General features: G+C 44.6%; 7 protein-coding genes across 14 annotated transcripts in view; 4 read left to right on the top strand and 3 right to left on the bottom strand.

The window, feature by feature from the left end:
* The window catches only part of C1QL2 (complement C1q like 2), a 5,598-nt gene extending 1,449 nt beyond the window's left edge, over positions 1 to 4,149 (bottom strand). The window contains exons 1-3 of one of the 2 annotated variants that reach the window (XM_088168346.1): positions 3,813 to 4,149; positions 3,511 to 3,755; positions 1 to 3,084 (exon numbers count right to left, since the gene is read on the bottom strand). The exon at positions 1 to 3,084 is cut by the window's left edge and continues 1,449 nt beyond it. In XM_088168346.1, coding sequence (XP_088024472.1) covers positions 2,905 to 3,084; positions 3,511 to 3,755; positions 3,813 to 4,149 — 762 coding nt within the window. In that variant the 3' untranslated portion in view covers positions 1 to 2,904. Of the gene's footprint in view, positions 3,085 to 3,510 lie in introns of both variants that reach the window. The other variant, XM_014871844.2, reaches the window with a different exon arrangement.
* A 27,677-nt stretch (positions 4,150 to 31,826) lies between these two features.
* STEAP3 (STEAP3 metalloreductase) lies at positions 31,827 to 54,880 on the top strand. Of its 4 annotated transcripts, none has more exons than XM_014871827.2 (5): positions 31,827 to 32,066; positions 46,241 to 46,724; positions 47,189 to 47,716; positions 49,332 to 49,496; positions 54,458 to 54,880. In XM_014871827.2, exons 2-5 carry the CDS (start codon positions 46,242 to 46,244, stop codon positions 54,746 to 54,748), a joined length of 1,467 nt encoding a protein of 488 aa, XP_014727313.1. In that variant the 5' UTR covers positions 31,827 to 32,066; position 46,241; the 3' UTR covers positions 54,749 to 54,880. The 4 variants fall into 4 exon arrangements, with proteins under 4 accessions (XP_014727313.1, XP_088024463.1, XP_088024462.1 ...); XM_088168337.1 differs by lacking the exon at positions 31,827 to 32,066 and adding an exon at positions 34,610 to 34,628; XM_088168336.1 differs by lacking the exon at positions 31,827 to 32,066 and adding an exon at positions 34,792 to 34,932.
* A 10,398-nt stretch (positions 54,881 to 65,278) lies between these two features.
* C7H2orf76 (chromosome 7 C2orf76 homolog) lies at positions 65,279 to 76,554 on the bottom strand. 3 transcript variants are annotated; one of them, XM_014871829.2, is made up of 6 exons: positions 76,331 to 76,554; positions 74,163 to 74,315; positions 72,514 to 72,564; positions 68,928 to 68,965; positions 68,712 to 68,793; positions 65,279 to 65,780 (listed from the first exon to the last, which is right to left on the bottom strand). In XM_014871829.2, exons 2-6 carry the CDS (start codon positions 74,293 to 74,295, stop codon positions 65,704 to 65,706), a joined length of 381 nt encoding a protein of 126 aa, XP_014727315.1. In that variant the 5' UTR covers positions 74,296 to 74,315; positions 76,331 to 76,554; the 3' UTR covers positions 65,279 to 65,703. The 3 variants fall into 3 exon arrangements, with proteins under 3 accessions (XP_014727315.1, XP_088024465.1, XP_088024464.1); XM_088168339.1 differs by lacking the exon at positions 76,331 to 76,554 and adding an exon at positions 75,891 to 75,957; XM_088168338.1 differs by lacking the exon at positions 76,331 to 76,554 and adding an exon at positions 75,862 to 75,921.
* Positions 76,142 to 79,214, top strand: DBI (diazepam binding inhibitor, acyl-CoA binding protein). Its single transcript, XM_014871830.2, has 4 exons — positions 76,142 to 76,259; positions 76,352 to 76,469; positions 78,146 to 78,208; positions 78,919 to 79,214. The coding sequence occupies exons 1-4, from the start codon at positions 76,251 to 76,253 to the stop codon at positions 78,990 to 78,992; spliced, it is 264 nt and encodes an 87-aa protein (XP_014727316.1). The 5' UTR covers positions 76,142 to 76,250; the 3' UTR covers positions 78,993 to 79,214.
* An 8,368-nt stretch (positions 79,215 to 87,582) lies between these two features.
* Positions 87,583 to 91,767, top strand: TMEM37 (transmembrane protein 37). Its single transcript, XM_014871825.2, has 2 exons — positions 87,583 to 87,651; positions 88,465 to 91,767. Exons 1-2 carry the CDS (start codon positions 87,631 to 87,633, stop codon positions 89,035 to 89,037), a joined length of 594 nt encoding a protein of 197 aa, XP_014727311.1. The 5' UTR covers positions 87,583 to 87,630; the 3' UTR covers positions 89,038 to 91,767.
* SCTR (secretin receptor) lies at positions 88,377 to 116,155 on the bottom strand. The gene is made up of 13 exons (XM_014871822.2): positions 115,596 to 116,155; positions 112,010 to 112,136; positions 107,706 to 107,816; positions 103,746 to 103,849; positions 103,354 to 103,451; positions 102,249 to 102,381; positions 101,292 to 101,445; positions 101,142 to 101,202; positions 100,533 to 100,602; positions 97,790 to 97,881; positions 97,566 to 97,704; positions 97,348 to 97,389; positions 88,377 to 96,326 (listed from the first exon to the last, which is right to left on the bottom strand). The coding sequence occupies exons 1-13, from the start codon at positions 115,635 to 115,637 to the stop codon at positions 96,150 to 96,152; spliced, it is 1,350 nt and encodes a 449-aa protein (XP_014727308.2). The 5' UTR covers positions 115,638 to 116,155; the 3' UTR covers positions 88,377 to 96,149.
* Positions 116,156 to 120,113: 3,958 nt separating this feature from the next.
* On the top strand, positions 120,114 to 140,500 carry CFAP221 (cilia and flagella associated protein 221). Of its 2 annotated transcripts, XM_014871816.2 has the most exons (25): positions 120,114 to 120,248; positions 121,762 to 121,943; positions 122,360 to 122,460; positions 123,457 to 123,543; positions 123,649 to 123,744; positions 124,478 to 124,578; positions 126,626 to 126,729; positions 127,649 to 127,808; positions 128,237 to 128,357; positions 128,444 to 128,555; positions 128,770 to 128,878; positions 129,534 to 129,621; positions 130,730 to 130,819; positions 131,692 to 131,787; positions 132,411 to 132,501; positions 134,040 to 134,167; positions 134,625 to 134,705; positions 135,134 to 135,241; positions 135,360 to 135,515; positions 136,956 to 137,114; positions 137,505 to 137,599; positions 138,121 to 138,210; positions 138,414 to 138,530; positions 139,435 to 139,464; positions 140,053 to 140,500. In XM_014871816.2, exons 2-25 carry the CDS (start codon positions 121,808 to 121,810, stop codon positions 140,174 to 140,176), a joined length of 2,580 nt encoding a protein of 859 aa, XP_014727302.2. In that variant the 5' UTR covers positions 120,114 to 120,248; positions 121,762 to 121,807; the 3' UTR covers positions 140,177 to 140,500. The 2 variants fall into 2 exon arrangements, with proteins under 2 accessions (XP_014727302.2, XP_088024460.1); XM_088168334.1 differs by lacking the exons at positions 132,411 to 132,501; positions 134,040 to 134,167.
* The last annotated feature ends 443 nt before the right edge of the window (positions 140,501 to 140,943 follow it).

Raw genomic sequence — 140,943 nt, 5'->3', positions numbered from 1 at the left:
TTGTGACATGAAAAGTGCAGAACCCGCAGAACATTCTCAAGGGCAGGAAGGCTCAGTTGAAGCGCAGAGGGTTACAAAGCCACCTCAGGCTGTTTGCTGGACTGGGTGTGACCCTGCTCTCACCCACAGCCACTGGCAGCACAGAGACCACCGTCCCCATCTGCAGTGCTGCCTCTGCTTTTCTGGATAACTGCACCACTGAGCACTGAAGTTTTTCATCTCCCAATTGCTTTTCCCTATGTTACTTCAGGAAAAAAACACAACCCACACACTGAGCTACCACCAAGATGACTGGGACAGAGGAGCCTGTCCAAGCAGCACAGTCACAGATGCTGGGTGAGAGCCATCAACCCCCCACAGAGGCAATCTCGGAAGACCCTGCAATGAGGAGAGGAAACAAAAAAGCCTGTGAGCAGCTGAGGGAGACGTTCATTCTATCGATTGTGTAAACTGTCAGTGGAGTGGCGATGAGCAATTTTTTTTTTGTTTCTATCCTGGGGAATAATCCAGCTTGATAATTAGTACATAAGAGATAAGTGGAAAATGAGACATCTAGCGAGGGTGGTTCAAGCCTCCTCATGACATTGATAATGTGCAGATACATAGATCACTGTCGGGGCAAACTGCCACTGTGAGCCTGTGTCTTCCCATTGCCTCATCAATCCATCATCCGCTTAGCTACTGACACCTTGGCAGGCACACACCACCAGCCCTGCATTTGAATTGAGAGGAGCAGGCTCCACCAGGGAATACAGATTTAAAAATCTAAGATTCAAATTTGTTTAAGTATTGTGAACAGCAATTCCCTTGCAAGGCATCTTCATTGCCCTTTTGCCAAGGGGGAACAGTTGGGTCTTTGTTAGAAGTACAAATTGCTTCTTAATGCAAAGGATAAAGCAGAGCCCAGGCACCTCCTTAGAATTCCTCCTGGCTCCTGCTAATGCTGCTGCATGTCAATTTTAATTTTTTGAAATTTAAACCAAGGGCTTTGTGTCTAAGCTCCATTTCATTGAAGGAGGGGGGAGGAATAGTCAAAAAGGATTACGGATCCGGTGGGAATTGAGGATCCATAGCAATTATACTTCATTTGGATGGTCTCAGACACTGGTTTTAATCATATTCTAAATAGTACAAATCGACAAGACATAAGAGATTGATAAGTGTCTAACACGTGTACCTGGTTATGAACTCTGCTTCCCTCAGCAGGGGTTGTTAGAGGACGGGGTGGAAGATGGCTTTCTCCCTCTGACTCTCCTCTCTCCTCTTCCAGCCAACAAGAAGACAGTACCCACTGAGGACTACATAGGAGACAGGAGTGACTCTAAGAACTTGGTCATCATGGGGCTGCCCCAAAGTGGGGCTGGAACAAGTCCATCTGACTGTGGCTCCCTTTCCTCCTGCAACATCAGGGCAGGGGCAAAACTCCAGCCTTGGCAGAGCTGTCTCAGACCAGCCCCTGCCTCTCTTATTTGTGCAACTGCACTAACGCTGCAAAGGGCAGAGAGCTAACAGGGAGGTAAGACCTTCAGGAGGGAAAATTAAAAGACAGGACTGTAAAATGAAAGCAAGTGCTTTTGTAAATCAATTTAGCTCTTTTAGCTTCAGCAGTCCCTACTTACCCTAACTGAGAAGGGTAAATGATGAAAAATGAGGTGATGATGAAAAATACACCTCCTCCACCAAAGGCTCAGAACCACATGCACTACTGATGCACCTGTGCATTTTGAAAAAGACCAAGGGTGGCTGGGATTTACAGAGGACCATCGGGGAAAACCCTTCAAAATGGTCTGAATCCATCAGTCCTGAGCAAGCTTTCCCACCCAGCCCACCTCCAGTCAGGTGTGGTTTCCAACCCATACACACACTGCAAGTGCAAGGGTTTAAACAAACTCTCTCTCCTGCTACCTTCTTAACATTTGTCAAGCATGTTATAGAAACATGGCTTTCCATAATCAGTGATTAAACTGCTTTTCCTGTACTTCACTTAACCTCTGGATAAGGTTTTAACCCAGTAAATCTGTTTAGGAGATTCACTCCACACCCCCACTTTCACCTCTTGGCAACTGTGTGCCTTCTTTTCACAAAATTGCATAAAGGTGAAGTTTTTTTCCTATCTCTCTACTTCTTTCCAGCTCACTTGAACTACATTCAAGACCTAGGCAAGGAACCCCATCCTAACTTTAAATATTACTATAAACCTAAGGGACTGAAGTGACGTTTACTTCCCACCCTCCTGTGGCACCACCACAGTGCTCCTTTGTAGCACTGGAAGAGACAGAAAGCAAGAAGGCATTGTCTAAAAACATAATTTAATGTGGTATTTGGGTGACTGTGGTCAATGACCAAATTCTTTTGCAGACAGAAATAGGTTTGACGTTAATGACACCACCATTCACACGAGCATTGCATTGCACAGAAAGAAAAGTTTACACTTGACCCCATACAAAGCAGCAGAGGAAAAAACAGTTATGATCCAGTCCCACTTTGTGAATAGTTGAGCTGAAAATTCATCATCGTCATTAATACTTATTGATGAAAAAAATGTGACCTGCTCAAATTCCGTGTGTGACACAGTCCAAACTCTGGGCTCTTTTACACCCTCCTGGAACCACTTGAGAGTTTCAAGCTGCCAAGTTCCTCATGTGACACACGAAACACTCAGGCAGACAAAGGGAGAGTGGGGGTCAGAAGAAGTGGAGGAGAGTAAGGAAGGGGTTCACTTTGTTTCATTTCTATTTCGTTTCCACAAGGGTGAAAATAAAAACATACAAACTGATAATGAAGCTAAAGTGACCTGTGGAGACAGTGGACACCAGCAGGAACAGCAGCACGATGGAGAATGGAATTGCCAAATAGCCCCATGTGCATCAGTGGCAGGGCCAGTTGTGTCGTGTCGCTCGTGTGTTAATCAGGGTATAAAAGAAAGCCAGAGAAAGTGCTGTACTTATTGTTGTTGCCTCCGTGTGCTTTGCCTCCATCCAGCTTGACGTACACTTCGTCGCCGGAGTCCAGGTGCAGCACCACGCTGTTGCTGGCATAGTCGTAGTTCTGGTCTGCGTCTTGGGCGATGGCACTGGCCCGCACCTGCCAACACAGCCGCTGGGAACATCAGCCCCCCTGCCCCTCCTGGCCAGCATCCCTATTAGCCGCCCGAGTCACTCTTCCGCAGCCCCCATCAGTCCCCCACCACACCTTTCCCAGTCCTCCCAGCCCCTCTTTCTCAGCCCCTCCATCAATGTCCCGAGTCCCTCTTTCCCAACCCCTCCACTACGCCGTGTCCTCTCTCCCGCCCCTGTCCTCGCTTCTCCTTCTCGCCAACCCGGCAGGAAAGTTTGCAAGCCGGGAGTTGGGAATTTGTCGCGGCTCTAGAGGTGCACCCCCGGCCCGACGGCGCGAAGGATGCTCCCGCTGGCTCTTCTCCCGTGAGCGGCGGCGGCGGCCGGTGCCCGGGACGGGAACGGTGGGAGGGGAACGGGCGGGGAGGACGCGCGGGGGAGCGGCGGAACCCACCTGGCCGTTCTTGCAGAGGTCGGCCCACATGCTGGTGCCGTCGCCGCCGCGCATGAGGATGTGGTAGGTGAAGAAGTAGATGCCGCGCACCTGGCAGGTGAACTTGCCGCTGGCCGGGTCGTAGTGGTTGCCCAGGTTGGTGACCACGTCGTCGAACTTGAGGACCTCATAACCCTCGTGGGGGCTCTTGAGCCCCACGTAGAAAGCGATGCGCGGCCCGCTGAAGGCGGCGCTCAGCCCGCCCGCAGCATCGCCGCCCGCCGCCGCCCCGCCGCCGCTCCCGCCGCCGCCCGTGCCCGCCAGCGCCAGCCCGGGCAGCCCCGGCTTCCCCGCGTCGCCCCGCTCCCCCGGCGGGCCCCGCGGACCCGGCGGACCCGGCTCCCCGGGCGGCCCGCGGGGGCCCGGCTTGCCCGGCCGGCCCGGTTCTCCCTTGGGTCCCTGCACGAAGGGCGGCGGGGGGTTGGCGCCCAGGTCCTGCAGGGCCTCCACGGCGGCGGTGCTGCCGGGGCCGGGCGGCCGGCCGCCGCTGTACGGGTCGCAGATCATGCGGCAGGTGCCCATCATCTCGTAGTGGGCGCCGGTGTCGGCGGGCGCTTGCAGCAGCAGCAGGGGCACGGCGACCAGCAGCGCGACGGCCATGGCCAGGGCGAGCCCGGCGGCGGCCAGCAGCCGCCTCCTCCGCTGCCAGAGCCGGGCGGCGGCGGCGAGCAGGTCCTCCTTGCCGTGCGAGGCAATGGTGGCGCGGGGGGCCGGCCGCTCCCTGCGGGGGACGGTAAGAAGAGGCGGTGAGACCCCGCCGCCGGCGCCTCCCCGCCCGGCCCCCGCCTCAGCCCGCCCGCCGGCCGGCCGGGAGCCCCGCCATGCCGAGAGCCGCCGAGAGCCGCCCCGCTCCGCTCCGAGGGGACGCAGCGCCCCGTCCGCCCGCCGGGGCTGGGCGGGCGCGGGGGCGTCGCCTCGGCGAGCGGGAGCCCGGCTCTACCCCTCGGTCCCGCGTGGGGGGACGGGCTCTCCCGCCCCCGTCGCCGCCCCGACGTGGGGGGCGCGGGCAGGGCGGACCCACCTGCGGGGGGCCGGGGCGGAGCCGCCTGGGGGGCTCCGGGGCGCCGCCGTCGTTGCGGTCCGCGGGGCGCCCGTCTGGCAGCGCCCGCCCGCCCGCTCTCTGTGCACAGCGCCGGTGGCGGCGCGGCCCCCGGGCGGGGCGGGCGGAGGGAGGGGAGGGGAGAGGAGAGGCGGAGGGGTGTCCCGCACGTCCCCGGGCACTCGGGATGCGGGGTGGGGGGGGGACCGCGCCCGCCCCGCCGGCACCGGCCGAGTCACTGCGGGTGCCGCCCAAACTGCGCTCCGCTGAAACCGGGACGGTCGGGGACGCATCGCGTTGTCCCGTTCACCTGCCACCTGAACTGCTTCCTCCCCGCATCTTTGCATCCCTTCGTCCCTCCATCCCTCTGCCCGCAGCGGGACGGCCCCTGCGCGATGCCCGGACGGCGGCCGGAGCCCCGGTCCTGCCGGGATGAGCTCCCTGCCGCCGCCGGCACGCACAGCTTTCTGCGGGAGAGGCCGGGGAAAGCCCCGGCCAGGCAGCAGGTCACCTCAGAGCGGTCCCCGCGGCTTCCTCAGGCTCCCCGCGTCCTGCCTCGGCGGCCCAAAGACGGGCGGGACAACATCGCGGGTGCATCTTGATCTTCTGCACATCCAAGTCTAACCAGAGCCCGTTACACCCTTCCCGGTTTTCCAAAGGCAGGCAGGGCTTGCCAAGTGGAAGGAGAGCCCTAGGAAGAAACGCCTTTAGCAGAGTTCAGGTTAGGTTACAGCACGGTATTCTGTAGTTTCCCTGCGTAATGACGGGTCCAAATCAAGTGGGTTTTCCCGCGAGAAAACTGTGATTAATTGCTTGTGATTTTCCCAGTAAACGGTGGTAGCACAGCGGGAGCTCTGGCATCGTAAACTGCCTGCGGAGATCTCCCCTGCAGAGAAAGTTGGGATCTCACCCACGTGTCTACGAGTTTAAGCACCCGTCCTGGAAGGAAAGAAAAGAGAGATACAGGGATTACACGGGTTGCCTCAGGGCAACAATCCGGTGTCCCACGCTGCGTAAGAAGGGTGAATTCCCCGCGGGCTCGCCAGAGCTGAGCGCAGCCTGTTTGGTCTTAAAGCCGGCAGAGCTGCAGGTCGAAGGAGCGAGCCGCCCAGTCTGATCCAGATCTGCTGAAGCTGATGGCCTGGAGGCATCGTATGCAAATAGGAACGCACAGGCTTCTTCCAAGAACTGTGGAAATGCCCTAAAAGGACTTGGGACTCTTTTGATAGTTTTTCTTGAAATTTAAGGTTTTGCTGTCTGGAGTGCAGCGCTTCAGATCTCATCCCAGTTACATCCCTGCGTGCATCCAGAAATTTTCTTGGAGTTATTCGGGCTTTGCGCTGCTGTTGCTGAGATCAGGGTTCAGCCCTGTCCTTTCGAATGTCTCTGATTATTTTCACCCATACCTGTATACTTGAAGCTGGAAGGGAAATTAATTTTGTAAATGAAACCTTTCCCTGAGAATTGTATGGATAGTCACATTAAAGTAACTATGTCTATTTCTTAGCACAATGAAGCTAAATGTTTTAAGAGACGAGATTATGAGAAAGACGTAAATCCTTTTCCGCTCCTCTGAATTATGAGTTGCATCCCACAGAGTTATTTTAAACCCCTACACGTGTCTAAAGTCTTGTAAAATTATTTCTAATAGTTGTTTCTGTTCCAGCCTTAGTATAATTTTCCATATACTAACTGTGCTAAATACAAATAAATTCACAAATAAATTACAATGCTTTGCTGCTCATCCCTACTTAAGCCTCTGTTAATTTCCCTTTTGTTCTGGTATTTGTGATTCGCTCTGTTCTTCCCGTGTATGTGGATCCTTGCTATTCCCCCAGAGCTCTGCAAGCTCCCCTAAAGTGGCTTTTTAATCTCCTGTTTTCCAAAGGCAGAAGCCACACCGTAGCTTTTCTAAACCTTTTCTGAATAATTAAGTTCTTGCATCATTTGGACTCTGTTGCAACGTCCCAATTTGCAGCAACTCACTTCTCTAATGAGGTGACTGGTACTGGGAACTATATTCCAAATAAAGGCTCACCAGCCCCTTCTGCAAAACCAGAATAATTTTATGTGGCGGGGTCTGTTATTCCCATACATCAACAAGGACAGATGAAGAAGAAGAAATATATCCTAACTTTCTGCAGAATAAAATCGGCATTGTTCTTAATAAGAAGGGTTGAGCTTTTGTGTAAGTAGGAAGAAAAGATTACAGAGATATCAGCAGTTAGATTAGGTGTCAAATTCTAGCAATTTTGTTTGGGAATAATTGAATTACTCCTCTGTGATGTGGTGAGATGGACTGATCACCTAGTTAATCCCTCATCAAATTGCTTTAAGGTAAACACAATGTGACTTTAATGTATAATTCCAGTTGGATCTATATTCCTGGAGACCTGGAGTTACTGCAATGCATCTTGTGCCCCAAGACGTAGCACTTGTGATCCTTGAGGCAGCTGGTACCATTTACCGAACCTACACTGGTAATTTGGAACACAGTTACAAAAAGGTACGTGGCAGCACTTAGGTTACAGTTTTGATACAGGCTGCAACTACACTGCTGGGAGCCTGCTTTCCATATGAAATGGGATGCACCACAGCAGCACAAGGAGCCAGGAATTACCACGTCAGCTGAGGCAGTGTTTGAGGTCCTGCCAGCCCTGCAGGGAGGTACCTTTCTTCAATTGGGGTGACAAGTCCCAAAGCCCCTCTGAGAATCAGGCACTTCACATCGTTCAAAAAGTGAGCCAGGCTGGTGTTCCATTGCTGGCTGCTGAGGGCTGGCAAGACTCAGGTGCCTCTGGGTGTGCCCAAAGAGGAATAAGGCACCCACAGGGCAGCCCTGGTGAAACACAAAGGCTGTCTGGACCTCGGCACTAGATGTTGGCTGAGCAGGAGCTTAGGTGATTGCTGTTGTTGGCCAAAACAATGGTTAAGCACCTAAAAGCTTGTATGGATCTAACTTGAAACTTCTTTTGTGTGGTATAAGGACATAGGAACCTGACTGATCAGGGAAGCACTTGGTGGTTCAGACACCATTCCCAAATTTGTACAGGCAAAGAACCCAGACACTTTGCATTGAAGCTCCTAATTTCCAGGGGCACAAGCATTTCCATTCCTTAATTTCTGCTTCAAGGGACAGTCACCCACCCACCTCAGGTTGCTAGTAGCCTTGAAGAGATATTGTGTTCCATCAGATCCACTTCCCACAGTCATTCCAGAGTGTCTGCTGGATGGAGCTTCTCACAAGTATTGCATGCACTTACATTCATACAAAGCAGTGATGAGGACACCAGCCTGGGAGGTTGATGTTTCTTCCAGTGCTTCACCATTTACTAGATTTGGAAGATGTTTTTAAAACTCTTTCCGGTCTTCCAGGAGCATAGTCTCAGACTTCCAGATGTTGGGTGTTGTGAGTTGGATTTTCTTCAGCTTGTTCTCTAGGATCTATTCTGCTGTAAAATGCTCTCTCCCAAGAGACAGAAAAAAAACCAATCTGATGACTGGAGGAGCTCAGGGATGAGCTTTCAAACCATGCCTGTCACTGGGGCTGAGCCACCTTTCAGGATATGGGCAGTCTGTCCATCCAGAAGCAAACACAGGACGCTCCTGCAGGCTGCAGCTGGCCATCTGTATTTCTCAGGGGGGTTGTCAGCAGGGTGACAAGAAGGAGATCTGGGTTCAGCTTGATTTGCTGCCTGAGAAATACCAACCTGTGTTCCCTGGGGAACTACAAAAATCTTCCAGGGTGCAAGATACCCGGGGAAGATGGAGAGAGCAGAGGAGAGCACTGTATGCCCTTATGCTGAACCTGTTCTTGTTTGCATAAAAAGAATTAAAGATTCATTGAGCTATAAGAGGAAGATCAAAGGTGAGTCTAATTTTTAGTTTAGTGGTGAGAGCATCTACCTGATCTGGAGTTTCAGTCTTCCTCCAGAAACTGTTTGTGAATTCCAGCCAGGAGGACAAAATTCCTGTTCCTGAAAGATCAATCCCAACTGCTGAACTAAAGACTCTTCTGCACTTGCTTTCCTTTCTCTCAGAAAGTTTACTTTGGTTTTTTCACCTTCTCAGCTGCACGTCCTCAGCACAAACTGAGCTCATGAACTCAAGCATGTGGTTTGCTCCAAGTCCAACAAGAGCTGAACCATCTGTAACCCTGGCAGGATGCAGCAGGATGCAGACCCACTGAGGTTCCAGGCACAGGTGCAAGGTGACTGTTGTGCTTGTGTTGTGTTTGAAGTTCTTGGAGACTGAAGGTAGTTACCTCCTGAGTTAGGATTGGACTGGAGCTGAGAGAGACTTTTAATTTCAATACTGGATTTAGATGTTTCTATTCTGCTTTAATTCCTTCTTTTAGCAACTTTTTTGATTTGGCCATTAAGTTGAAAATGTAAGAGCTGTACTGGTTCAGGTACCCTATTTAGCAAAAATGTCAAGATCAAAGCAAGTCTATGCTCATAGTTCCCTGTTATTTCCCCTTAATCTCCACCAACCAATGGCTTAAGGACTTCCTGAGCCATGGTAAAATACTTTTAAGAAGCTGGAATCAAGATTACTTTGAGTAAAGGCACAGCACCCTCATCCATCCCAGTGTATAGCTTTGTTTTGCTGTCTTTTCTCATAATTGATGAAAGTTATGGATAGCATTACACTCTGATCCTCTGAAGTGCTTCATTCATTGCCTTTATCACATCACAAGATATTTCTCATTGCCAAAATTAACTATCTGGAACTTGGTGTATTCAACAGCTAGTAAAACATAATACATATAGTCCTTACACATTTCTTGCTAAAAGCAAATTCAAATCTGTTAATGTTCAGAATGTATATAATATTATTTTCATTCACGAAATATAAAATGTAATGACACTGATTATTTTTGCTTAATGGAGGGGAAAAGTTTAGAAATGGCTAGGTTTATTGTATTAGCAGCCATCATTCCCCACAAATATTGTGCATTTCTTTATGACCTATGCCACAGTTTCCAACAGGACTTGTTTTAAGAGCACAAAGCTCAATTTACTCCCATTTGATGGACCCCGTGAGTTCATGAGGTCCTGCACAGCAGCAAAAGCATTTTATTATATAGAAAAAGGAGGGGAGCTGGTCTTATGTGACTGTCTGTAAAGTAGAATCGCAATAGCCCAGAGGCACTTGAGCTGCTGTAGCAATGCATGAATTTCTGTCCATATAGCCAGAATCATCCCCTGGTATCAGCACAGTGCCCATTAAAGATCCTGCACAAGGAGAAGCTTCCACACCACCCAAACAGACACTGCAGCTGCATGGGCTTTGTTGATGTATCGATCCCTGTGAACTGCTGCTATTTGCATTTTGCCACATCCACTTGCTGTACAGGGAAGCTGGCTCTCCCTCTGTTGGACAAATACCTTTGAGTGTTTACAAGAGAGCAGCTTTCAAACCCCAGAGCTGCCTTCAGGGCACTGCTTGGAGAAATACCAAAAGGTGTGGAGAGGAGCAGTGAGAGCCAAATGCCTTCATATTCCCAAAATAGATACTGTTCACAAAACTCAGAAGAAATCAGCCTGTATTTTCTGGAAAAAAAAATCAATCAGAGCAAATGAACCTTGCTTCCCACTTTTGTCCCACTGGAACTTTTGCCCTTGCCTTCTCTCACAGCAGGGTCACACCCTGAAGTGAATGCATCAAAGATTAGATAAATTCTGTGAGAACAGAGCAGCCTCAGACAATGACTAAAGTTGGTGCTGAAGATGCCTGGTCCAAGAATATGTGGCTTCTCCTGTGCCCAGGAAACTGTTAGGAGCTCTATGGTGAGCAGCAGCTGATACCTGGCCCCAGCAGCCGAGGTGGTGGAAGGAACATCAAGGGAGCTCCCTGCTCCCAGAGCAGGTCATCAGCTGGGTGTAAAGTAGGTTTAGAGATAAACAAAACTGTCCTGAAGAAACAGCAGGATATGAGCATCACTACCTGTCAAACATCAGCTTTGAATGAAGTCTTGCTTAGAAACAATAAATTAAAATGAAGTTTGCCCCTAACCAGCTAAATCCAGGTCACAGCAAGTTCAACTCTTTCCTAATTCTCTGCTTCTCAGTATGTGTTTACAAACTGCTTGAGGAGAAACAGGTTGGCCCTAGATTAGTCTTGTTCAATTTGTCTCCATAGATAACTGATGCTTTTCCAGGGTGACTGCTGAAATAACTCTGCACTATCTATACAAATAAGCGTCTGTGTTTTTAATTGAGCTAAAGCCTTCCACACAAAATAGAAATAATTAAGTAATAGTTAAGCATAATTTTTTAACGTGATTTGGGAGGTCTAGTAGAAGAAAGAGATCCTCCCCTCGCCTTCTGAGTACAAGGTGTGCACTTGGCCAAGCTGATCAGCAAAGTCTGTGTGCATAAAAACAAACCCCTGGCAGGTTCTCCGGCTGAAAATCACCCATCACTGTTCCAAGCCCTCTGAAATTCCCAGCAGGATTCAGCTCTCAAGCCTTCATGACTTCCTTCAGAAGAGTTAAGAGGGAGGCTGGAAAGTCAGAGTACTAAATTCAGTCCATTTATGCAGACCCCTTGTCTCAATTCAGCAAAATTTCCATACCCCACCATGAGGCTGAATATTTCTATTCCATGAAAGGAAAAATTGCTGCAGGGAATTGATGTGCATGGACAGCTGGTTTCACCAGGATGAAAGACACACATTAAAAATGCTTTTGAAATGCATTTGGGCTTCCCTCAGGGAGTTTGCTAAGCCTGCAGTCAGGTACCAGAAAGAATTTGTCCCCTTAAGGCGAAGACAAGATTAAAATTAGTGAGAAATAATAGCCAAAGCCACAGGTGGGACAGATGGCATTGAATGGACATCTGTTGGAATAACACTGAGTTCCATGATAGACTTTTACCCTGCATCCCCCAAAATTAAAGGTGCTCCTCTGCTGATCAAGTAGCATGAAGAGGAAGGCGTGTGGATTGGAAATCCAAAGCTAAGGATGGCAGGAATTGGCTTTATACCTCCTCACAGTGAGTGGGGTGTAAAAGCTGGGGAGGGCATATGGGGGAGGTGGGGCAGATGGTTTGGCTCCCTGATGCTCTGCTCTGGTTTATTGGTGCCCAGGAGAGGAGCCACTGCTGCTCTGTAAGGTCTGTGCACAGAGAAGGTGCTTTGTTACTCTCAGGCAAACACATGAAGAGGTTTGACTGTCACCTCTGGGGTAAGGGCAATTTGGGGTGTTGCAGAGAGGAGACAGAGCTGGAGACAAAGGTCAAGGAGAAGCAGTCCAGTAGCATGGATCAGCCAGAAAACCTCCTGCACCTCTGAGACACTCAGGGAATTAATAACCAGACTAACTGTGACAACGGTTTTTGCAAAACCCTGCCAAGCTGAAGGAGTAACTGTGAGAGAAAAACATAAATTTCTATAAAAATGAAGCTTTAAATAAGCACCAAACCAAAGTAGGCAAGATGACTTTGTGAGATTAAAAGTGTTTGATTAAAACACGGTGAAATTGTCTCAAAAATATGTAGCCATACATGATGTCTTCAGTATAAATCCAAATTAAAAGCATGACAATAGGTTTTATTTAGAAATATCCTGACCTTTCTCGTATGACTCTTGTCCTGCCTTCTCGTTACTTGTCATTCTCAGTCACTGTATCTTGCTTAAATGAAAAGTGTAAGCTCTTCAGGGCATAGGGCTGCATCTCTGGGTTTTCGCATCCACTGTGTACAACAATGCATGCAGCAGGGACATTCTTAAAACTGTTAAACAGAACACAAATAAAACATTTCATCTCCGATTTTGCAACTTTACTGAATTTCTTCACAAGAAAACGAAAAAAAACTTCACAAGAAAACAAAAAAATCCTCTAGTGTGGATATCAGTAAGAAGCTATTTGCTCACATTAGGAACACTTAGGGTAAATAATAATCACAGAAAAGCAGCACTCTCCTTGGTAATGATGTTTATTGAATCACAGGGCAGCTCCTGGGGAAGGGCAGTGGAATCCCACTGTTTGGGACTTTGAGAGCAAGACTGGGCAAAGCCAGAGACAGCACTGCAGGGCTCGGTGCCCCGCTGGCAGGAAGACGAATGAGAAGCCCTAAGAGTCTTCTCTATTTGTTCTTCTATGATCCTTATAAGAGAGATTGATGCTGACAGCATCCAGGTGGTGTGTCCGTGACTCAGCTGTCACGTCACTGCTTACGGCTTAGAGCCAGTGAGTCAAGGAATGAAAAACAGGTGGAAGGAGGAGGAGAGCCCTCCCCAAGTGCTCACCTCCAGCCATCTCTTCCTGAGCAAGCAGGGCCAATTGCAGAGCACAGGGACACAGGAGAACGAGAGGCAACGACAGAAGGAACGGCTGGTCACCTTCCTGCAAGGGCAGCAGGGCTGCAAGCCCTTCTCCACACCTCACGTGGTGTGGAATAAAAGCTTGGTGTGAGTTAATGGACTTCTGTGAGCCAGAAGTGCCCACCCTGTGTGGTAGGTCTGAAGCCCACTGGCTCTTGTAACTGTGCTCTGTAGACAAAGCTGTACATAGCAAATGTTAAATCCATCTGGTTTAGCTCCTGCTAGAAGAAAAGGTAACATCACAGATGTCTGGCCACATATTGTCACCAATACAAAGTTTACTGCTATGGATCTAATTCCACATCACCCAAAATTCTGTCTGAGAATGGGTCCTCAATGGTGACCTCAAACAGTGACTACAGACACTAATTTCTCTGAAAATCCAATAATTCCTAGGACACAGAAACAAGCCACCTTGAAAGCAGATTCCTAGGTTCAGGTGGCTTCTGAGACACTACTGTCTCTCTGGGTAGGTTCACAAAAGAAATCTGCCACACCTGAGATCTAAACCTAAATTTAAATTTATTTTTTTGCACTGCCTGATTGCAAAGTCAGCTTCTTGTAATTCCCAGTAGCAGAAAGTCAATGACATTTCCAGAAAGTGGGTACTCCACCACTTTCTGTCATGATCAATGTTTAACACATGGAAATCTCTCCAGGGATAGAAACATCTTAACCTCCTCAAGAAATCTGATGCAATGCTTCATAATCTCTACCATACACCAAAAAAAAATTGCATAAGGATCTGACCTTAATTTCTCTGCTATTAGAGGCAGTTTAAGCCTCTAATTCCTATTCTTATCCACCACGGACAGAGAAAGCAAGTGATTCCTTCCCTCTCTGTGACACCCTTTCACACACTTGACACAGTTGCTACCTTGCTTCCCTGTCCATACTCCAAATGCTCAGTCCATTCCACATTTCTTCATCCCTTTTTTTTCCCTAGAGTTCTGTCCGTTCCCACTGCTCCCCCTGGACTTTCTCTGATGATTCACATCTTTTGATCTGAATGACATTCTGGTTTACTCACGCAATTCATGATTTGCCACAATTATTTGGACTTCTCAGCCTCTCCTTCAGCCTGTCAGCTGTCACCATGTGCTTGTAAGTTTAATAAGTGTTCCCAAAACCATCATCAATGCCTTTACTAGTGATCTAAGTAGTACCAGACCCAGATGCATGTGCTGGCTGTCATTTATTCCAATATTACATGAGTGTTGCATGGTTTGGTAGCTGCCAAGAAGCTTGTTATGAATTGGCACTCTTTTGTGCAGAGTGAAGGCAACATCAGAAATTAAAGATGGATCCTGTCCCAAGAAATTAACAATCTATTTTTTTTTACCCCAAAAGGATATACCAACTCCTTCTTTATCATACTTTGCATCTGTGAAAATGAGCATTCATTCTGCACACCTGTTTCATCACAAAAGGAGATGACCACTCCTTTCTAGAAGTCTCGAAAAGGTAGTTATTACCAGCATTATCAAGAGCCACATCTGAGGCTTGGTTTTAACTGCATTAAGCCTTGCTTAAGTCTAAAAGACTTGGTCTGTCTGCATCCCTCTTGCTGTCTGCTCACTCACTGCCTGCCCCAGCTCGGATGCGAGTCAGGCAGCTCCTTGGTTTTCAAACCTGACTGCTCCCAGTCTGAGTGACACATCTTATGGTGCCACAACTGCTGCAGGGTCTGCAGGAATTGTCTGAAAGCCAAGAGCTCTGTCCAAAGCAAGGAAAAATGGCAAGGATATAGTTATGTGAAATGAATGAGTAAAATGCATCAACTCCAAGGCTGCAAGGCAAAGTAACTGAGACTGTGGCATTTTACACCGCTCCTGCTGTGCAGAGTAAACCAATTTTTAGAAGTGCTAAATCATGGCACTAGTTGTGGCAAGCAATGAAATCATCTTATTCTATGGAGTTTTGATCTGCACAGGCCATTACCAAGGTAAAGTATTCCAGCCAGAAAGTCTGTGACTGTATGTTTGCAAAGCACCTGTGACAGCAAAACGCAGGCTCTGCTGTTGCTTCTGGAGCTGAAGAGTTAGTAACAACTCCTGTTGTTTATACGTGCAAAACATTTGGAATTAAGCACAGATTTGTGCTCTATTTAAGTGTGCTTTTAATTACTTTTGATTAGGATAAAGAGGATAATTTTCTTTTACAAATTCTCAGGATATTCAAAACATCTGGAAATTAAAGCAATTCTTTGCATGCCAGGTTATTAGTGTCAACTTCAACATTTCTGAAAAGAGAAGAGAAGAGAAAGAAGAGAAGAGAAGAGAAGAGAAGAGAAGAGAAGAGAAGAGAAGAGAAGAGAAGAGAAGAGAAGAGAAGAGAAGAGAAGAGAAGAGAAGAGAAGAGAAGAGAAGAGAAGAGAAGAGAAGAGAGAAGCCAATGCAATGGGCTTATCCTCTTTATCATGGGATCACAGCAAGGTTGTAATGCTTTATCATGGAAAAGCTCACTACAGCCAGGGATGCAGCCCAGACAAGTTTTGCAGCCCTGAGGCTCCATACAGGATCTCTCACCACCACACTGCAGATCCATGCTGATGGAATTGGGAAGCAGGCATGGATGCTAGTGATTTACTGGGAGAGCAGGAGGCGGCTTGTTTTAATATATGGCACATATAGCATGAATGTGTTAATGGAATTTATACTGTAAAAAATTGTGTCCACACAAAGTATGGAATTACTTGGGTAGGATTTATGCAACAGGCATAAAATCCAATGGAAACAGTCTAACCTTTCTGAGGCTTATTAAGTTTCCTTTTTATTTATGGAAATGTCTTAATATATGCAAGGTGAATGCCAGAAAAAATACTATAGATTTAGTCAAAATCCAGCTCTTGTTATTTATAAACTTTCACTGCTCTATTCTGCTCTTTCTTACATCAGGAGTAAAATTATTTTAAGTCACTGGGCCCAATCCCAAATCATCTGCATGACTCTATTGAATGGGCACCAGCACTGTGGTGGTATCAGTTGACCTCGAAGTGATGCTAAGAATGAGCAAGAGAATGCGAAGCTAAAAATGTAATTAAGGACATTAAAAAATTTGCAATTTTCCTGCTTACTGTTGTATATGTTACATTAAATATACATCAAAGTAACACTCTTCCATTCTTGCCTGCCTGCAAGGAGGAAGATGCAGGGCTCCCTGAGGCTTCCCTGAGCCCCTCAGGACCAGATGGATTTTACTCCTTGGTGGTGAGGAGGATATTTATCCAGGTTACTAAAAAAGGGGTGACACTTGAGTAACCACACTGTCTCTCCATCAGTGGGTAAGGCCCATATCACAGCTTCAACCCAACTGTGACAAAGACTTTCAAAAAATTGCATTCCTACAAATGTCATGAAAAATCAGAGGCACAAATCAGTGCTTTGGTGAAGGAGACAGTGTCCCTAAGGGCTACACCATCTCTGGCAGGACAGGCCCGCCAAGTAGGCCACTTTGAGCCACCAGGAGTGTCACACACAGGGTGGGGTTTGCAGTGCACAGGGAGGAGGTGGATGGAGGGAGAAAAATGTGCAAATCCATTGGAAAACCAGCTTCTGTTCTCTATCAGTGCATCTAAATCCTGCACAAATTTCGTCCTGTATTTTTCCACAGCTGAAGCATCTTAATTTCTTACAGACTCTAATGAATGCAACCTCAAAACACCCCCTGAGGTCAGCTGGGGTTACTAACTGGAGGTAACATTAAATGAGCTTCAGCAAACCTTGCTCTGGTGGTGTCCAACACCACCTCAATCGGCTTCAGCTTCTCCCTAAAGTCACTGCTGCATGGCTGGCAGAGAAGACCTAGGGCTGGCTCCCCACTGCCCCTGGCTGCCCAGCCTGCATCCCAAAAACAGGCAAAACAGCACCAAGCAAGGCTGGTGTCTTGGAAAAGAAACTTGAACATCAGCCCAAATCCCAGCGTGCAGTGCTAATGTAGGAGGAAATCAAATGGCACTGGGTAGAGTCGCTGGCCTTTGGAGACCTTGCCCCTGGAAATGAGTTTGAAGTGAAGCACTGTGTCTTTTCCTCTGATTTTTAAAAGCAAAGGATTTTTAAACTTTCCTGATGAGAAACTTCCTAGTTCCATGGGTCAGGGAGAGTTCAGGACGGGGGCAGATTGCAGCAGGAGAATTGGAATTCTATCACTTCACCCAGTCTGGGGTAGTAAATGGGGGCGATACCACCTGGAGAGCATCCCTGCAGTCAAATTTGGAGCTGCCACTCCAAAGCATGGAGTTTCTTCTGGCAAAACATCCATAGCCACTTCTATAATGTGGATTAATTACCTGCATTTCTCTAAATTTATTCCCAAGAATAATTCTATTCTCTATTCCTGAAAATTTGCATTGTTACATATAAGCAAATATAAAATTACCTTGTTTATACCAACGACAGGCTGAAAAACTTCCATCAAAAGAGGTAATGTTTAGTAAAGTTATAATCCAGTGAAAACCTTAATCTTGCCATGTTTAGACATCTTAACTAGACATCACAGTCTGTAACACTTATAACAGGGTAAGGTTAATTTCTACATCACTCTGTATCACAGGGAAATCTGAAAGCAATGCTCATATTTCATTTATTCTTCACTCCACTGAAACTCCCTATCAAATCAAATCAATGTTAGCTGAAAATAGTGCTTTGCCACAAAAAAAGCACATTCAGATTTGTTCTGCTTCCACCATTTCAGTTATACTTTTCACAATTATTTTGAATGATGCCCTGCAAATCCTACCTTGTCCTACAAAACCACCTAAGCATCTCCCATCTCTCTGAACTCGTCTGTTCTCCCTTTGCCATTATCCCATCAAACTCTGCAACATGGTTATGTCTGCCTCTTCTATAATGCACACGGACCCAGAATAACAGAGCCAAAATATTAGCAAATGTGATTCTTTTAACTGGGATCTTACATGCGCTGTCTAAATGGTGTCTGATGCAGTGCATATGCAGATCTGACTTTGAAAGTGTCATTTAGGGGAAATCCCTGGAGGATTCTCATCCTCTGAGTTTGCCAGCACTGACAGAATCTCACTACAAACACATTTAAACAAATAGGACGGGAGGATGGCTTTTAAAATTCCCTTTCAGGACTTCTGCAAAAACTGTGTTTGCCTGCTCAACAGATATAAAAATGGAAAAGGAGAGGGTGGAAAATGGAATAAGTGATTTGTCTGCCTTACTAAGCAGTCTTAATTGCTTGTGGATTGCAGCTGGCACAGTGGTACAGCCCCACATGGGGATGGAAGGGGCTTTTTGCTGCAGATACAGCATTGCTGAGCCTGCAGAGCCACCACGAAATCCCACCTCAATTCCTCTCCCAATTAACAGCAAAATATGTAGAACAAAGGTACTGAAAGGATCTAGTGGGCTTTTCTTGTTGCTCTGACAGAGCAGTTGTGTACAGCACAGTGTAACACTGAAGTTCAGCTGTTACAAGGATGTGAGACCAGGTCCTCACATCAAGTCCATCTTGTCCCCAGTGCTCTGCTCCCAGTCCTATATGATGCCTTGCTTGCTTGCTGACACCCTGATGGAGTGTGGAGACCTCTTGGTTGGTTCAGTCCCATCCTTACTCGTCACACAGAGTTTGGGATCTGGGCAGTGTTGAATAGGACACAAAGCCAAGGCAGGAACCTGCCTCAGTTAAGGCAGGGACCGTGACACTTCAGCTTTAGTTCCACAAGGTCATGCTCAGCCCCACAGTCAGGCAGACACAAGACAGAGCTGGGACAAAACTGACACGAGGATCCTCAAGAGGAAAAATCCAAAAGTTTTATGGTCCAAATGCCCCCGTATTTTTGCCCGCTGGTACACCGGTTGTCAGTGAGGGGACGGAGGGACAAGGATCACACAGAACATTGCCGCAGGTGAGAGGGAGCTGGGCACAGCTAAACAATCCACCAGCAGTGGTTGCAAGGTGCCACAGAAAGACAGAATCCTGCTGTGGAGCCAGCACAGGAGAACTTCCCCTGGACTTGAACACTGTTTTAAGCAAGCAAAACCCCTGTGTGGCTGCTCAGGAGAGCGTGACGTGTCCGAAGGCTGGCAGCAGCAGCGCACACTGAGCTGCTCCAGGCTCGCTTTGAGCGACAGCTCTGCAGTGAGAGCTGAGCTGCACAACCCCTCCTCAACACAGATACAAAAACAGAAACAAAGCACTTCAAATTTGTCAGTTCCCTTTCTTCATCTCTGCCTTGCACTTTGCTTTAGCACAGCGATATCCTCCAGGGTCTCCTGATCAATCTGTGCCTCCTGCACCACGGCCATTCCCACCCCATGTCCCCACTGCACGGACCCTGCCCCCAAATCCTCCTCTCCTTCTCCCTGGTGCCCATAAGAGTTGTCAGCCTTGAATTAATGCTGACTTAAATGTTTTAATCACCCTTAGGAAGTTCCTGCTCCTAGTTTGTTTGGGTTTTTTTTTAATTCATTGACAATTTGGGATGGTTTGCATATTAGCATCAGCACTGCCTTACACAGTGGCCATCAGAGGTTGAAGTTGTCACAGATGCATCCCAGTGGCATACCAGTAATCCTTTTCCAAGTTAATTGGCCCGGGCACGCTGCACACAGCATTGCATAAAGCCGTGGTTTTACCTCTCTGGCAGTGTCAGCCAGAAGCTGGCTTTGCTCCCGGGCTGATGGCCCCACAGGGCAGCGTGGAGCCCCCCCGAGCCCATGTCAGACACCCTGTCACACTGCCACCAACAGAGCCAGCACAGCAGGCAGCCTGCAGGGCTGCGGATCACGGTGAGTGCACACAACTAAAAATAGTTCAGGAACTGTGAAACCAGGGCATCCACCTGGATACCACGGACGAGACCTTCTTCCTTCCAGGGGTCACATACAGCCAGTGTTTCTGCAGAGTGAGAGGGAAAAGGCGGGTTCAGAGCACCCACAACACTGCTATGCTCTGGGGGAGCATCTCGGTCACTTGTAGACAGACTCAGACACCAAGCCTTTAAATCAGGTGCTTAGCATCACCTTAGCATGAATATTCTGTATGTTTTTATCTCCTGTGTCCACCACTTATCTGGTAAATATTTTTACTATGTAACTCACATTAAAGAAAAAAAGTTTTATACAAAAATAGAGCCAGAACACATCTTTACACATCTCAGGCTATTCTGCATGATAAATTTGGTTGGCTGAGCCTTCACCTCCAGCTACAGAGACCCCAGCCTTGCTGCTGGGTTTCCTGGGGCTTGACCAGAGGAACTGCATCCCAGCTGGGGTGGACTGACAGGGTTGTCTCTTCCCAGTGAGACAACCCTGGTATTACACCTGCTGAATATTGTACTTTAACATCACACCTCTACTTCCTCAGCATCCCCAAACCCACATAGTGCCAGGCAAACTGATTTAAGCTTTTAAGTGTCTGACCAAAATGGTTTCCTCCTCCCTCCCTGCAGCTTTGCTCCCCATAGAAAGGCACCAAGTGGTATATTTGAAACACACTAATGCACATCTATAGGTGAACTGCATATTATCCTATACATTGGGAGTTAAAGATCCTTAAACTCTAACCCAATAGCAAAAAGACAGAAAATCCATTAAGACATACATCCTCTTTTCTGCTTCTGAATACATTATGCTTGCTTGCAGGTACAGTGCTCATGCAAACACACAGAGCTGGGCTCCCCAAATCTCCAGGTGTCTGCAGAAGGACTGACCAACTCCCCTGGCACCAAGCAGCAACATGGCCTGATGGGTTTGCCACAACCATGATGAAGGGAAGGATGGGGCTGGATAGGGCTGCACTGAATCCCTTCCATTCCAAACCCAGGGGATCTCGAGTGAATTCTCTGGTCCCCATTAGTGCTGTGAGACCCAGCACAGGGAGCTGAGAGCTGGAAGGGCTGTTTCAGTCACTCTGTGCTTCTGATGCTCAGCCATGGGGATCCTGAGTGGCACAGGTTAATGGGCTGCACACATTTCCTAATCCTCATGAGCAAACACTGCCAGGAATGATTACTAGCCCTGACAAAGGTCATGCTCTACCAGGGCTCTACGCTCATTGCATCGGGATGTGTTTTCTTTAAACTTGCATGTAGCTGCTGAAGCTCCATTATTCTCATGCATTTTATTTCTGACACAGCTTTTTTATTGGTAATACCCAGTGCTTGGTGCTGAGCATGGCTTTCAGCCCCCGAGGAGAGGAGAGGAGAGGAGAGGAGAGGAGAGGAGAGGAGAGGAGAGGAGAGGAGAGGAGAGGAGAGGAGAGGAGAGGAGAGGAGAGGAGAGGAGCACTGGGAATGAGAATCAGTGTACTGAGTGGTTTCAGTTCACAACAGGCAAGGTTTAATACAGTCAGGAGGAAAAACAATCCTTCAAAATGGAAAGTAAAGTTGAAGGAATGGGTGCTTTTTAGTTACAGCCTGCAACTGCAACTTAAAGGTGTCAGAGTATCCCAGGGACCAGGACAGCTACTCTCATATTCATGCAGCTCCACCTAATCTGCTGCTGACCTCACTTTCCCTATAATCATTTTTCCAGGAATCTCCATTTTGTCCCTTGTCACCTTCCTCTCAAGTTTCTTCCCTGTCCTTTCATGCTATTTTTTCCTCCCCTGGCTGCAGGATGTGATGTTTTCCCTCTCTGCTCTCCAGCAGTAGCAGAGCTGTTTGTGTGGAGTGCTGGTGACATATTGTGGCTGGGCTGGTTAATCACACATATTCCCAAGAGCTATCAAAGCTGGTTGCATCCGAGCTCTGAGCTAACACAAAATACTCATACTGCCCCCTAAAATCTATACCAGCCAGGGGGGCTGTGGTTATCCACGTGCTTTGGGCTCAGCCCTTCTGCCTGCTGTGGTTCAGGGTTGAAGTCTGAAGGGTTTTACACTACTGATATATAATTACATACAGGCATGGAGTATTATTTAACACATGATCTTGACTTCAAAAATACTGTGATTTAAGCTTGAACTTGATGATATTTGCATATAAATATAGATTCTGGCTTTGTGTTTAAACTGTATCATTTAACAGAGTGGTGGGGCCAGGCTCTTAGGCACTACAAGCAAGGTAATTGTTTAACTGACATCATTACACTGATTTAAGGCAAGAGGATTTCCTGCATGCTAAAGCATATGCAAAAGTTGCTAGCTGTTTATTTATTAATTGTTATAAATTGTTCAAGCCTGCATTTATAAATTTTACAAACCCAGAGCCCAAATATACCTCATGTCAGCAGGTGGAGAGCGGTGGCAGCACCTGCAGGTGCTTCCAGCAGATCATATTCAGGATACAGAATAGCTGCACAGTGGTAGCCAGAAAATATTCAAGTCCTTCCTTGTGCCCTCATGCCAAATGACGTTTCAAAACTGCGACATTGAGTAATTTAAATTCTGTCAGTTTATGCAGCATCTCAGTTATCCTTTAATAGTATAGTTACTCTTCTCTCAGAAAAGAGTGGTGTCTAATCACGTCAGGATTTTCTTAAGTAATTCTGCCTCAGGGTAAAGAATATTTTTTTATACAGCAGCAGTGGATCTATATGGCTTTAAGAGGCAGATTCTTCTAACACTCAGGGCCAGGCTTAGAGGAGGCTCCTGAACTGATTCTGTCAAAAAGTGTTTGCATTTTCTTCAGGGCAAGTTAGAAAAGGGAAAAAACCTAAATGCGTTTTGACATTTGTATTTGGAGTGTTATCTGTCAAATATGCCAGGACCAGATCACAAATTTCCTCAAGATTGTCGTGGCTTTTCTGCCTATCAATAGCAATCGGGAGCTCACACAGGATGTAGGCAGAAAAGCACCCTGATAGAGTGCAATGACAGATTTCACATTAGGATGGAGGAGGAACAGGGAGCAGCCAACAGCGTCTTAAAAACTGCATATGGGTCTTCTCAGTAAGTGAGGTCTGACAGGACAGTTTGCAAAAACCAGAGAGGAAACAGAAACCAGAAGGCTGCCCAGGGCCAGGGCTGAGCTACCTGGAGCTGATCAGTGGCTGATCACCATCTGAGTCTTTATCTCTTTTCATCTCTTATGTTTTCTGATGCTCTGGGCAAGATTATTCTGTAGGAAGTCTTGACCTTTCACTTCCTATTTATGTGTTATTTTGGAGCAACTCTTCCAGTCCCCTGTACTCTGAAAGCAGCTAGGGGCATAGGGACTATGCAGAGAAAGTCAAGCAATGCCACCAGGGCTGAGGGATGCTGAGGAGCAGAGAGGTCCCAGGATGGACATTCCCACCTCCTTCAGAGCCCCAGTCCTGGGAAGAGCTGCAGCACTGGCCTGGGTACCTGCTACAGCAGGACAAACAGCACTTGTGCAGGACATCCAAGAACAGCCTTGCATGTGCCTGTTCAAAATCAGTGGCAGCAGAAGAGAGAGGCTGCTTAGATTTTACATTGCTTCACCTATTTAGTCCCACAGGTTGGTTATTGATTCTACAGGTGACATTACACAAAAGCCCCCATGGACTACATGACCATTTAGGACAATTTCTTTCTCCAGCACATCAAGTTAGACCTTTCTGAGGTGATCTGCCCCTCCATCACACAGCACATGGCTGTTTCCAAAGCACTCTATTCTAATATTCTAGTTTATTACCATACAAAGAAGAGATCTGCAGGTCCCAATATCATATGAAAATAAAATTCACTCTGTGCTGGTTGCATTCCTAGGCTTAATGTATTGGCACTGCTAGCAAAACTGAGGTACCACATGTATTAGCTACACGGATTCGTGGATGAGGAATGCACAAACTGGTGGCACATCACACTCCAACATTAGAGCAAAAATGCCAGTGAAATGTAATATTGTGTAGAGAGATGTGAGCTGCTCTGGGGTGTATTAGTAGTCAAGCTGAACTGGGGGGGAAAGATGTTGGTCAGTTTGCTGCTGAATATTCTTGAAATCCCATGTGGTAAAGCAGTGCTGGTCTGTTTGACCACAGGTGATTTATCCTTAGCAAAAGCATGTTTGCCCCAAGATTTTTCAACGATCAATACCCCGAGTCCTGCTACAGTTGCTGTCAACTATTTAATGATGGATGTTTAATCACTGGTGGTGAATTAGCCCCTGGTCTTCTCCAAACACCAGCATGTGCCTGTAGCAGAATCTGATTTTCATCCCAGACAGTGAGCTCCCAGGTAGCTTTGATTTCCATAAGGTTGCCCCTGCACCAAGAATACCTTTCAGTCACATCCAGGCAGGCAGGCATAGGCTTCAACAGATGTTTGCTTCTCACACAGTGAATGCTTCTTCAGAGCCAGGGCAGAGCCCACAGGATATATTTGGCAGTGGACTGCATTTTTCCAGGGTTTGAGATGTTGCTTGCAATGCAAGATTGCAAGATTGCAGGAGGCACCACGACCCCCTGTGCCATGTGACATGGAGCCTTTTGCATCTTCCTTCTCTCAAGGTTCCTGGGGAAGATGCTCTACAAAGCACCAATTCTTAAAAGTAGTTGATGCTGAGCACCAGCTCTTCCTTTCCTCCCATTTTCATTCCAACCTGGTCCTAGTTACTCCTGTCCCCACAGCATCTAACTGCACATAAACACTAAGTTTTTGTAATTCCTCCTCTCCAGTGGGCCAATGTATTAGTCACTGACACTGTGAACAGGAATCATGACAAGACTGATGGAGTCCCCAGAGGCCAGGTGGGACAGCGAGGTGGCACACAGAATGACTCTTAATATAGCTACCATCTATTTCACAGCATTTGTAGATTTGAATATGTTACATATCTGAATAATTTACTAAATTCAAGGGAGTTTTAATACCCATGTTTTAGCTTTAATTCCACTTTCCTATCAAAACCTAATGTTTTCTGAATCCTATATCACTACTGACATAAACAGCTCCTGTTTCCACATTCAAAAGAGGAAAAAATAACGCATCAATAATAGGGAATATAAAAGGTAGATTTATTTTTAGCATCACCAGAATTTCAGAGCTAGGATATAGAAATGGATGAAAGTGCTATGGCATGGCCCATCACATGTGCTGCTAGGGAAGCATCATTGCAGAGCAGAATAGAAACATTTCTTCATTTTATTTATTTTGGAATCAGAGGGGTTTACAGGCATCATAACCCCTGGGAATAAAATGTACATGGCAGTAAGGGCAGTTGGGAGGCTTAACAGAAGCAGCTCTGGAGAGGAGCAGGGACACTCACAGAAGAAATAAGCCAGACTGCCCTGAGCAGGAGCAGCCCAAGCTCTGGAACTCAGCCCTGGAACAAAACTCAGTGCCCCTGCTCCACAAAGGCTCTCAGCTCATCCCAGCACAGCCAGAAGCCCCCAGCCAGCCCTGCACTTCCCAGGACTGCCCCAACATCAGCCCAGCCCTGGCCTGCCAGCTCACCCAAACAGACCTGTGAGATGTGTGCTGGCCTCCAGAGAGATGTGTCAATAGTGGGGAGTGCACGACAGCCTAAAAGAAAAATCAGGGCCAGGGCTGCTCATTTTAGGACTCCTCACTGTCACTGAACCCAAATACCATCTCCTCCCAGCTGCAGCAATGGCTGCAGGGTGCAAACCCCAAGGAGCACAACTGATCCTAAAACTTCAGGGACTCCTTTCCACAGAGCATCAACCAGGCTGAAAACGATGCTGATCACCATGAAGGCTCCACATGTGCTTCTGTCCATCTGCAAACAAACACAATGCAAGTTCCTTCAAGTATGAAATAATGCAAATAAGACAACTCCAGAAAATCTCAGCAAGATCATACCAGGACATGCCATAGCTACCTCTAGTGCCTTACTAATGGGTAAAAAAAATATTTAAATCATGTAATAGCTTTCTCACTAGCTACTTGCAAAGCACCCAGATCAGTGGGAAACCTGAGCTCTACAGCCCATCAGGGGGATATCAAAAGAGCTTTTTCCTGATAATGAAGAGGAGGAAGAGACACCATAGGGGATGTCACCACCGAGCTGAGCTGGGAACTCACAGAGGTACTTCAGCATCTGCTTGAAAACACATTAAAGCCCTTCCTCTTGATGGACACATTTGCAGTATAAATGGTTGTGTCCTCTTTATTTCACTCTGAGGTTTAATTAATATATAAATCAAACGCTTATAAAACTCACAAATGCTTGGGAAGATGTAAAATTTAATTAGTTTGCCCACACAACTCCATATGTCAACTGTTAGCTCAATTACTCTTTGCCATGAAATACTGACTGCACTTTCCCATATTACTAATTTCCCTCTATCTCAAGTCATGCTTAATCAACACCCTGAACCCAACACGCACACGCTTGTGCTAAATTAAATATTGAGCACAAGGAGCAGGAGCCTCTTTAATGAAACCACAGCTGGATTTTGCTCAGAAATGAGATCCTCATGCAATATTGGGGCAGAGGATATGTGGGGTAATCCCTGGGGTGTGGGGCAGGTTATCACGTGCTCTGGGATGTGCTACCAGACCAGCTTACAGGATGTGCACTACCCTGCTCATGTTCTTCCATGGAGCACTGGAGGAAATACATCCCTGTCTGTGTTTCCTTGGGATGGAGCAGAAGCTGTGGGGCAGGAGGAGGTGAGAGGAGGCTGAGAATGAAGCACAGGGCAGGGATGGGCGAGGAGGGGCAGGCAGTGGATGCACTGTGATCAGCTCAGGTGTGTGGTGTCAAAGTGCAGATGTGCAGCAGCTAAAGGTGGGGATGAGGGACCACTGTACCCATTAAATATGCATTAAAAGCACGCTCAGGTCAGCCCCGAGTCTGGCAGTGACAGCCAGTGCAAATGAGCACTGACGCTGCATTTATTCCTACTTCAAATTCCTCAAGAGACAACAAAATATCAAAACTATCATCTGGAAAGAGTCCAAAAAAGAGTCCAAAAAATTCTCCATCCTCCTGAAGCCCCTCCCTCTCCCCCATCCCCACCCCCAGGGTGAGGGCTCTGATAGCCCCTTGGCCGGGCTCTGTGCCACGCTGTGCCTGCAGCTTTCTCCTGGCCAGCCATGCCACAGGGTGACGTGGAAGTGACCTTTGCTGGCTCACCCAGCTGCTCCCAGCACAGAGCCAGGCCATGGCCTCCCATGAGCTCCCAGATGACCCATCCCACAGAGGACAGATCCCGCCTGCCTATGGGGAGCAGGGGGACATGGCCATAGCGCTGTCACCATGGCCAGTGGGACTGTTCAGTGAGGAGGAGGATGGTGGTGGCTGGAAATGCTGTGGCAGAGGGTGTAGCATCCAAGTGGAAATTAAAAAAGCTGCGGGGGGATGCACTAAACAGTTTTGCTGCTTTAAGGAGAAGTGCCTTGGAATAAAGATGCTTATAACTACACAAAAATACTGTAAATTAAGCTCTTATTTTTCCCATTTGTGCTACTTGCTGGTATGTAATTTTCTTGTTTGTGCTGTGAATACAGACTATTCATTTTCCCTAAAACTATTTTCTTGTTGATTTTGCTTTCAGAAGTTGGTGTGGGAGCAGAGCCTGGCAATGACCACTGCACATGAGCTGCCAGCACTGCCTGCCCCTGGGGCTTCTGCTCAGAGCCACTTGCACCAGGCTTTGACAATCCTGGAAATGTTCCTTCCACTGTCCTTCCCAAGGCAAGGGTCCACTTGCCACTGGCCCTTGGTTTGCTCCCACGGTTTGTGTTTTGTTCCCCTCCCTGTAAGGTGGGAGCAGTAAGCCTTGCTACCAGACCTGAGATGATGCTGGATGATGCTCTAAGTCAAGGATCAAGCTTGGATCTCTCCCATTTACCATGCATAGCTCAAATCTCCCCTAAGCCCATGAGATCAAGTAAGAGCCCCATTTCCCTGTGACCATCTCAAAAAAAAAATATATACTTTCAATGATAAAAACCACTTTGAGGATGGAGTTGGGGATTTTTTTATGAGCTATCCTATATAAGCATAGCTGGAACCCATTATACTGGAACGTATATTATATAAAAATTTTTAATTCTTGAACTTCTTTCTTCAGGCAATCAGCTTGTTTCTTTAATTCATATTAGATCTTCATATTCAAGTCTCATTCTAGTTAATCATATTTTTCAATTAAATTCAATTGTCTGTGCTCCCCCTAAGTTCCAATGCTTCCCTGCATCTCTAATACAGGCAAATTTTGCATTTGTTCCTCTTACTTTCCTTCTTTCTTTTTCCTTTTTTTTTTTCCCCAAGCTGGTAACATTTTGCTTAACAAAACCAATTTCCAGCAATGGGATCATGTTTGCATTGCCCATACAGAAGTGACGGCTTACTAAAACAACACTGCTGGGAGGGAAAACATGTTTTTTTACAGGCCATCTGCCTCTGCTTGATGTCAGGATGCTTGTGCTCCCCATGGTCAGGGAGGAAACTCAGTCACAGAGCAGCAAGCCTGCAGGGACAGGCTCCTGCATCAGCAGGTGGAGGTGGAAAACCTTGTTGTTAGAGGTCAAGGAACATCCCTCTGCTTTTTAAAGTACCCCTTCAAAGCACAGCCTTTATGCATTTACCCCTTCTAAAGGGAGAAAAGGAAGTGTTGGAGGAAAAGGAAGTGTTTAACACCATGGAAAGCATGGTGTTAAACACGGGTTACAAGTACCTGGGAGAGCTCAAACCAAGTCAGACTGCTGATTCCACGTGTCTGATATTCAGTGCATTGCAGCTCAGCACTCCAGACACACGAGCACAGATCACTGCCCAGTATTGGACCCAAACCCATCCCCCCTGCAAGCCATGCCCCAGCTCTGAAGTCCCACGAGCCCTCTGCAGTCAGACAGAACCTCCTGGTGAGGATGGGGAGACCTGGGCAGAACCAGGGCCACTCAACAGACAGGGAAAGCAGCTGACAAAAGAATGGAGAATTTTTAGGACAGTTTTGTGCACAGCTGTGAAGCACCCAGGGAGCAGAAGAACCACCTTGGTGGTGAAGCTGACATTCATCAAGAAAACTGTTGGCAGTGGGCAGACTTCAGACAACACTTAGTGAATAGGTCATAGAAGACAAAATCACGGAATGGCTTGGGTTGGATGGGACTTTAAAGATCATCTTGTTTCAAACTCCCTGCCATGGGCAGGGCACCTTCCACTATATCAGCTGGTTCAGAGCCCCATCCATCCTGGCCTTGAACACTTCCAGTGATGGAGCATCTACAGCTTCTCCAGGCAATCTGTTCCAGTGCCTCTACACCCTCACATGTGGTAAAGAATTTCTTCCTAATATCTAATCTAAACCTACCCCACTTCAGGATAAAGATGGGAAAGCCACAGCAGCCCAAGGATAAACCTCTGCACACAGAGGTGATGTGTATTATCAGCTACATCTTTACCTGACCATTTCTCTGACACAAGAGTGCAAAAGGCACTCCTGTCCTGCCCAGTAGCACGAGACCTGGCATTTGCAGGGAAAATCCTCCTGTGGGATTTACTCAGTTATTGCATTAGGGGTGTTTTGCTGCTTTCATGCTATAGCAAAGTCTGGCTGCTTCACCATGAGTGTCATAATGATGCCTTCAGTGCTTCTGGAAAGGTTACAGGGACCAGAGGACCAGAGATCAGGTGAGAAATTCAGTTTCCACCGCCTTTTTTAAATACTAATAAAATACTAATAAATGCTGGTTATGGTAAAAAAGGAAGAAACAGCCCCCAAGTGTATTTTGAAGATGGAAAGACCAGCAGGCAAAGAAAAAAAAGGCCCCCGGTTTTATTATTTTGTATAATCAGACTATAATTGGAGAGCAGACGCTGTCTGTAGCACACTGCCATTGGGGACTCTGGTTTTTTAATAAGAAATCCATGAGGGAATTAGATGCTGCTTCAATGGTGTTCCGGATGATTTAAGGGATGCACCTGGAGCCAGAAATCATGCCTTCAGTTGCTGTACTTCACCAAAAGCAAAGAATGTAGGTGCCACTTGTAAATCTCTGCTAAAATTGGGTCTGCAGTGGCAACAGTGAGAGCCCCTTAATTATAGCAGTGCTTTTGGGAGCTGTGATAATTAGGAGTTTCCGGTGTTCTGGAAATCAAAGTGGTTTCTATTCTCTTCTTTAATTAATCCCGGCTTTTATCTGTGAAAGTGGAGATGAATTAAGGTTCTGCTCTAGGCAAAGGGCAATGATGCTTGTGCAGTCCCTGGCAGGGTGAAGCCACTGGACCCCCAGGATGTGAGTGACATCCCTCACACTGCAGCATCCCTGTTCATCCCTGTATCAGTTCCTGATATTTTGAGGGATGAAGGGGAAAGACCAGAGGGTGACATGCCTCAACCACACACAGGGCTGTGCAGCCGTGTATCCATGGCAGGGGGAACAGTGCCTGCCTGCCTGCAGGAATTCAGCAGATAAAAAATACCCAGCATTTATATTCATCACCTCCCTACATGGGAAAGGGAAGTCAAGGAGTCAAGCTGCACAAAAATAGCAAGACTGGTATAAAATCATTATTTTTTTTTCCAAAGGAAATTATTGTTATGGACCAGACCTTATGTGTCTCTTACAAGATGACAACAGTAGTATGGGATTTGTGGCAAAACTATGCAATATGACCAAAGTGAATGCTTCCATGATGTCAACTGCACGTGTATGGATGGCACAGAGAGGTTTCCAGCTGTAAGTAAAGCCTCAGATGATGGCATGACCTCAGTGCTCAAATCAGGAGCATCTGTCACCCACCGGAGCAGAAGGTAGCATAATGCAATTAACCCATACAGCTAATCAATCAAATCCAGCCCCGGCAATGTTATCAAGGAGATGCCTGGAAATTATTTTTTATGTCAAAGTCTATTTTTAGATCAAAAAAAAATCGAGACCCATTCTGGAAAAGCTGTGCTCCAGTTCGGGGCATCTCTTTTTTGTTTCCCAACAGTGAATTCTGCTGCAAGTACCCAAACCACGAGCCCTAGAGCCGTGCCCCAGAGCAGTTTTGTCTTGGATTAAACAGTTCTCCCAGAGAGAAACTGAATTTCTACATGCACCTTTCTTGACTTTTGGTCTGTTTTCTCCTTTTCCTACAGATGGCGCCTGCATGACAGGCGGAGCGGAGCCCGGCGGGAGCATCTCTAGCAGGTCTCCTCGGTGAAGGGCCGATAAATGACACTTTTCCCCGAAAAGCCAGGCAGTTGAGAGAGCGATAACCTGTCGGGAGCTGATTAGTAGCAGGAAGGCGTTTTCTGGTAGCGCCACGTTAACCGTGCTTCCCCAGGGGAATGCTGCCTGACGCCAGGCGGGAGGGGGACAATGGGGGACATCCAGAAGCTGTATCCAGGGTAGCCCAGGTGTGCACAAGCCCTGCATGGACACCTTGAGCCCAGACATCCTGCTGAGCACCCAGGCAAGCACGATTGTGGCAAGGCAGTGGCAAGGAGGATGATGGGGCTGAAGTGTCTGGCACGGCTGTGCAGTCACCCGCGCTCAGCTACAGCTCACCTCTAAAGGCCAGTCAAAAAAACAAGCATTTCATTGGCATTTCTGGATCACCAGCAGGAGACATGCAGCCGATGGTGGGATTGGTGTGGCTACTGACCAGACTCTTAGCAGCACACAGCCACCACTGCCCCCACACAGCCCTCAGGTGGGAGAAGGGTTTTGGGGGTACAGCCCAACTCTCCCCACCTGGGATACTCTGGGAGGGACACAGCAGTGCTTTGTCATGCCTGGAAACTACTCCCAGGCTGCTTCCCCTCTGCCTGCTCCCTCCTGGCACTTCCATGAGGATTCAGCCAGAGCTGTCAGATGTCAGCATCACTCCCAGTCCTCCTGGGTAACCCCAGGCAAGGTCAAGTGACAGCATGGGCTACCATTTCTTCACACAACAAAGCCACTGTGTGCCCAGCTCTGACTTCACAGAGCCAGCACAGCTCCCCACATCCTACTTTTACAGTCCCTAGCTCATTCCCCTACACAAGCTCTCTATTTCACAACCGTGCCAAACAAACTCCTGGTCTCGGCTTGCTGGCAATAATTAACCAGATGTTATCTCCACACTCCACCTCCATTGTACATGTACATTGTACATCCAGCCTCTTGGCTCCTTTCTGAGCTTGGCATTTTCAGCAGCCCCGGGCCATGTGCCAGTCCAGAGCAGACAGAACCCTGTTGTGCTGATAACCCAATTTCCCAACCCAAACGGTACCACTGGGCCCTAAGAAAGCAGATTCCAGCCCAAAACACAGCTTTGGGACAGCCAGAGGAGGAGCTGCATTTACTGACTGCCCCGCCAACTAGGTTTGGTTTTCCAGCGGTAAGTTTGCCATTTACTGTCCCTGGATTTCAGGGGGAAGCTGAGCCATTCCCTTGCTGTGACATTGCCAGGGGCAGCGTGAGGCAGTGTCCCCAAACTCTGCTTTTCTCACAGCACCTGCTCAGGTGCAGCCAGCGCTGCCCAGCACTTCTGCATCCCCAATGACCTCTGGGTGCAGAGCAGCCCTTGGGCTGGCACATGATGAACCCAAGGGAGCTGGCAAGGGAGAAGGGGCGCAGGGAGGCTCAGGGAACACTGCCTTTTGTCTCAGCACAGTAAAGCCTGGGCATGCCCTGGGTCACCCCCCTATTGATTGGGTGTGGGGCAGGAGCTGAGCTGGCCTGGTGCACACTCCACACTGTCACCTTGGATGGCTCCAGCCCCCCAAAAACAGCGTGGGAGGTGGGGACTCCCCATGGCTCCCAAGCCGGGCAGCCAGGAGCTGTCGAGGTTCATCTTCTCACATTGTGCCAGCACACGGGCACTGGAGGAGCCTGGCAGCCCCAGCCCCGAGCAGGTCCAAGGCAATTCCTTGTCCCCATGGAGGGGAAGGACAGGGAGGAGAGGGTGCAGGTGGCATCGCGGCTGAGGGGACAGCAGGACACAGCCAGCTGGGCACAGGGACACAGATGGTGCTGACAGAGAGCTGCAGCTCTGACCAGCGAGTGATGGGCCAGGAAAGAGGATTGCTGGGAGAAGAACAGTCCAGATGACACAGAGAAAACACCTTGCTCAGGACCAGCAAGGAAAAAGGGGAAAAAACCAGAAATACACCCAGAAACACTGGCCAAGTTCAGCACAACGCTGGCACATTGGGTCTCTCTGGGTAGAAGAGAAACTAAGCCAATTTGCAAGCCCATATCAGATCTCTCATCAGAAACATGGTTCCCAAGGGAATCTTTTGAGCAACCAATAAAGCCAGTCAAAGTCTGGGAGCTGGGGAGGCTTTCTGCTGCAGAAAAAATGGAGCTGCAGGACTCAAACTGTCCAGCAAATAGGTGGCCTGGACAGGGCTAGCCACAGATTTGAGAAAACAGGTATAAAATTGGTGTTCATTCTGAGGCACTTCTCCGTGGCATAAAGGTGGAAAAGCAGAAGGTGTTTCAGCGAAAAGTTTGTTAATTTACAAAAAAAGAAGTGCAATCTAAAAAAGGAGAAGTAGATTTCAGCACTTCCAGAGGGTTGGTCATTACTCACAGAATCATACTGCCATGGCAGCAGCCTTGCCCCAGGCAGGGAAACAGGTACAGGAAGAGACCTACACAGTGCAGAGACCTGAGAGAGCAAAGAGGAATCTGTAATACGAATTGCAATGACCAAGGCAATGACTATGGATTCTGTAAACGAATTTAAAAGCAAAATTTGTCCTTTACATAATGTGGGAGAGCAGGTAACAAGAAACAGCAGGTGCAGGAGAGTTCAACGATTTCTGTCCTTCAGTCTCCACAAAGAGCTGATCATGGCATATAAATTATCACCATGATAGGCATGGGGAGGCAGGGGCCACTGCAGGCTAGAAGGGGCTAAGGAGTAATCTCATTCTTCCATATGCATTTAGTCACAGATGGCCTGTGCAAAAGTACAGCTACCCAATGATCCTCCTTCTCCTAACCATGTCAGTAGGTTTTCACACCTCTCCAGTATTGTCCAATACCCAGGGAACTCACAGCATCTCAAAGTTTGCAGCTTGAACATCCCAAGCCTCTGGAGCTCTCTCTTATCCAGCATCCAGCCATTGGGAGTCACCAACAGGAACTTTCTCCAGCAATCTCACATCTTTGCTGAAGCCTCCCCATATCTGCAGGTTTCTGTACCTCCCACCCCATGGATGTGAGAGGTAGTGAGTACCCGTGCAAGCTGGGACAGTCCTGGCTGGAATCTGGGCCCATTTGCAGGCAGCACAGAGACTGGAGAGGGGGGACATCTGCACACGACAGCGGTGAGAACGGGCTGAGACAGTCAAAATCACAGCCTGCCCAGGAGAGAGGAAAAAAATGGGACTTGTTTCATCCCAGGAAGACATATCCCATGTGCAAGGAGGACACAGAGGGCAATTGGCAAAGGTTAGGAAAACCCTCCTGACTGTAGGAGCGGTGAAGCACTTAAGGCTGGGCTCAGAGGGGCTGCACATCCCTCTGCGAGGGCTTCAAACACACACTGCCACCATGTCCCCACGATTCGGGGGTGGATGAGACAATCCCTTCCCTCCGTACTCCTCTCCCCTACTGAGTGAGCAAACCAAAGCTCCAGAGGGATTTGTTTTCAAGTCCGTGTGGGTTTGCCCGTGCTTTTGCCTGCAGCCTGCCTTTAGTGCCAGCTTCGGGAGCGCGCTGCCTGCGGTGTGTCGGAGCGGGGCCGTGCGGCAGTGACGGGGTGTTTGCAGCAGGACAACTCTTTCCCAGCGTGGGGGAAGAATCATTATCTGCTCCACGCCTCGCGGCACAGCTTTTCAGAACAAGTGCGCGGCCCCTGATAGCAGTGGCAGAGCGCAACAAGCCGCACCCGCCCATTACAATGAGACACCGGCTGGCTCTGAAATGCGTTTATAAACAGAGAATTAAGGTCTGCTTCGACTCCTGTCCGTAATGGAAATGGCTGGCCGGGCAGCGATGCCGTCCTGCCCGCGTGTTTAACCTGACCACGGCAGTGACGCCCGGGCAGCACTGCGGGGACGGGGCTGGGCTCTCACCCTGAGCCGGGCTGTGCCGAGCCGTGCTGGGCCAGGCTGTGCCGAGCCGAGCAGAGCGGTGCCGTCGGGCACATGGGCAGGAGGGCGGGGCCCGCGGCCTGACATCACGGCTCCGTGCTCCGTGCTCCGTGCTCCGCGCTCCCGGCCGGCGCCGCTCGCCCTCCCGCCGCCGCAGAGGTGAGGAGCGCGGGGGGACGGGCACGGCGGGGCACGGGCACGGGCACGGGCACGGGCACGGGCACGGGCACGGCCGGAGCCGCGACCGGGGCTCGAACCGCCCGCGCCGGGCGTGCGGGGCGGGGCGGGGGAGGCTCGGCTCGGCTCGGCTCGGCTCGGCTCGGCTCGGCTCGGCTCGGCTCGGCTCGGCTCGGCTCGGCTCGGCTCGGCTCCAGGGCTGCCCTGGCCAGGGGAAGATCCCGGGTCAGCCCTGGGTCCCGGCCCCCGTTCCGCCGCACCCCCGGCCCGGGATCCCCGCGGCGGGGCTGGGGCTGCTCCTGCTCCTGCCCGCGGCCCTGCGCTCGGGCAGCGGCTCCCGGCCCCCGGGGCGATTTCGGACACAGCCGCCTCGGTGTTGATGCTGGGGCCGGGTCCCGGGCGGAGATTTCCGCGGGGGCCGGTGTGTCTCGGTCCGGCGGTCACTGGGGAGAGGGCGGTGGGATGCTCGTCCCCGGCAGCTCCGCGGTGCGGGGTGCCCGCGGGAAGCGCTTTCCTTCCCGTGGCTGCTGGACACATCCGTGCGGGTGCGGGAAACTCCCTGGCACCGGGAACACACCCCACGGAACGGAGCGGGTCGGCTTCGCTGTTCCGAGTGAGCGCAGCGAGGATGGATGGATGGATGGATGGATGGATGGATGGATGGATGGATGGATGGACGGACGTTCAGGCTGTGCTCCTCAGGGAGCAGCACTAGGCGCTTAGGTTTCACTTTTCATTCTCAGCTTGCTAAATGCTTTGAGGAGATGAGTGGCTTTTTCCATGCCAGGGAGCAATCAGCACCGAGATATTAAAAAAAAAACTTGGGGAAAATCTTGGCCAGGGCCCAGGATCCCTCAGAGGCAAGCAGGGAGCAGCTGTGGGTCCCGATGTAGGGACTTGTAAAAGCTACAAAGATTGGATGCTTTTTGGGGGGAACTGCAGCATTTGATCCTTGTAAGAGTAATAAGGGATGGAAGCTGTGAAGGAACTGTAGAGGTGACTTTGTAGTAGGAACATCCCACAGGTGGTGGAAGCTGGGGTGGGACTGTCCCTGTCCTGTGGCCCTGTGCAGGGTGTGACATCTGCCCATGACAGATGGACACTGGGGAGCTTGGGGGAGTGTTTGTGTTCATAATGCCTGAGCTGGACAGAGGGGTACAGAGGACCCCCAATCATTTCCATCAGAGTAGTCTAAATAAAACTAACCCATAGAGAATTGCCTCTTGTGGCAAGAAACCAAAACTGAGAGACAGCAGGAGAGGAAGGCTGTCGCCTACAGCATCAATACTCCTGTGGGCTGAGGAGATGCAGGACTAATAAGATTTAAATGCTGCATCAAGCTTTCATTTTCTCTTCTTCTAAAATCACATTTGCTATGAAACAAATGTACAGTAATATAAGATGCCACAGTCACTGCACATATTTGATTTCCTCTGTGATTATAAAGGAGAAAATGTTGATGACTCAACAAGTCTGTGTTTAACAAAACTACATCAAACCCCAGGAAAACATGCTCTTTGATGGCATAATAATTTTTTGTTGTTTATTTTGCTCTTTATTTTTGTTTCAGGGTTGTTTTGCTTTTTATTGTTAAGAACTATGCTTTGACTATGACCTTGTAACATCACATCCATAAATAGAAGCAGGTTTAGATTCAGGGGAAACACATTTTTTCCAGTGATGGAAGAAGTAGGCCAGCCATGCCAGCTCTCATGAGAGGTGGGAAAGGCAGTGGCAGCTGTGATAAGAAATGTCACACACTAGGAATTAAAGCACACGAATTTGTTATCTATAAGTTTACTATCATTGATTAGAGTTAGCTTTTTGTGAACATCATAATGGAAGAAAATGCTATTTTCAAATTTGAATTTACTGCTGCTCCATAGGTTTTTCTATGAAAACCTACAGTGGATTAAGCAGCTTCCCATCTTCATCAAAGTTTAAGTGAACTGTCACTTAACTGAAAGTAAAAAGCTTCTGAAAGTACATCAATCACATGTAAGCTTCCAACATATTTCCAAAAGCCTTTACATACTCTGGGGCCTAAACATTTTGAAAGTATCCTGGGGTTTAAGATATGGAGACAGAAATTCTTCCCATCCTTTTTCCAGGTTCTCAGATTTTCAGTGAGTCTCTCTAAAGCCTTGGTTGGGGCAACACGTGCATTTCTATCTAGTATGAATACACCACTGTAGTCTTTGGAAAAAATGTTCTAGGAGCACCCCATGGGATGTAGGCTTCAAGAATCAGGGTCTGTAGGTAACATGTCCACCACTGAAGGAGGCTGATATCAACTGCTGATCATGTGCAAGCACCAATAGGTCATAAAGCTACACAGTGGTTTGGTTTGGAAGGGACCTTAAAGATCATCTCATTCCAGCTCCCACCATGGTCAAGGGTACCTTCCACTAGGCCACATTGCTCAAAACTTGGTCCAGCCTGATCCTGAGCACTTCCAGGGTTGGGTCATCCACAGCTTCTCTGGGTAATCTGTCCCAGTGCCTCACCACCCTCATAGTGAAGAATTTCTTCCTTATATCTAATATAAACCTGCCCTCCTTCACCATAAGGACATTCCCCATTGTCCTACCAGTACAGCCCTTGTGAAAAGTCCCTCTCCAGCTCTCTTCAGGTACTGGGAGGTGCTCTAAGGTCTTCCCAGTGCCTTCTCTTCTCCAGGCTGAACAACCCCAGCTCTCTCAGCCTGTCTTAACAGGAGCTCAGCCTTCTGAGCATCTCTGTGACCCTTCTTTGGACTCACTCACATCCTTCTTATGCTGGGGTTAGATACAGGACAGAACCTGTGCCAGTGCAGCTTGGCACAGTGGTGAAATACACGGTGTTTGTACTTGTCCTGCACACGTGGGTCTGGCTAACTCATTGGGCCTGGGGGGAGGCATGTTGTTCACATTGCACCTTTTTGTCTCTCTGGGCTGACCTGAAAGACCCCTGGCAGAGGAGGGGAAAAGGTGAAGCAAGCTGGATCTGCTGTGCAGGATGCTGGACTGAAGGCAAACGGTGTGAGAAGAAAGGGAAGGCAGAATGCTGCTGAGTTGATTTCCAGCAAAGTGCATCTCTCTCCCACCCATCTGGATCCCCAAAGATAACTACCTGGTCAGCCAGTTGTGTTTGCCTCTCTCCCAGGAGCTTCCCAGGAGCTGCTGGGAAAATCAGAAGAGGCAGTACATGGCCCTACATTCCTTGCCTTTCTTGTTTTCACCACTGTGCTTATTCAGGGCTTGCTCAGAACTACCTCTGTACTGTGTGTCATGCCTGGGCTCGGTGAAGGGGGAAAAACACATCAGCAGGGGATGGGCTGGCCCTCTGCCATAGGCTGTGTCTTCCTTCCACCCCACACTGTCTCCCAGGCCATCTTCTCCCTGTGAGGTCCTGTACATCTTCTGAGTGACTGGGTGAAGTAAAATGAGAAAGGCAGGAGAGTGCTGATCTTGGAGACCCTTCTGACAGCACGGAAATAGCCAATACAAATATTTCCATGCACACACAGCACAATTCTTCCATGCCTTTCCTGGAAAGAAACAAATGGAGCCTGCCAGCTCCCTGTGGTGACTGCTGCAGTCAGGTCCTGCCATCTTTGTATGCCTGGAGAAGGATGGAATCCTCAGCTCATTTTAGACAGAAACACCTCCACCCATGGTGTCTGGCTGCAGGGAATTACTAGATCTACCTGAGAAGCTTCCACCATCCAGGTTTTGGGTTGCTTTCCTGCTCTTCTCGCACCTGGGGAGGGGAAGGCTCAGAAATAGGTGAGTCAGTAATTGTTAACTTGGTAAGAGCAGCAAAAGAATGAAGACCCCAAAATAAAACAAGTGAAGCCATACAAGACTTAACTACAGTGTTTGTTGTAAACCACTCCTTTATGTCATTTAAGAACTGTGAGATGCTAAGCTGAGAAAATAACCTTCTCATTCAGTCACATCAGCCAGATAAGCTCCTGTGTGCTGTGTCAGCATCAGCACTGCTCTAGCAAACTCTGTCTTGCTTCAGGTCTGTGCCTTCCACGGTCTTACAGTGAAACCTCAGGATTTCCCAGACTTTCAGATTTCCATTTCATGATGTTTTATTACAGGGTAGGTCTTCCTCAGGCTTCTCATTACTCTATCAACATAGTGGGCACAGGCAGCAAGATGTTTTTGCAGGAGAGCAGAGGAAGTTGTTCAGACAAGGACTTTGCTGCAGAGAAGTGGTACTGAAAATGGAGGCAAATTTGGGGGGGGAAAGTTTGAGGATATCTGTGGCAGAACCTGTTGGTAACTGTGCTTTAAAGTACATGGTTTTGATGAAAACAGGCCAAAGGTTTGTTTTCCAGTTGTTTATCATAGATAGGTAGTTTTCCTGCTCAGCATTAAAATGCAGGGTTTATCCTTGGGGAGGGAAACTGTCCCTGCAAAGTGATCACAGGCTGGTGTAGTTCTATAGAACTGTAGCCAAAATGTCTGAGCTTGTGTGGGAAAAATTGGTTATTTTGTCCTGTGGGAAATTCTGGTCGCCCTTTCTCCTCTACTTTCCCCTGTTCTGAAATATATTTTGGAATTTTGGTCCTGGTGAAGAACATCTTGTGGTCAGGGACATGGACATGCCTTAGGCTTCATTGCTGGTTTCCAAAAACAACATTCTCAGTATTTTTCAGTGTATAAACCAGAGGGTGTTTGGAGTTGGGAGGGTCAGTGCCTGTCAGCCCGTGTTTTCATTAGTGTGTGATGGAGAAGGGAGGCACATACTGAATTTCTAGGTGACACTGAGCTAGGAGGGACTGGAAACATTGTAGAGAAGAGACTAAAAATTGAAGTTTGTGACAGGCTGGAGAGCTGATTTAAAAAACCAGGGCATGTGTCCTGTCCTGTATGGTATGACTGACTGACCGCCTGGACACCAGGTGAGCGACCAGCCAGCCAGTGGCCACGGGGAGCCAGAGGACAGGGACACTGTGCCCCATGAGTCAACAGGGGCACACACAGTTGTGCAAAAGCAAACAGTCTTCTTGGGATGAGGAAAGAGAAGTGGTGCATTGAGGAAGCAGCATCTCTGCTCTAGGTGGTGCCTTTTAGGAGCTCCGTTGGAAAATGCAGTTCTGGGCATCCTCCAAGAAAAGTGAGAACAAGGAATAGAGGCTGAGTTGTTGGACATTCGGTAAAAAACAGCTCTGATGGAAGAGTTGGGTTTCACTTGTGCAGGAAAAACCGAAGGGAGATGTGAAACCTGTTCTCCAAATACAGAACGAGTCTGTCTGCAGAGGAGAAGGCAAAACATTTGCCATGTCCTTTACGGGTAAAAGAGGAAGGGATAAGGTTAACTGGATTGAGAGATAAAGAGGAGAGAAAGCAGGGCTCTGCAGGAGCTTATGGAAGTGGTTTTAGCAGATAAATACCTGATAAATTAGGTAATCAGATAAAGAGCTGCCCTGGGGCAGGAGGAGGGATGAGGACCTGTGAATGCGAAGTGCATCAGGGTGGAGAAAAGTTGCAGGGGGACATGTGGCAGCTCTTGGAGCCCCACAGCAGGAGTGGGGTCACAGCAACCCCACAGGTTGTGGGGTCACAGCAGTCCTTGGGGGTACAGCAGATGTGTCCCCAGTGCATCCAGTGATGCCAGCTCGGGGCAGAGCAGGTCCCCTCCCGCAGGTCCCTGTCCCACCTGCCCAGCACAGGGCATGGAGTTCACAGCCCCCAGTCCCTGTCCCGTGTCCCTGCAGGTGAACGGGCTGAAGGACACAGCAGGGACAGCCCAGCTCCAGCATTTCCTCATTCTCACGTCCTGGCTGGCAGCCCAGGTGGGTTTGCAATATGGCTTTTCTGGAAGGGTGATTTACATCCTTTGCCAGTTCCTGGTTTGCGCCATTTGGGAGATAACTCTGCTTTGGAAGGAGAAAGAACAAAAGGGGCATGCAAAAGGGCAGCAAACTTGGTTTCCCTGACTCTCTCTTGCAGGCAGAGCTGGGGAAGTCATTTCCAGTCAGCCTGGGCAGGACTGAAAGGTCTCCAGAAATGTGCACCAGAGCTGAGATTAAAGAAGCTTTGGATAAGCTCTTTTATTACTTAAATCTGTTCCAGTTCCAACAAGTTCAGGCTCATGGCCCTTGCTGTGCTCCTGGGAGGGATGCTCTGTGTGTGGGAAAGAGACTTAAACATTTGATTTTCCCCAGAAATAAAATGGTGGCAGCACAAAGAAAAAGAGTATTTCTGCTCACAGCAAGACCTGAGTGCTATGCTTCACGTGCTGAATGCTCCTCCCCAGCTGGGGCTTATGGAGGGTTAACACAGCAAGAGATGCTCTGCAAACAGAGGCTGGAGGGCTTTGGCTTCATGGTTCAAAGGTCTCTCCATGCAGACTGTAAGTCCCCTGGGGGCAGAGATCACCCCTGGCCCTGGAGTGTGTGTGTTTGTGGGACCATTCTCGTGCCAGCCATGACTGGCAGGGCCCAAAGGGACCTTCCCAGTGCAGAAATCAAGACTTTCCTCTGCAATGACCTGACCAAAGCCTCTGCTGCATCATTTGACTCCTCATGTGCCTTGCTGGTCTTTCAACCCATGTGCTTGTTAAGGAATGTGTGTAATAACCATGTGCTTTATCTCGAGTAGCACCCAAGCAGAAGCTGAAGGACAGAGGAGCCTCTTTGATGATCTGCACGGGTTGAATCCACAGCTTATGGAGACTCAGTTGTGGTCGGTCTAAACAAACACTGACTTTAGGGGAAGACACAAAAGCAATTGTTTTAGCCAAGGTGGTGCAGACTGAGTATGTGAGGCTGAGCACAAAGATGAGTTTCTGTGCAAATAGGAACCAGTTTGGTTTCACTGGACAGGACATTCATTGGAGCTCTGCCATATTCCTCAGCACAGTTTGATATGTTTAAAACACTGCCTTTTTATTAGAATTATGGTAAAACTAACTTGTCTTTTATCTGATAAATCTGAATACCAGGGCATTGAAATGAATCTTGATTTATTTTTTGTCCAGAAATGAAGCAAAGCTCATGCCTTGCCACCACAGGTCCATCCTTCTTCAGGGTATGCAACTTAAACATGAATTACAGGAACCAGCTAGGCTATCCTCCTGCACCAGAGGATGTGAAAGGGGCCCCAAAAGATGGTCTCATTGTTAAAGACGTGGTCAAAGGTATCTGGGTCATCCCAGACAAACTTTCTGGAGTCCCATCATTGTTAGTATCTCCTCCCCCCTCGCCTGTTGAAAGAGGATAACAAATGTGCCCGTTCCCCAGTAGCTGCAGGGGATGATCTGCTCGGCAGATTGACTCTGCTGTGAGCCCAGGGACACCTGAGTGGGCTCCTGCAGCCCAGCTCCATCCAGAACAGCTGTCCTGCTGCAGAGCCTGAATGAGGCTTCTCAGTGTGGGCACAGGCAGAGAAACCTTGTTTGCCTGGCACCAAGCCTAAGCTAACAGCCTCTGCCAAGCCTCAGGTGCAAAATATGTAGAATTATCCCTGGTTTTCTTCTGTGAGAAACCCTCCCTCCCTTTGCCTGGGCAACAGAGATTTGACTGCTTCGTTTCATGCAGCTGCTGTCTGTCTGATTCCACTCCTTGGGGCAGAAGTTGCCTTCTGGACAGTTTTTGTTGAGTGCCCAGCAGAGGGGAGCTCTCCATCTTGCTCACTGCCCATCACTGCTATTACCCTGCAATTAATAGCAGTAGTGGCAGTGCAGTTGCTGAACTGCACATGGGAACAAGTGTGCTACAGCTGGACACAGCAGTGATGGAAGGGTGCCATTAGCAGCCAAGCTGAAGGACAGCTGTACATTGCATTCGGTATTTTAGTTATGAAACTGCTGCCCAGTTAGAATTGGAGTTTGTTTATTCCAGTTGGGCTGTGCTTTAATCATCTTGTAGCTTCCTTGTTAAGAAACTGACCACCTTGAATTGCACGTGCTATAACTCACAGGGGCACAGTTTACTTGATAAGGAAGATCAATAAATGGGGTTTATCTAAGTCTGGAGATGCTAAAGATGTGTCTAAGTGCCATGATATTCACTTGTGACCTCCTCTGCCTCTGAGTGACTCTGCAGCATCCTGGCCATGGTGCTTTGCACTGACTCTGGATGGGTTGGCCTTGCTGTGGTCAATTATCTTTGGGAGGGAGAGTTTCAAGCAGGTGGCATGTTGTCCATAGGTGCAGAAAAAGCAGCGTGGACACAGTAAGTCAGGGATGGTGGCAGGAGGCAGGGGGTCTGTGTGCTCTCCAGAGATACAGAAGTGACAAAAAGCTGTTGCCTAATCAGACAGTTCATTGCCAGGCATCTGTTAGGCAGATACCACAGTGTTTGTCTCAGTGAAATGTGCTTATGCTGAAAGATGAATGTTCCCCTCCTTTCTCAGGAGGATTTCAGTGCATGGCAATGACAGCAATGCAACTCACAGGCAGCAGCCAGCACCAGGGACCATCCCACCAAGGGCTGGCAGCAGGGATGAGTCCTGCTCCAAAGCCCCACCAGGCAGTGTATGACTGAAATAATCACACCAAAATTCACAGAAAAGATTTTGAGTCTTCTTACTTTGTAACTATCCTGCTGACTTCAAAGGCTGTTTAATTCTGTCATCCCTTTAATCAAAATAACTGGAGACAGCAAAGATGTTTATCTCCAAACATTGCCAACATCTCTCTACATGTTCAGTGGCAGCTGCAGGACAGAGGAAACACACTGTAAGAAAAATTGCTTGCAGCAACATTTACATCCCAATGGGACCACAGAGAGAACTCTTGAGGTGCCTTAAATCGATTATTAAATGAGTCTGTGGGTAACAATCACTTTGTCACCCTGAATGCTGATTTTTCCCTCAGTGGCTGAACACCAGAGATGTGGTTTTTTATTTTGGGGTAATATTTTGTGTGCACAGGTGGTGGAAAAGGGGAGGGGGGTATGGCAGAGCAAGCTAATTGTTCTGAACAATAGCATTAGCCCTAGAACAAATAGTTCTGGACATAAATAAATTTAGGTAAAGCAATAAGGTTTCTAAAAAGTAAAGCACTGAGTGTGTGATAAAGCTGCTGATAAGAAAGTGCCAGAAAAAAAAAAAAAAAGCAGCATCTCTGCAGACAGAGATCTGAAAGTCATCCCTCTCACTTTTTTTTTTTTTTGCAGTGGAATAAGCAGAACCACAGTGTGCTGTGTGATGTCTGTATTTATACAGTGCACATGTGTTTTTAAGGGGAAGAAGTCACCATGCACTTCTTTGGCACTTGTTTTCCCAGCAGCACTTCTTCATGAGCACACATTCTGGTCTCTGGAACAAGGTGGTGCTTGGTGAGAGGCAAGGAGGGCAGACAGACCTCTGCCATAGAAACAGTATTGTCACTGAAACCATGATGGGTTTCTACCCAGGACAGTAAATTATAGTTTCAAAGTCCATCTGCTGAAGGTGTTTTGCAGGCTTTCAGAGAGGAGCAGGATTGAGATCATGGTTGCTGTGTGAGAGATCTCCTCCAGTAACTTGGCTGTGCTTGATGTTTGTCTGCCAGGGACTACCAGGTTGGTGTTTTAATAGTAATGTGACATTTTGATCATTTTTCAGAGTGGTTTTAACAAATGTACAGCTCATTAAAGTGTATATATGATATCGGGAGTTTATGCCCACAGGCAGCTTTTGCCACGTCTCTCTTATCTCTGTAGTGAATTTTGGTGCTCAGGCACTTCGAATGAGGAGATCCTTTTACAGATTCTTCACAAGAAAGATTGACTGTCCTAAATGATTTTGAGTAGATATTAGGAAGAAATTCTTTAGTATAAGGATGGTGAGGCAGGGAACAGGTTGCATCCCTGGAGGTGTTCAGGACCAGGTTGGATAGGGCTTTGATCAGCCTGGTCTAGTAGAAGGTGTCCTTGGCCATGGCAAGGGGGTGGAAGTAGATGATCTTTCAGTCCCTTCCAACCTGAGCCATTCTATGATTCTGTGATCACTATGCACGAGTTCCATCTTCTCAATATTCACTCCCTTTCCCAGATCACTTATGAGCATGTTGAACAGCATAAATCCTCAGGGAAATCCCTTGGCAACCTATTCCCATTATGAAAATAATTTATTTCTTCTCATTCTTTGTTTCCCATTGGTAACTATTCATGCAGAAGTGCCCTTCCTCTTTGCACCACTACTGTGCCAATCCCAGAAGAGCCTTGGGTGAAGGACACTTCCAAAAGTCTATGAAAAACACACCTATGCCAGGGACCAGGTTACCCTATCCAAATGGTCATTTTCACTTTGGAAGAACTTGACCGGGTACAAGGCAAGACTGCACTCCACCAAAGCCAATTTGTCTCCATCCCCAGTATATCACAAGTCCATTAATTATGGTCTTTATTATAATCTCTAGCAGTGTGCCAATACAAAAGCCAGATGTCCTGGTGTGTAAGTTCCATGGGCTGCCTTTCTGAGCCCTTTTAAAATCTCACCCTCGTGAATTTGCTGTTCCTTCAGGGTAGATTTGCTGTTCTTTAAGTTGGGAGGCAGATTTGAGGCACTGACATAGCCCATGAGCAGTCTGGCAGTTCCCTGCTCAAGTTTATTCTGACCTCCAGGTTCAGCTGCTGTGCTGCCTGTGAATTTATTGATCTGCTTAAAACCTCTCCATGCCCTCAATATCTAATCTGTTACAGGGCAAAATTCATTAATGTTTGTAAAGCTCATCAAGATCTTTCATGAGCAAATCCCATCATGTTAATATATTTTTAAATGTCACGAGTAAGTTCTCATTACTCATTAAAGAGCTGAAGCAAACAGTGCTTGCCAGACCCAAATATTGGAACAGGCAAGGGCTGCAACTCTTCGTTTACCACTTTTAGGACACTTTCATTTCAATTTGACTTTCTGCCTTGATTCTGCTCTGGCTAATCAGAAGCACCCCTCCAGCTTTTCCAAATGTAGTCTCAGGGATCTCCATGGACCCCTTCTTTAGGAGATATCTGGTAACTCCATGGGACTCTGAGAGTTTCTGGTCCTGATTGCTGTTAGTGTTGGCCTGGCTTTGCAGTGCAGAGTGCCAGCAAGAAGGACAGCAGAGGATGGATGAGTGCATCCAGCAGGTGTTGGATCACAAAACCCTGGGAAACCTCTGCAAAAGCCTTCACCTTCCAACCCAGCATGGTGGTTTGTGCCCCTCCAGTGGCGCCTGTACATTACTGCACATTTCCTGGTGGGTTTGGCTATTGGGACCAAAACCAGGCGTTCTAAGTGTATTTTTCCCTGTCACCTCAGATGTGATCTAGCTCTCTGCGAGAGCTCCACAGTGAACTTGCATTTCTCCTTGTTCTTCCTGCCAGGATGTCCGGAGGAGACATGGCCAAACCTCTGCTGGGCCACGGGAGCACGGAGGGTGACTGCAGCCCCCCGGCGCCGGCCGGGCGCCCCGTGGGGGTGCTGGGCAGCGGGGACTTTGCGCGCTCCCTCGCCCTGCGCCTCGTCTGCTCCGGGCTCAAGGTGGTGGTCGGCAGCCGCAACCCCAAGCGGAAAGCCAGCCTGTTCCCTGCTGCAGCAGAGGTCACCTTCCAGGCAGAGGCGGTGAAGAAGGCGGATGTCATCTTTGTGGCGATTTTCAGGGAACATTACTCCACCCTCTGTGACCTGGCTGATGTGCTGGTGGGCAAGATCCTGGTGGATGTTAGCAACAACACCGAGATCAACCATCACAAGGAATCCAACGCCGAGTACTTGGCCTCCCTGTTCCCAGCCTGCACCGTGGTAAAGGGGTTTAATGTGGTTTCTGCGTGGACGCTGCAGTCGGGTGCCAGGGATGGAAATAAGCAGGTATTGTTTTCTTCCAGCAAGGGCTAAATCCCAGCTGTTTCAGCAGCTGAAGTCTGGAAGCAACAGCAAATGGCCTTAGGCTCCAACAGAAGGAGTCCTGAGTGCTGGCTGTGGCATCCAGAGACCACCCCTTAGCTTCTGCCTTTCTTTGTCCAGACATGAAGTACCTTCACTCAGTTCACACTTTGTAGTCTTAGGAGCATCTGCCTAAGTGAAAAGTATTATTTAGTTGTCTGTTTATTTAAACAGAGCCAGTAAAACAAACTGGCAGTGCATGCATGAAAGGAAATCTGTCCAGGAGAGAGGTCTTTGGCAGCCATGGTAAATCCCTGTCAAAAAGCCTGCCAGGAATCGTGGTGCTCAGTGGAATAACGTAGGCTCCCTGTGACACAGAATCCTCCCCACGCACTTGATCCCAGCAGCCTGATTTCTTTGCCCTATGCGTGTATTTCTGCTTGTTGCAGGTTCTGATCTGCTCAAATAACCAAGAAGCCAAGCGCACCGTAGCAGAAATTGCCCAAGTCATGGGATTCACCCCTGTGGACATGGGCTGCATGTCATCAGCCCGTGAGATCGAGAACATTCCCCTGCGCCTCTTGCCAGCCTGGAAAATCCCCATCTTTTTGGCTCTGGGGCTTTTTCTTTGCTTCTTCACCTACAACCTGATCCGGCAGGTCATCCACCCTTACATCAGGGAGCAGAAGAACAAGCTGTACAAGATCCCCATCGAGGTGGTGAACACCACTCTGCCCTGCGTGTCCTACGTCATGCTCTCTCTGGTCTACCTGCCCGGGGTGCTGGCAGCCTGCTCCCAACTCTACTATGGCACCAAGTACAGGCGCTTCCCAGATTGGCTGGACCAGTGGCTCCAGCACAGGAAGCAGATTGGTCTCCTGAGCTTCTTCTGTGCAGCCCTGCACGCTGTGTACAGCCTGTGCCTGCCCATGCGCCGCTCCCACCGCTACCTGTTAATCGAGACGGCCGTCAAGCAGGTAACGAGTGCTCCTCAGCTCAGCACCTGCAGGAATCTTATAAGCTCACACAGATGCTGGGTGGTGGGCTTAATAGCTTGGCTTTTTCGTTCATTTTCCAAAGCAGGTGTGGGACAGTGGGAAAAAAGCACTAGGAGCACTTCCCCACAGGTCAGCCACACGCCACTGACTGAGCACTCACCTTTTTTCTGCGGGTCAGTGCTCGTTAGTACAGAAAGTTTAAAATTTTCAGGGACTAGGGTTTCAATATCTGTGCTGAGGACCTGCCATCTCCCTGGATACACAGCTCCCTCTGCTTTTACAGAGGGCCTAGGATCAACCCCCTCTGCTATTGCTCCCCAGAAACACTGACAAGCCTTGGAAACCAGCCTTGCCTGGCACTGGTGTGTCTGAGACCAGGGCAGAGGCAGGAAAAATTCTAGGATAGGGGAAACCCAGTAGTAGGAGGAGCAGAGTTCCCTTCAGCTCCCAAAATCTTGGGAGATCCCTGTTTGTTCACGCTGATGTTCATAACTGTGCCTGCTGGAGTAACCAAGTCATAACCCAGAGAAGGCTGTGTGTCCTCACCACAGTGTGCCTGCAGGAGTTTAACAAAATGGTGGTGAAGAACCGGTTATATAAGAACAAGGAAATGGAAAAGGACTTTATTGCTTTATGGACACTCTCACCAGTGTTTATCCAGTGTGAGATTGCTGCCTTCAGGCAGTCCAGCCAGCTTTGTAACTCCAGTACCATGGGAGGATGGGATTTGTTCTTTGCTGCCCCTACTTCTCACTGCTCCACACTGCTCCCTCCTGGAATGGCACAAGCTTCATGCAGCTGAGGGGGGAATTTGATAAAAGAATTACCCCACACAACCACTCTTGCTTTCTGTGATGGGGTATTTGTTCAAGTGATTCCAAATATTTGCCCCAAAAAGGAGGGAAGGGGCTGTGGGGGCAGAGGGGAGCAGGATGTCTGGTTTTGGCAGCAGTGCCTGTTCAGAGCATCCATCAAACACCATTCCCAGCTGCTCAGCTCCAGCCTTGAGCAGGTTCTTCTCAATTGCCACAGTTGCACATTAATCTCAGGCAAGCATCCTGTGTTCATTTCCCCTATGCCTCCTGTTTTCTAGCAACATCTTTGTTTAGTAAATTAAACCCATTTAATGGGCTAAAGAGGACAGTTCTAAATGTTCCTCTTTCCATGCAGTATAAAACCCATCTTCCCTTCCATTAGCATGAACAATTTCCCCCTTAAATGCACTTAAAACAAAGGGTATTAGGAGACTACTGCATATTCAAGCATCAGTATTTGTTTTCATGGCTTTAAGCTGAGTTCTCATTGTAATTATCTTTCCAAATGTGACTTTGGGGCTTGCTGCTGTGGTTACAGGCATGGGAACTGAGAGCAGTCAGCAGTTCTTCCCAGCAGGCTTCAAATCAGGTCTAGCTTTGGCCAAATGGCTTTGGGATAAGAGAGCATTTCCACATCTCCCTAACAGGCAAATAATGCCGGAGGTGTGAATAGGACCCAGTGCTCATCCAGGAAACCTGCTTCCAAAACCAAAACAGATAAAATTCAGTTCCTCTGTCCCTAAGCACCCCGTTTTAACAAACCTTCATTGTCATGCCAGGCTGTGGAGAAGAAGATGACAATCTGGGTAGAGGAGGAAGTCTGGAGGATGGAGATTTATATCTCTGTTGGAATAATTGCCCTGGGCTTGCTGTCGTTACTTGCCATCACTTCACTTCCATCCATCGCAAACTCTCTCAACTGGAGGGAATTCAGTTTCATTCAGGTAAAGTTGACATTTGCTGATGCCAGAGAGTGATTCTGCAGAATCAGTCAGGCCCTCACACAGACAGGGCAGGGGCTGACCTGCTTTCCCAGCACATCCTGCTCTGGCAGGGCAGCTGCAAGCAGCAAAACCTCTCTGTGCACCCCAGAGCCACAGACACCTCATCCAGGAGGAGAGACCCAGAGGCAGAGGGGCAGAGGGCTGTGGTGTGTCCCGGGGTGTGCTGCTCTCACACAGGGCTTGTCCTATCTAAGGAAGGTGCTTTTCTCAGGAGAAGGGAAAATGCAAGGTATCACAGGCATCCACATGTGGATCAGCAGCAGCAGAGCTGCTGCAGGGAGTACCAGGCTGTGCAGGGCAGGCAGGGAACTGCTGTGGAGACAGCTGGCTACAGGACACAGATCTGCCCTTGCTGCTCAGGGAGAGCGAGCTGCTGAAAAGGAGAGCACGTGGGAGGACAGTGCAGGGGAAAGACAGGTTTGGCAGAGCCTGCATGCACCCACATGTTCAAGAGACAAGTTCAAAAAGGCTTAGAGTGGTCTGTAAACTGCCAGAGCCCACACAGCACAGAGAACTGGGTATGATTTCAATGAAAAGGCCATGTCTGATTCCAAAAGCTGAATTAGTAATGTAGTTTTTCCCCAGTGGTTTAGGAGCCCTCCTCCCACTTGCAGTGATGGCCAAGCTCCCAAGGGCCAAATTCCCTTGGTGGCCTGAGTCTACCCCATGGGATGTTCACAGACACCATATTCAGTGGCTGCAGCTTTTTCAGGGATACATTTGGAACCAGGCTTAGGGCAAATAAACAGAGATAGCAGAGAATTAATTTTTCAAGTATCCTCTGCACAAAAGAGCTGATTTTGAGGGCAGATTCCATTCACTATGTCACATTCATATCCTACAGCCCTGAAAACCCCTTGTTGCTTGTGCTTCCTACACCAGGGCTGCTTAGCATGCACCAGGCTTTGTGTCCCACTGCAGTAACCCCTGTGGCACCCAACATGTGTGAGCCCTCCCAGGACCCCCTTCCCCTCCCTTTGCACCCCACTGGCACACACCTAACCCTTCCAAAGGGGAGGGCAGAGTTCAGGGATGCAGAGGTGAATATCTATCATCCAACCTCTGTTAAGCTCTGCTGAAGCTCTTCAGTGGTGTATAAATAATTCAGTATTCATTAGAGCAGGAGTTTGAAGTCTGCTCCCCTGCTTCTCCCGCGAGTGCCCAGATCACCAAACGAGCAATCCAGTTTGTCTTCTTTCCCCTCTTGCTGTGGGCTAGCCAGTAATTATTTACACTGAGTAGAAGAGCTGCACCAGGAGAGCTTGACCCCAAGAGATCATCCCTGGAGGAAAAGGGAGACCTGGCTTTAAACCTCTGTTTCAGACTGGACAATGGGAGCATATTAATTCTCACCACCATGTCTCAGGAGAGAGCTGCAGCTGCTGGGACACTGGATAAATCAGTCCTGACTTATGCATGTCATACCAGGAATCCCAAACGAAGGGAAGTATCCCCTTGCAGCCTGGAGGAGGCTTTGAAACCCCCTGCATTTCCCTTTGGCTCCCCAGGCAGCCTGGTAGCTGTCCTGGAGGGTGCTGGCGTTGTGTCATGTAACACACACGTTGTCGTGGCAGGTAGTGCGTGTAACACGACTGTCCCACCTGCCCTTTGGGACGCCTTCCCGAGCCTTTCTAAGGGCATGTCAGCACTGGGACCAGACAAATCCGTGATGGTCGGTTCCAAAATAGCTCTTGGCTGCCCCTCATGGGAACTGGCTGGCTCAGTTCATGGAAAGATACTCACACCTATTTCTGTCTGCATGGAATAAGGTGTGACAGTGTGACACCAGCTCCCAGCTGATCACATGCAGGAGAGGCACGGCTGGTATTGTGCCTTACTGTGGAAATACCATGTGAAAAGAGAAGGTTACAGATTTCCTGGCATGTTAGCTTCCTTTTTTTTTTTTTTTTAATGAAGGATCTTTTAAATTATTTACTCCTCAATAAGTCGATGGTGCCTTTCTTGAGGAAATTAAAAGAGCAGCTACAGCTACTGCTTCCAGGCTCAGAGGTTACATTCACATAGCTCTGTGTGAGCCTCCCTGAATTAATGCACAGTGGCACAGTGTAAATACAGGGGGTGAGGCATGATGCTGCTTTCTCAAATATTTGGGATTTCTAGCACTTCTGCAGCATAAAAGAGGTGAAATTCAGAGTGCACCCCAGCCAGATGCCTTCCAGAAAATGCAGCGGTTTGTTCCCATGTCAGTTGAACCGGATGGTGTTTGAGAGATGCTGTAGCAAAAGCCACATGTGAGGCAAATTCAGGAATCACTTTAGTCCCCTCCTCACCCAGAGCTTCCCAAATCTGACATTTTCCAGCAGCCAGTGTGTACACCTGTATTAGTGCCATATACTGCCACAGTGTTGAAATACACATCTGTTGCCTGACAGGTGGAAAATCCCATTTGTATTGTTGCCAAAATTATAGGAAAAAAGGTTAATTTTCACATTAGCTCCTGCACATACACAAATTTCAATTAAATACAGTTAAATTGGATGCACAGTTCCCTTGTGTGTCTAGTTTTAACAGAAAGTGTACAGGATCGAAACACAGGTTAACAGGAATGATTTGTATGTAATTCAACTTATAGGAGACATTTTTAATGTTCCCCAGTGATTTACAAATCAACTCTAATTGCCTGAGAAGTAAAAATGTGTATGATTGCCTTTACCTTCCTATCCTGAGAAGCCCTCCTGGAATTTGAAGGTTGAATTGACCTGTTTTCTTTCATAGTTCATGTAGCATAAGATGTAAAGAATCTGTAATCAGACCTTTCCTAACCCTCCTGTCGAGGCAGTGAGAGGGGCCAGAGCTGCTTCCACTGAGATAATAATTTCATAGTACTGATGGCTGCACAAGTCAGAAACAGATCTGGGTCAGGAAGGGGCTCTTTGCTTTCAGTGCTGCCCAAGCACTTCTAAATGAGCTACATGTGATTGGAGGGAGCCTGCAGACACCAAGAAAATGAGGCTAAAAGAGTTAATGCAGAATAGAAAATACACACAAAGCCTGCATCAAGAAGATACTGTCTTCATACAACATCTTTCAGAGAGCTCTAACACCCTACAGGGCTGCTGGCCCCACATTCCCTATGTTGTGACAGTACAAAAAAACACTTTTCCACTGTTTAAAACAAAACCCAGAAATATTTCATAGCCAGAAACTGCATAGAGAGGATCAATGAGAGCAAAAGAGTGGTATCAGGGCTAAGCACTTTGGCAAATCGGCCCCCTAGGGTGCTCAGCAGGCTCTGCATTGTACTACACTGAGTCTATATTGAGCTGTAAACACCGAGCTGAGCTACAATCAGCAAAACTTTTGAGTTTTGTGCGCTTCCAGACCTGCCTTATCCAGCTGTCTGGTGGGTGCATCACCACTGGGACCCCCCTGTGCTCACGCCATCAGCTCCTCCTTTAACAGTGCAGCAGCCCATTGCTGCTGCCAGCCCTGTCTCCAGCCACCAGCGCCTTAGCCATGTGTTTGCTGCCATGTGTTTGCTGCCAGTTAGCCTTTCTGTTTCATCCCTGCCATCCACACACAGGTGGGTCAGTCACAGAGTGCCTGTGATGGTTTGTCACCTTGTCACATTGTTACGTGGTATATTTTTAAAAGTTGTCTGGGCTTTTTAATTGTTTCTCAGCAATCAAATATAGAAGGGGAAGCTATGAATTGAGTAATTCTTTGGCTGAAACTGTTTTTTCAAAAGATGATGAGTCCTTCCTCCCATCTTGCCTTGTTTGCTTATTTCCCTGCCACGTCCTCTTTCCTGGACTTATCTTCAAGAAGACCGTGCTTCTTCTGCACCAAGACACATATTTTGGCTTTTAAAGGCTTTCTTCCCTAAGTTAGAGACATAAGCATCAAAATTTTCCATGTCTAGGCATCTTGAAATTTGGTTGTTATTTCAGGCTTAGACCAAGCATTTCAAAGTAGGGCAGCAGAGCAAGATGCTACACCTGTGCTTTTCTCTGAAAACACAGCAGCAAAGGTGTGTACAAAGGACAACACAGCGAGTGCCCAGTGCTGCTGAGTGCCAGCAGGCTCTGGGAGCCACCACCTCTGATGCTGGCAGGAAACCATCAGTGAGGGAAAGAGTTTAAAACCTGTCTTTGAGAGCAACCCTCAGAGGGAGCTGGAAGTACTCAGATGTTCTCTCTGTGGGTGCTTAGAGCACAATCCCAGCTGAAAATGGGGGAAGTTCTTGCCTGTAGAACAGGGGCTGTGTTCTTGCTGCCTCCCTGAGTGGATAAAGGGCTCTTGACTCCCCATTCCAAGGGCTTAGCCTATCACACAGCCTTTGAACCAACACAGATCCCTAAGACAGCCCTTGAGGGCTGTTGCTCACCTCAGAACAGAGCACTTCTGCCTGCACAATCTCATTTTCCTGTAGATGACTCCAGCCACCTGCAGATGTCTTTGCTCTGTGTGGAGCTGTGGCTTCACCCACTTCCAGCAGTGCCAGCTGTGGTCCAGAGCCACATCACTGATGCTTCATCCTGCTGGTCAGAAGCCTGAGCCAGCCAGGGACTGGCAGGAGCAGAGCTGGGAGCCTCAGCTCGGGAGCAGCCCTTGGGAGCTGCCTGTGCCCACTGCTCAGCAGGGACTGGGGATGCTTCACAGGATGCAGGAGCTCTCCTCTCTGCTGAGTTTGCAGCAACTTCTGTGAAATTCCTGCTGAGCTTCTAATGTCACACTTAACCTCTGATTAGACAAAGAAAACACAGTCTGCCACACTACCCAGGAAAGGTTTCCAGCCATGTTTTATTCTGTCCAGGAAACACAGGAATACACATTGCTTTCTCTGTGTCATGTACACTTAGAAAATAGTGTCAAAAATACAGGAAGACAGCCAGGCACCCGGTACTTTTCTAACTGGTGTGTGTTTCTTTTCCTTTTAGTCCTCCCTCGGATTTGTTGCCTTGGTGGTCAGCACTCTGCACACACTCACCTACGGCTGGTCGAGGGCCTTTGATGAGAATCAGTACAAATTCTACCTGCCCCCCACCTACACCCTCACACTGCTCGTCCCATGCACTGTGATCATAGCCAAAGTCATCTTCAGTTTGCCCTGCATCCAGCACAGACTTCTGCGAATCAGGAGGGGCTGGGAGAAGGGCAGATACGTCAAATTTGTTCTGCCCAGCGCAACGGGGGAGTTTTCAAGCGGGGAGACCTCCAGTAATGTCTGACAGCCCCAGCTTTGAGGATTTCTAAGCACTATCAACATTTCTATAAAGATGTTTCTTTTTCTTAAATATATGTATGTTTTGGTACAATGGTATTGTGGATAAAAAAAAATAAAATTTGGTGACTTTAGAAAATGGATGGCCATCAAACTAGGTTAGGCAGTAGTAGTGAAATTGTATTGCTGATTTGCTAGGACAATTATTGCCTTAAAAATGACTGTGAGAGCCGAGCTAGCAGCACTAACATACACAGGAAACTGATGGACTCTGTTAGTCAGATCAGTCACTTGATGTGCTGGCTGGCAGCTCCCCAAACCAGTACTTCTCGGTTGCTTTCCTAGCTGCTCTCATAATGCCTTTTTTTTAACACGAGGTTGCACAGATTTTCTGGGGTTTATGACTGCAAAGATACCCTGCCTCTTGAGTGTATGGATCAATCAAGGCAGTGAGGTTTACAAAGATCAATTGCTGTTGGTTTTGTTCTCCTCAGTGAACTCTGCGGACAAGTCAGAACAGCTAAATTCATCTTATTGTGACAGCAGATTTTACTAAAAACATCAAATCTGACAGTAAGCCCAGTATCCCTGTTCTCTCAAATACAGACAGCACTTCTGGTCCTGGAAGCAGTGCCTGATGCATGTTTATAAGCTGAGGAAATAAAGCACCTTTACCAGCAGTATAAAAGCATTTGAGAGAGAGAGACATCCCTAATACCAGACGTCTGGTCTGCACTGCTGGCTCTGAGATGACAGCTACTGCTGCATGTTCTCTGTTACACTGAGCCAACGTTTCAAGCAGTATTTGATGGAAATAGAGCGAGGATAATTATTGGAAAGGCCTGCTGCTTCACAAAATTACATGGAGAAAACCAAGGCCTTCCAGCTGGCCTTACATCAAATAATAGGGTGAAGCTTTTAGAAATCGCTGTCACCTGAACATTCCCATTTAAGCAAACAAAACAACAGCTCTAAACCCACTGGTTTCACTAGCAATAATAAGATCTTTGAACAGTCCTGCAAAGGGATCATCAAGTCTCAACCACAACATGAAAACATGGCAGTTGTACATTTTGGGTACAGTCCTTCATTGCCTTACACCTTAAAAAGTCACTTGCTAGATCACAAAGCAGGTATGAAATGCTCTTCTGACTTCACACCCACTGTGGACAAGGCACAGGACAAAGATTTCTGTCCTAATTTCACGTTTCACCTGTTGCTTTCTATGAAGTTCTTCCTCTTTATCAGAATAATTCATTAGGTTTTGGACATTCAAATTACCAAACAGTGAATGGACAGGCATTCACTAAAGGTCATTTAAAAGCAAGCAATCGGGATGACACAAGAAGACTACCTCAGTAAGGTCAGGTACAATGACATGCCTGGAATAGCCTCATTTTCCTACAGTTAAGGAAAAGACACTCATTTTTTAGTATTGCTTTGAGAAACAAGAGCTGTCAGCACCAAATGAGGCACAGCTTGAGGGACAAGGAAGTACTTATTACCAGAGCAGTTAATATAAAGGGCAGGGGGAATTATCAGCTTTGGGGCACATAAGCCCTTCTACAAGCCAACATTGCTCCCATAACCTGGAAGAGTTCTACACAGACAGAGACTCATAAGAATTCCCTGTTTAGCCTCAAGTAACTACAGTGAGTAATACTCTCCAAATATTACTCATGTGGCCAGTGATGATATTGAGTGTTAGTTCTTGCCTAACATTTACAGTAAAGTCTCCAAATGCTGCTTCTTCTTGCTAAATAAAAATAATCTGACTTGAGGGGAAAGCCTGGATTTCATAATCAGGTGATTTTTTTGTTGCTGTTTTGATGGGATTTGGACAACATGTTGAAGATTTTTTACCACTGTTTCCCTCAGCAAGCTGAGTTTATTAGGCTTCCCCATCCACCTCCAGAACTTAGCCCAGATTGGCACCTGACCTAATCACTCTCCAAGGAGACTGATGACCCAGCTATTTACTTCTGGTTAGATGATAAGTTAAGTTTCCACATGGATTTGAGACAGTTTCACTTGAATATAATTCCACCCACTCCAGTTTAACTCATTCTTGAGGGAAGACTGGATTCAACCTGGTTTTTTAGTTATCTTTTCCATTTCATCATCAGGCAAAGACAACAAAAAAGCATCAGTTTACTCTCTTTATGGTATATTTCAAAGCCCTTTTTTCCCAAATAGGTTTCTTTTCACATCTTTAGGCAAGACTACTGTCTGGCAGTCAAAAATATTAGGAGGCAGGGAAAGAGCATTTCACAGGCTCACAAGCTTTGTCTTCAAGGAGAAAAGAATGGTTTATTTTGGGTCACTGCAAGGTCAAAGACTCACCTTTCTGCCCAGCAGAAGGTTTGCACCCTCGCTTGGCTTACATGACTTCCACGCCTGCAAACCCTTTCCCATGGCAAAGGGACAGTTTCCATGAGCAGAAGGGGAGTCAGTGAGTCAGCGTGGTGCCTTTCACATGGACACAAGCCCAAAGGGACAGACAAGCCAGCTCAAAATCCCCACAGCTACTGCAGCTCTAAAGCATCTAAAAAAAAAAGCTGGTCAGCTGTCTCCAGGTAATGCCTGTGCCAACAGACTGGCCAGCCTCCCACCATCCCTTTTGAAAACCAAAACCAATTCTTATAAATGCAGGGCAGCATTTCACATAATTTCACATAATATTTCACAGCCCTCTGTATGCATCTGGTCCTTAAAACATGTGACACAGCAGTTTGAGTAATTTCTTCTGATTCTGGAATGCTGAAAATGAAACTAAGGAAGTTTTCAATTATCTTTTTGCTAAGCATTTTTGATGTGCATAGGACATTCAGTGAAATTGGCTTAAAATTTACCATTTAACTGGTTTTGTACTTGAAGTTTTTCTCTCTCTGTATATATGTACACACACACAAATATATATATATATATATATATACATCTTCTTGCAGAATATATAGCTTGAATGTAAAAATCTTTGTATTTTTATTTTCTGTACTGCCTATGTGCCTCTGGGATATGTAAGAACCAAATGAAAAGCTGTAAGAGTAAGGCCAGTTTTAATCACTGGCCTCTAGTTATATAAAGATATTCTGAACAGGTCTACATAATTATATCAGAACTCGTGTGAGTCTTTTTTCCCATCTTCCCCTCCCAAAAAACATTACTTTAATGGCAGTAGCAGAGTAGTGTGATTATCTAGAATTTAACCACTAAGAAATAAAACTCACTACAGCCAGCAGCTTGTAGAATCTCATTATCGAGGTAATAAAATGATCATTGCTGTGACCCATGGTGCCAGGGCTCAATTACAGAGTTCCTATGTGTGTGAGAGGGCACAAGTGTGTACAGACATATATTTCATTACAGGGGGCTACTGATATTACACAGCACTTGTAGCACAGGATCAAACAAGCTTAATTCACTAAATAGAAAGTGCTGTTGATACAGAGTTCAAGGAAGAAGGAGTTCCAGATGGGGGACTGCAAAGAAAGATGGAGTTTTAATACTGTAAATTTGTTCTCTGCTTCTTAAGTCACTTTTTCATACAAGTGGCATGCCAGATCAACCAACTTCTGGATCTGCAGTATTGCATTTTAATGAGCTAATTTGTAAGTTGATTTTAATGAGTTCATTTAAATTCCTGACTGAAGATTAACCTCTGCAGGTACAGTTCTCTCACTCCTTCAGTTTTATAATACAAGGCTTTAAACAGTGCAATTGGTTTCTTGCTCTTAAGGGATTTACTCACAAAGGAATACATCAAACTGTAGTTAAAACTTTAGGGGGATGCACTTGCTTCAGCACTTCTGTGCAATATATTTCCTCCAGTATCTCCAAGATGGCCAGCACAGCTACAATCAGCAACAAAACCTGCTGTTATTCTTGAGCTCTAAATTTCACACACTGAGCTAGCTGGATTTGCAGACTGTGCCTTGGTTTTGAGGAATGAGATGTTACACTAGGACAGTTTTCTTTCATCTATTTATTGTGCCTTAATAAGCAGCATCAGCTTTGCAGAATTTCGGCACAAGGGGTTTTTTTTGTGCGTGTGTGAGAACCACACACATTTTAAAGCTGAGCACAGCATACTCAGATACCATCTATGATTAGAGACAGTTCTTGTTAGCAGAGCATGTACAGGACGTCCATAATCAAAGACTAAAAATAAGCATTGTCTGGGGCCAGTCAGGAGGATCACATACCACAAGCCATAGTATTACTGAAACCTTTCAAAGACCTAAAGTGGCACAAGTGCATCCTCCCAGAAAGATAATCTGCTTTAGATTTAGAAATCTCAACACTGGAGGATGCACTACAGCTGCTGTTCAGCTGGTTAGTTATCTTGTTACCTGCGTCCCAAATCTGATCTGCAATTAGCTACCTTCAGCTGCTGCATGCCAGCCTGCTGCCCTAAAGAGCTGTCTGCAGCCAGATGTCTGCTTTCAAAGTAGCTGTCTCGTTCAGCACCCTAGAAAACAAGAATCTTGCACCTGTGCAAGATTCAAGTCTGTGTTCTGCAAAACCAGTTGTATTTGATTTGGGAGGGATGAGGCAGGGGAATAGTTGGGAAGAAATGGCCATCATGGTAACTGCTGGGATACAAAGCTATCATGGCTAGATTGTTCTTTGACTCCAAAGCCAGCTGATGCCCTCCAAGAGGATGGACATAATGATAGAAGCACAGAAAAAGACCTTTAGGATCATCGAGTCCAACTGTTATCCCAGCACTACCAAGCCCATCACTCAAACACGTCCCCAAGTGCCACACATACAAGCCTTGTAAAGCCCTCCAGGGTTGGTGACTCCATTTCCCAGGGCAGCCTGTTCCAATGTTTCACAACCCTTTTGGTGAATAAATATTTCCAAATATCCAGTCTAAACCTCCTCTGGCACAACTTGAGGACTTTTCCTCTTGTCCTGTCACTGGTAACTTGAAGGAAGAGACCAACATGCAAATGCCAGCAGAGAGGCAAAGATGTGACTTCAAAGTAGTGTTGAAATCAGACCAACATTTTAAAAATCCCAGCTCACTGAAGAAAAGGGGCTTCCCAAACTGTTCTAAAGAATATGTTCCTTGTGCTGTAGGTTAGAGAGCAGAATTAAACCTTCTCAGGTGTGGAATGAGAGCAGACAGCAGCAGTACTCACATTCAGTACAGACATTCCTGGTACACAACACTGTAAGTCACCTGCCAGAGAGCAGGAATGGACAGACAAAGGTAAATTCTTACATTAATCTGTCCCACTGAGCCCTTTAATGTACTCACTACCAAGTGAAATTCCCACTCTCCTGGCTATCTACTTCTGTCCCACTACAAAGGAATGAATCTCTTGGTATTAGAGGGAGAGGATGGTAACAAACAGAAGTTACAATCCATATCTGATCAAAAATACCACATCTACAGGGACATAAAAGCCCAGTGCCCCATCCTCTGTCCCACTGCCTCACCACCTTAAACACCCACTTCTCCTCTCATCTACCTGCCACGCATGCCAAGCTTCCAGACAAGGTCCTGGTCCCCTGCAAAGCAGAACTCAGTGCTGTGCAGAAGGGACAGAAGCCAGAATAACACCTCCCAAACAACCTGCACACCACTGTCTTCCCCTGCACACAGCCCAAGACTGGGCTGCAATTTCCCTTGCATCACCTCCAGATGTGACCAGTGTTTGAGAGTTCTAGTGGTAGTTTGGAATTGAGAAGTTCCCATACACAGCAAGCTGTGTCAAACCCCTAACACGACACCAGTGTGATGAGGCTAGAAAAAAGGAACTAAACAGGCAGCCCAAAACAGGAGGAAGGAATATTTACATCACCAAGGCTCTACCTGCCACTTTAACTTCCCTCTCTTCAACACCTCCCTGGCACTTGCAAGCTGCTGCAAGAAAAGTGATGGGAATCTGAGCAGAAAGCTCTGTCACACCTTGTCCTTGTGCAAAAATTCAAATCTAGCCTTTCAACCAGGCAATATCTATGCATGCTCTAATCACTGACAGCATAAAGCTGTGCACAGTGCTTGGGTTTGAGCTCCAAAATTCATATTCCACCTCAGCTCATCCCAGCTCAGGAAGCACGGCCCAGAGGATGCAGCACCAGATTCTCCTTAGCCCTTGCACTACAAGGAGGAAATAGTGGGAGCTTAGGGTCAGAAGCATGGAGGATACATTTGTTGTGTGTTTAAGCTGTGTTGCTGAAGATGTTTTGCTCTGCTTTGCGTGTGTGTCTGTTCCAGATGGTTTTCCTTGTGTTTAAAAGAAATAGGCATACTTAAAATCTACTTTACAAAACCTCAGCAAATTAACACTGATCTTTTCCAGACAATTCTTCAAATGAATGTTTTGCAAATGCCTCCTCACAGCATGCAAAGATTTAGATACGCTGGGAACTGGCTCCACAAAGGATGCTCTCTAACAAGAGGAATTTAAGCACTGAAACCAGTTCAATTTGCCGCTTTTTGATTTTAATATAAAAAGAAATACTTTCTGCAAAGAAAGACTCAGCTTTCATCACCAGAACCCTAGTAGAGACTTCACAGGGTAAACCAGTTCACAGATAAGCACCTTCCATAAACATGACACATCTCTTGGCTTATAGAGGCTCTGGAGAAGCAAAGAACAGGCTGTGCTGACATCTGGTGGCTTTCACTGCAGGCAGAGTTCATGGCAATAGGTCTTGGCTTTTCACTGCCCTTTTTTTTTTTTTCCCCCTGCTTTCCTGACGTAACTCTTTCATTTCCTTGCAACATGCAAAGCATTATGACAAAAACATTTTTGTTTCCACTGACTGGTAAACAGTGCTGTCCTGTGCGAAGCAAGAAAAGAGTCTTTGTTGTGCACTATCAGTTACAGTGTAATATGTCTCCATTTCAAAGCATATTTTTGCACGAAGAAATTTTTTTTAAATGTACATTCACTGTCACAGGAAATGCGGCTATTGCATATCAGATGAGGTGCAAACCTCACCATTAAAGCACTGCAAATCAGCAGAAGTGGCAGCAAGAAGCAAAGGGAAGTGGTTGGGGAAACGTTCGAAGCTGTGTCTGTTTCTCTGACTCAATAGGAAATGGGGAGTAGAGAAAAGTCAATATCCTGATAAAATGAAAAGCAACAAAAGTTGTCTGCTGGGTGTTTCTTGACTCATTAATCACTTGCAAAGCTGTGCCAAGTAGTTCTATGGAAAGGAAGCAATGGAAGAGGGATCAGGTGCCAACCAGGAAGCCTAAGCTCAGTCCAAACTCTTCAATAAACAAAAGTGTGTGTTGGACTTAGGCATTTGTAATGCCTCCAGTCATTCCTGCTCTGTATCTGGGATCCTATCATCACAGGAGACCAAGAGTGAGCATCTATGTTCTAGTTTTAGCTTCTTGATCTTTGGACACTCAGGATTTCTGTAACTATCAGCTTCCAAGGACAGGGTCCATGGATGTCTCATCATGGCTGTGAGAACTCTTGGACTGTTACTTGCAGGCTCATTTTTAAATAAGTGATCTGTCAGAGGATGTTAAATACTGCCAGGGAGTGAAAGAGAAACACCACAGCTTACAATATATTTCTGAATCACCTTTAAGTGACAATGTTTACATCAGATAAAGCAGTTAACTCTAAACGTGGTGCTTATCAGATCTTTGAGTTCTCCTTTATGCCACTGGTCCACTTAGCTGTCCATGTCAGCAGATTTTTCTTAACTTTGCTTCTTCAAAAGGCAACATAACTACCTCTGGGCAGAAAAATAATTAAAACTGTTGGATGCAGAAAGTATAAAGTGACAAAGACAGAAAAAACCAAGATGCCTGTTGGAGCAGTTCATTAATTCAATTCCAAAATTACTAGAAAGCACCATTTTTATACCTTTAGTTCTATAGAAAACAGCACTGCTCTGATATCTCTGCACCAAGAGTGTTGTACATGCAGATTTTGCTGTTTATTCAGTTGCACTGTTACCTCTTCAAACTATTTATGATAATTCCTTTCCAATTTTTCTCTCTTCTTCAATAGCAATGCTTTCACACCTCCAGTCTCTCTGAAGTGATTTTTTTTTCTTAAAGAAATAGCTAAGCCTGACACACTATCCCAGGGTTCCAGTTTGACTGCCTTTCCCTGCTACAGTGTTATGAGCCAGGATAAATTTGCTTTTGTTCAACAAAAAAATGATAAACAGTTCCAAGAACATCCCACTATAACACAAATCCTTATTAACCCCACAATGCCTAAGACCACTGGCAAAGCAGCATGACTTACCCCACAACACCTTTGATTAAAAGCAGCTGTAAACCAATGTAGTTCATGATTTCTGCCAGGATAACAAACAGTACCAGCTCTATGATTTCCTTCAACAGAAAGAGGATGTCAAAACAACATGGGCAAAGATATCTCAGTCTTTACTAATTCATTAGCCAGTGTTCAGAGATTTCATTCAGTACTCAACAATCCTGGAATAAAACCTACTTTGATACAAGGCTGTACCATATCCCACCAAAAAAATGTTGGAACAGCATCTTTCCTAACAAGTTTTCAGTTATTATCTGTGGTTTTGTGGGGTTTACTTGAAAGAAGCATTACTGAAAGTCCTATTAAAAACAAACAAACAAACAAACCAACCAAAAAAAACCAAAAAACAAAACACCATAAAACAAACAAAAAAATACACAGTAGAAAAACACTTCAGGAAGAAACCAGTTTACAAGTATGGCCATTGAGAGCATTACAAAAGGCTCCACTGTGCTGCTGGAGAAAGAAGCCAATGAAGTGCCATTGCCAGAGCAAACTGAGCTCACAAAGCAGTAGTTTAACTCTTCCCTTAGAAAGATAAGTTAATCTGGAGTGCCAGTCACATCATTCTTGAATATTTGCAGAACATTTACAGTTTCTCTCACTGATGCTGTAGAATTGCTCTTCCACTGTACCACACTCGATGTGACACTGCAAGTTTGGAACTGTACAAGCCCAGAAAGGATCATTGTTAAAATGTGGGGTCTCTTTCAAACACAAATGCTTTAGAGAAAGGGGATCACAAAACTAATCCAAATCTGTCTGAAAGGGCTGGAGACCAAATTCAAATCCCCAGAACAGGAGGAAAAGAATGGCAGTTCTTGCTCAGTCTGGGAGTCTGCACAGACACCATTCAGATGCCTTGGCAGGCCAGCCTCATACACTGATGTCTCTGGTACACTCTCTCTTCTTACAAAGTTACCTTCATTATTGTAAATCTGGCTGAACAAAGATGAGACAGTCTGGAGTGCAATGCATCAGCTTGAACTGTCTGAGAAGATGAGCACAAAAATCTGCAAACCACAGAAATCTGCAAATATGAAAGACTGTGTAAGAAGGCAGCTGAACATGGGCCCATGTTTGGGGAGCAGGTACCAGCAACAGGGAGGCTGCCTGGACAGAATGAGAAGGTAAGAGGTAAATTCTCCTCATAAATTCATCAGGGCACGCATAACATCTACATCCCAGAACAGAGGTGACTTCAGTGACACAGGACTCCTCCTTACAAGATAAAGATACAATAATTTAATCACAGTTGAGAAGTGGTAGAGCTCTTTCACTAGAGAATAAAACTCTGAAGCAAAGCTGTTGGTGAGTAAAACAGCCTAAACCACAGAGCTGTCAGGAAGGATGAGGAATATGAGGTGGGAGCAATACACAGAGGGTTCTTTGGCCTCACATCTAAAATAAAGGGAAATTTTACTTAGATACTTTGGAAACCACACATGTCAATAAAAACAATAATCAAAGCTCTAGGAAATGGCAGGGTTACTCCTCCAGAAAGTCTCATGGATATAGCATTGTCAGCTCTCACCCAGAGCTCAGTGTAGATGTGTAGGTCTAATACAATTGCACATGAAGTCTCATTCAATTCAGCAGAGCCTGTGCCCAAAAACCCTGCTAAGGCAGAGAGCCAGCATCATTCCTGTTTCAGTGAAGGGAGGCTTAAAGGCACAGCATCCCATGTTGGTGCTCCCTACAAAGCATTTCATAAGTGATATCTACCTAAAGGTACTTTATTGGATGCATGATTATTTTCTATTATTCTTAATTTGGTTCATGTAGTAGGAAAGCCCAGCATTACCAAGAACAAACACATAGCAACAGAGAGTTTGGCTCATGGAAAGCATAAAGGAATCTATTCCAGTCTTGAAGACATGTGGCTCACAGACTGGGCCTCTTCTCTCAAAAAATGCAATCATTCAGGTTTTATTCTTAAAACTGAAACCATGAACTTTCACTCCCCTTGGCAAAATGCCCAATTCCTACTTAGGCACACTGATGTCCTGGCAGAACTTGAGCTGCTACCCCTGTGTGAAGGTGTCTCCATGAAGTAAGGCTAGAAATGAGCTGGTCCCTGGACACAAAAGCCTCCCAACAGACATTTGTGCCTTTCAGCATGCTAAAGAGGGCTGGAAGAGAGGATAATGGAAAGCATTCACCGCTGAAAAGCATGAAACACTGGCCAGTCTGCACTATTTAAACAAAAGAGACCAAACATAAAATGAGAGAAGTAAAGCTGTGACTAGAAACACAGAGATTCTCTTCTCAAGTTCTTTAAAATACCCAGTGATTTGGTCATAAAACATTTTATTTCACTTGAAGGAGGTTTCACTTCATTTTCATTAGAAGTTAGTACTGTGATGGGATCTTCCTGTGCATTCTGTAATTTCCACATGCAGTTCCTGTCTGCTGTGGGATCACACCAAGAACGTGTGTCATGGGTCAGGGATAGCACTGAGGCTCAAGAGCCAAGCACAGCAAAAAGAAAAGGGAGGAAGAAAAAAGTCATTTATGTCCCCCAGTTTTTCTTCTCTCAGCCTTAGAATATTGACAGAAATTAATTTCTATAGGAAGGGAATTGCACTGTTTGCAAAGAAATCCTCTAGGATTTATTGATCTTTAAGAAAAATCTCATTAAGCAGAATAAGGAAAATTTACAACAGGTATGGGAAAACAAAACAATCTCTTGGGATCTTCACCAGGCCGAAACAGGATTAGCTCTGTAGTTCCTGTAATCTTCCTCACAGAAGAATGCTAATTCCGTCTCATTTGCTAGAACGAATAAAAAATTAAATATTTAGCACACTAGTAAATGAACCACCAACAGCCAGCTATTTAGAATCTTAGAAGACAATTAGCAGCTTCATGGTCAAAGACAATTATAAATCAGCACACACTTTCTTTTTCTTCCTCATCATATTTTTGAAAAAGGTTGCCAGTATTAAAGGTGTCACTTAACCTCATTAAAAAGCAACACAAATAAACAAAACCACCAAGAACATGAATGTATAGAAATAAATATGTACATAAGAACCCTCAAGATTTGTTTAACACAATCTTCAGAATTGTTTGTATAAGCATTCAGCAAATTAAGTGATTGCATTTCTAACACCTTCAAATGCTAGGAAAGTAATGAAGCGTGATACATTCTTTTTTGTGCATTTTTCTGTCAGGAAAGGGAGAAAGAAACTTCTTTTTCTCCATTAAATTAGCCTGTAGGTATAATAATTTAATACTTAGAGGATCAGTAGAATATTTTACAGATCACTTTACATTCTCCCTCATGACCCATCAAAATATGTGTCTGAAGAAGTTAATTTTTTGCCCTGCTGATGATTAATTCATGAGGCTTCCACAATATGCAAAGTGAAAGACACAAATTGGCTTCTCCAGCAATACCTTCAAATACCTCTAATTATTCACTGGGGATATGGCAGAGCTAAAGGACCCACAAAGGTTCAGAACAGTCACAATTCTTTCAACCCAGTAGGTCAAGGACTTCCTCTTCTAAAACAATAAGTCAGCAACATTACTAATTCAGAACAGAGACAAATCTGATGGAATGCCTTCACAATTATTAAACATGGAATTCTTTAAGGTGCTGAGCCAATAAATTCCACATTCATTTTTTAAATTAAACCTCAAGTTAATGAAGTCTGCCTGTCTTGTAAAAAAAAAAAAAAAAGAGTAGAAGGGATTTTAGAATCTCAACTAGAAAACAGACAAGACTATTTGTAATGAATATTGAACACTTTATTAACATACACCCTTCCAGAAAAAAAAAAAAAAAAAAAAAGCAAGGATTAACTTTGCTGACTGGATAATAACTGTAATAATAATCACTACTACAGAGGCTTTCCTGAGGATACTTCTCTAATGTCCTCATAATTTATAACTCTCTAGCCCAACCCTGTATAGTGCCAAGGGCAATCAACTGCAGCTTAGGAAAAATGTTCTGCATGTATCAGAATTTCCCAGATTTTCTAATGGTGATTCTGATTGTTTTATTCTAGTAAGTCTTGTCCAGACTAGAGGTTGGAAAAAATTCATATCTCAATAGGAGATTTCAAATTTTCTTACTGATTCAAAGAAAATGTACAAAATTATCATTTTGTACAAAATGAGGACCAGTGGTACATGATACATGATACCACTTCCTTGGCTTACTCCTTTCTACTTCTTGTTGAAGGAGAAAGGAAAAATCTTCAAGATTTTACTACAAAGACCCCACTCCTAACTTAGCTAATTTTCACATCAAGATACACTGGAACATATCCAAATTCAAAATAACATAAAGGCACATTGCATATTTTAAAAAAGGGTTTTCCTCTTCTATCACAAATATATTAATGACTAATAACTGCTGTTATTCCGAAAAAAAGAAAAAAAAGCAGCTTTAAATCATTTTCTGCCCTAAATGAACGACCTTTTTTGAGATCACATCCAACTGTTTCACTGCTGTAGCTACAAACCCAATTTCAAAGAGATAATATATACAAATACTTATCCATACCTTTTTGAAAGAAGACAGCTTTGTTATTTCTAATTCAACATTTGGCACTCTCATCAGTCCCTCTCCTGAACTGTACTGCCTCTTATGCCTTACATAGATAGAGATCATGGTTAAACGAATTTTCTGCTAACTAAATTACAAATCTGCAAGGCTTGGCTGCCAGTAATCCTCGCTTCCCCCCTACCCCCTGCAGACAAAAAAGATCTGGTGTAGAAAAAACTATGATTCATATTACAGGAACACTCAAAGACCTTTAAGGAAAGATATATTGGGACCAGTTGTAGCTCACACCAGATAGTAACATTGAAGAGACATCCCAAGTTCACTTAAACCCAGAAAATAAATCGCAGGAAACAGGAGAGCCAAATAACCTACGAGAAAGAAATCCCATTCAGTAGCTGGGGAGCAATCAGTGAGCAGCAGGAGCAGGAGGGAGCCTCCTCTGTGAAGCCCCTGCACTTAGAGCACAGGCAGTTAAAGCTTTCCAGCCAGGCAAATCAGATTCCAATGAGCAAACGTCCATATCAAGGTGGAATGCAACCACATCCCTTAAGTGCCCTGCTGCCACAAAGTCATTTAGCCACATTTATGAGAAGCCCAAAGGACATCCAGGGACCATCAATTTTATCATGACAGACATTTCTTTACATTATTACCAAAAGACATGCCCTATATGTAGTCTCCTGTCAAAATGTGAGAAATCAGGTCAAGTTTCAACTCTTTGCTATGTTCAGCACATTCTCTAAATGATACTGCTCAGGCTTTCCTGAGCAATCTGACTATCAGGCACTGTATGCTGCACATTAAACAAATCTAATCTTATTTCATTATTCCATGCTGGTTCCACTACTTACATTTCTAACCAAAACATCAGTTTAAATGTTACTGATAAGACTAAGCAGACACGGTACTAATAACCTATCTGTCAATCATTTAAAATTACTCTCAGCAGAATTATAAGCATACCCTCTAAAAATCACAATTTGCATTCTGAACATTTGGAATGCAGATACCTGCTGCCCTCAGACCAATGATTTGAATAATGCTTTCCTGAATAATTATCAAGTCGTGTAAAGAGCATCAGAAATAGCATTTACTTTTCAGCAGCCTGTCCAAACATAATCAGCCAGTTATCAGTTTAATGCTACCACAAGGAACAGCATCTTCAGTCAATACAAATGTACTCCTACCTACTCCAGCTGCTTTCAGTGTGCTGTCTTCCTTCAAAATCAGTTTGTCATCATCTTCCAAACTCACTACAAGCTCACCAGTCTACAAATCAGAGAACCAGAATACAAAGATAAGAAAAATTTACTGATTTCCTCTGCTCCTGTCTTGTTTGACAGTGCAGAGATCTGCCTGCATCAAAGCATGCAAAAGGGGAAGAACACAGCTAATAATCTTACCTTAGATTTGTGTGCTTGGTGAATAATCTTCATTGTATCTGAAAGAAAAAACAGTGTTTTTCTAAAATAAGGCTTAATAAGCAGACAACACTGAAAGCTGTACTTGGGGAAAGACAAACAAACAAGGGGGGAAGCTTCAGAATCTTTTGTTATTAATAATTTTGTGTATTCAACCTGAAAGAGGAGAAAACATCTTAATCTCAAAGTCCTGCAGCCACAGTCAATGCAACATTAAGGTACCACATCCTACTGGGCTTCTGTCTGCTGGCTGAATTACAATAACCAACTAATGACCATCTCAATTGCCAGTCAAAACACATCAATTTAAATGCCACTTAGAGTGTTTTAACTTAATAGGTTTTACACATGCAATTGGGGCAGGACCAACAGCATTTATGCACTGTCAACTGCTACAGGTAAGTTGACAGGCAGCAAGTGATTAGACATAGTAACCTGATCACTTCAGATCATCCCTTGAAATTCTCCTTCTCGTGAATACAACACCCACCATCCACAGTAGAAATTTCGTTAAGCAAGTTGATTTTGCATAAACATCTACATTTTACATAAACATCTACAGCCTCTTCTCTTTAATGCTACACCTTCTTCAATAACTTTTATCTTTCGTTTGTGCAGTGAAGTGCTTATAGGAACTTTTTTTAAAGTACCACTTTCTTTTGGCAACAAAGGCAGGGCTTTGCTAACAGAAGGGAAAAACGGGAAAATAACACAGTCACTAAAGCAACTGGATGAGTGCAAAGATCCAGAGAGAATGGCTTAAAGCCATGAGACGTTAAAAAAAAAAAAAAAAAAAAAAAAAGATTGAACTCTGAAGACTCTGTGTTTGAACACATTTGGAGTAACACATCAATCCCTTCCCAGCAAAGAAGAAAAACCAGTTCTGCTTGTCTACTTATTTCCTGTTCTAGTTTAGTTTCGTGCATTGAGTGAACATTACATGATGAAATAGTCTGGTAAGAGAAGGATGCAGCAAAGTTAACTATTGGCTAGACCAACTTTCAAATTACCAGGAGCAAGTATTCAGATGTTCAGAATAACAGAGATCACATTCTCACTCAGAGGTTTGTTTCCATACCATTCTGGCTCATTTTGAACACTATTTAAAACATTACATAAGGTAAGAAGTACTCTGTACTCTCACTGCAGAGGTCACTGAGAAGGCAGCCTTGGGATGTTGGAATATCTGAGGTATTAGAAGCAAGACAGACACTAAATTGCAATTATCAGGATCCATCTTGCACAGAAACATTACAAAAAGACCAAGCAATCACAGAAAAAATATACTGCAATCATGTAACCTTTCTGCTACAGCAAATAAACCCAACCTGTGCCTGTTAGTTTTAGGCTTCTCTGTCTACTTGGATACATTCTCTTTCTGTAGTCTTTGTCCATTCATGCCCTGAAATATTGTCTCAGTTTTACATGCTGAGAACTCCACTACTGGCACCCGGCATTTACCATGGGTTCATCAGAGCTATTAAATGGCTTCATTAACTCTTTTACAGAGATGAAACTATAGTCTCTTCTCATAAGGTAAGTCCTCTGACTGGCCTTTGCTATTTCATCCCCATTTTGTCCTACTCAATCATACTGCCAGTTTTTTATCTTGCCTTTTCTGATAATAGATCTATCATGACAACTGATGAGTTTACCACTTTCACAAGAAAACCACTTTCTAAGTGATTTTATGAGCTACCTGCCATACTGTTCCACATTCATGGATGAGAGAAATAAAACTAAGCAGCAGCTTATGGAACAAGTTGCCACCCAGACTGCCAACATCAGTGAAAATATGGCAATGACAAGGTAATAAGATTGACTCATAAAAGTTCTAGACCAAGAACAAGAATAATCCATACAAAGAAATGAAAAGAAAATGGAAGTCAGAAGCTTTGAGATGTGAATTGGAGCACTAATACAGGAGCATAAATGTGAGGGCATTATATATGATGCTAAAACAAAGTGGTGCTGAATTCTACAGGGAAGGAAGCTGAAACAGGCAAGGTGAGAGACAACCACATCTGAGATTTCTGGCACTGCCAAAAAACCAGGAGAAAAAGTATGGCTCTTACTGGCACTATATATGCAGAAGTCTCACTGCCCTTTCCTCACAAAAACATAAGAAGGACGGCAGAGCACTGTAGAGACAGCAGAGATGCCAAAAACACGAACCTGGATGATTCACAGCCAGAGGGGAAGGTGAGTAACCTGGCTTTGATTTTCCTGTGTGAAAATTTTCCTGCAGTTAGCACCATCACAGCAAGGGTGAAGATCCAGCAACTGGTGCAACAGGTTTTAAAGTTATGCTCAGTCCTACATGGAATAATCAGGCCCTCAGCCACCAGATCTGTCTTGGGAAAAGCTAAACTGATCTTCAGGTGCTGAAAGAACTAGCAGCTGGGATAGCAGCACCAGGGATATAACTGAGAGCAGCAGTTCTAGACAGGAGCCCCTCAAACTACCAAAGCCACAGATGGGGTGAAGGGCACCTCCAGATTCCAACTTACACTTACATGTTAAGACCTTAAGCAACACATTAAAAATAATAAAAACATTCAAATCCCTGCCACTGATGCATCATCAGTCTTAATCCCTAACTTTTTCTGGCTCCAATTTGCACTCTCTGTTTCACCATCAGCAGGAGCACAAAATGAAATCCTTCTTTTTTTTTTTTTTTAATAGGCAAATAGAGTTTATTACCCTTCACATGCATTAAGCAGATTTCTTGCTTAGTTCTTTGAATCACCACAGAGGAAGGAGTTTGTCAACTCTAAGAACATAGGAGACAGAGGATCACTTGCAGGGAAACTCCAAGGGAACTTTGAGAATTGCCAAGTTTAGGAAAAGACATGTGACTGATATCCGAGTTTACAAACTCCAAGAAAGGAAGTAACAGTCTATTTAAAAAGTTTTCTCTGTCCCAAAGGGATGAATTGGACATGTTCAGGCCAATTTGCACAAAAAAGGAAATATACATATAGCTTTACATTAGAGGATAATGTCAGTTTAAATTTCACATCATGCTATTTCACACCACCAGCCTGTACTTAAGAGCTTTCATATCTACTTGGAGCAAAGTTCCCCTGTTTCTCTTATATTGTGTAAGCTATTCAAGTGTATACGTCTTAAGCATTTTCTCCTTCTTGCCTTCTGTTTCACCATAAGCAAATAGATATTGAAGAACATAAGTACACAGAGAACTACTATTTCAGTGTTTTGAGATCACAAGCTGCTCATTAGGGTACAGACAGAGTTAAAAAGCACCTATAAAAGTAATAAAAAATTTATGTCAAAACCCATCAGTTCTCAGTAGCAAATAATGTAAACCATACAGCCTAATTCAAAGATTAAAACAGATCTTCAGAATAATGGTCAAATTCTGCAGACAAGATCCCAGTGGCATAACCCCAGCTACAATAGCTGGATAGAGTTGCAAATGTCTGCAGGCACTGGTACCAACATTTGTATTGTACAGCAGTTATCTTTTAAGTTGTATAAATGCTGGTGTAAAATATTATGTGGTCATTTGATAGTAATTACAACAAGAAAAATAAAAAACACCTACCATACTTGTAATTTTTAAAAGGAGGAGGAAGTCCTGCTCTTGAAGACACATCTATTAATATAAAAGCACAAAGTTAAAACAAAATTCTCATTTTAAATTATTTCCAATACTTCATTTTCCATTATTGGACCAAGTATGAATCCCCTGGGCAGCCTTTACATCAAAAAAAATCTGCAACATAGGAAACTTGTTTGAGCATCAAATGCTGAAACACAGCCTTTGGCTCAGATTCTGTAGTGACTCCATATGTGAATAACTTCATTTTAGCATGAAGTCCCTCTGAACAAAACACCCCATGAGGACAGTGAGTCAGTACAATTGGGGTATGATCAAGAGAGTCTGATCCTTCAGAATTCTGCCAGGAACATCCTTTTAATGGCTTGCCCAGCATCTCTCTTTACACAAACAGCTGACAACTGTTATTCAGAACTGAACCGTTTGGTACATGCCATGAGAACCAGCCATGAAAAGGAAGCCAAGGTGTAGAAAATTAACTCTTTAGCTGCTTGCAGGACACAGCCATGATTTCTTCAGTAATTTAACCACTTATCTTAAACTGCCTCTTCAAAACAGATTAAAATAAAGGAAGGAACAGGGCTTTTGGACTCCTGTGGAACGAGGTTCTAAAAAGTCTCATTCAAAACATTAACTTTGTCTCAAATAACAGTGAGCTGCAATACTGCACACATCAAAAGCAAGTTTCATAGCATTGGTTTTTATTTTCTTGTTCATAACAGCAGCTGTGCCATATGTTCTGAAAATGCCTGCAGTTTTCCAAAAGTATCCTAAGATCTTGCCATGTCTATCACTGTTTAGAAGTATGGAAATTGCCAAATACAAGACACTCATGAGTCCCAGGGCAATGTCCTAGGAGTTGCTCAAATGTTGTCATCTATAACAGCTCAAGACTTGTTTAAACTGACTTAATGCAAAAAAAAAACAAATTATGTTATTTTGTACCCTTTGCATGTCTCCACTGAGGTGTGTGGAAATACACCTGCAGGATCAAGGGTAACACCCTAGTTACCAAGTCACTGTGTGGGCTGGTCTGCAGTACTTAACTTTTAGATTCACTGTCATTTTCAACCAGGCTTCTAAAAGAGAAAGCCCACAGATAAACAAATCTGCACCACAGAGCTCAAGATGGAGACAGAAACTCAGAAACAAACATGCACAGTGAGACCACACAGTGTCAAAAACAAATTTTTAAGATTCTCTCTTCTCACAAATAGCAAACAGACTTGCATTCCCACATTCCACATACTTGTGTAGTTAGGATCAAAGACTTTTTAAATTCTATTAATTTATTCCTAATAATTTATGAGTATTTGCCTGACAGCACCACTCAAGGAGCCTGAGGTACTGAGCCAAATGCAGCAATGCCCTTGTTTGTTTCTTTTGGACTAAATGTGGGGATTTGGGCAGGGGGAGCAGTCCATCCAAATTCAAGCATGGCACACCAACCATGGAAGCTCTTATTAACTCCTGACCTTTCATCCAAGGAAGGAAAGCACACAGGTCATGTAAACACAAATTTGGCATCTCTATCAAAGCCACAGAATTCCCATTCGTTTGCTCCCTTCCACCTTCTTGTGCAGGGACAGCAACATTGGGGACTGAAGGGAAGGAATGAGCCCTCCCCATCTTACCCTTCCGCACAAAAGCCATGAAGTCCTTCACTGTCTGATCCAGGGGAACTCCATGGTACACCACGGGCCTGAAATTGCGGTGCTCAAAAGAGCGGACAAGACGAACTGTGACGGTCGAGCTTCCTGCTGACATGAGAATTAACTCTGAATAACCTGGGAAACATTAAAGGGAGGAATTATTGCCTTTCCTCTGCTCATGAGCATGGCTGGAAAACGAGGTGTAGGTGGGCTTCAAGCAAAGAATAAAACGTGGTGAGAAATCCAACCAACAGCATTGTGCCTTTCAGGATTTCACTTTATGATTCCTGTTACTGGGGCAGTAACAGGGTCTTAACACAAACAGGGCATTACTGACATTGCACACCACACACTCCAGTATCTGAGCTGTGTAATGCCACACCAGACTCCCTACTAAACATTCAAAAGTGCTATGGATAAATGCAAGTGTGTTGTGTAGGTTTTAAGTGACTGAAGACTTTACCTGCTGGGCGACTAACCCTATGTTCTAGAAGAATGTCCTAATACAAACAAACCCAAAGACTTTTTTTAACATACTTATGTTGTAGAGAGTGTAATACTCTGAAAAATGCCTAAGCTGTTACACAATACTCATTTTCACCTCCCCAGGGCAACTGAAAAACCACCCCCACATACACAGGCAAGTAATTTTCCTGATGCATAATTATGGGATTTAATTTATAATAGTCGGTCTCTAGAATGGCTCTGTGGGCTTATACTAGAGAGCAGAGCCTAAAACAGAGTGGCCTTGTCAACCCAAAACCCTCTTCAGACAAGCCCATGTATTGTTCCATTGGGTTTTTTCTCTCCACAGGAAAATAAGCTCTTTTCTACTTTGACAAACTTCTCTGATTTTGGCGCTGGGCGTCCCTCAGCTTTCTGTCCACGTGCTGAAGTGCCATAGCTGCTGCAGCAATGAGCAAGGACTGCAGCCATGTGCTCCAACATCAGCACGACCTTTGCACCTCCCACCCCTGAGCAGGCTGAGATCAGCCACCACCTCCAGTCCTGAGAGGGAACCTTTCACCTATTCACCCCTTATGTTCTTTTTTGTGTGTCTGGTTTTGGGGTCTTTTTTTTCCCTTTTTTTTTGCTGTAGGGTTATTTAAGTGCCCCACCATCATGCAGGTGCATCCCAACCTTGGCTGTATTTGTCCCGGCCATAGCCTGGCAAAGTAAACTAGCAATATTTTCATCAAGTACTATTTGCAACTTGTTTTTACACCACCTTGGTTAATAACCCCCCGAGTTGCAATTTCATTTTAAATGAGATGTGTGTGTCACACACCACACAAGTAACACGTGCCAATCAATTTTAAAGCATGCTTTGCACCTGGAAATAATTTATACTAAACAGCCAAGATGGATGTTCCCTTGGTGCTATTCCACATGGCCTGGTGACTTGGAGGGGTGCAGTAAAGGGCACAGCACTCAACTCACTTGCTCCTAAGCAGCATGTTAAAACACTGTGGCAACCAGAATCGAGAGCTCAATCAGAAATCGCCAATTTTCACATTTACTCCTCAAACCGATCGCACGTTGGGCTGAGACCATGTGCTACCCCGCACCCCCACGGGAACAGGAAGGCAGGTGGGAGACACTGGCGGCCCATTCCTCTGGGAGAGAGAATCCTCCCCGGACCCGCAGCAGCACCAGCCCCATTAAGAACTCTCAGCCTCACCCCGTCGCCCGCCCGCCTGCGCCCGGTACCGCTCTCCGCCGCCACTTCCGGGTCCCGCCCTGCCCGCTCTGCCAATCGCGTCCTTCCGGTGGCACCTCTGAGACGCGGGATTGGCTGCGAGAGCTCTGTCCCGCCCCGCCTCCGCCCCGCCTCCGCCCCGCCCCCGCCGTTGTTTCTCTTCATGCCCTGATGAATGGGAGGCACCCTCACGGCCTCCGTATTGGCTCCGCGCCCGCCCTGCGCCCGCCCCCGGCCCGCGCTGATTGGTGCTCGCCGTGCCCGAGGCGCTGCGATTGGCCGGCGGCCGGTCTGGCGAGGGGTGAGGCGGGCGCGCGGCGGGGGCGGTGAGGCAGAAGCGGCGGGGTCGGGACCGTGCTGTGTTCGTCGCAATGACCGAGGTGCGGGGGGCTGTGGGGAGCCAGGGGGAGCTGGGGGCTCCAGGGACTCCGGGTACCTTCCCCTCACTCACCCGCTGCCGCCTTTCCCCCAGGCCGCGTTCCAGAAAGCTGCCGAGGAGGTGAAGCAGCTGAAGTCGCAGCCCACGGACCAGGAGATGCTGGAAATCTACAGCCACTACAAACAGGCCACGGTGGGCGACGTGAACACGGGTGGGTACCGCCCCGGCTGCCCCCGCCGGCGGCGCTGGAGACGCTTCCTGAAGCAAAATCTCTCCCCCGTTGCGCTTCCCTCAGCCAAAGTGACTCAGTGCCGACTTGGCACGGATTTGTGTGCGGGAGGGCACAGGCTGACCCGATAAGGCTTTGTGCAATTCGTGGTTTTTAGATTAACCCGGCTGCCGCCGTCTGTGCCGTGCAGTGAGGGCCTGAGAATGCTTTGTTGGGATTGGGATTTTTGGAGACCTCTGTCTATAAGTGGCTGCTCAGGCTGAGGAGCGCTGCTTTAATGCAAACACTTCTGGGTTATACAGTAAGGCAAACGATACAAGGGTGGAATCACAACACTGGAGGGGATGACACATGCAGTTTATTTAGACTGGATTCGCTGCTAAAAATAATACTGGAAAGCAAAACCAGAAGAATAGGAGAAAACTTTTATAGGACCTGCAATTAAATATACTTCAGAAAGACTGTACCAGAAATATGTCTGCAAGTACACAGTGCAAAATGTTTCTGGCCAGTTCTCTCACTACAGTGCTGTCTATGGCAGCTCAACCTTTGGAATAACATTTAAAGTGAAGCATGTCTCTATCGACCTTGTGTAACTCTGGAGTAGCTAGAATTAGAAAGGGAAAAGGTCATTTCTTTGGAGTGCTGGCCTCCTAACCTAGTAGCTGGCAAAGTTCATTGAGCGTCTATTGATTTAAAAGCTGGCAGTGAAGTGTACAGGAAATGGTAATTTAATCTCCTTTTTCCAAAGCTGGCAGCATGAGGGAGAAAAGAAGTGATTTTGGGTTTAAGATGTGATCCTTTTGGTGTGGCTGGACATCAGCATTATTAGTGCTTGACGGGGTGAAACAGTGCTGCAGAGCTGTGAATGTGCCACCATTCCTGCAAGTGTCTGCACTCCTGTGAAGCAGCAGCCAACGTGAGTTGGCCAGAGAAGCAGCCTGTGGGAGGGTGACTGGTGGGATTTGTGCTGGAGAGAAGGGGAGCTGCCAACTGGAGCTGCAGGTCACTGTGCCATGGGAGCTGTACAAGGGTGTTCTGTGGATACTGCCCAGTTCCATTTGTGAGTTCGAAGAATTATCTTTACAGAGAGTGAGAGAGAGGAAGTAAAACCACAAAGGGGACTTGACACGAAGCTTGATACACTTTCTACTTGGCCACACTACAGCCTACAGTGAAGTGAGTCAGATTTCCAAGGTTTCCAAATGCAGATGCAGAACTATAGGTTAGAAATACAGCACTAACTTGATGATACTGAGTTCTGTGTTACTAGAAACAGCTGGCTGTTTTCATGTCTCTGCCTGTAATGGACCTCAGGGTATTTCTGCTTTACTTTAGAGCCTTTCTTCTTTAATTGGATAGCTCTTATGTGACAGCAGGCTCTTCAGAAAGTACAACTAAACCAAATCACAGTAGTTGGTGCTCTTCTGCTCAGATGCTGCTGTCTCAAAGGAATTTGAAGGAGTGTTTCTTCTGTCACCAACCATGGTGTAACATATTCCCCTGAGGTGATCTGCTGGCTACAGGTTAGCAAATAACAGCTGCAGAGATGAGCCATTGTATTTAGTCACCCTTAGGAGCTAGCTAAGCCTTCAAGTGGGTATTACCTACAGCCAGATCACACAAACTAATCCTGCTGCTTATCCTGTCTCTCTCAGAGCGCCCTGGTATGCTGGACTTCAAAGGCAAAGCAAAGTGGGATGCCTGGAGTGCACTGAAAGGTAAGTGTCTGATTAAAGAAATGAATACAATTACTACTGGCAAACTAGTCTGAAAGACACATGTAGTTCAGCAAGAAACAGAATAGTGTAGCTTTTTAATACAAGAGTTCTAGAAGTTCAGAATGCCATGATAATAAAATTTAATTACCTCTGCAAGTCAGAAATAATCCTGAAAAATATGTCCGAAGTGAAAGGGAATTAGGGTGCAAAATGCCCAGCTGGCCTAAGATGTTAAATAAAGAAGAACAATAACAGCAGCAGAAATCTAAATGTGTTTCCCTGTTCCCAGCCTGGTACTCCGAAGACTGAGCTCTCCCTCCAGCTGTTGAGCATCCTTACAGTTAGGAAAGCTTTGGAGGAAACAACTGAGCTCCCAGCTCTAAATGAGGAGCCAAACAAGTGGTCGACAATGGGTCTTTTTTTCTGGCGTTTTAAGGAATAGCTTTCCTGTAGTAATTGTCAGTGACATTAATAAAACTCATACACTGCTCTGTTGCCATCTGTGCAAAAACAGCTTTGCTTGGAAATAGTTTTTCCATGACTGACGGGGAACACATTTGTTTAAAACTTTGGCAGTGGATTCTCAGCCAAGTGACCTTCCTGGCCCCTTTTCTCTCTGGTGGCACAGGCTATTGCGAGGAATTGTGACTTGAAAAAGGCATCTCCATCTGTGAAAGGTATCTGACTGCTTCCTGTGTTCTGTCCTTCAGGAATGTCCAAAGAAGATGCAATGAAAGCTTACATAGCAAAAGTGGAAGAACTAAAGGGCAAATATGGCATCTGAGGACTGAATAAATCAGCTACATGCACGCCTGCAACCTGCCTTATTTCTAATAATGTGGAAAACTGGTTTCTAAGAGTAACCTTAGATACCTAATATGTCATAGCCGGTTCTCCTCATGCCTGTAGTTCAGGAGAAATTATGTACCTGCCTAATGTACTGACACGGTATAAATTCCTTCTGGGAACAAAATCTGGAACTCATTAAAGTGCATTTGGTACTTTAGCTGTTGTGCTGGTCATCCCTGAGTGTTGCTGTGGGCTCGTCCCGCAGCTGCCGCGTTCCGGCTGCCGAGCAGAGCCGCCTCCCCTGCCCTTGTGCCACTAGAGGGGGTCGGTCACCTGCGTTCGGGCACTGCGGATCCTGCCCGAACCACTCCTTCCCAGGCAGGTAAGTGGCAGCCCACAGAAGCTGGAGCACCACAGAGCTTATCTGGAAAAGGCAATGCTAAGAACAAGGTGCTTGATACTTGTTACCCGGAGCTTTCAGAGACTTAGTCAACAGCTGCCAAATCATCTTTCATAAAACACTTCTGGGACATGTTATTTCCCAACAGCAGTGTTGGGCTTCTAGAGAAAAGGCAAATGCTGAACACAAAGCCTTCCCTGGGAAAGGAAAGGTTGCACAGGCCGTGGAGTTTATTCTCTTGAGGCTGTAAAAGAGAATCAACTTGACGTTGCCATGCAATTGGCTGCAGTGAGGGGTGAGTCACATAAAGACTGGCTGAACACTGGCAAGACTGCTGGAAGAGAGACTTACAGTGATCATCAGCAAAAGTTCAATTACAAAACACACAGTTGTGACCATCTCCAATAGGCTAATTGTTTTAGTCTGCCTAGTGTAGTGTCTTGGAGCTGCTGATGATGGAAAGGGAAGATTTTGCTTTGAAAATGTGACATTGAACTATTCCAGGATAGAACATTTGAGAATGTAATCACAACCTTATACAGTATACTTATATAGTGCTGTACTGATTAGGATCTGAATAGGTGAGGATTTCAAGCACTCTTCAGATAAGCAATAGATTTCTAGAACTACATAGGGATGAAAACTATCATGTATCTGTCTAGGTAAATACAGTTTTGTAGCTAGTTATATGTGGTGAGTAGTAGATTTAGAGATTGCTTCACAGGCTTTCAAAAATTGTAACTTCGCCCTTTACTGCTTTTTGTCCTTTAAAATGTGTTAGGATAAAGAGGAAAAAAAAGAACAAAAAGGCAAAGTTTATTCTTGTTTATCCTTGTTCTTCTGGGTAAGTAAAATAAGCATTTGGGGCTTTTTTTACCTGCTCTTGTATCTGTTACTTGAGATTGTCATAATTAAATTCACTTTGCAAGAGAGGGGTAAGAGCAGATGTTCACGATAAGAAGTGCTTTTACCTCTCCTCTAGCCCTAAATTCCACATCTACAGCTCCATCTTGGCAGCTGTATTTCATGAAGCTGGTTATCGTTGAAGGATTCTGCCAACCTTTACCAGAAAAGAGCTCACACCGGCAAATGCTCCCACACTGCTCGTTTGTTGGCAGCTGATGCACTGTGAGCACACTGTGCTTTGCCAGCATTTTTTCTGTCATAACAGGTATAGTCAGAATTTCTGACTGCTAAAGTAGTGGAGTTGGGTCTAACGGATGGGCTGGGAGTAGCAAGTTCTATATCCCAGTTCTCATTTGGATTAGTTTCCTCTGTGACAATTAATTGTTACAGTGCTGATCTCCTTTCCCATACCTCTAGCATTAGAAAAGCATCACTTTGTACAAAGTGCTTATCCCGGAGAAGGTTTGCTCTTAGCCAGTCTTACAAATAATGCTACTTGCCAGGTAATACAAGTGACTGACAACTCTACCTTGTACGTCTTTATTTGGATACTTAATTTTTTACTGTAGTAACACCTTTCTGCTTGCAGCTTCACCATCCTTGAGAAAGTAACATCAGTGGTCTTACTATTTAGCTTGCTCTTTGACAATTAGCTGTGTCTTTCAGAAGCAAGCTGAAAAATTCAAGATGTGGAAATAGCTCTGCAGTAAGTAGCTACAAAAGGCACAAAGCCAGAAGCAAAGGTGGGCGGTTAGTGACTTCACAAAGTGTTGGTGACAGAAGAAGCAGTAACACAGAATTTGGCTGGAAGGGCAGTAATTGTTGAGTTGAAATAGACTGGGAGTTGAAATAGACTAAGCTCAGGGGCTTGTGGTTGTCTAGCAGCAGGATAAATGTCTGTAAATGTGTAAGGATACTGGGCTGCCTGAAAATATTGCTGACCTGGTGACCTGTGGCCTAGTGCTCACAGGTAAGGTGTGTGAGGCACCTGGACTGCATAAATAACACTTGGGCAGCAGTGACACCGGGGCAATGGTGGTTTAAGGGCATCTACAAACAGATTTGTAGGTAGAGGTAATTGCTTTTATTAAACTAATAAGGTGGTAAGACAACCATTATTGTATAAGCCTTGAGATTAGAAACAGAAGCAGTAAGCCTCAAACCAGAACATAATCCAGAGCCATTGCTCTGCATGCACTAAGGTACTTCTGGTAGAGGATCAGATGCTTTTGATGGCTGGGCAGTGCTGCAAAACAAGGGATTGTTCAGACACCCGCTCAGGGAGTTGCTGCTATTTCCTCTGGTAGATCAAAGAAAGGCCAGCAACATCCTGATCCTCAGAGCTTGGGAAGCAGGAGAGGCAGAGACGTGCGCTGAAGGCAGCCCAGCACACAGGAGGTCAGAGGCCAGCTGGCACACACACGCTCTGCTCTGCTGTGCTGAGTTTGCAGGGTGCAGGACGGAACCTGGACTTTGGATATGGCAATAATAAATGTTAACTCCTGCGTGTGATAAGACAGTGTTCCTTCCATCACGCTTCTATGATTAGCTCCTGCACAGAGCAAAACAGAGCTAATTGGCACCCACCGAGCTAGAGATAAGAAAGGGGATGATGTTTTCCTTGGAAATCTCTTTCTGATGGGTTTTGCTTGCTTTTAACAAATGTGAATGTGCAACACTCCTAGCACAGATTTAACAAATCAGTATTGGTGTGTTGCTTAAGGCTCATAACAGAGTTTTCAACCCTGTGAAGTAAATTTTTCAGTTTGGTTAAAATGCCCTCCAAGGCTGACTGCAGTGTGCAACTGACTCAAAATTCTTCAGTATTCATCTGGTGTGATCCTGTTTTATGTTGGAAGCATTTTAGCCTTTGAACTTACTTGACCTTGATGATACTGCTAAAAATAAATGACAATTGCATTTACTGCTGTTCAAAATATTTGCTCTTCCCCCTGAGTGTTCAGAGCAAACAGTATTTGGCAATGCTACTTGGAGTGACTGCCCATCTAAGCCATCTTGTGAGATTGATTATAAATTGGGGAGACAAAAAAGAAAGTGTGTCTTAGTTGGGGCAGTTTTCTAAATACCACAGCTCTCACCCCAGAAACAGGTTACACAGTCTTCCGAGTTAATAAAGCTGTGTAGAAGTAAGACAAGTTGATACTACATTTAAATAAGTCATTTGAGGGCATTCACAGGAATAAATTCAGAATGGTAAAAGTTAATAGAATGAAAACAGAATCTAATTTTTCTCCTCCCCACAAGTCTATGAAGTACCTTCCAAACTATGAATTAGCCAATCTTCAGCTGCTAACTTAAAGTGCAAATATTATCAATCCATTTTAGATGAGTCTTCATCATTCATAGAACGAGCTTGTATTCCTTCCGGAATCAGAGTATCTGTGAAAGTTACAACTTTTTGAAAGTAAACACAGCTTAGCTGTGTTATCTTTAGAATACAGAATTCACAGGGAGCTTGTCTGCAGTGATCTTTTAACTTTCATTCCCAGTTACTCCCAGTACACGTACATTTATGAGCTGCATCAAAAGAAGCATTACCACACACTTTCTTTCCACACCTTGGAAAGAAAAGCAACTACATTACTTGGTCAACACAGCCAGGCAAATACCTTGTTTGTCCCCACCAAAATGTGCAAGGCACCAACTTGTATTGTGTTCCCCAGAAGGCTGAGGTAATGGTGTCATCTCCTCCTAACAAACGCTGCTCCTTTGAGTAAGTTCTGAATCTGAGAGATGGACTCACCAGTTTAATATACTTGTTATTTTTAAATCCATTGATCCAACTTTTTACTGAGAAAAAAATATGTATGTGACAGCTGACAAACTGAATTATTTCCCCCAACTTATGTAGTATTGAAATAAGGACCCAAATTTTTCTAGTAGTGCTAAAAGACTTAAGGTGTGGTGTTTTTTGGTTGTTTTTTGGGGGCGTCGTTTGTGTGGGTTTTTTATTGAATGTGTATTTCAAAGCAGAATTGTCAGAATGGTCAGATGCAAATATTTTGAGCTATATCCTAAGCCAGTGTAACTATTGCCAGAGGTCCCTGAAAAAGGCTGAATCTGAAGCAGAATGAGTGAGCACCCAGTGTTGGATCTCTGCAATGTGATGCTGAGATAGCTCCAAAAACTGAACAGAAGTAAAAACACAATTCTTTCTGAGGTACAATATCTATTCCTTTAAGCCTGTCCTGCTTAAAATCTCTCTTAGACTTAACTGAGGTGGGGGATAAAATCACTGTAATGGATTCCCATATTATCAGCATATTATCAGTTTCTATCCCAGCTCTGAGTCCCTCAGCAAGTTTTGTTTGATGTGAGTAGGCAATAGGACCTAGACCTTGGTGGTGGGTATTGCTGGATATTATCACCACGTGCAGCAGCCCAGGCCTCTTGTGCATGGCCAGCAGTGAGTGCAGGAGCCTGGGGCTGCAGGGACATGTGGTAGCCCCTGTCTGGTGGCCAGTCTGCCTTCCGGTGGCACAGAAGAGGTGTCCAGGCAGGAGGCAAAGTGAAACCATCTGGCCTAGGAGTTTTCTCTTCTTTATGTCCTTTTACATGCCAGGATGAGTTTGTCCACTTGGCTGCAATAACTTGCAGCAACGGGAGGAAAATCCTGAGGTAAAGTAGTTGTGATAAGGGGCTGGTCTGAGCTGTGTGGGCCTTGGCACAACCCAAAGCCCCTTTTGTTCTATATGCTGCTGCCTGGGGCACAATTCACCTAGGATGACTGCCTGTGTTCCCAGAAGCTGCTGGGCTTGAGCAGCTTGCCAGCAACTTGCTGACTTTTTGCCCCATTCCAGAAGCTCTGTTTTGGCCCAGCTAGGCTGAACCCAGCCTGAGCTGAATGCAGCTTCTTCAACCTGGATTTTCAGTCTACGACCAGGAAAAAGAGAAGGCAGTGACAGGAGACAGCCTCTTCTTTCTTTCTCATAACATTTTCTACATGCTCACTGCTTTGGGAAGATATAAAAAAATAGCAACATTTTTCCCCCCATGCAGACCTTGAACACCTCCCAAAGTCTCAGTCTGCAAGATACTCAAGATACATTTGTCTCAAAGATCAGGTCCACTTCTCTCTGTAGACATATCTGTAACTGTGGATCTGATACAAATGAAGGTTTAAATGCCTCATCAGGTGAGTTGCTATGTCAAGAATTAAAGATGTGATCAGAAAGAATTTTATTAAACAGAAAAATGCATTTACAGAAGTAACTGGCTTCAAGACCAGATGAAGCAGGACTGGTGATGCCTCAGTCATTGTGTTCTGCTTCACCTCTAAGTGATTTCACTCAACTGTTCCCTAAGCCCCTGATGATGCTCAGAACCTTCTCCAAGCTTCTGCAGGAGAAAAACTGAAACTTCAGTGTTAAACTTCCCAGGGTACCAGATGAACCTATTTCTGTTTTGTACAAGAGTCTCTGGTAATTTCCATTATTTATGAACACATTTCCCTGAAAACTTTCTCTCCAGGGATAGGATATGAAATGCCTACTTAAACAATAGAGAAAAGGGACTTTCTAAACAAAATAATGAAACTGGCAATATACCAAGAACTCTGCAGTAACACAACCAAAAATACTTCTAGAGTGCTTTAAAGGTCCTTTACTCTGTTGTTATTACATAGCTAATGTATTTTTCAGACAAAAGATGCTTTTTTCTTTTACGGCACTGAGTTCTTTTATTGTAAAATAAAAAAGAAATATATTCACATACGGTTTTCAAAAATAGTGTAGAGGCATTTTCCCACTTTTTTGTTTTAAAGTCACATAGTATGTTTGGCTTGTTTTGTAATGAGAAATGAAGATAAACTCATTAGGTTTGAAAAAGGTGCAGAGTTCTCACAGGCTTTCTAAACACAGATAGCTTTACCAGAAGGTATCTCCAGCCAGGCAGGCACAGAAATGAAGCACTCACTGTTACAATCGTACTCTCAGGGTGACTTCAGGAAAATGATTCTGAAAGTGCTTATTCAATGCTGATTATAATTCCAGGTCCAGTTTCATTCTCGTCTATATTTGGGGGAACTAAATTAAATACAAAACATTAAAGCGAATTCTCATTTGCAGAAAAAGTACCATCCCCAACCACCCTTTTTCTTCAAAGAACAGGCTTGGCACATAAATATATATTTACTGAAGAATCCGTATGACAGGGGAGCAGTTTTGGTTTCAAAAGTAACCACTTTAATTTCCTCATTCATCAAAGCTTTTTATGCATGTGTTCACGAATATGAGCCTTACCATGGGCTTTTACAGAAAAAAATATTATCTTGCCCAGCAGAATATCCCTCACCATTAAAGTTAAGATTTTTAACTGCTGAAGTCGTTAGGATGACTCAGATGTTTTAAATGCAGATCTATGCTTAATGATTTTGCTAATTGTGGGCCAAATTGCCTAATGCTTTGCAGGATTGAGCCAGATAAGAGCTGCTATATTTTGTCTGGTCCAAGTCTGCATTTGCTCAGCATGGTTACATGCAAGCAGCATTTATTCAGTTCATGCAACAAATAAGACAAGACCTGTTTCTGCTTTTTGAGCCAAAAATGCATATATATAGTTGCACTTGGAACTTTGAAGTGGAACGGTATAAGAGCAAATACATGTCATCAGTCTGCACAATGCAATGCAGAAATGCTGTTTAACCTGTGGAAAAAAGAGTCCAGGATGTTCATAAAGATCTTCTATCAACTTGTAAAGCTAAGATGAAAGGGATGTGAAAAGCATCAAGTTTTCTAGCTTGGATAGCACATTTAGAAAACAAAATATGTTGCTGACCACAAACCCACAAAGTAAGTTTTAACAACAGACCTTGCCAAGATTTCCCTGGGTTGCAAAAGGAGAAAATCTAACATCATATACTCATTTGATATGTACATATAATCTAACATCATATATACTCATATAACATCATTGTAGAGAAACATTTACACAAAAGATTCTGCAGGAGGAGAGATATAAAAAGGTCAGCATTTATCATTAAATTTGAAAGTATGAAAACAAAAGTAAATGTTCAGAACACTCACTCTTGCAAGAAATAGCGCTACGGAAAACACCCTCAGACAGATCACAGCAGACATAAATGGTGTTTTAAAGGAAGTAAACCCTTATGAAATTGCACAGAGATTAAAATAATGAGACAATCTGTGTAGACAGAGGATTAGTTCAGAAGTGGAAGCTTCAAGAAAGGTAAAATAACAATAACTTCTACCACCCCGTATTGGAGAGAGATCCTTCCAACTCCTTTTGGCTAGAAAGGGAATGGTCAAATTCTTACCCCTGTGAATATGAGGGAGGCCCAGAACAATGACCCGTGGGGCTGTTCACTGGACCTCAGACTCTGCTGGAGTCAAAATCAGAATTTGGCAGTAAAACAAGAGTTTCTGATGACACAGCAACACCCAGCTTTCTTAGGCTTTTCAAAAGCTGTTTCAGACAAAAAAAAAAAAAAAAAAAAAAAACTAGAGCAGTCAGTAATTCATTAGAGGATGGCAAAACATGAGTGAGAAAAAGAACCCAGGTGTAAAGCTTTATGAGCAGAGAGGTTTTTGCTGACAGTACAGGTAGAGATAGGTAAGGTAGAGCAGTCTGGTAAGAGATAAGAGCGCGCACACAGCCCAAGGTGCGAGGCCATCGCTGCACGGAGCCGGCGCCGAGCGGCTTCGGGAGCGCAAACACGGGCGCAGACACGGCGGGGACCGGGCGGCACGGCAGGACCGGGTGTTCCTGTACCCACGGGCGTCTCCGGGGCTGCGCGTCACTGCAGCCCATCGCTACAGCCCCAGAGACTCTCCCGGGAGCTCCTGCGGTGTCCCGGGAGAGCGGGCAGGGCTGGGGCAACCTCCCCGTCCACCAGCACTTGGCACCGGCGCTACACCACGAGCTGTTCCTGGCGGCAGGAACACACCTCGAGCCCTCCGGCAGCCGGTGACACACGGGGACACGGAGGGGACAGCGCGGCGAGCGGCATCGCCACCGCCCAGAGCACCTCCTGCCCGGCAGCCGTGCTCTACAGGGGCCTTGGGCGAGTACGTGCCCCGGGACAGAGCAGGGCTGGCCCCGCGCGGTGCCGGGCTCTGGGGGCGCAGCCCCGCTCGGCTCAGCTCGGTTCGGTTCGGTTCGGTTCGGCCCGGCCGGGCCCGGCTCCGCCCGTCGGGGCCGCGCTGCTGACTCAGCCGCGGGGGGGCCCGGAGGGTGCCCCGGCCCCGCGGGCGTGGCGGGCGGGGGGACTGCCCGCTGCCCTCCGCCCTCCGGGGAGATAAAGAGCGGCGGCCGCAGCCCGCCCGCGTCTCTCGGCGCTGCCGGCACCATGACGGCCATCGGGGTGCAGGTACGTCCGCCGCTCCCTCCTTCCCTCCCGCCGCGGGGCTGCAGCCTCAGCCCGTCCCTGCGCGGCCGGGGTCGCTCCCAGCCTTCCCGGAGCAGCGGGGCGCAGCCGGCCGGATTCCCTTTCCCGCCTTCTCCGGCCGGCGGCGGCTCCCCCGGGGCAGCGGCTCCCCCCTCCCCGCCGCACGTGGCTCTCCGCGGGGGCTGGGGGCTCTTGGCCCGACTTTCCATCACATTTCGTGTCACTTGGAGGGTTTCAGTGAGGAAGGGAAGTGTGTTGCCCACGCGGCTCTGCGGGGGCTGCAGCCGAAGATTCCCCTCCTCCCCAAGCCCCGGGGTAGCTGAGCCGTGCGACCCTGGGGTGAGGACCGAGGTCGCTGCTGCTGCCGGCCGGAGGAGGAGAGACCGGCTGGCTGCAGCTTAGGAGGGCAGTGCTGAGAGCTAGGAGTCCCTCCAACCCTCTGCTGCAGCCTCCCCCGTCCCAACTCCATCCTCCCAGGGGCCGGTGGCTTCTTCCAGCCCTGCCACAGCTGGAGGCTCTGCCGCAAGCCCATGGGGCAGGGACCTGGTTCAGCCGAGAGATTTTGTGATCTCGGTTCCAGCCTTGACGTGGAAGCATTGTTTGTGCAGCCAGGGAACTGGGAGAACTTCACCCACCCTTCCTTTCTCCTGTGTACCGCCTTCCTCTGCGAGAAGGGGTTTGATGTGCGCAAGTAAATATTTTCAAATACTGAATCCCACAGCTTTGTCCCTCTGACTTCATTTCACCCTGAAGTAGTGCTGCTAACTCTGTTTTTTCCTCACTCTCTCCTTTCAGACACAGCACCTGCTGGCACACCGGAGACCACAGAAATCCTTCTTTGAGACGCTCATCAGGAGCCTGATCATCCTGTGCGTGGCGATAGCCGTGGTCTTGTCGTCCATCTCCATCTGCGATGGCCGCTGGCTCTTTGCGAGGGGGCAGCTCTTTGGACTGTGGCACTTCTGCACCGTTAGCAATGACAGTGTCCTGAAGTGTGTCACAGACCTCAGCCTGGCCCAGGTGGAGGGGCTGAGCGTGGGGGTGATTCCCATCAGGAGCATGGTGTCCTTTGCTGTTGTGGTTGCCATATTTGGGTTGGAGCTGCTGATGGTGTCCCAAGTCTGCGATGATGCCAATGCCAGGCGGAAATGGGCAATGGGTTCCGTTCTCATCCTCATCTCTTTTTTGCTGTCAGCCACTGGTGTTCTGAGCTTCTCCATCCTGGTGAAGGATCACCTCACCTTCACAGGCTTCACGCTGACATACTGGTGTGAGTTCATTGCTGCCTTTCTCTTCTTCCTCAACGGAATCAGTGGACTTCACATCAACAGCCTCACACACCTCAGGAATGGGGTAGGCAAAATCTAGGCACAAAGGATGTACCTCTGCCTTTGTGTAATCAGCTTTGCCAATTAGACTGGAAAAAAAGAGAGTCTAATGAAGTTTGAAAAGGATGCCCTGTGTTAATTTGTGTGCAAGGAGGAGAAGCATGAGTCAGTCTTGATGCCTTTAGAAGACGTACCCACCCACTGGTCAGCATGGAGGGCTGTGCAACACCAGCCAGGCAGAGACTGGGACTGGCTGCTACTGCAATGTGGTTTTCTGGGGGAGTGGATTAAAGCAGAAGGTGTCCTGTTAAACGTGCAGATTTGGAAGACTGCAATCTATCCCACATGTTCATCTGAGGCTTACACAATACCTGTACTGCTGTGGGTTTGGTGTTGCTGTGTTTTCCCCATGTTCTCAGCCTATGAAGAGTGTGATACAACTTTGGTGTGTCTCATGGGACAGATGATTTCTGCCTGACCATGCTCACTGGTGTGGAGTATTGAAAATCTTCACTGGATCTTACTCCTTCATTTTGCTTTCAAAAGAGAAGGCAAACAGAACTTGATCTGGTCACAGGTTTTGTTTCCTTCTGGCACATTCCCTTTATCTGTTCTTTTCTTGGTCAGTTTTTTGGGGATACTTCAGACAGAGGTGCTGACCTGGGGCCAGGGGTAGGTGTTGAGTGATGCAGATGTACAGGGAAGGGGTGTGATCCTTTCCTCAAGCAGCAGTGCATATCCCTGTGTTTGTGGCCTCTCCCCAGTGCCACCACTCTCCTGCCATCCCTGAAGGACATTTGCCAACTGGTCAACCAAACTGGCTCTCTCATAACCCTTGCAAAGTTTACGGTAATAGGGCATTGTTTTGGGGTTTTTTCCTTTGGGGCAAGAGGGGCAAGCTCTGTGGAGGCTTTATGGGGTGTTGTGGCTGGCCAGACCATGCAGAGACCACCACAGCTTCTGGGATGTGTTTTGGTTATCACAGTTTCCACTGAGGTGGTGGGAAATCTACTTATCCTGTAGCTGAGTCTCCTGTAGAATTTCTTTTGGAGAGGAGAAAGCCCTAGATCCTCCTGATCAGATCAAGTCCTTTTCTTCCTCTGACTAACAGTGAGCCTGGGAGGAGAAGCAGCCCGTGATTGCCTAAGGAGGGGCTGATGGGTGCAGCTCTAATCTGTCACCGCTGGTAGAAGTGTTGAGAGACCTGGCCAAAATTATTATACTAAGGCTGGTCTTCCTTCTGCCAATGTCTGAGTCAAGATCTCTAAAATTGCTACAGCTTTACATGGTGTCTTATGTAAAAGGAGAGAAGACCTCATTTGTAGAGTAGATTGTCCTACATGTGTTCTCCTTGTCCAACATGCAGCACTCGGTGCCTCACAGTTAAAAATGTCTTCAGAGTATTTCGGGTTTTCTGGTTTACTGTTTGCATTGCATCCACCGGTAAAGCTGCTTATATCCTTGTTTTAGAACAAATGTTTCTGTATGTTTCATCCCTATACTTTGTTGAGCAAGGTTCTAGTTTCCTGTGCAACAAGTTTGACATAGTTTTTCACTTGAAACAAATGCATCATAGCACAGAGGGCAAAAAGCTTGTGCAGGTGAGCCATGAGTAAACAGCTTTGTCTTTGAAAGCTAAGAATATTAAGCTGTGCCTGATCTGAATGTGCTACGCTTTGATGAGTGTGCTCCTGTGGACTCACTTGCTTTCAGGAGGACAGTCTCCATTCCTTGTTGGACTTCTGTAACTTAAGACAACACTCCTAAGCCCGTTTGGCAATGCAGGTTCAGACTTGGCTTGTTCTGGACAGTGCCAGTTGTACTTTTGCACATAAATCTGCTCGTCTTTCTGTCAAGATGATGCAGAGCTGTGCTACCCACACAGCTCCTGAAGCTCTTGTGTTGTTTGGGGCTTTCATGGGGTTTCTTGGCCTGTTCTCAAGATCAAGGACTTGTGCCCTTAACTTGTCTCTGGAAAACTGCATTGTGACTGTGTCTGTGAAGGTGCTTTTGATTTGTTGAATGGCACTGTTGAACACATTCTGCTGGGCTGAATTTGCAGATGCTTGTGTGACCTGGTGCTCTTGGCTTTAGCAGAGCCATTTAAGCCAAAGAGACCCTGCAAGGCCTGGTCCCAAACTGCTGCACTTTGGTGTTACCAGGTGTATCTTAACTAACCAATGATAAAGTTGAGGTACCCATGCCATGCAGAACAGTTCCCCTACAAGTAAGGGTATCTGTGTCTTGTCTAGAAACAAGAATGTAACTTCAGAGTGACATTTTGGTGCCATCCAGACTTGGAAATCACTTGTGTGTACATTCCCTCAAGCTGGTGAGAGGCTGTGCTTCCATCCCTTTCCTTGGAAGGCAGCCATGGCCAGACCAGGTTCCAGGCTGGTGCCTCCCACTTGGGTTAGAGGGAGACCGGACAATTGGCCATTGAGTTCACCCTAGACATGGTGCAATTGGTAATGATTTTTAGGATGCCCTCTGCTAGCTGAAGAAAGAAGCCTTTTGTTGGGGGTAGGGAATCCTCTAGGGAAAACAGAGTAACTTTTCTTCCCCAACTGTTTTTATGTGTAGTACTGCTCAATTATGCTGGGAAAATATGCATTTTGACAGCTAAATATTACAAAACAGAGTTGATTGTCTTGGAGACATCCTTATATAGAGCAAGTTGTGCAGCAGTGGGTCACTGTTCATTTTCTGAAGCATGTGGAAGTGTCAAGCAATATTCCTAAAGTTTGTTAAATAAATTGATTTGAAATAAGAACTGTAGTTCACTCTTTTTGTCTTTTTATATTGGGGTGCAGATTTAAGGGGACGTGCAGGTTTTTACATAATCTCCCAGGCACCATTCTGCGTGTTTACCCAGCTAAACTGATGAAGAAATGACTTCTTGGTGTTCTGCCAAGCTCTGGCCAAGGGAACTGAAGCCACCACATGCTCTCCTCTCCTTTTCCCTCCCCTGTGTCTGCACCAGCCCAAGAAGCCAGCACTGCTTTCTTGTCTTGCAAAACAAGAGGGCCAGGGCCAGTCAGCTGTGTTGCTTCGTGGGAATTTGAGATAACCTTGTAGGCGCTTTAATGATTTCCTGCTGTTGCATGTGCTGTGTTTACCAGCTAAAGAGCTCTTTCCTGTGTCCTTCACCTTCCTGTTCCCACACTGCACCCCGTGTCTGAACCATCCTTGCTCTTTTCCTCAGCTCTGATTGCTTAGCCTGCAAGAAATGGTATCTGAGTACAAATGTATTTATGTGTTTTTGTCAGAACTCACTGTATTAGCAGGTTTAGTTAAATGTCAAGAAAATAGCTTCCCTGCTACACTACTGAATTAGTTTATGTAATCTCAAGTTAATTAGCACCTGGTGTTCCCTTTCCAACATGAGAGGTAGTTGGTCTGTCTCAGTTTAACATCTCTTAAAAGCAGGGTAATGAACATTACTTCTTGTTAATGAGCCGTTTAGACTTAGTAACTAACTTTAATTGGACACTTGTACACAAGCCATTGCCTGTGGATAAGAATAAGGAAATGTTGACACAGGGCATGCTAGCTAGGGAAGTATCCTGCCTGGACTGTATTTTTCCAGAATCATTGAATAGTTAAGGTTGGAAGGGTACACTGGAGGTCATCTAGTCCGGCATCCTTGCTCCAGCAGGATCCCCTAGAGCACGTTATTTTGATTTTAAATCTCCAGTATGTTCATATGCTTGTAGGTACACCAGGAATGGGGTTGAGCCTTCCTTGCTTTTGCAAGCCACAGAAAGGTGATTATAAAGATGTATTACATGACTGTCCTCACCTGCTTTCTCTTTGACTCTGCTGAAGCCTATTGTAAGCTGATAATGGCCCTTCTTCTCAACATTTAAGTCAGCTGGCACATGCAAGAAAAGCCTAATTTCTGGATGAAAACAAGGTGTGCCCCAGGCAGTGTCCTGGAAGGGGTGTTGCCTGAATACAGCCCATCCCAGCTCCCCTGCACCCAGACGTTGCACAATGTAATTATTCACGGCACAACTATCGGTTTTTGCTTCTGACAGTTTTGCTAGGAACTTCCTTCTTGCCGTGTTAGAGAGAAAAATCCATTAATGATTTCCTCTTAAATTCATTAGCTGTTAGGCTGCTGCTGCTCAGGGTGCTGGAGCTGCTGCCTGCCGTGCTGGCTCGCAGGACAACTGGCTCCTCAGGGCACCTGGGCCGAATAGCCAGAGGCTGTCACCAGTGTCCCTGAACATCAGTGATAACTACTTGTGTGAAAGGTGGTACTCAGGTCCTATTTACTGGTAAAGCCACCTGCTTTACATTGAATACCCAGGAGCAAGTGCACTGAAAGGGAAGTGGCTGGGCTCTATGAATATGGAGTTTGTCTTCACCCTCTGTGCCTTCATCTCCTGCTTTCGCATTGCTCGCTGACATCTGCTTTCCTGTTCCTCTTCATCTGCTTATAAACATGTCAATGTCCCCATAGCTAAGTAGCTCTTTTCTCTAATATCCTCCAGCACAGCTAAACAGGCAAGATCTCAGTAGTGGAGGGAGCCTTTGCAGTGCCTGCCCGGGAGATGGGAGAGGTAAGAACCCATTCCCCTGTGGTGGTGTTTGGCAGCAGCTTCCTACGCCCAGCAGAAACCAGGGCAAGGTCACAGCATCATAACTCCAGGGGCTGCCTGCTTCTGGTATCTTCCCGAGTGGATGTGCTCTTCCCCAAGAGCTGAGGACTCCAAATGCCAGCTGACATCCAGGAGTTTTTATGGAGCCGCAGCTCTTCATACAAATAAGGCTGTACATGATGCCTGAAGTGAACATATTATACAGAATCTGGGAATAATTCCTTTTTCTTGGTTATTTGAGGCAAGACAAGTAAAACCAAAATGGCCACGTAAAGCAACAATTTATGCTAGAACTGGGGGTTCGAAAATATAAAAACCAGCAGCATTTTGTTCTGAGGCATATGGTATGTCCCTGTACAAATAGGTATCATGCTCAGCCTGGGCTCTTCCTAATTTTGTGCTGATCTGGAGCACTGTGCACTGCAGGGCTGAGCTCTTACACTGGCTTGTGTGAGAGCCAATAATTGCATCAGATCTAATTAATTACATGTTATTATATCTCTGAATCTGTATTTCTTCATTTCTGCTGGAAGGAGGCACTTGCCTTTAAAACAAACAGCTGCTTTGGCTAGAAGGATGAATGTTTAATTCTCAGAGAGGACACGTACAAGTTGTTTCATCCTTCTTGGTCTCATTCGTAGGTCAGAGAGAAAATTAAGGTTCCATTTTTTCGGAAGTATCTGACTTGCTAAATGCACTGGGACAGAGTAAACCCCCGAGAAGTTCAGAGGCTCTGCTTGGCCTGGGTGAGTCAGCAAAAAGTGAGATCTTTCCTTCCAACCTTCATGGAGAGGCTTTCACTTCTCCTTTGGTCATGGGACTGATCCTCCTTCTGTTCTCCCTGCCACTTGTTTTGGCTGATTTTTAAAGGACAAAACAAACTTGAAATCTTGTCATTTCCAAAAATAGAAGTTTCAAGTAATTCCTTGAAACGCTTGCCATTTTACAGCTTTACATCTTGTAAATTTTTTCCTGGTCCTAACGAGGTTCAACTCTCCTACTGCTGGGTGACCTGCATGAGCCAAGAAAGCCAACCAGGCAGGGCAGGCTGGAGCCACCATGGAGCTTTCCCTGCTGCTGAGTGTCCTTCCTCTCCCTGTGCTCCCACCTGCTGCATCAATGAGGGTGAGGGTACTGTCAGCACTGCAAGTGAAAAAAAAGATTTTTTTTTCCTGAATCTCAGAGTTCCAAACAGAACTCAAAAACCTGCTTTGGTACGGGTAATTTAAGCTTGAACGTATCCTTTGAACTTCTCTGCATGTTTGTCTTCTGATAAAATGGCAGAGGCCTACCAAGTAGGAATTTGGTGTGATTAAAAGGTTGTTGGAGCAGTTTTGGCAGAGGGGGTTAGGGAATGCTGCTTAGGCAGTATTTGACATGCCATGCATGTTTTGCCAATGTCTTGTAGGTGATCGGGAGGAGGGAGAAGTAATAAACACCATTTGCTTTTGGTTCAATTATGTTTGCCCTTGAAGAAACCCAGCCAAAAATCACCCCAACTAGGGAAATCTGGATACAAAATCAAGTAGGAGATTTGATTTACTTTGTCAGATGAATTATTTTATCCCTTTCTCATTCCAAACAGGAAAAATTGCTTAATTATATCCTTAAGAGTATAAAGCTGTGATAGCTCAGATACTTTTTGACAGCGTATTACAGTGCACAGCCTTGCAGATTTCAGTACACTGAGGGACTGTGAACTCTAAAGAGATTTTTGGTAGCCACTATGGTATTGCTTTTCACCAGATAGCTTCAACTGAGCTTTAGATGTCTCAAGAGCTTTCATTTCTTCCCTTCAAATACAAGCTGGTCAAGTCTCAGAGGTACAGACACAACAGGGATGAGCTATCTTACTGAAGTTTTTATAGTCACCTTTGGAATATGTTGTTATAGCTTTTTTACCATTTCAAAATTATACAAATATCCAAATTGGACCACTGTTGTTTCCAAGGTCTCCACTGTTAAAAGAGGCAATGGCAAAAACCTGTCTGAACCTGCCACTGTCCCTGGAGCAATAGCTATGCAGTCAGAGAGGAAACTGGAGCTCAGCTGTGCCTTATGTTCTCAGTATCCATCACCACAACAGAAAGGCTTTGAACCTTGATAAAATTTAGGGATTAATTAATTTTGCATTTCAAACCCATGGAGGATGTCATGTAACCTTCATCATACAAAATTTAATGTCCTCCCAGCTTCTGCAGCAGAAGAAATAGAGAACATCAAAAAATCACCAGCCTGATTTAGCCTGGAACGTGTGGGAGAGCAACATGGAAAATGGAAGGTCACATTTAAGGTAGAACTAGCAGCAGGTGTGGAAAGAAAAAACAAATTATTGTTGCCAGAAACTCAAGGAAGAGCATAATATTTTGGCCCATTCTGCTTTGCAAACTAACCATGGTGCTGCACAGGATATACACGAACAGATGTGCTCCAAGAACCGCTGATCTACAGCCGAGTCCCACTTTGGATATGGACACAAGACTCCCAGCTCAGTCTGTGGGACTCAGCCATGTGTATCTGAGGAGGTACCCTCAGGTGCACAGGGTTAAAGCACACTTGACCCTTGGAGGGTTCCTCTCCTGTGCTCCTGTGGGCTGGACCTCACTATCTGCATCTCTTGAGTCAAGCCGCTCCCTCCGTTACTTGCCGAGGTGCTGAGATGCTGACGCCAATGTTTGCTTAAATGCCACTGCCTCCATTTCCTCTGAACTTCCAGCTGAACCTAGGTAGAAAGGTCACAAAATACTTAGTTCAGCTAGTTTATGTTGGAACCCTGCACTGCAGGGAGCAGTGTAACAGGAAAATGAGAGAGGGTTCATTTTGCCAAGGTTTGGGCTTATTTATTTAAATCCTATTTTAAGGGGTTAAGGCAGGACGTGTTTCTTGACACTTCTAGTGATACTGCTGTTGCAGCCACACAACTGTATATGTAATTGCAGGTGAAACTGTTCATTGAATCTAGCTGGCCTTAGGAAGTGTTTGGTTTAGATTTTTCCATAATTTTAATTTTAGATATAAAACCAGGATATTTTTGCACTCTAAGGTTAAAAAAAAAAAAAGGCAGATTTTATTTTCAAAACCCTTTTTTCTGAGCCCCGTTGAAAGATCAGTCAGAGTATTTCAAAACCTTCCTTCATTTCAAAGTGACTTTTTCTTAGGCACTGGTTTGCTTTTTTTTTGTCCTTCCAATTAGCTATTAGCTTTAGATCTTCTAGGTTTGTATGTTCCCCTCCACCTCTAGCAGCAGCAACATTTTAGGGTGCAAATTCTAGCCCAGAAGCCTGGGAGTTGTCATGCAACTACAAAGGAAACAATCCCTCTGCCAAAAGCCTTACTTTATAAGAATCCTAATAAACTTGGACTGGGTATAGCTTTTGATAAATTCCCTCCTAAGGACTGAGTAAATAAAAGAGCCATGGATGGGATGGCAGATAATGGTATCATATGTCAGAACCAGTCGGCTGTCAGTGTGACTGTGTGAAGGATGGTGCTCCCACCCTCAGTTCCCAGGCAGTAATAATGTTATCTGATTTATTAAAGGGTTACAGTAGTTGAGAGGTGAAGTTTGCATCTGGCATACAATTACCTAGGCTTGCCAGGTCTAGGAGGAATTTCATGAGTGATGTTAGGTAGCTGGGAAGAAAGCCCTCAGACAAAAGGTGTAATTCATTGGGGGATGTATCCCACTGATTAATGAGGCATGCTCCAGCAATAAAAAAGAATGTTATACACACAAAACTCACCTCACCGTTAAGAAAACAATAAAGTACAGCCACAACAAAGCCCTAAAAGATAAAAGAACCATGGTCACAGGACTGCAGTTTCAGCTTTTGAATGGGGATGAGGCATCTCAAGGGAAATCAGACAGCTTGGCTTTGCCATTGGAAACTCGAGTCTGTTACAGTTGTATGTTCTACCTCTTTTCCTTATTTTAAAGAAATAATAGCTTGTCAAGTATTACCTGGAATGATCCAAGAGCCAATTCAAAAAACAGCTGAATTTCCATTGTGCCACTGCTTGCATCCTCAGGGAAAAAAGCAAAGATGATATAGTGGACCCCAAAGAGAGGGATGAGGAGGAGTGTTGACTTTGCAAGTCTCCTGAGAACGAAACAGAAGGAAAAGCTGGTGTAGAAGGAGCAAGAAATGCTCAGGTGTCCTTGAATAAGAGATGTAAGGGACATACTTGTATTGGTTGAAATCATTGCTCCGTTTTTCAGGGGAGCTGAGCTTCCGCATCAGGATTCTTAAAATGTTGACAAAGAGAATGAAATTAATCTGAAAAATAAAAGATCAAAGTAAGAATTCAAAAGCAACCCACCAAACAATAAACCCAGTATCCACTTATGTAACTGGCAGGTAGCAGAGCCACTCTGGGGGGTTTGGACCAAGCAGAAAGAATAGAGGGATTGGGGCTGGCCTGCCTGTGTCCATGTTCCCATCCCAGTCTCTGTTCCCGCTTCTCCAGGCTACTTGGCCACCCTGGGCTTGGATGCTGGCTGCTTTCCTTGCTGGTTTGATGCAGCTTTAGTTATAGAGATGGTCAGGTCTTGTTATTCAGGCAAATCACCACAGGGTGAGGAAACCAGGAGCATTATTCTGGTCCCATCTGCCTGTGGGGTTCTGACAGCCTTAGCACAGTCTGGCCCCACTTTGGATGCCAGCAAAGGGGCAGCATTGGAGCTCATCTGGTACTTAGGACTACAAATGCTCTTTGTTCCCTGCCAAAAACACTCCATGTGGTTTGGGATCACGAGGCAAAGTAGTTAAAAGTGGGGAGAGGAGAGAGTCGACACTGGAGTCCTTCCTTTTGCATTTTCCCCCTCTCGAAGGGTGGATATCAGATAAAAATGCTGATCTGCCCAGTTTGGTTGCAGATGAAGCAATAGCTGTTTCTGCTCGTTTGACCCTCAGGCGTAGAGCGAGAGCTGCAGGGGAGGCAGAGCCGCCTGAGCGTGTCTGTCTGTCTGTCTGTCTGTCTGTCCCCTGCCTCGTACCCCGTGGGGAGCGACCCGGGGCTGAGCAGCCCTTGGCTCGCACAGCCTGCAGACCTGTGCCCCTTCTGTAACACCCTGAACCCTTAACCTTTCCCTGAGCCGGGAAACACCACTGCAGAGGTGCATCCTCTGCAATGCCCATGATGGGCATTGGAGCAGCGCTCTGGGGTGGTGGGTCTCCCTAGAAGAACCGGGTCTCCTGGAGATGGGACAGACACAGCAAGACCCTGATCTCTTTAAAGTTACTGGGTGGAAACGGAGCAGCTGTGGCTACTGAGGGAGCCTGGAAGTTTGGGGAAGCTGGGGAGGGAGGAGGAAAGGAGTAGAGCTGGGAAGAGCTAGAGGTGGAGAGCATGAAGAAAAGAAATACTTCAGGGGTGGTGGGGAGCAAAAGAGGTTCAGGTCTGGGTGTTCTGGGATTTTTAACTCATTAGGCCAGGGAAGAGTCGTGTAGGCTGAGCAGGACTTTTACTGATAAGAACCACAAGGGAGGGAGAGCGTCGGGATTTCTGCCTGGAGGAATTGCCGCAGGCAGCGCAGGAATGAGCCTGGGAGCACAAAGGTGTTTATCGGTGCTGATTTTCTGCCCTTTGAACCGCTGAAGGCTGTGAGGAATACAGAGATTAGATCTGAGTTCTTGAGATCTGGCTGTTTGTTTGGTTATGGGCTTGAGTAAAGACTCTTTTGGGGAAAACCTGCAGTCATGCAGGCGGCTTCTGCCTTCAGTAGCTAAAGAAGGAAGGATCAGCATTCTGAGGACACTTGGAAGGCAATAGTGGGTGGGGGCTACAGAAAGATAAATTAAGATTGTGCTTTTTGTCCTGCAGAATGCCTGGGTCTTTTTGTCTTTTATGTATTGCTAAGTGGCTCCTAGCATGAGGGTTGTTTCATACAGAAAAATAAATGCCACGGCCTCATTAAGTTGATCCCAAATTGCTTATGCGGTCTGCTGCTTGTCTTGTGGGGATGCAGGATTGCTCACTGGTCAATAGGAGCAGAACTTTAACCCACCACCTCTGCTGTCTGGGTTTCCAAGAAGTGTGCAAGTGTTGCGGTTTCTGTTTTGCAAACAAAATGGTTCTTACTGGAAACGTGAAAACCTCAACCAGCCCTTGGGGTCTCTACTGGAGTGTCAGCAGGTTACTTAAGAGTAACCAGCAGTTCACATTTCTGGGCTAGGGTTTCTGACATAATTGCAGCATGGTCTGACCCAGAGCATCTTCATCGGGCAGAGCAACTGTGCCAAGCATAGTTCCAAGAAGTTCCAGCCTCATGGTACCTAAGGCTCTGAAGAGTACCAGAAAATGCTCAAAACACAGGTGCTGAGTATTATACACACCAAACTGCTCGTGTCATCACTACTGCCTTGCACTGAGCAGGCTCACACTGAGTTTCAATGCCTGTGCCTTAATTCACTGAGCAGTTCCTTGGTGCTGTCCACTAATTTGTGGTGCGTGCAGCCTGTGAGCTGTTTTCATTCCTGAAAACAAAAGCCCGTGGTCATGTAAGGCAAGTTGGTTTTGGCTTTGCTGAGAGAGGCATTGACCAGCAGACACAAAAGTAAGTGTACTGAAATGTACAGCCACTCATTTCTCCTCCAGAGCTTTCCTTGAAACAGTCCAAAACAAGCTTCCACAGAACAGCCAAGTTCATGTGAAATCAACAGGATGTGGAAACCTGATCTTCTTCAGGCTCCTGCTTCTTGGGAGGACATTCTGGCTTTCCTTGTGAATTTAGCTTTGGGGCATTAGTTACTGACTAAGTCCTGCTGAGCAAAAGTTGCTTAAGCAGTAACTCATGGGTCACACCGGTTCAGACACATGCCTAAGATCAGTTCATTAACACACTTCTAAAGCATGTTGAGTAGATGAGCTCTGACTTCACAGTATTTGAAAATACAGTTTGAATTTGCTTGCCTCAGAAAAGACTTACAAAAATAGACAAAACTATGGGGCCTCTAATGATCCACCAGGTATTGGCATCAGTGTTAATGTCCCAACACCTGTAAAAATAGATGAGAACGTGCAGTCAGTTATCAAAACACTGGTATATTTTCAAACAAGTTTAGTCTGTTTTACACCTTAGAGAGGCCCCTATTTTCTTTTCTACAAAGCTAATTTCCTGTTCTCACTGACTGGTACATGTCTGACAGAAAACTGCCCACTTGCACTGGACAGAGATAGGTCCTTTCCTTAAAGTACAAACACTGTTCAAAATTTTGAAAGGGAGAAAAGAAAGAAACAAAGTTTCACTGTTCAGAAAGTTAAAAACAGAAACTGAAAACATCGTGGTGTGAATTCATACCTTAAGGCTACCACCTACCCTTGAAAATGCTCAAAAGGAATCAGAAGCTTTTTCTCATGTTGCTCAGCTGTACCTCTACTCACACCCACACTAGGATCCAGGCTCCCACCACAGCAGGATGTTGATTGATTTACTTGTTCCCAGAAATTAGAAATGAGCAGGACCCCATGGAACAGCCTGCACAGGGGCTGCATGCTCTCCCTGGCATGCCAGCTTCCCCCACTCCATACCACTTACCCAATATTTTCATGGAGTTGCCTAGCAGTTGCCCATGCAGCCACAAACACCGTTGGGGCACCTGCAATCAGAAAAACCAGTTACTGCTTCACAAATCCATCCCAAAGGCAGAAAAAACCCAGTTATTGTCACTGAAGGGAGAGCCAGTACCCCATCCGAGGGCAATGAACCACCAGAGGAACTTCCTTTCCGAGAAGAAAGAAATCACCAGGAGGGTGTGGAGGTACAGTCCTTCCACGAGGAGCCAGCTGTAGTTAGACATGATGCAGTACTGAAAGAAGACCATGGTGAGCTTACAGCCAGCCTGAGGAAAGAGAGGGTAATTAGCTCCTGCCTGGGTTTGTGCCTACCTTCTAACAGAGAGAGAGAGCTCTAAATTAATCCTGGCAAACAGAGATTTTATAGCAATTAGGGGACTACATGGGTGTCCCTGAGACAGGGCTTCATATGACAAGAAAGCAGAGCTGGCACTCCTAAATGCATTAATCAACTGCTTCATTAGAAGAACAGAATGTGTCATGGATACTTGGATTCAGGTTACTGTCTCAGGGGAATTTCACTCTTACTACCTTCTTAGTACCAGTAACATTAATATCACCTTAGAGAAGCACGTGAATGTATTGTCAATCCCTTTGTTCTCAAGAAAAGCAATTGATAAAGATAAACTAAAATGTTCTCAAAATGTTATTTTTCTGCAACAAAATTCCTCAAAACCAGTGGGATAAATCAAAACAAAACAAGTCTATTTTTGTTCCTCTCCCTAATTCTTATATTTTAGTTTAAAGCATTGACCATCATCTCCAGTGTTGCTCACCCCTCCTCACACCCAAATTTTCAAAATATTTTGCTGCAAATAAAAAGAAAAAGGCAAAAACATTTTCAAATTTTGGAGGTCCCAGAGTGCACTCAGAGTGCAAGCCCTTATCTTACTATCAGGTGTCACCCTGCAGTGTAAGTCAGCAATATTTAATGTGTTCTCAGAAAAAGGGCATAGCATACCATAACCCCTCATGATGAATATAAAGCTGGGATAGAGATTTCCTGCCCTGTACACTAAATCCTGCTAGGATCCTGCTGGGAAATTGAGGGGTGGAGCAAGCTGGTTACCGTGTATGCCCCACAGTAATTTGTATCTTCAGAGGAAAACAAGACAGCATCCTTGATGAAGTTGGATGAGGCTCGCAAAATGAACGATGTGAAGAGATGCATATGGATGTAGTTCCTTGTGCAGCGAAGTCTTCTGCAAAAGAAAAAGAGAGATCCAGTGAGGTGACATTCCTGACCAATGTAAGGAGCCTGTGGGTGTAACCATCAGGTTTCCATCCTTAGTAGTGATAAACAGACAAATGAAGAACAGTGTTGTTCTGTCTGCGAAAGGAAGACTAACGTATATCCCAAGAGGGATATCCTAGAGAAGACCTTAAAAAGCTACAGTCATATCTGCTCCTCTCAGGTACTAAAACAAGCTGAACGTTGCCAGGAAAGTTGTGATTTCATGCCAATATGCTTGTTCTAGCATCCCTCCCTCCTTTCTGTAGTAACATGAACCCAAGGTGTTTATTCACTCCTGGATGAATTTATTTATTCTACCGGCACATTGCACTTGTGCCTGCAGTGTTTTCTGTATTAAATCTCCACATAATCTGTGTCCAGAGGCCATGCAGCCTGAATATAAATCTGCAAAGTAGTTAGGTTTCCTTTTGCCCAGAGGTGCCACCCTGACATTTACAATAAGGGAAATGAATTTCACTGAATAAGCAGCACAGTACAAATTCCAGGTTACAGGGATGAGTGAAGATAAGCTGAATGTCAGATTGCTAATAGAAACCTGAAACACCTTGACAGAAGTTAGTGCAGTTGCACTTAGAACAAAGTTTTTGCCACAGTCTCAAGTGGGGAAAAGAGTAGCAGGGGGAAAGACACTATGCCCAAGGGACACTGAAATCATGGGAAGACCTCAGCAGGGAGTTGGTGCAAATGCCATTTGCAACATGCATCCACCTATGATTTGGAAAGGAGAGCACAATGTAATGAGCAGCCCTGACATTTTCTAGGAGACAAGATTCAGAGTTAAATTTTTTCACTGATTTCTGTGAAGGTTTTCAGATATACTTCCATTTCTAGTTTGCCCAGAAAGTCAATAGAAGGATTTGTGTCAGCTGAGATGACCAGAAGTCCTGGCCAAACACAAACCAGAGATGCTTCTCCTTACCTAAAGGAGGCCAGGACCACCAAGGCTATCATCAGTGTCACAAGGGAGGTGCAGTATCCAACAGTGTACATGGTCTTCAGGGTCATGAAATAGGAACGCTGCAGGGGAGCATATAATCACATCTTTACCTTGCCTGCCTGATAGAGATCAGCCCACACCAAAAGAAAGATCCCTCCTCCTATTTAATGAATAAATCTTCTTGTAAAATCAGCTACTGAAATCGCACCCTGAGCAACCACTTCCAATCATTTGCAGGAAGTATTCATGCTGAAAACCACCAATAGCAATAGCTCCACCTGGGTTAAATCACAACATCAATCAGTCTCTCCTAAAAGTGTTTCTCCCCACGGTCCCAGAGCAGCAGATCTGTGGTCATGGACACTCAGACTCACTCTGGCCTCGTTGGTTGTGTCGTTGACATTGTAGCCACAAGCAATGTCAGGTCTCGGGTACGGCTCTGACCAGCCCTCACTTGTACAGTTTCGGTACACAAAACCTGTGTGGTAACAATAAAAAAAGACAGAATGGAGTATGACTATTTCCATTTTTGTATCTTTGTTGTCCTCGGGGTTCAGCCACCATGTAGGGTTGCTCCAGGAGCCAGGAGAGTATGTTACCTCAGGCAGTACAATCTGCATAGCTGGAGGTGAAATGCAGCTGAGCTGATTCTGTTGATACTTGCCCAGTGTACTTGTGTGGGTCGTAATATTGTTTGCCCACTCAGGGGTGACTGTGATGGATGTGTTTTTATTAGTTGCAGCATAAATAATACTGCTCAGTACATCTGGTGTTTCTTGGCCACTCTTCCAAGATCAGCAAACACATGACTTGTTCAATCATAGATTCAAAATCCATGAAAACCTGATACTCTGCCGAATGCTCCCACCTCCTTACTGTGGTTTGTCATGCTCCAAATAGAACACAAAACTGTAGATGGTCACAGATTTTCAGTAGGATTTAAATGAGTACTGAGTCTTTTCCCCACACTGGGCATCATTTTACACTGTTGATTTCCTTGCTTGCTTGTGAATTAAAGGTTAGGAAGAAATTCCCCTCACTTAAGCTCAACTTCTGGAAAGCTGAGTACTTGGGTCCGACTGTGTCCCTTGTGGCTGTCTTCAGAGAAAAATAGGCATTTACAGAATTCAACTCATTTTTCTAGTAAAATTTCTCATTTTTCTCATTGGTCTTGTATCCATAGAGAGCAGTTTGTCTTTCCCTCTTCTGCTGGGATGTCTGACTTTTAGACTCCTAATGCTGAGTGAGATGAATGCCCAGCAAGTTGCACATGGCTGAATAGGATAGTTTTGAATTTGTCCATGTTTGGCCCTGAAGAGAAAGTGGCAAGTCCTGCCCAGCAACACTTACAATGTCACTGGAAGAAAGTGGCCCTAACAGGTGTATATGTTACATGCTGAAGAGAAACTTTTACAAAAAAGTAAAACCACTGCCCCCTGTCCTAATCACATTGATCTGTTAAGGATCATCACATTGTCTGTTAAGACTCATACTTTGGAAACATGGAGTGAAATCCTGGCTTTGTTGTAGTGATGGCAATGCTAGCAGGTATTTAAAGGGAACATGAAACCAGCAGTCCTTCTTAGTACAAGCCTTGCCAGAGGGCACCATATTTTTCTCCCACACATTTAGCCATGAGGACTTTAGGGTGTCTGGCTCTTGCAAAACATCCCTGCAGTGCTACGGGAACTGAGGGAGATGCATATGCAGCCGTGTTTGGCAGTGGTTTATCCTCTTTGGCACCCTGCTGGAACTGTCAGGACAGTCAGGGCTCCTGCTATCTCTGGGCTAATGCTGGTGACCTGACAGCATGTCTGCACTTGATTTGAACTCACCTCTGTAAATCTGCAAGGCACAGCAAACATGCTTAGAAAACTGAGTGGGAAGAGCTCTGGATGTGTCCTTATCAGGCTATTATTCTGATGCTTTTTTTAACATCTTGTTCCATCTTAGCATCTTTGAAAGGGCCAGGCTTGCTTTATAAGCCAGGTTTTCTATGTTTTGCTGCAATGCAGCAACAGCAGGAAAGAAACAGCTCTCCCAAAAGGTTCTCCCCAGCCTATCTTGGCACCCAGCAAGGAGGTGGTGTGGTGACAGACTCTCTACTTTAGCATCAACTATTAAGACACACTTACTTAACTTGGAACAAAGCACTGTGCTTGTAAACATGCCTGTGACTGTTTTGTGCTCAAGGCTGTCAAAGCAGATCAGACAAGAAGAGATGAAGTTCTGTTGGTGTGCACATGCTATTGCATTACATGCAAAGCACAGATTATGCCTGGATGGATGGACATGAGGAAAATTTTAGCAATGCTCCTTCGTTATGGGTGACACACACACTAGGGAAACTGCAGCAGAGCAGACTGGGGGTCTGCAGTCTGTCTAAGAATTTGGTTTGGTGTTTACTGGTACTTTGGAATTGCCTAGGCAAGAAGGAACTCTGTCTAAAGGGATAGCTGTGGAACTGGAGCCATCTGATGTGGCCTTTGCCTCTGAATCCTCAGGATTCTCACACCTTCCTTCATTCCTTGCCTGAGACATCATGGTCAGTTCTGTTACTTGGCTCCAGATAATCTTGTTTCTTTGATCTGTTACATAGAAAAGGACCAGACAGTCTGGGCTGCAAATGCAAGTCCAGATGTGAGCACAGAGACCAAGGTTTGGGCAGAGCTCAGAGCCATTCACATGGCTTAACATATGAGCCTTTGGCATTTGTGGCTGCCCATCTGCTTTGTAAGTGGTGAGGAGAGAAAAACCTTTGCTTTTCTTTTGAAGCAAGCAGATCTTTGCTTTTCTTTTTCAAAATTGTTTCAAACAGGGCAATGACTGTAGCAGTAAATAAACAAGCAGAGAAGTCACAAGCCAACCACAGTATAAAATCAAAGAAGAAAGTGGCCATGAGAATGAGATTAAACTATTGCTGACTTTGACCCAAAATGCCAGATGCAGAGACTGAAATAAGATGCTAATGATGATGGACCAGGTCTTGGGGTTCTGTCACTCTGACAATATTGTTTATCAGCTTCTTGATAAGGAGGGCTACTAAAGTTTAAGCTGACTATACCGAAGATAAGGCAATGAACATTTGAGATGTAATTACGACCTTTGGCTGTACAAATTCCTGTTTTCTTCCCCGGTGAGAAGGCCAGAGGCAGGGAGCAGTTCCCTCTAGTGGCTGTACCAGCAGGAATTTCAGTTACTGCGTTTAAGGGCCGGGATCACTAAAGATGTGGATGCCAGATGGATGGTTTCTTCAGCGATCTATGCCTTTGTGTAGTTTATCCTTTGGCTTTAAACCAGCTTAACGGGCTCAAAGGGCAGATAATGTTCGTGGGTACTGAAAGTAGCAAGCTAGTATTTTAATCTGAGTGGCTCATGTCTGATTTCATTTAAAGAGCACTAAGTGCTTCTCCTCTGAGTTATGTAATCTTTATTAGACAATCTAATACTTTGTCTCCTGTTCCTCCTTTCATAAAATGAATCTGTCTGCTTTTCTGTAAGTACTGAACCTCATTAATCTGTGCCCTATAACTGAAGAATGCAAAACCCTCTTCTCATTTGAATCATCAACTCCCTAAAGAGAAATGTAAACATTTCTTAGGCATTACTGAAAAGCAGAAAAGAACAGAAAGTGGGCTTACTTAATACCTCATGATTACTGTAGCTTACTGGGAGTAAATTTCACTTCATTTCTAGCTTAGATATCCCAGAAAAAGGACAAAAAGCTTGAGCTCGAGCTCACCTCTGTTTGACTGAATTGTTTGGTGCGCCATGAAACCTGAATTTCCATGTGCCACTTGTATGGATCCTGTCACAGGCAAGAGAGAAATCCCCAGTGCAGATTTCCTCTTAATGAAGGCAAAAAAGAGGATCTTTTCTGCCCCCCTAGCTGGATGTTTTGCCAAAATTTGTGTGAACCTAATGCTGTGTGAGCTTTTGTCCCCATCAAGCTCCTCTGGGACCAGCCACTGGCTCTAGGACGTATTAAAAGGAAAAGACAGAAATAAACATAGAACTTGAATGGAGAAAACCCTTTTCCTTAAGAACCATGCTAAAAACCTGCTTTTCAGGATAGCAAATAATTCCTGCACTTTTTCCCATCTGGCTAGAAAAAACAAACACTTAAAAGATCTTGCTACTTTAATTCCCAGCTTTTTCATGTTTAGCGCAGTGTTCAAACAGCTGCCAAGTAACTATTGTTCTTTTAAAGAAAATTTCATTTCAAATTCAGACCTGATTGTGGTGTCTTTGTAAACAAATAAAAAATAAAGTGTTTAATAAATAAGTGTTTAATAAAAAACACCTGGGCAAAAAAATTAGGATTTTAGCATTACCTTTTTTCCCCGTCAGCATCTGGAAGAATTCAGGGCAGTGAGCATTGACAGTCTGTCCCACAGTGGCTGAAGGCCAGCAGCTCATGTTATCCCACATTCCAGCACATTTGCCTGGGGGGGCAACAAGGAAATGCATCTTGTATTATACAAGCATCTTCCAGTGACATAACACCATGAAGTTTCTTCCAAAAATGAAACACTGGGAAACATCTCCAAGAAGCACAACATGTCCCATGCACCAAGGCAGCTACAGGAACAAAGATGCTCAGTGCTCTAAAAAGCAAGCTGGATGAGACAGAGCAAGTCCTGCTGAGACCTGGATAGGACAGAGCAGGTCCTGATTGCTTCAAACCAGCCCCAGCAAGATCCCAGACCTGTCTTATTCTTGTCATTGATCCCATTGGTCTCTACTAGACACACAAATAGCAATTAGAGTAATTCTGAACTTCACATCAGGCCTTTTGCTCCCTAACTGTTTGCTGGCAACTACGAATGGCCCTGGAAATATGAAGGAAATCAGATGCGAATTTTTAAAGTTACTTTCAGTCTTTCTAAAGCTTCCACTTTGAGTCTTCCTAATGTTTTCCTTACATAATAGTTTTGCAAATAAGAAAAAATGTACCTAAATGACCCTGCTTGAGCAGTGAGGTGGGATCAGATGATCCATTGGTCCCTTCCAGCCTTACTCATTCTGCGATTCTGTGACTAGGAGTTCAAACAGCTTCAGGTTGATACTTAAACCACAGATCACTTAAATCACAGACTATTTTGAGTTGCAAGGGGCCCACAAAAAGAGTACAGCTCGTAAGTTAATGGCCCATTTGAGGATCACACCCACAACCCAGACATTATTAGCAGTATGCTCTAACCAGCTGAGCTAATCTCATCATACTGGGGAAAAGATAGAGAGGAACAGCATCGATGTCTTCCTTCTATCGACATAAATAAATTTTATCACCATAAATTCTCTCACTGTGCTCAGGCTGTGGTGAAGTGAACAATGCCAACAGACCACTCACTGAGCTTGGCTGCCCAGACTCACCCCAACTCACCCCATTTCATTCAGTTAGGCGCTAGGGCTGCTTATTTTAAGGATGGGCTTGTCATGGTCCCCTCTCACAGTCAGGGAGGGAGGGAGACTTTTCCAGCTGTATTGCCTTCTGGCAGGGCTGGTAGAGATGCATCAGGGAGCTCATCTGGTGACCAATGGAGCAGAGTATGATGGTGATCTCTACTTAGACATCTTGCTTAGGTGCTGGATGCTGGCATGGATTAATTTTGGCCTGAGGTGCAGAGCATTAGTGGAGAAGACCTACATTTGATGCTCTTTCAAGGAGAAACTGCAATCCTACCATTTCTTATTTCACTCTGCTCCAGATAGAGATTGAAATAATTCAGACTCATTCCCCTTTGCCTCCACTCCCTGTCAATGGTTTTAGCACAGCGTTCTTTGAGATTTCTGCAACATAACAGGGGAAAAAAGGCCACTGGGGCATGTCAGGACTATCCTGAGCCTGCTGTATCCAGACATGGGGAGGAAGTGCTGACCAAGTACTCTCCTCAAACACTTCCTGCTTTATAAGGCCAACCTCCATTAGCCTGACAAAAATATTTACATTTCTAGAAATGTATTAATTTCCTCCTGTGCAACAGTCCTAGTGCCTGAAAATACAGAGCTATTCACAGCCAGGGAGGCACCTCAGCCCTGGTGTCCTCCCTGTGCCAACGTTTATAAGTCTTGGAAAGGATTTACTTCAAAGCAAAAGTTTAAAGGCAAGCAAAACTTCACCTTGGGTGATATTTATAACTTAATGTGCTGCATTGTTTGGTTTATCGAACCTTCATGCCAACATCACAGGCATAAAACTCCCAAATCAGACCCAATCCACAGAAACACCTGGCAAAATTATGATGTTGGGTGATTTCCATCCAGGAAGAGAAAACAAAAACCAGCTGAGCTATTCCTCCTGTAGGTGGGCTTCTTGCCACTCCTCATGGATGAAAGCTGGTGTCTCCCACTCCCAGCTAAATAAAGAGCCTCGGGGTGGATACAAAGCACAGCAACATCTCCCTCACATAGCCCTGGGCTCTTTGGGATCTCCCTCAAGCAGCACTCAGAGCATTCTCCCAGCAGCAATACACGGTGTCACTATGATCAGGGGTTCCAGGTCTCCAGTGGCTTCCCTGCCCTGCTCCTGGCTCCCAAGAGAATTTTCCTGTCTTCACTCATGCGCAAAAAAGAGCGTAACTGTGCCTTGGGTTGTGTTAATATTACAGTGCTCCCTTTCCCAAGCTAATGTTATTATAAAAGCAGAGTCCCTTTTCCCTTTTACTGTAGGAGGATAAGAAACACTCAATGCTTAGGTACTTTTACCTGATTCCCCAGCAATTAATTCCTTTGTTTATGCCATCTCCACAGAGATGTGAGCATTGCAGCAGAGATGACATGGTGAGAGCTTGTTCCCTGCTTTGTCTTTTTTCCTGCCTGTGCCAGTCAAGGCTTCTGAGGCAGATGCAGGAAGGACGAGGTGTGGAAGGTGCCCAACACCCAGCCACCTTTATTCCTCCCTGCATGACCCACCACAGATACACACTGAATTCCTCAGCTTTGTTTCTCTCTTCTTCAAACTGAAATCCTTATATGGGATTTTCTCCACATGGATTTGAGGCATGAAGACACCTTAAAGGCTTAAGGGAGGTATTTGCAGGTGTGTTATTTCCCAGAATAGAAGCATTACTCCCTAATTTACCAAGGTAACAAACCCCTCTTAGAGTTTGGTAGAATTTTAGGTAGAATAATCCCATATAAAAATTCCAATAAAAAACGGACTTAGGTGAATTTTAACATGTGGATCCAGTTTAAAATTGGATTAAGTCTCTGCTGAGAAGCTACTATTTGACTGAGATTAAACAAGACTGTCTGTAAAATGGTACTGCCTGCTAATGCTAGTGCAGGTCCACACCTGCATGGTCCTGTGGAGTTTTACTTGTCTGCATCTGCTGTGGAGCTCTGGTGCCAAGGAAACACAGAGCTGAACATTAGAGCCAGCCATATCACAGGATCAAAGCAGAAAAAGAAATAGGCTGACAAACCACCCTCCTCTTCACTGAAGGAAACAAACAATACTGATTTGTTCATATCATCAAACTTCTTACATGCAATGAGACAGGTCTGCCTTGTGGAGTACCTGGAAGCCTGCCATAAGGTATCCTATCACTGCTACAGGGCTGTAATGCCCTGAAGCTGTGCTCACACCCTTCAATCTGCAAGGGACAGGGATAAAACAGGGACAGGGACAAATGCAAGACATCCTAAAAAGCCAGGCAATAGATCCTCCCTCTGTGTTCTGCCCTTGGGCCAGGTCATAGTGAGATTCTTCTGTGTCTCTCGAACTCTCTCTGTTAGAGAGGAAGGCTTTGAAACTAAAAAACACCTTAACTCTATTTCCACATGGTAGCCTATCTGTGACCAGGATCATCTCATGGGAGCTCCTTCCCCTCAGGCTGGTGAGAACCTTGCCCATGTTACTGTCCATAAAGGTCACCCAGAATCAGTTCAGTCTGCAAGATGCTGTGAGTGACACAACCCCATCCTTAGTGGTGATGGCTGGTCACACACAGAAAATAGTCACAAGTGTTGCCTACACCCAGTGTTCTCTCCAAGATGCTGACCCAGCAGCTGCCTGGGGGAACTAGCATGCAGTTCACAGGCAAAGTTTAATACTCTCTTGCACATGACCCCAGTTGCTCAGCTGAGAAAGCAAAGCTCTCTACATGATGAGGGCTCAGTACTCCAACTTTCCCAGGCCAAAAAAACTCCTTTATATGATGACAAATACTTGCTGATATTCAAGAACTCTGTTAGGTGAAAGTAACTTGGAACAAGGATGAAGCAACGAGGATGATCAGACTATGTGATTTAAATGTTGGCTGCTGGTTGTCATTGGTTTTTAAGGTAAATGTAGTTAAGTTAATTTGTACTTGCTGGGGTGATTTTTTAAATTATCCTTGTCCAGGAAGAGATGATTGCAATTTGCAAGATTTTGTTCCTGGTGTGTTCCCTAGTTGTGAGGATTGCAGTCAAGCAACTGGGTTAGAAGGTTCCCACAAGTCTTCCTGTCACAGTAAGGTCAAAATCCTGCTCCCAAAGCCTTGTAACAGATCTTATCTGTTTTTCTGCTCCCAAAGGAGAGAGGTATACTAAGTGCATACCTCCTATGGGAAGAGTTGCTGGGATATCTGAGTTTGAGGCACCCAGCTCATGTGAGAGCAGCTTTTGTCATGTGCATTTACTTAGCCTTTACCTGAGCTCAGGAGCAGATCATTTTCAGTCGTTTGGTTCCTTTCCTCCAGGGAAAGAGTCTCCACACATTTTTCTTCCTCCCTTTTCAGGACACTCAGAAGGTCACAGACAGGTGGAATAGCTTTGATCTACAAATTTTAAAAGCAGTGGAATCACTTTTCCTCTTAAAACTTATAAAATCTCAACAGACTCTACCCTTTTTATGCTTACATTCCCATGCAAATCTATCACGTGATTGTGGGGAATATTTCCTTGAAATACCGATAATTTTCCCAGTTAAGTCTGCATTTTTATAGTAGCAGCAGGCAAGCACAGACTGAGTTTGTCTTTTGCCTTTTGCTAACATTACTGACATTGAGAAAAATGAGTTATTCTGCTAAATTAAGTACATGAACAGGATACTCTTCCAAAAGACTGCAGAAATATCCAGGACACTGCTGGAGTCTCCTAGAGTAACAGAGAATTAATCACTCACCCATGGCAGTGTTAAACCATACACCTGGCAGGTCATTTTCCTGGGCACAAGTGATCCAAATATGCCCACTGCTTGCAGACCACCCAAGCCTGTTTCATTGCTACCATCTGGTAGCTGCAGGAGCCCACCTGAAAGTAGAATCTCACCCAGATTTTCGTGAGAACCTAGTTGGTAACTTGTCCTACGGTCATTTTCTCATCTTCCCATCTGCCTTTCTCATAAAATAATGTGGAAATGTTAGTGTTCACTCAATCCTTATGTAGCAATTAAATGTGTGTTTATATTTTATGCAGCTGGACCAAAATGAGTGAAAAAACAAGCAGATACAGACCATTAAAATGACAAGTATTGAAAATCATTGCAAAATTATTTGCAGGACAAGGTCTTAATAGTTATGTCATTCAGAAAAAAAGTACTTTTACCCTTTCTGTTATTTTACCTATGTCTATTCTTTTTGACACAATAAATCTGAATATAAGTGGATGCCCATTATAATGAATTAGATAATTTCTCTCTAATGGATAAACCCAAAATCTCCATAAATTCTCACTATGGAACTTCTATATACATATATATAAATGCAATATATGTATACACATAATGAAGAGATTAAAAGCAAGTCATCAGGCTTTATTAGTTGAAAAGTATCAGACAGAATTTGTTTATGTTCTTTGTTCAAGAAAGTTAACCCAGCAACATCACATTATTGCTCAACCTAATAAATCTTGTAGCATTGTTGATCACTTTCAGATTAGATTTGGGAGAAAAAACAATCCCTGAAAAGCTTGTAATGAGAACTATTACTTTTCTACAATTAAATTTTAGCATACCAGACGTTACAGACCATATTCCCACTATTTTGGATTGAATTTTTTTGAGTATTGTATTTCTGAACAGAGTTTGATCTTTTCCACAGTGTATCATACCTCATTTAATTGGTCTGGTGTGTTTAACTTCAGTATCTTTCTCCCTTGTCTTTGTGTATCATGGAATAAGTGAACTAGGAACCACCTGGTTTTGCACAATGTAATGAATTTTCTGGAATCACACATGCAAAGACTTTATATGAAAGAAACTCTCTTCTGATGCCAGGATTTGAATGCTGAACATTTGATGGCCAACATAACCATTCTGGTTTGCGTGTGGGTTGTTAAGATGATACTAAACATATGTAAAAATAAATGCTAGGAATCGTGTTAACAATGATCTCAGAACAGGGGAATACTCCATCTTAAAAAAAGCCTCTACATTGTGTGGGCACTGTTTTCCTTTAAGAAATGTGGGTCCTAAAAAAGTTTCTGTTTAAGAAAGATTTAAATTCTGTGTTATTTCTTTATGGCTAGAGTGAGGCCACACACTTTTAGCACACACAGATGTGATGATCACCCTGATGATCTGATACAGCATTACTTTCCTACACTAAATGTGCTGTTCAAGCAGGAATACAGCATAGGTAGTGCCTTACAATTACTCTTTTACCCCACAAAGTGATGCCCACCCTATTCTTCTAATCAGCTGAATACCACTTCCTGGTAATAGATGTGCAACTAAAAGGATTTTAAGTGCAGGGAAAGCAGAGAGCTACCAGGAGTGGATTTAAAGACCTTGTTTTCCACCAGCACTGTCCCTGAGGCAGTCTTTGCCAACACTGGCATCCGAGGGGGCAGGTTGGGTGTGAGTGCTCGGATGTTTGCAGAGAGATGTGAAATCTGCTTCCCATACCGTGGCCGGATAACCCCACTCTGCTACCAGCTGTGCTCAGTCTCACTGGTGTTTACCATCCACAAGTGGGAGCAAACAGCCTGCCCCTGCTGCTTGAGAACCAGCAGGAAAAGGGGCTCCTCTACGTGCGGTTTCTATGTCTCTTCCTAAACAGTTCCCTGAAACAGTTTTGTTTTTCCTTTACACTTCACCAGCTACTAAAAAGATAATTAACTCTATCCCAGCTGAAACCAGGACAAAGACATCCTCATATTTTGGTTAAAGATGAGATACCAAACCCATTCCAAACAGATATAACTGTGATAAATAGATCTCCAGAACGGGCAGAAAGCTGCAGTGTTGATAGCAACAGCCAACACAGTTTTTAAAGTCTGAAATGAATGGATCTAAACATTATTCAGAATTCACAGCCATTTCATTTTAAAATAAGTGGATTTAGTGTAATGAGAGGATTTCAGGAGCAAAAGATGCCTGGCAACATCAAAATAGGTATTTTGAAAGATTAGAAGGAGGTGTTCTTGGGGACACCCTTAGCAGTGACATCTATTTACAGAGTCCTTTAGGTAGTACTAAGAATAAGAAACCAAAATGACAAGAAAACCATCAGTCACAGTTTTTATTGCAGAAGATGATCAAAAGGAAAAAGGTTTGAAGATTGCATTCACTCTGCAATTAAAATGTCTAGGCAGAGCTCAGTTTTTCTCAGTTGGAACCAAATCCCCTGCTGGGACAAATAAATTGATTTTTCCATTTGTTGAAATGAAACAGTGATTTGATCCTTTCCCAACTTCTTATACCCAAGCTAGACGTATTTCACCCCTTGTTTTATATGCATTTAAAATCTGAATAACCTGAGCAGCACCTGGAGATCACAGCCCAGGTTCCACTCTCCTTTCTGACTGATCCAAGCACCTGGAGCTCAGCAGTGACAATCTGTCATATAAATCTCAGTAAAGTGATAAAGCTAAAAAAAAAAAAAAATAAACCAAACTTTGTGGTATAAACATTGCTTCACATTCCTTCAATCTGAGTCCAGTCTGAATGCTAGATATGGGCATTGCCCACTAAGGGATTGATTGCTGGTGTAAATCAGTAATGCTTCTCTGAATGGAGTCTAATCTTTTCTCCTTCATCACAGAACCTGTGTGTTTGTCAAAGTGGGTTAGTAACACTTCTGTCTTTATAAAGGTGGGGAAACTGAGGCATCCAGCATCTAGTCGTCTGGCCACTGTCAATTAGTGCAGGAAGCAGCAGAAGCAATAATAAAATTTTAAAATCTACACAGATCTTTTTAAACAGACACCAAAACTTCATGGAATAGAGGTGCTCAGAATTACTCAGATAATATGTGATTCCATGCAAACAGGAATAAATAGATCTGAGCACCTACCGGGACAGTTGAAATCCAGAAGATCACCCAGATGGTCCACATAGTCAATCACAGTCTGTTTTCTTCATCCCTCATGCATCAGAGGTCAGCAGGCTGTTTGTATGCTCTCCAGCGTGGTTCCTAGCTCTTTTCACTTCATCCTTTTCCCTCCTTGCTCTTTTCCCTTCCCAGCTTTGACCATCCTTAGCCAATGTTTCTCTCCAGCTGCTGAGCTCTAGAGAGCATCAGCAGTGACAGGACCCCCCCCTCCCGTCCACCCTGCAAGCTCTCCTCCTCCTCTGCAGAAGCGCCCTGTCCCAAGAATTACAGCACCTCTCTTGAGCATGTTCCTACTGCTGTCTGCCTCCCTTCCTGGCTATTATTCACTGTTATCGACGGGTGTCGCTAGGGAATGATCATTCCTCATGGTCCCACGATAAGGGACCAAGCAGGACTCCCCTGTAAGATGTCAGCCCCACAATGGCAGGGGTAATCAATCAAGGGGAAATACAGCCCTAGAATAAGTGCTCTGCTGAGAAGCCGAGTTGGAGGAATGTGACTCAAGCTGCCTGCACTGCTTCTGCTCTCGACAGCTCTGCACATGCTTCCCACAGGGAGCATACATCCCTGAGAGCCAGAAATCAGGAAGCTGGAAAATCCTGCTGCAGGTGAGCCAGCTGCCTGCATGTCCCACCAAGCCCAGCTGAGCACAGCTGCCAGAGCTGAAGAAAACTTCTAGTCTGGGATAAACAGGGAATCTGCTCTTCCTGTCCAAAGACGACTCCAAATACTCTCTAAATTTCATCCTCTTATCCAGCATCTGAAGAAACAGCCAGTCTGCATTTCATCCCAATGCTATAGGCTGCAAGGTGTCATTGCATTTGGATCCACTGGTACCTCGTTGTTGGGATGTAGATTCCAGACATCCAGGGTTTCCCAAAGACATCTCCTTGGCAGTCCCCTCACCTGTCAGCAGACCATTCTTTGTTGTTCCTCCTCCTTTTTGTTTCTGTGGCAAAACTATTGTAACAGGGCTGTGTGCTTAGCAGGGTATGAGCTCCCAGCTGCCAAGGCAGGTGCTCCAAACCCTTGCTTATCACATTCACTTCTAGAAAAATAGTGATAACTGCTTTAAAAAAGAGCCAAAGTTTCCACCATGTACTAGGGCTCTTTCTCAAAGCATGACAGTCCTCAGCTTGTCTCAAAACATCTTTGACCACCTATTCCAATTTACTATCACTAGACAAGTCAAATTTAATGAAGGGCTGCCCAGAACACAGATGTGCTCCAGGTTTACCAAGAAAGTCAAAGACTAGGAAAAATATATGACTAATTGCCTGTGCCCTGAAAATCCTGCCATTGGATGAAACAAGTCATCCGCTGAGCAGCACAATGAAGGAATTTGGCTTTCCTGGCAAGTGCTGCCCTTTCCATGCCCATCCTGAGTCCAGCTCATCTCTATATGTGAATCTCAAAGATTGCTGAGTTGCAATGCTCCCTCTTTCCCTACACATCACCCTCATATCTCCCCACAGTCCCAGAGCAGCATTCAGGCAAGCGGCAGCTTTTGCTTAACCCCACACTAGATTGGTTCTGCTCATCCACCACACTCACACAGCATCCTTTTCCCTCAAAATGGCAAATGCTTCAGTCTTTCCTGCCCCAGTCCACACTAAATTTGTAGGGATTTTCATTTCTTGAAGATATCTGCTTCCCCACTGAGTTTGGTGAAAATATCAAAGGGTTAAACAAACTATTGAAAGAGGGTCTGAGAGGCAGCCAGAAAATGTCACTGTAGTAGTCTGAAGAAGCCACACTGACAATGTTGCATCATCTTGGTGGGGAGCCAAGTCTTTCTCTCTCTTCCTTTGACTGAAGGAATATTTTATTATTCCTTTCATTTTGCAGCATCTTCTCCTGAAAGCCAGCACTCTTTCTTGCATTTATGTAATTGAAAGAGCTTTGCTTCTGAATGTACATTGAAGTGTGGGGCTTTTTCCAAAATAGGCCCAGGAGTCTGGGTTTTCTACGTTGGATTTAAACACCAATGGTGTGAATTAATAATTTGTGATCTTCCCATTTTATTTATGCACAGAGTGAGCACTTGAAAGAACGCTCAGAAAGAAGATGGATGCAAAATAAAACCTGGGAAATTCTCACCTGTGCAAACCATTGCTTGACTCACAGCAGATGTCAGCCCAGTGGGACAGATAGGGAGAGCTGGGAAACATAACAGCAGCAGCAGACTACAAAGAATTATTTCCGAGAATTCACAGAACTTCACATGAGATGTTTGTTTAATTAAACAATAGCTGTGTGCATTTGCTTTTATACCTACTCAATATACCCCTTGTCAATTTGCCACAGTTGGAGTTTCTTTCAAGTCTGGTATTTAAACTGGGAAAGAAACATCCCAATTTGTTCACATGATTTTGAAAGACCTTTCATTTTAACTTGAGGAGTAAATAAAATAAATTTCTTTTCTTTGTGCTACTGTGATTGTAGGATTGTTTACTTATCAAACACTAACCAATTTTGATGGTAAATATTTATTTATTAATACTTTAAAATTCCATTAGTGCTTGAAATAACTAATTTTTCTCCTCCCTTTGCTAAATAATTAAATTGTTTGCAATGCCTTTACTACAGTTTGACACTCAGGCCACACATTTTTCATCTGACATTTGGAATACAGTGACGAAACTTTGACGAGAATCATGTATTTAAACCCTGGCTAACATTCTTTATTTATATCAGCCTTCCCAAGGAAATATGAAGGTTTTTATGGCTGATAGTCCCCTCTTTTCACTTACCTTTTCCACTCATTTGCTGCTTCCCAGGAAACTTTACAGAGTGCATCTGTAGAGGTGCATCATGTTTAGACCCTCTGATGTGGAAGCAGGTATGGTTTTTGGTTTGCACTCAGCTGCCACTGTCCAAACAGACTGAGGTACATGTGAATTGTGAGGAGAAATAGTCTATTTTGCCTCTACGTTAGAAAAACTGAAAGTGAACAATTTTATTCTTAGAACATATAAGGGAAAAACTCATTGTGGAAAAAATTGTGGCTCTCTATATTAAGCCTATATTTAAGACATCATGTCAAGGGTATAGGAATAGTTTTTTCTCACCGTAAGCAATTACATCTTACTAAGTATGGGAACTATGTTCTGGGACCTGAATTTTATGATCTGAAGCTTTTCTTGCTTACATTTTTATCCAAAATGAATGTTGCACTACTTTTGGACACATTTTACCTCTGTGTTAGAAAAACTGAAAGTGAATTATTTTATTCTTAGTCCGGATCTCCTGTCTGAAGGGGGGGGGGGGGGGGGGGGAGGAAGAAAAGATTGCTTTCTTTGCTTTCCCTTCTTCCCTGCACTCACTTAGGTAAAAAACCCTCATAATTTATGGGTGGTATGAAAAATACTCTGAAGAAAGGTTTTCCAGGATTACTTTCCAAGGGATGGTTCTTTAAAGCTGAAAGTAAGAACATATAAGTGGGGAGGGGAGAGGGGCGGAAGAGAAAAAACGGGGCTTTTAAAAAAAATAGTATTGTAATAAACCTTTCAAAATCTGTTTTAAACCAAGTAAGAACAATTTAGGCGTTCAGAGATGAGAGTTTTTAAAGGGAAAGAAGTGCCTCTGCTCTGCGGCCGCAGTGGGAATCCTGAAAATGACGCTTACTGGGGAAAAAAAAAAAAAAAAAAATTAAAAAAAAAAAATAAAAAAAAGTTTTTTCCTATTTTTTTGTGCTTTCGCCATCAGAGGAGCTGGAGTGCCGCTGTGGGGATCCGCGGGATCCGTCCCGCCCAGCCCAGCCGCGAGTGGTGCGGCCCAGCGCGGCTGCCCCGTTACCGAGCGACCGCCGCGGGGCCGCCGTGAGGGCCGGGCCGGGCCAGGCCGCGGGGCTCCGGGAGGGCTGACCGGGGGAACCGGGCTGTGCCGGGGCTCCGGGAGGGCTGACCGGGGGAACCGGGCTGTGGCGGGGCTCCGGGAGGGCTGACCGGGGGAACCGGGCTGTGCCGGGGCTCCGGGAGGGCTGACCGGGGGAATCGGGCTGTGCCGGGGCTCCGGGAGGGCTGAGAGTGGGAACCGGGCTGTGCTGGGGCTCCAAGAGGGCTGACAGGGGAAATTGGGCTGTGCTGGGGCTCCGGGAGAGCTAACAGAGAGAACAGGGCTGTTTTCGGGGCTCGGGGAGGGATGAGAGAGGGCTGTGCCGGTTCTGTGTGTTTGTTTCTGTGGCAAAACTATAGTAAAATGTGTGTTTGTTTCTGTAGCAAAACTATAGTAAAAGGGCTGTGTGCTTAGCTGGGTGTGAGCTCCCAGCTGCCAAGGCAGGCGCTCCAGACCCTTGCTTGTCAAGGGCTGAGAGTGGGAACCGAGCTGTGCCGGGGCTCCTGGAGAGCTCAGAGTGGGAACCGGGCTGTGCCGGGGCTCCGGGACGGCTGACAGAGAGAGCAGGGCTGTTTCGGGGCTCCCTCGGGCTGTGGGAGCGGAGGTGGGTGCTGCGTGTACGGCGATGCCTTTTCCAGCCTCCCGCAGCTGTCATGGCTTTGCCCCGCATCCTTTGGTGCGGTGAGGTGTTCGAGGAGCCCCGAGACACGAGAAGGGATCAGAAAGCCCGAGCGCTGACTGGGACAAGGGCAATAACCTGCTCTGAGGGCGTTTGGGGTGAGTTCTGCCATGGGCTCCCAGGGTTTCACAGCTCTGTTGTTGGCTTTACACACACATAAAAAAAGTCTCAATAGGCACAGCTGTCCTGAAAAATTTAAGAACGTCGGGTATTCAGACATTCCAGGACCTTAAGGATTTATCCTGTATTCGCCCTTTGAGCAACACACAGTGTGTTATTGAAATTGGTGAGCCATGATGGCATCATCTCTGTAAATTATTGAAAAGGTTACACCAGAAATCCTTTGAGGAGACTCATGTCTCCCTACCCCTTTTCCAACCTTGCATTCCCGATGTGGAATGCTGACCAGGAGAAGGAGGGTGGCAGTGGTATAAATTAAAGTTGAAGAACACAAGTGGAAAAAATGTAAGCCTTATCCTTATGTTTAGAATTTTTTTTTGCAGTGAAATTTTTTTGTCTATACCTCAGAAGAAATTTACTGTTGTGCTTTACAATAATGCCGCTCCTCTTACAGGTTTTCTGTTGTGAGTGGAAAATTTGTGCTTGGAGTTATTGAGTGGAAAATATTATGAAGGCCAGGGTCCTGGTAGCACATTATTTTAAGCTTCTTGCTTATTTATTATTTAATACTGCACAAAGCCATAAATCAAAACAGCCCTTTATGAGCTTGAAGCACCTCTCAAGTTGTGCCTGAAAGATCTAAAGCAGACTGGAAAATCAAACAAATACCAGAGATGAGACCATAAAATATAATGGAGGAGGTAGAGTAATGCTTCAGCTTTGAAACTGTTGAGTACTGCCTGCTTGAGGGCTGAAAATCCCAGTATGGCTTTTGAATTCAGTACTTGTTCCAAAAGTATCGTGTCTTTTTCTCCACACAGTTCTCCAGTTCATACAAGAGCCAAGGGCTCTGTGTGCTGTATTTACAAAGATAATTTCTGGTGGATGGATTATGTCTGGTGTCTTTATTATGTAAAATTTGCACTTGTCATTAGAGAAGTTTATATTCTGATAACGCTGCATACTTAACACAGGATCTGTAATGCCCATGGCTTTATGCGTTTACAGTTATCTTCGCTGAACAAATAACCCAGATGATGCTATCCAAACGAAAGAGTCAAATGCCAGTTTTCTTATCTCTCATATTAATACTTAAAAATTTAAAATTCATCTGCAAGTGAACAACTCAAACACTCAGGAGAGATTGAAAGATCTCTGCAGAAATCAGTTCAGATGGTGGAATTAACAGAGCCTGCTCTCTTCCTCTCTTCTGGGGGACATGAAGGAAGAGAGAGATGTTTTACACAGACCTGAAAGGCAAATGTCCCCAGCAAGCCTCAGAACAAATGCCTGAAGTGCTAGGCCTCACAGTGGGAGCAAGTTTTCCTGGAATCATTCTCTCCTTGTTCTTAGCACACACAGAGTAATCTACTTCAGCAGGGGAAAAAAGTAACTCCCTCTCCTAAATGTTTTTAGGCAGTTTTAAGCAACAGATATTACCAGTGTGAGAGGAGATATTTTGACCATTATGTTGTTTTCGTTTTACCACAGGCACTGAGGAATTTTAGTGCCATAGAGAGCCTGTTTCTGTCCTGACATGGACCTGGTTCACTCAGCCTCCCCAGACATCACAGTTGCTCAGGGCTCCTTCAAGAAAGTACCCAGTGTCCTGAGCAGCCTTGTGGAGGAACCTAAAAAAAGACGTGCTGTCCCCAATCACCTGCTGGAATCAAGTAAGTTCCTGCTCTCTGACTGTTCCCAACCTTGTGGCAATTCTAGGACACACTCGGCTGTTATTTTTTTTACAACTCTCATCCTGTTGCTTAAATTGCAGCTTCCTGAGAGCCCAAATCATGGGAGGGGTAGCCAGGAAAGAAATAGTGACTGTGCAATTCCTGGCTGATCGTAAAGTTTTGGGGTGGCTTGTTGCAAGAGATGGACTGGTGGCAGGATCATGGATCTGCTGGGGTAGCGGATGGTGCCATAACTTTCCATTTATAAATTCATGCCTACTTAAAAGGAAAAATAATCTCTTTATTTTTTTTCCTTGATAATAAATCAGTATAGTATAATTAGGCTGCATCAATGTAAGTACCACTCATCATGTGTGTTTCTGGTCTCTTTTTTCTCCCTGTTTTGTGGTCTATAGAGATTTTTTCAGAACGTCAGAGGAGCAGAGTTGTACAGGCTGAGCCTGCTGTGTTACACTACGGAGGATATGAAGTTGGAAAACATCACCAACAGATGCTAGTAAGTTTTGGAGCAGGGATCCCCTTGGGGCTCATAAAAAGACAGCAAAATCTGAGTTGACTTCTTGTGGTCATGAGGCCTTTGCCCTGCAGAGTGCTCTAAAAAGCAGCACTTAAATTCTGTGGTCCTGCGGTAACAGAAGAGATGAGTACCAGGCTGTGAGTATCACCCTCCTTTATACTCCCTGTTTCCCGTGTCTGCATCACTGTTTGTGATATGTGACTTGCACATCATGAATGAAGGATTTGGGCTTTAACTCCACAAGAGACTTGTTTTCAGAATGTCCTTGGACTGTCACTGTGTCTGCAAACATGTTCACTGGTGGGAAAGTTTTGAAAGCATCTCTGGTCTTTTGCCAAGAACAGTTTTTTCTGAGAAAGGAAATTATATGCGTAGGTTTGATTGCCCTTCCTTGTGAATGGTTTGACTATTTCCTTTTATGCTCTCTGCTTTCCCTTTAATTGCCTTTGTTATTCGTGTTTTAAGTGTGTTGAGACAGAGGTTGGTAGTTACGTTGGACTAAGTTCTCTGAATATAATGAAAATAAACAAATGCAAGAAGTTTTGCAGGATGAACTGTCACTATCCAAAAGTTTGTTGATTGTACACCAAAACAGAACCATGAAGTATTATGTAATGTTGTTTCAGATGTCCCTAAAAGTGATCAATAAATTTTTTGTTCCAAATAAAATGTTTGTTCCTTTTGCACATAAGCAAAACAACATCAGAATTTGATTCAATAGTAGCATCTTCCTAGCAAGACTAACTGTTATTCCTTGGTTAAAAATTGTGACTTGTTTCCGAAGAATAAAAACGCAGGATGTAAGTTTTGCATAATTTTCTTTTAAATTCAGAGCATATTTAGAATTATTTCTGCTAAAGTGAAAATTATTACTTCTTCACTATGTAAGGTTTTACTAAAAGTACAGTTGACATTCTTAACTGACCTCTTATATTGTAAAGTGTTTTGTGGTTTTTGTATTCTTTTGTTCTACAGAAGCTGATAAGTATTTCTACCAATGCAGTAAACCTTCATATAATACCACCCCAGACAATGTATTTTCAGATCAAATACAACAAAACAGTAAGTGTCAGAAAGTCTTCATACTGCTCTTTGCGTGCAGCACAAGTTTTGTGCCATATAAGCAGCTTTTACATGGCTTCTGTCTTGTTTTGGGTCATTATCTAGCACCGGCTTGTCCCTGGTTTGTCCCTTGTGGTTACTGTTGATTTTTGCCCTGATGAATGGAGGTATTACTATGACTGCATCCGAATTCACTGTGAGGTGAGGATTCATTGCAAAACATAGTGAGTTGTAATGGAATGAAACAATTATTAGAGCATGATGATAATGATAAAGATATAGTTAATCTTCTAGAGACACACAGATTTATTCCCAGTGAGTCTTGATTGGAGTATTTAACTTAAAACATTAAAAAAATTTCTCTTTAAACAGCAGTAGGCAACATTATATAACTTATTCTGCTATTCTTTGCCAGTAGATCAATCTTTGTGACATATTGATGTAATTAATGTCTTAGCTGAGCAGCTTGGAGGAGCTCTAGAGGGTTGCATAAAGTATGGAAAGACAGAAGGATACCGAAAGAAGGTAGAATATTAATGTTCTGAGGTACAACACAGTGATAATCTTGAAGATATTTTATGCTCACTTCTACTAGAGAAACTTTTTACTTCCACAACAGGCTGAGAGAGTTGGGGCTGTTTAGCCTGGGGAAGAGAAGGTTGCATGGAGCCCTCATAGCTGCCTTCCAGTATCTGAAAGGGACTACAAGAAAGCTGGAGAAGGGCTCTTCATCAGGCACTGTAATGATAGAACAAGGAGTAATGGCCAGGTTGGATAAGGCCTTGGTCAGCCCAGTCTAGTGGGAGGTGTCCCTGCCCATGGCAGGGGAGTTGGGACTCGATGATCTTTAAGATTCCCTCCAACTCTTCACATTATATGGTTCTATTATTTACTAATGGTAAGATGCAAATATTTGCACTTTGTTTGTTTACAGGGGGATGATACCTTAGTTGTTCCCATGCATGCTTACCCTACTACGAATGTTGTAGAATTTCCATCATTTATAAATCTGTCTGATGTGTCGATTGGTCAGAGGTGAGTTAAGGAGACACATTTGTCTACAAATACCCAAACCCTGAAAAGTCCCATTTTCCTCTATTCATACAATATAGTATCTTGAAAACTTTAAGAAACTCAGCAACCATTTGGACTGCAAAATAATTCTGTACATGAACTGTTTCAGGTGCACATTCACCATAAAGTAAATGATGTGCATGCTAAACATATACAAAGATGGGGCTGGGTTTTTTTGTCCCTTGTATTTAATGAGCCAGACTTCATTTTACTTTGTCTGTTGCATGGATGTAGCACTGATTGTTCTCGTGAAGTAATCAGTAACAGTTGTTAATAGGAACTGGGAAGGGCAAAAGGAGAAGGCAGATTCTGTTTATTAGGGCCTAGTTGTGCAGTATATTTGCTATATTAGTTGTGTTTATGGTGATTTGTATTAGTGTAGAGGTTTGATTGAATTCTAGAAAGTGAAAGTCTTAGCAGCTGGTTTTGTTTTAGCCTATGAGTTGAAAGTAACTCATGAGTATTCTGAAGCACAGAAATATGAGTAGGGAAGGCACATACAAGAAACATGCAAAATTCTGCAGTAAAAGTGAGCTCAGTATTGCAGAATAACATTTGTGTCTTTTTGTTTGTTTGTTTTTCTAATCCCCTTTAGTCTGTTAAACTTCATTGAATCACAACATTGCAAGTTTTCACAGGACTGAACATAACTCCTGATATTCTAGGGCCTCTAGGCACAATGTGATTCTGTTATTTGTTCCATTTTAGTGCTGGAGTATACAGAATTTTCATATTCTCAGAATCCTGAGAATATATTAGAAAGAGAACAAAATATAATTTTACATAATGGAAATTTTTTTAACACATCAGGAATGCTTAAAGATACTCGTGAGGAAATTTGGAAGAACTCCTGAAGACAAAATTTGTGGTTTCAAACCTAAAGTTTTACCAGTATTTTTCCACATTAAACTATTAAAAAGTTTCTTAAAATGAAAGCTTTCTGAGATAGCTGGTATTTACAACACCAGAGAGAATTTTGGCGTAATCCATAGCTCATGAAGTCGATGGAAAAATTGCCTTTTACTTCCATAAGTGCAGGGTAAAAATCTATATTTACCACCCACCATTCTCCTTAGGTACAGAAGGTCCATCAGGCAACAGGTGGCATATTTGGCTTGTTTTTAAGGCACTTTAGTTGCTGTGCAAGCTGCACTATACCCTAAAACCAACTGCCTGCCCAGTCTGCCATTGTATCTTCTTTGTGAACAGGCAGAGAAAAAAGAACTTGGCTATTACTACTTATTTCTTTAGGCATTTTATAATGTGCTTTCCAGAGGAACACTGTGTAACATGCATTCTTTGCTAATCAGCAGGATAGGATTTCAGTCAGAGAACTGATAAAAAACAGAAATAAGCCTGTAAATGGATCTTGATTTGCAGGGTGATGAAAGGTGGTGCACCAATGCTTTTGTGTTTCAGTTTGGTCTGTGAAAACACTTGCATGCAAAGGCAAGACAGGTTCAAAAGATGTGTGCTAATACTCCTCACACAACCTGCATGAGACATAAAAGGCTCTTCTGAAAATTAGGCCCCAGCATCATTATTTCTACAGTGGTTAAAAGTTCAGTCATTCTGATGTGTTGGAGTTTTCAACACTTTCTTTTCTCATTTCATGGGAAAAGGCTGATTTCTGGTTCTGTACTCATTTTTGCTCCAGTTTGCATTGTTTGTACTTGCTAGATATTCCAGTCTGTAAGAGTTTGAGGATGGGCATAAATAACTTCCAAAAAGTAATTTTAAATTTTTTTTCCGTAATTAAATTCTGTATGGGTAGGAGAAAGTAATGTCCAGCATTCAAATCAAGATTTAGCTCTTATTTCCTGGAGGGATGAAAGATCTGAAATATTTTGCTGTTTGGGAATAGTGAGAAATTATGATTTTCACATTAATAACTCACCCCTCTAATGCAGGTAATTTAGTGCATGGTGTATATAATACAATTTCCCAGCTTGTGATTGATGAACAACTGTACTTTGATTAATTTAATTTTTCCTTTATCTCTTTTCAGTAAGGAGTATGTTATCCCATTGCAGTGCAGCTGTCCCATAGATTTTGAATTCCACATTGATATTATTCAGCCTCACAGAGCCTTCACTGTCCAGCCAACATTTGGTAGACTGACTTCTTTAAAATTCTAAATGTTAAATCTGTATTTATTAAATGTAGTTACTTGTGACAGTGTATTCAGTGCTGTACAGAAAAAACCTTTGCCTCAGGCAAAGGTTTTGCAGGTAAATGCTGCCAGTCATTTGCAGCCTCATGGCAAATAGCCATCTTGGCTGTAAGTTTCTTTAGGCAATGCCCAGCTGTGACAAAATGCCAGCTCTGACAAAATATGGGACTTTCCAAATGGTCTGTGCAGCCTTTAACTTCACAGAAGAATATCCCCGAAAAAAGGGTCATCCCAGTAAAACTTAAGTCAGAAATTTTGGTAGCCTGAAACTATGGCTGAAGGCCATCTGAAAAGCACTAAAAAATTTCATCTCCTACTCGAAGCCATTGTGCTCAGAGTAGTCATAGTATCATAGAATTACTTAGGTTGGGAAAGACCCTGAATGTTTAGGGATATGAATGGTGGTTAAGGTAGTTGAGAAAATAATGGAATGGGTAGTAAGGAAATAAGGTCAGGCAGAGACAGGTAATGCATCAAATCCAGATGAGTCCCCTAGCTTGGAAGAGCACAGAGGAATATGTTTATAAATGCTTTGCCCATGAAAGCAGAAAATGCCAAAGACTTAAGACTAGCAGATGCAAGTGCAGAGTTTCTACATATAAACAGGCAGTCATTTTCACAGCAGTATGAAATATAATAGTCCAACTGTCAAATCTCTCCACTATTGCAAAATATCTTCTATTATCTGGCAGCAGACAATTTTTGAAACATGCTTTGAGACCTGAAAGATTTTCCATGTTTACTGCCATCCACTCAAACAATTAAGTTGTTTAAAAAAAAGTAGCCCAGAATAAATTCCAGTACTTAAGTGGGCTCATGTTATATGGACTCTTTACTGTTTTTCTCCTCCAATCACAGGAATCATTCCAGGCAATGGAAAAGTCAAAGTAACTGTGAAGTATTCCCCATTTGAGTATGGAACAGCACAAATGGCAATGCAGTTACGGATTTCAGAATTTCACTCAAAACCCTATGTGTGTGTATTCACAGGAACATCAATACCACATCTGGCTCTGATGTATGTGTAGCTGACTGGTCTTTGAGTGTTTTTGCCCAGTTCTAGAAGATATTCATGTAATGGGATTTCATACCATTTTGCTATGATCGTTTTAAGTATTGGTTTCTTTGGAGACTTACAATGGACCCATATAATCCTACTGTTTATACATGTATCTGCTTTTTAACATTGTTTGTTTAGAACATCCTTAATCTGTATGAAATGAAGCAAACAAAATAACTATAATGAGAAGTTACATATCCTTAAAGAAATGTTGAACATCCTCAGCTTCTATCATTCCCACTCATTATTCTTATTGTTGAGGCCTTGCAAGATGTGGGTGGTTTTGAGCCTTTTGGGCTGTAGTTAATTTTTTTTGTGAAAAAATTGTACTTATATGCCATTTAGAGAGTAGGTATGAAAGGAATATGTGTCTTTCTGACATCCAGAAAAGACTATTTTGATGAACAGCAAAGTCATCCAGAGAAAAAAGCTATGCCTGGAAAACCTGTGTTGTGGAGAAGAGACCGGTTCAGCCAACCACAGTCAAAGCCTATTCACAAACTAAAGGTGTGAAAAGATAATAATTACAAGTACTTTTCTGGGCTGGAAATCTTCCATGTTTCTGTTTCTTCCTATTAATTTATATCTCATAGGAAATTGAATACCAGAACCTCAGATTCCCCACAGACTTGTCAAATCCGTATGCTGTAGCTACTGTTTTGATTCAGGAACCAGGCAAATTGAAGTTAAAGGACATAAAAGAAGGTAAAGTAATTAAGCAGCATAAACTTGATCTTAGCATTATTTGTAGCTCTGATGAGGAGCTTGGCTTTAGAATCACTGATGTGACTGTTGTTTCTGTGAGAACTCTCACCTTAGCTTTATGTATTAATGGGTACAGTTATCTTAATGGATGGTTTTCACAGTTAAAAATCAAATCTAGACTGAGGTGTAATATGGCTTTCTGATGTTCCTGCAGCCCTGTCCCAAGGCAAAGAAGGGAAAAAAACCAGACAGATGAAGGATGCTATATTTCAACAAAAAGTCAAACAAAATGTTCAGGAAGAGGAAGCAAATCATCTAAAGTGGTAAGTGTTAGTTAACCATGTTAGCTAACCATGTTAACAAGACTGGGATTTTCTTAATCAAGGCCTCTATGAATGATATATACAATATCCACTAGTGCAGAATGCTACCATTTCAGGTCCTGATATGTTTGTTTTAACCTAAATTACTTTTGTTTTATTTGTTTTTTTTCTTTCCTACTAACAGCAGACTCAGTAGTAATCCATAGTAGTACCCAATGAAGACTTTGATTGCCTTAAGGGGAAAGGAAGATTTTGTCACGACTGTCAATAAATCAAGGCTAAAATGAATAATAGAGTAAGAGCAGCATTACACTTGGAAGTGTTCAAAAACATGTAGATGTAGTGCTGATAGATGTGGACATAGTTTAGTGGAGTATTAGGCAGTGTTAGGTTAATGGCTGGGCTCAATGATTTTAGAAGATTTTTCCAACCTTAATGATTTCATTATTCTATTGTACATCATATGGTGCAAAGCAGAACATAGTTGGATCTGTAAGCACATCATAGTTTTGTTTGAAATGCACAGATCAGCTCATACACTGAATGCCATGGACACCTAGGTACCATAGGAAGAGGGGAATAAGTCTGTTAGCCTTTGAATAAAACAAACTGTGCATTAAGAAAAGCATTTTTCTTGTCTCCACTGTAAATGCAGGCAAGTTCATAAGGGAAGTGATCCAATCTCTGTGGAGTTTAAAAAAGAGATTATTGAAAGCCGACAAAGAGAAGAAGAGCAATACAAGGTTAGTCTTTGATGTTTTTTCTGTAAATTTAAAATCAAATTTATACTTTCAGATTATGCAGTGCCCTGTGAATTACATCAAGCTCTCTACATGTTCAGTTTTTCTTCATTAATCAGTGCAAACCTGTGCTAGTTGTGCTTGTTACTGCAGTAATATCTTTACTGTGCCTGTGCATTTCTGTTTCAGGGATGTTTTTATCTTGAAGGTAGACAGAAAGAAGGGTAAGGTGTTACCAGAAATGTGACAATATTTGCCCAAATGAGTAGATTTGCACCCAGCCACCCAATCTCATCAGAGTGCCACATTCCAGCATAATCCTGTCAGCACCAAGACCACATCCAAAATTCTGTTTGTACTGTACCTCTGAGGAGCTGCTGTCCTGAATGGCTCACATTCCAAGAGCTAGATCCAGTCAGTACTCCACACAGAGCCATGGGGAGACAATTCATCAGGTTGCACTTCTGCATTTTCACCCTCTCTCTTTGGTTTCTTCCAGTCACTGCAAACTGCAGGTCCCCTTCCACAGATGTGACGACAGAAATAAGCAATACTTGGTGGCAGGAAATATTTTTCCCAGTGTGGCACAGCTCTCAGGGACTGGTGGAGCCTGTCCCTCTTATCCTGCCTCCTGGGTATTCAAGTACTTCTGGCATCCCACTGCCTTCCAATTGTTTGTGGCAATGAAATTATTTATACACATGGTAAAGGTTTGATTTATACACTGAATTAGGCAATATAAAACATTATATTTAATACCAAAAAGAAGGAAATGAGTGAGAAAAGGATCTAAATTGTGAGATTGATGTATCACTGAATTAGATATAGGTTAACTTTGTTTAGAAGCACCTATTTCCTAACCTGCTGATGTGGCTGTGCAAAGCAAACCATGTTTCATTAGGACAGAGATTTGATTGAAACTCAAACCTGAAAAGACACTTTTTTAGTTTGTTTGACTTTCTTAAGGGTTGCAATAATCACGTTTTAAAAGGGAATGAAGTCTGTGTTTTGTTAAACACCTCCAGAGTGTTACATTGTGAGTTTCCCTAATTGTAGTGGAAAAAAGAATTCACTGCATACTTTGTGCTAATGTGATTTTTCTTTAAATTAGCTCCAAAGAGGAGATCCTATCATAGAACAGGAGTTCCAGAGGGGTGAAGTAGAAGTTTCCTTCAGACGTGTTACCCGGCATGTTGACCAGGTTTGTTCATATGTTTTTATAGCCTGCTATATGCATACTAAATTATCACTTCCCAAGCTAACAAATAGCCATAGATTTTTGACACTGAACACTTTTTCTCCTGATACTCCTATTTCTGTGTCAGTGCCTTATTTCCCATTTTGCTTTTAGGTAGGGCTAGCACCATGCTACATATACAACTCATCTTCTAATGTTCTGATCTAATATGAGAGTCAAGTGGAAATCTGCAGGCCTAACCTGAGATTTTTATTGCTTGTTTCTGAAAGATCTCTCAGGAGAAGCTTTCTCATGCCTCATTGTAAGATTAAGCATATCACAAGATTTCCAAACTTTACCTGCAGGTCAGATTGACAGGAGCCTTGCTGGTACTTAGATTTTTTGCCCTTCTCTTTGTTGTCTTTCACTCTTCTTTGGGTATATGCCATTATTGGAGAAAGGATACTGTATTTGCTAGGCACCTGGTTTGAGTCCTTACAGCTATTTCAACTTCATGTCTGTGCAAGATAAAGTGTGTGTTTGGTAGAGCCCCTGTCCATTCTCTCTGTTGTCCAACTGCCCATGGAGTGCATTGAAGTCATAGTCTGTGTTGGTCATTTGTGTGGATGCAGACCAAGCCACGTTATCTCTGCATTCCCCATGCTACATCTGCAAATACTTGGTGATTACCTCCCATTAAGCCCTGCAATGAAGGCTTCTGGTTAACTGCCAATGCTGCAAATATTTTCACTGGACCTTATTTCAGTGTTTAGAAATAACATACGGATTCAGGCCAAAGAATGGCTTGGGATGAAGAAAATTTCCCCCTTATCTAGTTGTAAAAAATTGTTGTCTTTTTTATTTTCTGTTTCCTTTTTTCAAAATACACTGTATAGCAACCAAGTGTCCATCCCACATTCGACTTGCTCCGTAATAACCCTTGGGAGAGCAGAAAGAGGCTGTTCAGGAAATTCCAACAAGCAGCATACAAGGTAAAGTGAATGACCAGAATTCAGCGTGAGAGGATGACACCTGGGAAATAGCACAAAAGAATATGCAACCAGCATGTAAGGAGTGTTCACAGCTAGCTAGGATATTCATAATATTGAGGTCTTGAAATTAAATGCTCTTTTCTGTATTGTACAAATAAAGAGGTGACCAAGTACCCCATCTGGTATTAACACCTAGGATTCTTCACTTTTACCCTATAGAGTATGGTCCAAAACATAGTGCAGGTTGCTGTTTACTCTCCTCATTCTCCGAGCCACAAATATTCATATGGCCCTGGTTAAATGACTGTTCACCCTCTGTTTAATCTGTGTATGCCAGTAAACACAGCTGAATGGTTAGGACCTAGCCAAAAAAAAGTCTGATTAATCTGTAAGACTAAAGTAAAAATTTTAACTGTATTTATTGTGTAATGTCATTATAGAGTTGAGATCCATTCTTAAATCTTTCCTTCCCATTTTCTCCGGAACAGAAAACGATATTAAAAATTCTAAAATAGAGATGTCTAAGTGAGATCTGGAGAATAAATACAGGTGTAACATATACAGTATTTCTGTGTCTATAAATCTTAGGGTATTTGACTTAAATTTAAAAATTGTTCTCTCAGATTTTGGTTCAGATTCGTCTAAATCGTTTATTGCTTCTGTTCCGTGGACTGACCAGGGAGGCTGCAGGTCTGGAGGAAGGGTCTGTGTCTGGTAAGGATGTGAGGAACAAGCTGATATTTTGGCCATGGGCTATGATAATTCAGGTTGTGCTGCAGTGTGTCAGGTGCATTACATTTGAACATAAAGAAAGAGTCCTTAAAAAGGAGTCTTCCAGAAAAAAAATAGAAGCATGACAATGTAGAGGCATAGAGTGATTTGGACTGCAATCCAAAGCCCTCCAATGAGCAGGAACATCTTCAACCAGAGCAGGTTGCTCAGAGCCCTGTACAGCCTGACCTTAAATGTTTTCAGGAATGGGATATCCACCACGTCTTTGGGGAGCTTGTTCCAACCATCCTTGTTGCAAAAAAATTTCTTCCTTACATCTGGTCTGAAACTACCTTATTTTAGTTCAAAACCATTACCACTTGTCCTATGACAACAGGCCCTGCTAAAAGGTGGAAATGGCTATAGTCAAGATGCATCTATTTTCCATACACATTATTTACTATGTTTAAGAAATGTGATTAACTGTTCTTAGCAACCTATCTGCTTAATAACAGGAAAGAAGCTATGGATGCTTCATCATTGGAACTGTTCAAGACCAGGTTGGGAGGCCTTTGGCTGCTGTTCAAGGCTTTAGGCAACCCGATGTAATGATAGATCTCCCTGTCCCTGGCAGAAGGGTTGGAATAGGTGATCTTTAAAGGTCTCTCCCAAACCAAACCATTCTGTGGCTCTATGTGTAGGCCTGAGGAGCAATGAAAGAGATAGGGAGATGAACAGATCAGGTGGAAACCAAGAGGTGAAAGTCACAGGATGAGAGGAGCTTACTGCAGGGGGATGGAAGGGGGAAAGACATCTGAATGTGATGAAGGCAAGATGTCTGAACTCAGTGAAATGAGACAGTAGGAACCATGAGACACGTTGCCAGGTGGCCAGTACTGGGTTGAGTTTTTGTCCTCATTGTTTTCTTACAGAAGTGGTTTTATCAATTATTTGGGGTTTTTTACACTGAAATGAATGTGCTGGTATGGAAAAGTGACTTGTTATTTAATACTGTAGAAGAAAACTGGCTTTGGATGGGAGTCACAGTTGGGTAAAGGGGAGACAGGGAAGAATTTGAGTCTCTCTATTTCCCACTCCCTTGTAGACATATACAATTTGACAGCTCCTGAGACAAACTGTTCCACATTAGGCCTTTTCTTGCTTCTGCAGATAGGCACTTTTAATTCCCAGGGTGCAGGAGATGCAGGAATGCTGCAAATAGAAGGTGTAATGACATTTAGTGTAAGGGAGGCCTCTGACTTGTCTCAGCCTTGCTGAGAACCATGTTAGAAGCAGTGGGCTGAAATGTCTATTTAGGGAAGGGGAAATTAAATCTGTCTGCTATTCAAAGTATTGTGCTCATATCTTGTAGATGTAACATTTAAAGTCTTTAGGAAGTATTAACTTACTTTTTATATTAAAATTACTAGACATCCTGGTTTAGGAGAAAGGTAAATACATTTTGTGGCTTGATTCTATTTCTGAAATAGTGTATTAAGATATATTACAAAATCTTAATATTTGGTTTCCACTCATGACAGAAAGCAGGAGTTTCAGCAAAGCAGAGAAGAGTGAAGAACATAAGGACTTTTCTTTCAGCATATCTGAAGATCGTATATTGCCTTTTGAATTCCCTTTTTTCAGTTCCCGTGAACTAGACAGTTATTTGGTAGGTACAGTAATTCAAATGTTAGTCAGCCCTCTAGATAGAATTTTAGATAGAATGTTGTTGAAGACGTTGCCCCAGGGACGGTAGTCCTTTTATTAAAATTTCACAGTGTGACTGATGTTCTGGGGTCCTGACAAATTATTTCAGGACTTCAGATTTGCTAAGGGTTCTGCTGAAAACAACAAAAAAATCTTTTCATCTTCTTAATTGTATCCTAAAACTGGAGCAATGCATTAATGTTCAGAGTTAGTTAACATCCATTTTTCAGAAGAAAAGCAAAAAAAACATAACTGAAATGCTGCGGTCCAAGAAAGAACAGCAGAAATATCAAACTGTATAAAATAAACATTTGCATAATTATTTCCATATGTTTTCAATTAGCTGTGCTCATGGATTGCTGCCAATACAAAACAAAATGCCCACCATAAAACTGGTTTTAAATACTGTTCTGTTTCAGGCACCTGATGCTCTTGGCCTAGTTCCTATTGAATCTGTGGACGTGAAAGTCGAACACATTCTTCCGTTTTACGACTTGAAGGTGCGTCAGTGCAGCTCCCTCAGGTTTCTCTTACCTGTTCAATTAAATGTTTTCAGCCTGATTCAGTGGCCTCTGCACAGCCCAGTAAAAATGTTGTCTTGATAAGGCTGTATGATTAGCATTCTTTTATCAAAGCCAAGTCTCACCAGTTTCTATAAGTAATCTACTTACAGTCAGCAATAGTCCCCTCTCTCCAGGCAGAGATGAATCACCTCAGCTGAAATTATTGTATCTCAAAGATCAAAGTCCTGGTGAAGTATGGCTTCTTGAAATTTTGGTTGTATATGTTCTGGGAGAGTGTTCCAAGTGTCTTTTACCATGGAGATGTGATGTGTCCATGATAAAGACAAGCGTTCTGGTCCATTTGTGAGTTAACTGAAAGTGATTATTATCAGTTCCTGCAGCACATCTTTTTTCTTTGCACTTAGGTTCCTCAGCATTGCGAACTTATGAAGTATCAGCCATTTTGTACACACTATGCAGCTACAAGTTACAAACCTGTTAAACTTTCCCGACCACTGAGGCAGGGAGCCCAGGTAACAAAGTCACTCCCAACCCTAAATTTCCACAATTGTTTGATTAATTTTTGCCTCAACATTTTATACTGAAATATTTACTATACTCTGAAAATCTCTAATGTCTGTGTTTTTCAAGGATGAATTGATTCAAGTAGTTCCTTCTCCTGAGGGGCAGCTCTCTCAGAGGACAGAATTTGACAAAAAAGCAGCAGAAGGAGATATTAGCCTGTTAAACCTGGTTCCTCCCCAAGCTTTAGTCCACCCAACAGAGAGCAACCCACTTCGCATTTTTGTAAGTAGGAGTTGGCTTCCGTAAAGAACCTAAGAAAGGAGCAGAAGTGTGCTTGTTTTATCAGAAACCTGATGTGGAATTTGTGGGCTGTTTTCATACTCAGATTGGTTATAAAACTATATAGAATGAGAATAATCCTTCGTGGTGCAAGCTCTGATAGATAGGAGTTACAGAGTTCATCCCACTGAGAGGGGCACCATTTCAGTTTAGAGTGGGTTTTGATCAGTTCAGGGGAAGGATGATAAGACAAAATTGCAGTGAAAGCAAAGAACTGGAGACTCTTCCAGTCTGACACTCCACAAATGATCAATGATCACGAGATTTCTGGGAACACCATGGAACCTCTCCCTCTTCTCCATTTGTTTCCCCCATTTGGATGTTAGAGGAAAAGCAAGATCTTGGCATCTCTGTCCATCTGTAACCTCACATTCTTGCCCAGGTAGATAGGACAGGTGCAGTCTTTTATTGCTGTTCAGCTGAGTGACTACAGACCTGTCTAATCCTTTGGTAAACTGAAAAAAGTGAAGTCAAATTCTGCTTGCATTGCATCCTGCTGCCTTACAGTTTGTAGGAGTTCTCGCAGCATCCCAAACCACATTTCCAAGTTATTAGGCACAGAGATTCAAAAAATCACTGCTACTTGTATGGGAAGGTTTTCTGTTGACATGTAGGTTGTGCTACTCGGCACCAGCTGCAGGAGGTATTTCCCAGAGTGCAGCACAGCCTGGAGGTCCCCAGGCGCCTCTGGGGCAGAGACAGCTGTAGGGCTCAGTGCAGGGCTGTGCATGGGCACATGTCCCAGCCAGCATGGCACTGTGCCTGCCTTAGGTGGCTCTGGCTCCCAGCCCTCCCTGGCTGCCAGGGACCAGAGCCCACTGTGCCAGTCTGGTCACCTTGGCAGAACATCTATGATGTAGGCTTGTCCTCCTCACATGCAGCCAGGACTCCAGTGCTGATGAGATCCTCTGTGCATCACTTTCATCCCTCTGTCACATCAGTGTAAGAGCCAGGCACAGCTTGATCCCACACTACCCAACACTGGGCTTTATCCAGAAACAGATGCTAGTGCAGGGAAATGGATGGCAAAATGTTCACTGGCTTCCACTATAGCAAGTCCATTTTCCCTTCTTGGATTCTGAACTATTCGGGGAATCAGCAATGGATTTCAGAGTAATTAGGCAGTAATTTTTTTCTTCCAGACTTGGAGACAACAGCCAAATTGCTGTATTTTAGACAGTAAGGATCAAGAATAAATTAGGCAAGGTTGTAAGATGAGGGGAAGATAGAGAAAATAAAGGATCATACCAAACAGAACAGTCACAATGAGACAAAGCTTTGAATCTGGGGAGACAACATTGTTGTAAGAACTGAATTTTCATTAATTTGATATGTTATGGTACTCAGAACAATTTATTAAAATAATCTCTTCATTGTTTTTAGAACCCCATTCCAGGATTAGTTCCGTTTTTACTTCCTTTGGCCTATTGTGAATCAAATATTGAGTATCATCTTTGTCCTCATCCAAAATATACCTTTACCAAGAAATGTCCCAAAGGATCCAGTATTCCAGTCACACAAAAGAAATTTCTGGATCACAAGGTATGGCCTTTTGGGTTTATTGTATAAGTACCTGTCTTGGGTATGCTCTTCCTGAGAACTTGCTCTGAGGAACCAAAATGGAAGGTGGAGTTATTCTAGATAGAAGCTATTTCCAAATATAAATTATGCATGCACCTAAATAGTCAGTACATGACTCAAAATAACTAGTTCTAGTTAGGATTTATCCATGTTTCTTATTTATGCCTAAGCATTTCTTTGCTCTTTCCATGTGTTCACTGTTGTATTTTCACATCCTTACAGTGATGGAAGGATCTTTGAACTATTCAGCTCCCGAAATTCAATTTTCAGCCAAGATGCTCTGTTCTGCAAGCCTCTCTCCCCACAGCATTGTGTATTAGAGGTCTAATTGTGAATTGCTTATCATTTCAGGAAGTGATTCGTGGAGTAATGGAATGGAGAAAATTCTCACCACTGGAGTATTCCACTTTATCTAACATTCCCACATTGACAAATACAGCACTTAGGTAAGAAAGAATTTGAATATGCAATGCCTCTATCCTGCACTAGTTTCTGCTGCCTTGTAACTATATTGATCAGCCACTAGTCCCACAAATGAAAGTGGGCCTACAGGTGGAATTAATTGTTGCTCAGAAATCCAAACCAACAGAAAAAACTCCTACTGAGCTCCTAGAAGGGTGGGCTAAGAACAATACCATTAAATGAAATGCCTAGCCCAGGAAGGAGAATTCCAGTCTGGGTTTTCAGTAACACCTCTCCTGAGAGCCTCTTGTCTCAGTCCTAGAAGACCCCAGGAGGTACAAACTCGGTCTGTAAAATCTTTAACTTATGGACACTTGCATCCAGTGGTAGCCAACATCTCTCAGGCTCACATTCTCTCATATCACAGCAGTTTCTGGTCCAGACAGATTTTCCACAAATATTTAAAAGTACATCATCTTCATTGTAACTGCAACTGCTGTGAAGCTTCAAAATATGAAAATACCATTAGTATTAGTATATTAAACTAATACAGTTTCCATCACAGGGATCCTTACAATTTAGATATGCTTCCAAGAGATGTACCACCTGTGCTGAGTGACTTACCTGAAAGAGACAAAGAGAACATAATTGACCAGTAAGTTTCTTCTCTATTCTGTATATGGTGTTATTGACTATGTCTAAACTACTTCTGTGGATGTGTCAAAACCTGTCCCAAGAGATCCTCAAAGGCAAAAGCACGAAGTCTCTTTTCCATAAAACATACTTTTATTCTTGTTGGCTAAAAAAATATTTTCAAAAGGGCAAAGGCAAATTGTTCATCATCTTACTAATTTTTAGTGAGACAGATGAAGCTGAGTTCAACATGATTCTTACTCCAGAGATGGTGAAAGCTGAATTTCTACAGATTGAGGAGGCACTCTCAGAAAAAGATGAAGAATCAGCAAAAAAAGAAAGGTAGGTATTTTTTGAAATTAGGAGAGAGGAATGAAATCTGAAGTCAAGCATCCCTTTCCGAACTGCATAGAAAGTCATAATGAGATGCTCTAGGGCCTCCATCACAAATGGGATGCAGATCTAGTACTTTAAGCAAATTTGTACTGCAAATTTTCACTGGATTTTACTTCAGAAAGCAGCTGTGAACATGATGCATTGGCCTGGATCTCTCTCACTATGGTTATCTCCGTATGAGGCAGTTTGCTTGCTTTCTCAGAAATGTTCAACATTTTTGGACCATTCTTTTACTTTTCATCGACCCTTTTGGTTGCATATTTATTAATGCTGGCAGAGAAAAGGGCTCTTAGAATTTCCTACTGGCATGGTGCTTTTTTCTCTAGCTTCTCTTAGGATTGTTTCGTGTTTGCTCTGCCTAAGCTTCACACTCCCCCAACACACATCACAGCAGGCAGTGTGGGTGACAAGTGACTGCAGGGCAACACAGGTGAAAATGCTGAGTTCTAACCTTGGAGCAGTGAATTCATTTCTCTCCAACAGTTGTCCCCTCTAAAGTAGTCATGATGTGGCTTAGATACCAGGATGTGCAAGATAACCTGAAACTTTCAGAGCTATCAAGAGATTTGAATGTCTGCTTTACTTTCAGAGGGGAATAATTTGATTGGCATTTGAAATCCCATTCATCTGTCAGCCATTAAACTTTAAAACAGTGCTGCATATTGTGAGGTCTCTGACAAAGCACTGATTGATGTCTAGTGATTAATACAGCACTGACTGAAAATAATTTGCTGTAAAAATGTAGATGTGTTGCACTCAGTGCTGTTTTTTACATTTTATGACATTAGTTGTCAGAAGATGGGGATTTGAGCAGCTTGTGTAACTAACGAGTGACCTTTTTCCTCCACAGTGATACAATGCTGGATGGAGCTTTTCCTGGGTGAGTAATTTTTAAACCTTAATTTTCTTTCTTAAATCTTAGATATTTTCAGAAAAAAAATCAATATTAGACAACTCTGAGTATTGATATTTTCTTGTTGAAATCTTCCCTATTATTCTGGATTTGTAACGAGGGAAACAAAAATTTCTTAACAAACAATGAAGTCCCTATCCTTTATGTTGTCACTGAAAGGTTCTTTGTTGTTATTAGATTGGTGTTTCAGCAGATGACAGAGAACATATTGCTGCTCTACAGCAGTTTCAGCACTTTTGTCCTTGAGGCAAATCACGTTTTCATGTGGCTGCTCTTGTTCTGGCAGTCACAACATGCGTTCCTACATGGATAAAATGTAATAGTCAATTTGTGTTTACCTGTCAGATGGTGAACTTTTCTAATTCGCCAAGCCAAGAGTTAAGTGTTCTTTCCACAGTTTCGCTGCTTTTCCAGTTCTGCATAAGTAATTGAATACTCTCTGTGTTCATTATGAAAAAAGAAATCACGAGTGCCTCTTTCTTTGGATTTTGAAGACATTCCTAAGTAGTTTCCCTGATTATTATAAATACAAATGATGCTTTAAATTTCTTGCAGAGACCCACACAATGGTCCAGGTGGACATTTTCAACTCCAGAACAACAAGATCAGAGAGAAAGTTCAAAAACATCTGGAGAAATTGAAGCTGAAAGCACTTAATAAAACTCTTATTCTGGGATAAGAGTAATTTTACAAAGTGCATGGCCTGGCCCTGCTTTTCCTGTTAATGTATGAGGCCTTCCCTGTCCCAGCTACATTTACATTTGTTCAGTGAGATCAGCAACTCCTCATGCAAAGAGAAGAGAGCCACCAGTAATGGCACCTCTGTCAAGGAGTCTCACTGTGCCTCCTCACTGTTTCCAGTGAGAAACCCCAGCCTTGCACCTGCTTATTTTGTTGTGATGTGAAGGACCAGAAAACCTCAGTACCAGCATGTAAATAGTTTGGGAATTCATTTACAGCCCACAGTTTTCAAATAAAATGTGAAAAGACCTCATGACCAAAATCTTCTGATTTTGTTTTTTTAATTATGACCTGTCCTTTTATTTTTGCAGGTAAGTTGCTAAATCTCGGACTTGACAGTAAACCATAAATTTCGTATTTTTAAGGAAAAGGAAGCCTTGAACACCATTACTGTCTGCTGTCCAAACATCATCAGGTGTTCAAGGATTTGATTCAGTGCACAGGTCTTGGCAAGAGTGTGCATGGGTTAAGTGAATGAACTGCAGAACCTCATGAGAAACCTATAATGCTCTGGGTGTATTTCCTAGGAAAGGAGATTTCTCAGCATATCATCTTGCAGCTGAGATGTCTCCTACTTTCTTGTCAGCAAGCTGGACTTCAGACAAAATTGTTTTTATCCATAGTGAATTGATTGTTCGTTTTACAGAGTGGTCAAGGCTGTTTGTGCTGAAAAGCACATATCTTCTGTACTAAAAGGCATGGAAA

Source organism: Sturnus vulgaris, chromosome 7 (genome assembly GCF_052056855.1).
Source record: "Sturnus vulgaris isolate bStuVul1 chromosome 7, bStuVul1.hap1, whole genome shotgun sequence".
NCBI classification, from domain to species: domain Eukaryota; kingdom Metazoa; phylum Chordata; class Aves; order Passeriformes; family Sturnidae; genus Sturnus; species Sturnus vulgaris.
This window is presented reverse-complemented; position numbering and strand designations above follow the sequence as displayed.

Coding starts and splice junctions, on each gene's coding strand:
- STEAP3 (XM_088168335.1), top strand. CDS start 45,983: ATGGATGAGTGCATCCAGCAGGTGTTGGATCACAAAACCCTGGGAAAC. Junction 46,114..46,240: donor ACATTACTGCACATTTCCTG/GTGGGTTTGGCT, acceptor TCTTCCTGCCAG/GATGTCCGGAGGAGACATGG. Junction 49,497..54,457: donor GGGAATTCAGTTTCATTCAG/GTAAAGTTGACA, acceptor TTTTCCTTTTAG/TCCTCCCTCGGATTTGTTGC.
- C7H2orf76 (XM_014871829.2), bottom strand. CDS start 74,295: ATGTCAGCAGGAAGCTCGACCGTCACAGTTCGTCTTGTCCGCTCTTTT. Junction 68,794..68,927: donor ACCAAGCACACAAATCTAAG/GTAAGATTATTA, acceptor TCTGATTTGTAG/ACTGGTGAGCTTGTAGTGAG. Junction 65,781..68,711: donor ACTGAAAGCAGCTGGAGTAG/GTAGGAGTACAT, acceptor TATTCGTTCTAG/CAAATGAGACGGAATTAGCA.
- DBI (XM_014871830.2), top strand. Junction 76,470..78,145: donor GGTGGGCGACGTGAACACGG/GTGGGTACCGCC, acceptor TGTCTCTCTCAG/AGCGCCCTGGTATGCTGGAC. Junction 78,209..78,918: donor TGCCTGGAGTGCACTGAAAG/GTAAGTGTCTGA, acceptor TCTGTCCTTCAG/GAATGTCCAAAGAAGATGCA.
- TMEM37 (XM_014871825.2), top strand. CDS start 87,631: ATGACGGCCATCGGGGTGCAG. Junction 87,652..88,464: donor TGACGGCCATCGGGGTGCAG/GTACGTCCGCCG, acceptor CTCTCCTTTCAG/ACACAGCACCTGCTGGCACA.
- SCTR (XM_014871822.2), bottom strand. CDS start 115,637: ATGTGGACCATCTGGGTGATCTTCTGGATTTCAACTGTCCCG. Junction 97,705..97,789: donor AATGATTTCAACCAATACAA/GTATGTCCCTTA, acceptor TTTCGTTCTCAG/GAGACTTGCAAAGTCAACAC. Junction 96,327..97,347: donor ATTGTTTTCTTAACGGTGAG/GTGAGTTTTGTG, acceptor CTTTCTACCTAG/GTTCAGCTGGAAGTTCAGAG.
- CFAP221 (XM_014871816.2), top strand. CDS start 121,808: ATGGACCTGGTTCACTCAGCCTCCCCAGACATCACAGTTGCTCAGGGC. Junction 128,556..128,769: donor GTTAAAGGACATAAAAGAAG/GTAAAGTAATTA, acceptor ATGTTCCTGCAG/CCCTGTCCCAAGGCAAAGAA. Junction 129,622..130,729: donor GAGAAGAAGAGCAATACAAG/GTTAGTCTTTGA, acceptor TCTTTAAATTAG/CTCCAAAGAGGAGATCCTAT.